Source organism: Microcaecilia unicolor, chromosome 5 (genome assembly GCF_901765095.1).
Source record: "Microcaecilia unicolor chromosome 5, aMicUni1.1, whole genome shotgun sequence".
NCBI classification, from domain to species: Eukaryota; Metazoa; Chordata; class Amphibia; order Gymnophiona; family Siphonopidae; genus Microcaecilia; species Microcaecilia unicolor.
In genome coordinates, this window is record NC_044035.1 from 110,652,951 (window position 1) to 110,795,455 (window position 142,505).

The 142,505-nt window shown below is 45.1% G+C and overlaps 2 protein-coding genes across 4 annotated transcripts; both read left to right on the plus strand.

The window, feature by feature from the left end:
* The first annotated feature begins 275 nt into the window (after positions 1-275).
* PAOX (polyamine oxidase) lies at positions 276-28,586 on the plus strand. Its single transcript, XM_030203187.1, has 7 exons — positions 276-559; positions 1,924-2,413; positions 14,060-14,259; positions 17,192-17,447; positions 20,019-20,131; positions 20,857-21,014; positions 27,841-28,586. Exons 1-7 carry the CDS (start codon positions 385-387, stop codon positions 27,979-27,981), a joined length of 1,533 nt encoding a protein of 510 aa, XP_030059047.1. The 5' UTR covers positions 276-384; the 3' UTR covers positions 27,982-28,586.
* Positions 28,587-41,185: 12,599 nt separating this feature from the next.
* On the plus strand, positions 41,186-87,690 carry MTG1 (mitochondrial ribosome associated GTPase 1). Of its 3 annotated transcripts, none has more exons than XM_030203189.1 (11): positions 41,186-41,442; positions 42,589-42,653; positions 53,570-53,674; positions 57,087-57,167; positions 58,137-58,193; positions 60,865-60,955; positions 70,241-70,302; positions 74,583-74,679; positions 80,154-80,235; positions 85,126-85,238; positions 86,432-87,690. In XM_030203189.1, the coding sequence occupies exons 1-11, from the start codon at positions 41,340-41,342 to the stop codon at positions 86,527-86,529; spliced, it is 954 nt and encodes a 317-aa protein (XP_030059049.1). In that variant the 5' UTR covers positions 41,186-41,339; the 3' UTR covers positions 86,530-87,690. The 3 variants fall into 3 exon arrangements, with proteins under 3 accessions (XP_030059049.1, XP_030059048.1, XP_030059050.1); XM_030203188.1 differs by lacking the exon at positions 41,186-41,442 and adding an exon at positions 41,465-42,193; XM_030203190.1 differs by lacking the exon at positions 41,186-41,442 and adding an exon at positions 41,465-42,049.
* The last annotated feature ends 54,815 nt before the right edge of the window (positions 87,691-142,505 follow it).

Genomic DNA, 142,505 nt, shown 5'->3' on the forward strand with positions numbered 1-142,505 from the left:
GCCTGCAAATGAGCGTGCCACATTCCTAATGAGTAAAGCGTGGCTTCCCTCCAGTGTTACCGCAGTAAAAGATAACCTGAGAGCAGCAGGAATAAAATATAAGCCTATACTTGGCAACCGCCCATGCCATGCTACTGGAGACTATATCAACTCTCCCCGGCCCCTCCCTTATTTTTTTCTTCTTCATCGCTGGGCTGGATTCAGTCGTCGTGCTTTGGATAGGGCAGGGCAGGGCAGAGCACAGACGCGAGGCTAAGGTCACGTGACACGCCATGCACAGCTGGCCACGCTCTCTCTCTCTTCCGGTTCTCAACCTTGTAGCTAGCGACCGGGCTACAGGGAGAGAGTGAGGCACTAACTGCCTTTGGCTGAGGGGTAGATCTCATGGCTGTTCCGTCCGGCAGCTCCTTTTCCGGGCCCGGCCCGAAGGTCCTTATCGTGGGCAGTGGGATAGCGGGCATCGGTGCCGCTCAGCGGCTCTATCAGCATGGCTGCCGAAATCTGCAAATCCTGGAGGCGACGGGGCGCTGCGGGGGCAGAATCCGGACTACACGCTTCGGTGAGAAACGCGGAGTTCGCGGGGGTCGGGCCCCGGATCACCTGGTGCTGACTTGAGTATCTTACAGTAGGGGAAGTGCTTGAGCGTGTACAAAGGAAAGACGAGGCGTCCCCGTCACCCCGCAGTTTGTGTTCGTGCTGCTGCTGAACTTTTTGCAGCGTTGCAAGATCTGCATAGAACCTTCTATTTAATTTACATATATTTTCTTATTATACAGTAGTAAAGGGGACGAGGCCAGAAATAAAATACTGACGAAGAAGGCCTCCTTCAAACTAGATTCTTGTGTGGGCTGGGGACAGTTGAAGTGAACATGGGGAGAGTTGTGTGAACTTTGGAAAGGGCTGAAGGCAGAGGGGTAGGATATTACTACTACTAGTACTATTTAACATTTCTATAGCGCTACAAGGCATACACAGCGCTGTACACCATACACAAAAAAAGACAGTCCCGGCTCAAAGAGCTTACAATCTAGATAGGATACCAAAAGGACTTAAAGATCAGAACTAGCAAATTTCATGGAGATGACCACAAAATTTATGTGATAGTAGGGAGCAAGGGTGCTAGGTTGAGGTCAGTGATGGTCCATTATCTTTTTCAGGGCTTATTCCTTCTTCCACTCCTGTGCATTCAAGCACCATTTAGCTAGCTGTTTGTCAGTGCACTGATTTTAGTTATATAGTGTTTACTGTCATCAAAGGCATAGTTTGGGGGATGGGGAGAGCAGTGCCCCCCACCCACCAAATACTTCCTCTGCCTATATGATTTTCTCATTCTTTGCTGCCCTCCCCCAATGCTACAGTTAAACTACTCCAATGACTATTACTATGTGAATTTAGCTTTCTTAATAGTAGCTCAAAGCAAGTTATATTCAGGCATGTTAGGTGTTTTCCCTAATGGGCTTACATCTAATGGGCCGATATTCAGTCGGTGGTGGTCAGTGTTTTTGACAGTGCTGACCGTCATGGGCAGAATTAGGGCCGATATTCAGTGCTAGCACTTATTTGCCCAGATGTTAGGTGGGAACAGTCGATGATGTTCCCACCATACCTAACTTAAAGGAAGAAGATTCTTTCCTTTTATTTTTATTTGCAGACAGATTGTAGGAAAAAGCAGGTGTAAATGTCATCGCCTTCAGTCTAGGAGCGATTTTGGCTGCTTTGCTTGTAGTGTTCCATAAAAAAGCATAGACATGTGCTTGGCCTTTACACTTAGGCAACCTGCTATATTATTACCCTCTAAATGCCCCGCCTTTTTTTTTCTTTTTTTTGCATTAGGAATTTTTTTCCCCAGAAACCCTATATATAATTTACATAATATAATAAATCAAGAATTCTGTTAAATGATGCATACTTTATTTCTTTTAGCTAAAGGACTAGTCGAGATTGGAGCCCAGTGGATACATGGACCTTCCAAAGAAAATCCTGTCTTCCAGTTGTCTTCACAGTATGATTTGCTGGATGAAAAAGCACTGTCTGAAGAAAACCAACAAGTAGAAGTTGGAGGGCACCCGACCTATCCATTTACTTCCTATTCCAGTTCAGGAAAGACTGTTGATCCTGAATTAGTCAATTCCATTACTGATCTGTATGGCACCATACTTGACCAGACTCGTGACTTTATAAACAAAGACTTTGATTATGCTGCCAGTGTTGGTGCATACATAAAGAAAGATATTGCTCACCATGCTCAGGAATGGACAGGCGATGAAGCATCTAAGAAACTTAAGATGGCAATTCTTAACACCCTACTGAAACTGGAATGCTGCATTAGCGGGACCCATAGCATGGACCTTGTGGGGCTTAGCCCATTTGGAGAATATAAAATGCTTCCAGGTCTAGATTGTATGTTCCCAGGGTAAGCAGTTACATGATAATTTATCTTCTGTATTTTTAATTTTGGGTTTCATTCAGTGTTTTGTTTTTTCTTCTAATACTTGGTCACTGTGTAGGGGAAATCCAGTACACCTTCACAGGGTTTCTCAACTCATTTTTGGAATTCTCCTGGTCAGTCAGGTATTCACGATGCTTCCTCCCCCCCCCCCCCCCCCCTAAAAGGAAAGGTGCTGCTCCTCAAGTGCAGGGCCATCCTTGGAGAGGGGAATGATTATGATAGCCCAGTACTGTGCCACCTCCACAGTGGCCAGCTGCAGAGTTCAATGACAGCAGGATCTCACCCTTTCCCATTGGTAGGAGGCATAAGAGAGCATTATCTGCTAGTGCCTCCTCTGCTGCCCTCAAGACCAGAGAAAATCACCAGGAAAGGTGTGGGGGGAGGGGGCACCTCTACTGGTGCTTTTTCCAGATTCAAGAAACTGGCATGACACTTGTTAGATTTTATTTATGTAAAAGTATTTGAATACTGCAAATCATAAATGGCTAAGTAGCTTACAGTAATACACAGGAAACACTTCACAAGTTTAAAAGACAGAAAATGTAAAATTAACATTACACATATGTAAAGTGGCTATGTCTGATTAACCAATTAAGCTTTATATGTTTGTTGACATTTAAAAAAATAAAGCTTTTACCCTCTTCCCATACCACAAGAAATTTATCTCAGCTCTCAGGGATGTTGGCCAACTATTCCACAGAAGGGGGGCTGCACAACATTTTAATTGAGGGTATTACCAATAAGTCCTGATTTTCAGATCTCAACCACCCTGTGGGAAAGATCCCCCATAAAGCTGCTTAAAAATAGACTACTTCAAGACCATTTAGATTGTTGAATGTCACGATCAAGACTTAAAATTTATATGATCTGTAGGCAACTGATAAAGTTAAGCTAAATAAGAGGTAATATTAACCTATCTGCAGCAGTTTGAATAGACTGTAGTTTTTGTTTTTCAGAAATTGATGACGTACACTTCTAAATACATAGAATTACAATAGTTTTAAAGAAGACATAATCATTGTTCCTTGTCATCAAGCAGATGAAGCCATTACGTATGGGTTGTGTCCATCAACCAGCAGGGGGAGATAGAGAGCACTCAACTTTTCTCAGTGCCTCATGGCCAGCTAGCTCCACTGCCTCTTCAGTATTCTCTATCTCCCCAAGCAGGGTGGCTGCAGCTTCTTCGAGCTCCGTCAAAATGTGCCTGGGGGTGGCTCCTGGCTTGCCAGTTGTTAGCCGGGGTGTTAGAGGCTATAGCAGCTTCACTTTGAAGGCACATAGGTCAGCCCTTTCCCTGCCTTACCCATGCCTCCGTGGATGTGGACATATTAGCTTGCTTTTCCCTGTCCTTTCCCACTCAGTGGATGCAGGCACATTGGTTCGCCTTTCCCTGCCTTTCCCACATATCTGAGCCTCCGGAGTGTTTTTATTTACCTCTTTTGCCTCTGCTTTCCTCACAGCGTTAAATAAATAAATAAAGTCGCGTCGCGCTTTAGCACAGCGATCTTGGAAAAGAGGTTTTTTTTCTTGAGATTCTTCTGCAGGACCGGAGCTGTGATACTCGGTCCAGTGAGGTAAGAGTGTTTTCTGACTCCTCCGGGGTGGGCCCGCGATCGGGACGTTTTTGGCGCGAACCGCCATTTTTGAATTTTACTGCCGTTTTCGGCGATGGCTGCGGAGACTGTAAAGCGCAGTTCTAAATGTGGCAAGCGTATATCAGCAGCGGGGCTCTGTAATTTGTGCTGTACAGACGGTAGAGCCGGCCCGAGCATGGCGAGCGGCGATCTTTCGCGCTCTGAGCTGGCAGCGGGCGCCATTTTGGATTTTCCACATGGCGAGGCCTCCGTTGCGAAGGAGAGCCCTGAATCCGGGGGGGGGGGTCCTCTGAGTGAGGCTAATAATAGAGTTGATAGCCCTGGGCAGGATCCGGGCGGTCAGGGAGCGGTTTTCTCCCCTGATTTTGTTTTAATGCTGCATAGGGCATACATGCTTAAAAGAGCTCTTCCACAGGGATCTTCGGACCCTCTGCCTGCCCCCTCGGTGGATCCTGGCCTTTTGGAGTTGGCTTTGCCTGTTTCTTATCCTCCTGATAAACGCAGAAGGGCTAAACAAGTCCTTAAGAGTGCGGCATTTTCACATGGAAACCCTGCGCTCCGTCATTTGCGGCGGTACAGCCAGGAGAGTTTCTCATGTCTCTGGACCTGAAAGAAGCTTACTTGCACATACCAATTTCGCCACCGCACCAGAAGTTTCTGCGGTTTGCGGTGTTGGGAAAACATTTCCAGTTTCGGGCCTTGCCTTTTGGCCTCGCCACAGCTCCCCGAACCTTCTCCAAGGTAATGGTGGTAGTAGCTGCCTTTCTCAGGCGAGAGGGTATCCGGGTTCACCCGTACCTAGATGACTGGCTCATCAGAGCAGACTCAGAAAAAGAGAGTCATCTAGCTACAGCCAGAGTGGTTTCAGTCCTTCAATCTCTGGGCTGGGTCGTCAATATGGCCAAAAGTTACCTGACCCCCTCGCAATATTTGGGGGTCAGGTTCGAAACATCCTCGAGGTATGTGTTTCTTCCCAAACAAAGGCAGTGCAAGCTTCAGAATCAGGTCCGTCTGCTCCTGAGGATGCCCCGCCCGCGAGCTTGGGACATTGTCCAGCTGTTGGGATTGATGACAGCCACTTTGGAAGTGGTGCCAGGGGCGAGAGCGCACCTGAGACCTCTACAGTATTCTCTACTTCAACGATGGTCTCCAGTATCTCAGGATTATCAGTGCAGACTTTCTTGGCTCCCTGCGGCCCGCCTCAGTATGGAGTGGTGGCTCTCGAACAGCATGTTGGGGGGGGGATGCCGCTGGCGCTCCCCGATTGGTGTCTAGTGGTGACAGATGCCAGCCTGAAGGGCTGGGGCGCACATTTCTAGGGGAAGCATGCCCAGGGTCGGAGTGGTCTATCAACCGCCTGGATTTGAAAGCGGTGTTTCTGGCTCTTTTGGCCTTTCAAGTGACCCTGAAAGGATTGGCTGTCCGAGTGATGTCGGACAACATGACAGCAGTGGCCTACATAAATCGACAAGGCGGCACTCAGTGCAGAGCTCTAGCCGCGCAGGCCGAACAAATTTGCCACTTTGCCGAGCTGCATCTACAGTCCCTGTCAGCAGCTCACATTGCAGGTCAGAGCAACGTGCAAGCCGACTATCTAAGCAGGCATCAGATCGATCCAGAGGAGTGGGAACTAGCAGACGATGTATTCCTGTAGATATGTGCCAAATGGGGCAAGCCCGTGATGGATCTTATGGCGGCCAGTTCCAATGCCAAAGTCCCGTGCTTCTTCAGCAGACGGGAGGGATCCTCGCTCTGCTGGGTTGGATGCCTTGGCTCAACCCTGGCCCCTAGGCTTGCTGTATGTCTTCCCTCCTTGGCCCTTGATAGGGCGAGTGCTCCTGCAGATTCGGCTGCATCCAGGAGAAGTGGTGCTCATCGCCCCAGATTGGCCCAGGAGGCCTTGGTATGCGGACCTCCGACAGATGCTGTTGGAGGCTCCCTTTCCGTTACCTCTGGTTCCGCACCTGTTGTGACAGGGTCCGGTGGCCATGGAGGACGCCTGCCGCTTTGGTCTTATGGCATGGCGATTGAGAGGGCGCAATTGAGAGATAAAGGCTACTCAAATAAGGTCATTTCCACTCTCCTGCAGGCCCGCAGGCGCTCCACTTCTGTGGCTTATGCCAGGATTTGGCGCCAGTTTGAAGTCTGGTGTGTTTTAAGAGCGCTCTCTCCGTTGCGGGCTCCTGTCTCGGCGATTCTGGACTTTTTGCAGGATGGTGTACACAAAGGCTTGGCCTATAATTCCCTGCGGGTGCAAGTGGCAGCATTGGCCTCCCTGTGTGGCAAGGTTGAAGGCGTGTCCTTAGCTGCTCATCCAGATCTGCCACGGTTTCTTAGAGGGGTGCTTCGGCTCCATCCTCCCGGGCGGGCACCTTGTCCAGCTTGGAACCTGGGGTTAGTATTGAAGGCCCTTCAGGGGGCTCCCTTTGAACCGCTTCGGCGTGCTTCAGAGAAAGATTTGACACTGAAGGCCGTCTTTTTAGTGGCCATTACTTCGGCGAGACGGGTGTCAGAGCTCCAGGCGCTGTCCTGTAGAGACCCTTTTCTGCAATTCTCAGAGTCAGGGGTCACGGTTCGGACCGTGCCTTCCTTCATGCCTAAGGTGGTTTCAGCGTTTCACCTAAACCAGCCTGTTTTTCTTCCCTCCTTTGTTGAGGAGGAGTTTCCAGGTTCATTTGGGCACCTTTTGGATGTGCGCAGGACTCTGTTGCAGTATCTGCGAATTACAAATTCTTTCAGGACCTCTGATCATCTTTTTGTGCTGTTTGCAGGTCCTCGCAGAGGGTCTTCAGCGTCTAAAGCCACTATTGCCCATTGGCTCAAAGAAACTAACTTTTCAGCATATCTGCTTTCTGGCCGGGCTCCGCCTGAAGCCTTTAAGGCACATTCCACAAGAGTGATTTCCTCTTCCTGGGCGGAAACTGGAGCACTATCTCTTCATGAAATTTGCAGTGCTGCAACATGGGCTTCTAAGCTCTCTTTCGCCAGACATTACAGGCTGGATGTGGCTGCCAGGAGGGATACGCGTTTTGGAGCACAGGTGCTAGCGCGTGGTGTGGCTTGTTCCCACCCTATTTAGGGATTGCTTTGTTACATCCCATACGTAATGGCTTCATCTGCTTGATGACAAGGAAGGGAAAATTAGGTTCTTACCATGATAATTTTCTTTCCTTTAGTCATAGCAGATGAAGCCATGAGCCCTCCCTGTATAATTATCTGTATTGCATTGATTCTGATTTTAGGTGCTGTTCTTGTTTTCTGAAGTTATATTCCTTCCTTGGGGAGTCGGAAAACAGTCTTCAGGATTCTTGTTACAGTTATAGGAGGATGAGTTCATTCCCTCCAGTTCATGTTTTGGGAGGATGAGTTTATTCCCTCCAGGAGGATGCAAGTATTCCCTCCGTTTATACAAAGTGGAGGACGAGTTTATTCCCTCCAGGAGGATGAGTTCATTCCCTCCTTTTTTGAGTTCATGCCCTTGTTAAGGGCCATCGTTCGCTGTGAGGAAAGTTCATGTTATTCCCATTGCGGTTTGCCATACTGCTTTGGAAGCTTCAAATACTGAAGAGGCAGTGGAGCTAGCTGACCATGAGGCACTGAGAAAAGTTGAGTGCTCTCTATCTCCCCCTGCTGGTTGATGGACACAACCCGTACATAATGGCTTCATCTGCTATGACTAAAGGAAAGAAAATTATCATGGTAAGAACCTAATTTTCCCTTTGAACCATAAGGTAAAAATCACATACTGCTTTAAACACTGCAACATATGCAGTCTGTAAAATACTGTCTTTGAAACCTCAGGCAAAAATGTTTTTAATCTTGAATTTAGTACGACACCTAAATAACATCAAAATAATATATAAAAGTGGTCAAAAGAATGCAAAACATTGTTAATAGCAGTAATTAAATTGTCAGGGTGAAACATGGTCAATAATACAAACAATTACAGGTTTGGGTGGTAGTTCATGTTGTCGCTGGTCCATGCTTCAGGCAAGCCTTTCCCCTCCCAGACAGTGGCCTGCAGAGATGAGGAGAGGAGAAATTAGAGAAGGAAAACCCACTTTGCTTAGTAATCCAGCCCTTTTTACAGCAAAATTGATTGAATCTCTTGTCTACCAACAACTATTGGATTTGGTAACACACACCTCAACGCTTCACCCTAATCTAACAAGCTTCCATCAACATCATAATACTAAGACTTCCCTCCTAGTCCTTACTACCTATATCAAAACCTATCTCAGCAGGGCTCACACAGTCCTTCTGTCTGTTGACCTAACTGCTTCATTCAACACTATAGACCATACTCTTCTCCAACGCTTTTCTCAAATACTCTTGGCAGACACAGTCCTTTCATGGTTTACTTCATACCTTACAGACCGTACCTATATAGTTTCTTTTGGAAACTCTCATTCTTCTCCTTTTTTCCTGGTCTCGGGGGTTCCCCAGGGTTCAAGCCTGTCCCTCCTACTTTTTGATATTTTTTTTTTTGGCTCCCCTTCTACATCTGCTACATTCCATTGATTTCATGTCTTTTGTCTATGCTGACGATAACAAAGTTCTTTCCACCATTGACCCTTCTGATTCCCTACAGATAGTGGCACTCAAATCACAAGCTAGATACTTTCTGCACCTGGTTTGCTCAACACCATTCATCTCCGAACCCAGAGAAATCATGTATTGTCTTGTTTTCTGGTAGGCCAACCCCAGCAATGGCTGCCCAAATTCTGTTGAATGCAATACCTCATGCTATAGTAGATAAGGTTAAGATTTTAGGTGTGATACTTAATAATACTCTAACGTTTGTTCCTCAAGTCTCTGCTATCGTATGACATGCCTTCTTTCAATTATGACGCATCCGATCAATTCGGCCATTTCTTCTCCCGGGTGCCCTAAATATTATTCACTCCATTATATCTCAAGTTGACTATTGTAATGCTTTATACATGGACGTCACTCAGAGAGCTCAAACAATTACAACTTTTTCAAAACACTGCAATTAAACTCATTACAGGACACAGGAAATATGACTATGTCACGCCACTCTTAAGAGGCCCACTGGTTACTAATTGCTTCACGTATCACTTTCAAACTCATTCTTTTGACATACAAACTTCAGGAGCAGCGAGCCATTCTTTCTTTCGGCGTATTTGATCCCCTATTGCTCATCCCGTCCCCTGTACTCCTCACATCAGGACCTACTAATTGTCCCACCATTTTCTACGATCTCCATTCTTCCTGTGCGTTCGTCAATTTTTTTTTTTTTCTGTTGAAGCCCCCCAGCTTTGGAACCATCTACCATTATACTTAAAAACACTCCCTACATTCAATCAGTTTAAAGCTGATCTTAAGGCATTTTTTTTTTTTAAGGCATCTGGCCACTAGTCAAGGTTGCATGATAGATTGTTAGTTTGTCATCTCTTCATGTGTTCTCTCTCTCTCTCTCTCTCTCTCTCTCTTCTGTCCTGTCTAATATTGTAGTTCTCCCTAGTTCCTCTTGTGCTTGTCTGTTTGTTTTTCTCCTGTGGCTACATGTTATTTCCTTTTCCTCCCTCTCTATTAGTTTGTGCACCACTTAGACACATTGTAGATTGGCGGGATAGAAAATCTCTTAATAAACTTGAAACTTTCCTTCTGTCATCTCCCAAGGATGGATAACAGTACAAAATACCCTCAACTTTTATCTGAAATATTAAATCTCTAACCACAATAAATATGCATGAGATTCATAGACACTTCTCTACTTAATGCAAATCTGTGTCCTGCATAGCCAGTTGGGGATTTTCTGAAAACCAGACTGGCTGGGGGTACATGAGGAATGAGTTGAGAAGCAAAATGTTAACCTCCTCTTGTCTTGCTTTCAGTTTACCTGTAGCTGTGTCCACCTTAGTTTAAAGGAAGTGTTTTATTTATTTATTTATTTATTTATTTTTCAGCTAAGAAGTTTCCTTCTGCTCCTTTGCGTTCATAGGGAACCAGAGCTTGGACGTGCTGCCATGACCCTTTGTTTGCAGCTGCTCAAGTATTTGTTTCCCTATATTCTGTCCCCTCTCCTGCTGTATTTTAATCCTGTCATTGCAGTAATTGCCTTCAGTTAGGGGTCATGTGCCAGGCTAGAGGCTGAGTGAAACTGCTTTCTTTTTTTTTTTTTTTTTTTTTTTTTTAGTTTTGAGTGAAATTGAAACTGCCACCTAAACTGAAAGCTTTCAGCCAAAACCGAAAACTCAAGTTTGCCTGTGTGAATGTGAACCAATGAGGGCTGCTGGGGATTGTCAGAGCTTGCAGTGTGCATCCCTCTGCTAAACCCACAGTATCCAAGCCAGAAAATAATCTAATATAATAAAACGCACCGTGAACGTTCTGAAGACAACGTTCTGAAGCCACTCAAACACTCCCTGTAGGATTCGTGGTGTGAAACCAGCCAGCCAGCTGTCTCTGCCCCGCCCTCGCGTCAAATGTCATGACGTCGAGGGCGGAAAAAAAAAAACAATTCCGGCAGCGTCAGGGAAGGAGGCGGCGCTCCCGACGTCTCTAGCCTTCCCATCGCTGTGTTCCGCCTTCTTCTGACGTCAAGGATGACGTCAGAAGAAGGCGGAACACAGCGAAGGGAAGGCTAGACTTCGGGAGCGCCGCCTCCTTCCCTGACGCTGCGCTGCCGGAACCGCCACGGAGGTAAATTTAAAAAGAAGAAGAAAAAAAAAAGGGATGTTGGGGGGGAGAGAAGAGGGTGGGCAGTAAAGTTTAACAATGGGAGCGGGAGGGCAGGGGAGAAACGACAGCATGGATGCGAAGGGGGGGGGGGGAAAGAGGGCGGGCCAGGCTGGGACATGGGAGAGAGAGGAGCATGGATGCGAGGGGGGGTCATGGAAGGGAGAGAGGGGACTTGCTGGAAAAGGATGAATGGAGGCGGCAGGGGACAGAGGAGCATGGATGGGCATGGATTGGGAGGGCAGGGCTCAGGGAGAGAGGGGAATTGCTGGATAGGGATGAATGGAGGGGGCAGGTGACAGAGGAGCATGGATGGGCATGGATTGGGAGGGCAGGGCTCAGGGAGAGAGGGGAATTGCTGGAAAAGGATGAATGGAGGGGGCAGGGGACAGATGGGCATGGATTGGGAGGGCAGGGCTCACACTCTCTCATATACAATGTCTTTCTCACTCTCACACACTCTGTCTCACACTGTATCACATTCACTCTCTATGTGCCACACAGTCACTCACACACTCGCTTGGTCTCATACACTCACTCTCACAGAGAATCTGTGTCTCACACACACTCTCTCTCTCGCCCACACACACACACACACTCTCTCTCACACTGTGTCTCACATACACACTTGCACACACTCTCTCACAAACACACTCACACCCAGACTCACTCTCTCTCTCACACACACACACTCACACTTTCACTCTGACTCTCAAACAGTCACTCTCACATACACTCTCCCAAACATACACACTCCGAGGAAAACCTTGCTAGCGACCGTTTCATTTGTGTCAGAAACGGGCCTTTTTTACTAGTAATTTAAATAATGAAAGACTTTATTTTACCTCCAAGCAAAGTATCTTCTACACACATGGACCACAGCTAATGAAAACAAACTAAAAGCCACGATGCTTTTACAGTGGCTGACTTTGCGTCACACTTGGAGTGACAGCTTCTCTGTGGAGCTATGATACTAATTCCTGAGAAGCTTATTTCCACATTTATCCTGCTAAAATTTTATATCAAAAGCATTTATTTGGAGCACAAAAATAATCATATAAACTATGATCATAACTGCATTACCTGCAATCTCAGTCCAAAAAATAATTACAAAGAACAGTCTGGGCCCCCCCCCCCCCCCCCCCGGCCTGCCTTACAGTGCCTGGTACTATAGCGGTGTAGTCGGCACAGGAGTAATGTCTCAGTCATGGTAGCCATTTTGAGGGCAGATTCAGAATAGGCAAGAGTAATTGGGGATTATTCCTGCTCCAGCTACTCTCTTAGACCACCAGGGATTGTAAAATAGGCCCGGGGGGGGGGGGGGGGGGGAAACCGGCACTCCAGGGGGGAATGGTCCATGAGGCGGGCAACTTATGTGTTCAGGGGGGAGGAAGGGAGACAAATGGAACAAAGCACCAGTTTTCAGCCTCCATCAAAAACACATGGTCATTTTTAGCCGAAACAAGAAACATGGCCAAAAATTAAAATAACCTTTTGGCCAAAATTAAGTAGAAAAGGGATTTGGGGCTGTTTTTGATGCTCAAACTGAAATTTGATTGGCCTCTACGTCGGGCCTCCCTAAATCTGGTTGTCAGTATTACAGACTGATCTTCCTGCCATATGCTGCACTCACATTAACTTTGGCTATCAAAGATGGTATAAGATCCAAACTAGGAATCAAATCCACATCCATCTACACAAGAATGTTCAGCACTGCCATTGAGCTACCAGGTCAACCTTTAAAAAAATCTTAGATGTTCGAAGTTGGATGACTTATCAAAATGACTAAAGTTATGTGCCTGCAGTGATTCCATAGCGAGCTAAAGAGCAGAAATGTATACAAAGTAAGGATAATGCATTTGATATACTGCCTTTCTGTGGTACAACCAAAGTGATTTAAATATTATATACAGGTTTTTTCTTTGTTCCTAGTTGGTTCCCAATCTAAGTGTAAAACTATAAAGAAAATAACCTCATGTTTGAAAATCAAATAGTACTGGAATATGGAAGTCTGTTGTCTTTGCCAGAGAGGATTAATAATGAGACCCTGCTCCCCCCCCCCCCCCCCCCCCCCAATTGTGGGTTGCTGTTTGTAAATGTGGCCAGCTGCAGGAACAGGGCCTGAACTTTGGCACATACATGTCTGTCTACTTTGAAGTAGGTGCAGATATATCCACAGAAAATACACAAAATGCGCAACATAAGCTTTTGCATGTATGACGTCCTTTTTAAACTCTCAGGTTTTGAAGAAGAGAGGATAGTTCTACAACTGGGCATCTAGGATAAGAGGGTGAGCAGGCATCTCTTTCAAACCTAGTCTATACAGAAAGGCAGGTGTCTACATTTCTTCATAGAATAGTAGTGCAAGTGACAGATAGCACACTTAAATTGAAGGTGCAGTCATTTACACCAGTCCCTCACCTGGATGTTAGCCAGAACACTTGTAAATTATAGTATTCTATCATTTATGTGTTTGTTCCGCCCATATGCGTGCACACCAGCAAAATATGCACCATTGAAATGTGATGCACACTTCCTGCTAGTTGGTCTTCTATAAGAGATCAGTTACCTATGTAAATGACCAGCATAAATGCCTAGAATACTACCATTTATGTGCATGTGCGGCTTCTTACAGATTTACCCCCAAAAATGCTGTTTTACCCACGGTTCTTTGATATTTAACCCATTTTCAACAAACTTGTACATTGCAGGTAAGGATAAAAAAGAAAATCTCTGTGAATAGACACACAACAAAGTTTTGTTTGGTCAAACTGAGGTTCCAGTAAATAGTGAAATTCTTATACTAGACGCTATGAAGTGGCCAGTGCTTGCCAGGATTCTGTTGCTTAGCCAACATGAGATAGTAAGATCTAATGCCCAGTTTGCTTTTTAATATATCCCCAGTAAGACTTGAAATTGAATATATAACCACCATAAAACTTTGTATATTGCCTCTGTTCAGAGTTATGGTAGTATCAGTCATAATAAATACCTTTTTGCACAAGAGCTCTGCACTCTGCTTCCTAAGAGAAGCTTTGATCTGTGCATAGCTCATTCACTGGAGTTGCTGAGTCAGACTGACAGATATTCCCCACCTCACCCCTTTGACCCTGTACCGGAAAAATCTGAGTAGCATGGTAGGGCCAGCCAGTCACACTTTATACTAAAGAAACCTTGGAAGAGACTAAGGAAGTACAGCATGTTCATGCTGCTGTTTACACTCTAGTGCAGACAATTGGGGCCATTGTGATGTAGTTTTAAACTATTAAATTTACTGTCAAATGTGTTTTGTTTTTTTACTGTTTTGTAGTGGATATGAAAGCCTTATAGAACATATGCTGAAATCCCTTCCAAAAGACATTGTTTTGCTGGAAAAACCTGTAAAAACCATACATTGGAAAGGCTGTTTTAGAGGGCAAACACCGCAAGAACAGACCTTTCCAGTCCAGGTCGAGTGTGAGAATGGAGAAACCTTTACAGCAGATCACGTGATTGTCACTGTGCCACTGGGTAAGAAAGTTCTCTCTGTGACATTAAAAACATGGGGATGGCATTAATGAAAGTCTGTGCAGGTGGGGCTTCTTTTCCTCTGTGCAGGTGAAAGTGCATATTTATGTGAACAATGCATGTGAAAGGCAATTCTATAGGCACATACATGCTGGTGCCCCTTACACGTGGAAGTGCCAGCAGGGCACCTGATTGCTGTTCTATAACAGCACACAAATGCAATGCAGGCATGCACATGGGGCAGGACTACCAGTTACGCGTTTAACTTAAAGAATACTATAAGTTGCATAGGGCCTGCCACCAGGGGCTTAGCCAGACTTCAGCGGGAGGGGGGTCCAGAGCCCGAGGTGAGGGGGCACATTTTAGCCCCCCCCCCCCCCCACGCCATTGCTGACTTTGCCCGCTGCCAACCTGCCGTCACCTACCATTGCTGGCGGGGGACCCCAACCCCCGCCAGCCGAGGTCCTCTTCTTCTCGCAAAAGGCTTCCTTCTGTTTCTGACATCCTGCAAGTACAACGTGCAGGACGTCAGACTGAAGCCTTGAAGTTCTGTGAGTCTGACGTCGTGCAGGACGTCAGAAACAGAAGGAAGCCTTTTGCGAAAAGAAGAGGACCTCGGCTAGTGGGGGTTGGGGTCCCCTGCCAGCAAAGGACGGCGGGTTGGCGGTGGAAAGGGGGGTCGGGCGGGTCGTCGGCAGGGGGGTCCTGGCCCCACGTAGCTACACCAATGCCTGCCACATCTAGGCACTGGGCATGTAAATGTTAGGTGTGCCGATACTAGGTTACACTAGTACTGGACACTTGTGTACCGTTACAGAAGAGCCTTCTGCCATGTGTCTTCGGGTTGCCTCAGTGGTGCGCCCGATTGTAGAATTGCCCTCATTGACTGCTGGGTTTTCATGGTGTTGCCAGGGCAGACTTAATTATGGGCGGACAGGAGTACAAAATGTGTGTAGTTTTATTTTTTGTTAAGGCAAAAGTATCCACGCAAAAAGCCTGCATAAATTGTGTATTTTATCGTTTGCTAGTAATCAGAGCAAAACTGCCTGCATGGATTTTTTTTATTGATTGTGACAAACCTCGCAGGTATAAGCTTCCCATAGGATTTTCCTGACCACAGGTAGTTTATTATCTCCAGAATGGGATTGGAGTGAATGATTTCACGTGTCTTCTTTTGTAACATAAGTGGGTCAGTTCAGACCCCTGGAGTTTTTTTAATATAGCCTGCCTGGAAGTGAAATGTAACTCAAGTATGTACAGGCTAGATTTTATAACAGAGGCCTGTGGGAGAACTTATAAAACAGGCATTTACTTGATTTAATATACCGTACTTATGGCAAGAATAACAGAGTAGTTCATAAAAATAATATTTAAAGTAGAAGGAAACGAATGCTATATCTAAAACAGAGTAGAGGAAAGAACATTTGTAGAAACTTATTGGTTTGTAATTTCTGTTCCAAGACACCAGTCAGGCACCATACACCTTCCCAAATAAGTAAGTTTTAAGGGCAGAACAAAATGTCATGAATGACTGCTCCAAATGTACATATAAAATAGCATTCCTGAACCAGCCTCTGTAGCTCTTAAATTCCAACACACTCCTTTACACCTGTTTTGAAGCAGGCATAAATGTGTGCATGCAAACAAGTATTTTATAACACAATTGTGCTCATTTTCAAAGCACATAGACTTATAAAGTTGCACAGTAGACTATGTCCTTTGAAAATGAGCCTCCACAATGAATATGCATGAGAGACATTTGTATAAAATGGGTTAGTGGTGCCTCAGAAAACATTTCCTACCTGCCTACAGCTGTTCAGCTCACTGTTGTAAGCTTGAGCCACACGGTGCAGGAAGCTCAGGTACTCTCGTGGTACTTGAAATCACAAGGGTAACACAAACTTCCTGCACCGTGCGACTCAAGCTTACAACAGTGAGCTGAACTGCTGCAGGTAATTATGAAAGTAGCAAGTTGGCCAATGGCAAGATGTGATAGAGAGACTGCATGAAGGCTGGAAAGGAGTGGGTGAGTTGTGAGAGACTGAAACTGGATGATGGTTGGGGGGGGGGGGGGGGTATGAGAGAGAGAGAGGTGAGGATCCATGCCATGATGATATATGAAACAGAGGCCATTACCTCTTTGCTTCACCTATCAGGTGGGTAATATCACACTGTTGACAACATGCTTCCAGAAGGGAAACTTCTGGTTTTTGGCTGTGATTTGCAATGGTACCCTGTTTACTAAGCCGCGCTAGAGGCATTAGTGCGTGGTAATTGTGTAGACTCCCAAAATATCCCTATGGGCATCTACTTTAGTAAATAGGGCCCTAAGTGAAAATTGCCTTTAAAAAAAGTACCTGCACCTAATTGCGCTGTAGGTTTGTTTTTTTGTTTGGAGGGGGGGGGGGGTGTGCATATAACTTTTTCACATGTAGAAAATAGAAAGGTAGGCCTGTCTTGTTCCCTGACCTCAAGAACATGTGGGTAGTTATATAATGCATGTTATCGGCATGTAGAGTGGGCAGTTTTCACATGGCTGATTTATGTGGATAAAATGAGGTGTTTTTTTTACCCATGAATATCACTTTCAAAATGGTTCTCTGAATGACTTTGAGTAGGAGAATGGCAGACTATATGCATTTTTAAACAAGAGTTAATTTTCGGCATAATGTTTTTAATGATTAAAATACTTTAGGAACCTTTTTTTTTTTTTTTGGCTGTGGCCAAGTTTTGCAGTCATCTTAGAGAACGTAAATCTTAGTTCCTAAACCTGTATGTAAGTACAGTGTCCTTCCGGTCGTATGCCCAAATCCATCAAGCGTATTTCTAATTTCTGACTTAACAGTAATAGTCATCACACTGTGCTAGTGTTCTCTGACAATGGTCTAGGAAGCAGAGGACTTCAGCTCTTCACTTGCTACTTTTTGCTTTTTAGGCTACCTGAAAGAGCACTGTAACACTTTTCTCCACCCCCCATTACCTTCCAATAAAATTCAAGCTATTAGAAAGATGGGATTTGGGACAAACAACAAAATTATCCTCGAGTTTGAGAAGCCATTCTGGAAGCCAGACTGTCACTTGATAAACCTCATTTGGGAAGATGAATCTCCACTTGTCGAGGTCAGGCCTGATTTACAGAAGGACTGGTTCAAAAAGCTCATTGGTTTTATTGTCCTTGAGCCACCAGAACAGTACGTATCTTATTTCATCTATAAAACTAAAGTATTCATAAAACACCAGCCTTATTATACTCCATTTGGGTTTTTCAAGCAACTTATTCTTTTCTTTTTTTTCTCCAGAAGGGAGTGTCAGCTCCCAAAAGCTAGTCAAGAAATGTACTGTTAGTCCAATATGAATCTGTTTGTTAACCAAGCAACTCAGAAAGTAGAGCTGTGCAGTTGTGTGTATTCAAAATCCAAGCTCCTGAGAAGAGAGAAATGCAAATCCTTTCAGGCTGTCTTTTCAGAGCTGCTTGCTCTGAGAGCTGTTTGTGATTTGACATGATAAAGAACACTAAAAAGATTTCTATCTGGTAATTGTATTGCCCTGATCATTGCTTTATAGCTTTCTGACCGAGATAAAATATAACGTCTAAGGGGCCAATTCAGAAAGGCACGGTAGAGCTGTTTCTACTGCAGAATTAGCAAAAACAAAAATTGTGCTGGTATACTGTTTGCAGTGAGCATGCAAATTACTGCCCCTTACAAACATAGCAGTAATCTGCACCTCATTGCAAAATGTCACCCTCCCTGTCAGTGCCTGAGCAGTGACGCATAGAGAGGCATAATCGAAAGGGATGCCCAAGTTTTGCTGAGGACATCCTCGCAAAACGTTCCGTTGGAGGGGCGGGGAAACTTGTATTATCGAAACAAGATGGATGTCCATCTTTCATTTCAATAATGCGGTCAGGGATGCCCAAATCTTGAAATTTAGGTCGTCCTTAGAGATGGTCGTCCGTAGACCTGGTCGTTTCTGATAATGGAAACCAAGGACGCCCATCTCAGAAATGACCAAATGCAAGCCCTTTGGTCGTGGGAGGAGCCAGCATTCGTAGTGCACTGATCCCCCTGACATGCCAGGACACCAACCAGGCACCCTAGGGGGCACTGCAGTGGACTTCATAAATTGCTCCCAGGAACATAGCTCCCTTACCTTGTGTGCTGAGCCCGCTAAAAACCCACTCCCCACAACTGTACACCACTACCATAGCCCTTACGGGTGAAGGGGGGCACCTAGATGTGGGTACAGTGGGTTTCTGGTGGGTTTGGGAGGGCTCACATTTACCACCACAAGTGTAACAGGTAGGGTGGGGGGATGGGCCTGGGTCCACCTGCCTGAAGTGCACTGCACCCACTAAAACTGCTCCAGGGACCTGCATACTGCTGTGATGGACACGAGTATGACATTTGAGGCTGGCATAGAGACTGGCACAAAATATTTTTAAAGATATTTTTTGAGGGTGGGAGGGGGTTAGTGACCACTGGGGGAGTAAGGGGAGGTTATCCCTGATTGTCTCCAATGGTCATCTGGTCAGTTCGGGCACCTTTTTGTGCCTTGGTTGTAAGAAAGACAGGACCAGGTAAAGTCGTTCAAGTGCTCGTCAGGGACACCCTTTTTTTTTTTTTTTTTGCATTATGGGTCGAGGATGTCCATGTGTTAGGCACGCCCAAGTCCTGCCTTCACTACGCCTCAAACTCACCCCCGTGAACTTTGGTCACCCCATGCGACGGAAAGCACTTGGGGACGCCCAAAATCGGCTTTCGATTATACCGATTTGGGCAACCCTGTGAGAAGGACGCCCATCTTCCGATTTGTGTCGAAAGATGGGTGTCCTTCTCTTTTGTAAATGAGCCTGATAGGCACACACACACTCCATATACAGCCCGTCACCCTAATGAGATACGTTTTGCCTTGTCTTTTTACATCCAGTCCCCAGAGAGACATGCATGAGTTTTGCAAATGAAGGATGGGGAATGCGCCATTTTGCCTCCCTATAAGTGCACACTTTTCAACTTGTTTTCTTTCTTCCTTATCTGATATTCCTATTTCTCCTTGATGCTAATTGTAAACTGGTTTGCTGCTGTTATGATAGGTGGTATAGAAAATTTCAAATTAACATCTCTCTATATAAAAGGCAAAACCAACGTTCTATGAAGCCTCCAGCCGGAAGTGTGAAGGGGGCGAGATATCCGGTTTCCCCATGAGTGTCTGCCCCGCCCTCTCTGTAACACAGTCAGTGAAGGAAAACAGCAGAGCACGAAATCAAATCCCTGGCTCTGTAACAGTGAAGGACTCAGAGGGGGGAGGGGAGAGAGGCCAGAGGGCAGGGACACACACACTCCCACATGCACACAGAAGAAAACATTGCTAGCCCCCGTTTCATTTGCATCAGAAACGGGGCTTTTTTACTAGTAAATATATATTAGTCAAAGAATGTCCTACTTGAGCACCCAAAAACATATCAGACCTGACGTGTTGACCTTATGAACTTTAACTGTCTTTAAAAAAATGTTTTAAAAAAAAAAAAAAAACAACTTTACTAAGCCTGATTTATTATATACATATCAAAACCCCCAGTGACAGCCTAAATTAGGAAAGCTGAGGAAAAGGGGTGAGAATTTGTTTAGGATCGTAGAAAGTAACTGGCAGTAATGGTTCAGTTCACCTCGAGCATTTTTCATTTACATATTTTTGTTTTATGGCTCTTAAATGGCAGAAGCTGGACATCCCTCAGAGTCTATAACCTCTACCCTTCTATATAGGTACGGCCATGTTCTATGTGGTTTTCTTGCTGGGAACGAGTCTGAATTCATGGAAACGCTGACAGATGCTGAAGTAGTGACTTCACTAACAGAGGTCCTTCGACGCTTCACAGGTATATATGGCAAAGATTATTGTAATCCTTTGGCCGTTTATCAGAGGTAAGGTTTATTTTCTGTACCAGCCTAAACAACTATAGATAAAAAGGGCTTCCAGTGGCAGCCACTGTCTGATAACAAGACACTGGCCTGTTGTATGTTAGCTGATAAACCAGATTCGATGAAACCATTCCAACTCATGTAGAAATGCTCACGCCATTAAAATGTCATTTTCATAAATGTATTTGTCAACTAGTTGTCTAAGGGGCCCTTTTACAAAGCTGCGGGAAAAAAATGGCCTTGGCACGCCTTTGCATGGGTTTTTCCCCATGCATTAAGGCTATTTTTGCCATAGCCTTAAAATGGCCCATTTTCCATTTTTTTTTGTGTTAATTTTCATATGCTAATGTCATTAGTGCACTGCCATTAATAACAGTTACCGCATGAGCAGTTACTGCCACCCTTTTTGTAGGCAGTAAGGGCTAACGTAATCCTGTGCTGATTAGCTCAGAAAAGCTCCCTCCCAAAAAAATAGAAACATTTTTTATGGTGTGGATTAGTGCGCGCTGAAATGACACTTCCCACAGGATCCCTGAGCGCATCCCCACAGTACGCAATTCTAAGTTACGTTAGGCGCACAGTAGCACCTAACACAGCTTAGTAAAAGGGCCCCTATGCTTGGACTAACTGCGTTTTTAAAGTTATAAAATGATTTCTCATTTGTATTATTTCTCTGGTTTAGGAAATCCAAATATTCCACCACCCATAAATATTCTGAGAACCAAATGGCACAGCAATGTGTACACCAAAGGCTCGTACAGTTATGTGGCAGTTGGATGCTCAGGAGAAGACATTGACACAATCGCTGAGCCACTTCCTGAAGGGACAGCTGAGTCCAAGGTAATTGTTTTTCCCATGCATAACACAGGGTTGGGTAAATATATGCCCCGGGGTGTGCATCTCTCTTTAGCAATACAAAATCTATTTTGCGATTTCACATACTCACGATGTATGGTGATCAGCTTGTAAAAAAAGTCTCTGAGCTGCTGTATAATTAAGGTGTCCAGCGTGATCGGATGTGTTTTGTTATGATGTGAAGGCAAAAAGGGGGCAATAGACTGGCCCATTACAGGGAAAAGGATGTGAGGGGTTTTTTTGTGTTTTTTTTTTTTTTTTTTTAATTTAAGTGAGCCTCTGGTTATGGAAGTCACATTGTGAAAGTCTTTCAAGTACCCATATAAGGCTGTTCTTTGAATTACAGGCCATAACTGCCCACTGTACTGGTTAGAAATCACATGGGGTCCTAGGAGGAATCGTTTAAGAGCTGCTATATTTTCTGAATATGACTACCTGCATGAATGCCTGAGCATTACATTACAGTTACTCTTTTCTTAATAGAGAGCCACCTTTAACAATAGTATATTTTAAGGGAAGGTGCATCCCCACTGAGGTTGTCATTATTTTGGAGAGTCTTATTGGCATACTAAAGATGGCTTGTTCTATGGAATATCAAAACGCATAATTAAACTCTAGAATTCGTTGCCGGAGAACGTGGTGAAGGCGGTTAGCTTAGCAGAGTTTAAAAAGCGATTAGACGGTTTCCTAAAGGACAAGTCCATAAACCACTACTAAATGGACTTGGGAAAAATCCAGAATTTCAGGAATAACATGTATGGAATGTTTGTACGTTTGGGAAGCTTGCCAGGTGCCCTTGGCCTGGATTGGCCGCTGTCGTGGACGGGATGCTGGGCTCGATGGACCCTTGGTCTTTCCCAGTGTGGCATTACTTATCTCTCTGTATAAAACGCACCTCCAACATTCTAATGAAGCCTCAAGTTTCCCAACATTCTAAATGTGTCATGGTGTAGATCACTTTTCCACCATGAGTGTCTGCCCCGCCCTCGCGTCACAACGTGACCCCTTGGGATCTCCTGCTTCTTTTCCAAAACACCTTGACGGGGGGGGGGGCCCCTGCCGCACACTCTCATTCTTTTTCACACACACACTCTCACTCTCACACACACACTCTCACACAGACAGCCTCAAACTATGTCGCACACACCCATACTCGCACATTCACTCCGTCTCTCTCTCTCTCACACAGTCACTCTCATACACACTCCGCTGAAAACCTTGCTAGAGCCCGTTTCATTGGTCTCAGAAATGGGCCTTGTTTACTAGTATATACTAAAAATCAGAGAGATGCTATATTATCAGTCTTGTGTGCCTCGGAAATCTGTAACTGTGTATTACTGTATTGGACCAATTATATGATGAGATTTATTTTATTTTTTTGTGTTAAAGAAATAACCTACCTCATTTTGTAATCACCACCGTTCTTTGAGTTCCTGTGTTGGTGAGGAGGGAACTAGGTAAGTCTCTTAACATGGGCAGCTCCCCTCCCCTTCTCTGCACAAACTTCTTCCTTCCTCTCAAACCTCATCCTGTCCCTACCTCCCATGCTTGGACTCTTGGACAACATCTTTTAAGCTACTGAAGCTGATGGCAATGTTAACTGCAGTAGCAACATGTCAGGCATGCAGGGCTTGAGCCAGCACAAGACGGTCTCCCCCATATGGAGTTCAGTTTTGGGTGGGGTCTGTGTGGGTGTACCTTCTTGAGGCCTTTCTGCTACCACTGCAGACTCGCCATCCGTCAAGGACTAACCCTTGAAGCTTCAGTGGCAAGTTCCAGGCAGAGGGTGGGAGAGAGTCTGTGGGCAGGGCTGGTGCAAGAGTATTACGCACCCTACGCCAGTGGTTCTCAACCCAGTCCTCAGAGCACACCCAGCCAGTCAGGTTTTCAAGATATCTATAATCAATGTACATGAGAGAGATTTGCTTAGATCTGCATACCAAGGAGGCAGTGTATCTCATGCATTTTCATTGTGGATATCCTGAAAACCCGATTGCCTGGGTGTGCCTGAGGACTGGGTTGAGAACCACTGCCCCAGGCAAACCTTCAGCCTAGGCCCCTCCCCCTTCCCCCCCCCCCCCCCCAAAATGTTCAGATCTTATAGATCATTTTTTTTTTTAAGATCTTGATGATTAAACTCAGTGGCGTTCCTAGGGGGCTGACACCCGGGGCAGATCGCCGATGCACACCCCCCCCCCCCCCTCCGGATGCAGTGCGACACCCCCCCCTGGGTGCACGCCGCTGGGGGGGGGGGGGTGCCGCACGCGCCTGTCCTTCATTCGTTCCATGCTCCCTCTGCCCTGGAACAGGAAGTAACCTGTTCTGGGGCAGAGGGAGCATGGAATGAACGAAGGACAGGCGCGCGTGGCACCTCCCCAGTGGCGTGCACCCGGGGCGGACCGCACCATACCCACTGCCCCCCCCTAGGAACGCCACTGATTAAACTTAACAAAAATAATTACCCCAACTGCAACAATCCAGTAAGATCACATACTTGGGCATATCTCCTCCCCCGAACTTCAAAAGCATGTAACTGCATGTACATGTACAAAAGCATGTAAGGATGAGCCTGGCCAGTAAATGCCCTATAACCAGCTATCCAGAGATGTTCAGCAGGGGATAGCTGGCTATCTCCTGCCGGATATCACCGGTTAGCTGCCAGTTATGATGATTTTCAACACCACTTTAGCGGCTATATTTGGCCACGTTAACGTGGGATATCTTTGCCCAGTTAAAGATAACTGGCTAAGTCTGAATATCAGCATAGCCAGTTATCTTCTAACCAGCCAAAAATAAACTGGATATTCGACTCCTGTCACCGGAAAGAGCCCAGCATTGAATATCCGAGTTTAGCGGTGACCATGGAAATTTGCGGGGCTAACTCCTGTGGTCTGAATATCGACCCCATTGTTTTTGTTATTAAACCTTGTTGCATATATACAGTACTAGTAAATAAGGCCCGTTTCCGACACAAATGAAACGGGCGCTAGCAAGGCTTTCCTCGGAGTGTGTATGTTTGAGAGAGTGTGTGTGAGAGTGACTGTGTGAGAGAGAGTGAATGTGCGAGTGTGTGTGTGTGACAGAGAGTGATTCTGGGTGCCGAGTGTGTGAGACCGAGAGTATGTGAGAGTGACTGTGTGACACATAGAGAGTGAATGTGATACAGTGTGAGACAGTGTGACTGTATGAGAGTGAGAGACAGAAAGACACTGACTGTGAAAGAGTGTGTGTGTGTGACAGAGATACCTCCCCCTCCCTCTGTGGTCTCAGCACCCCCTCCTCTGGTCTCAGGATCCCCTCCCCCCTCTCAGGTCTGAGGACCCCCTCCTCCCCTCTGTAGCAGAAGGTGGATTTTGAGCGTGGCTTAGTTATTGTTTTGTTGGGGAATGTGTGAGTTGCATGAGCAATCAGTGCTGCCATTTTGGTGTTGGGGGTTTGTCGGGGGGAGGGTACTGTTGTTCCACATAATTGTATGTGTTTCTGTTGTTTGTGGAGGGGTTGGGGTGTCAGAGGTTGTGTGTGGGTGATTGAGGTACATAGGTGTGTGTGTGAGTGAGAGAGATGCTGATTTTGCATATTAGATGTTTTTTTGGGGGGCGGGAGGGAGGGAGTCTGGTGGAGCTGGGTAACTTGTCTGCTTTTGCTCTGGGGTCTGGCATTGCAACTCAGCCTTTCCTCCTTTATAGCAAGATTTTTGTTTTTTCTTTTAAAAAGAAGGGGGCGGGGGGAGGAAGAAGACACTATCAGTTCCTATGCTTGCTTGACATCCATGGTGTAATATTGTAGTTGCTGTTGTACTTAGGCTCCCGAAACTAAGCTGCAACCTGCTGTGCTCTCTCGGGGATGCCGCCTAGCGCTTTACTTGTAACGCCGTCGTCGCCCTGGGAGACAGAACCGAGTTCACTTGCGAACTGTTTTTAGTGTTGATGCCCGGCGTCCGGTAACTTCTGTTTCAGCACCACCTCCAACCACTCCTGCTTGCTGCGAAGCTCCGCCTTTCCTAGGCATCTCATTGGTAGCTCTCTGCCCACCGAAGTAGCTTGTGGGCCTCTGATTGGGCTGTGGCGAAGTCACTTGCAAGATCTGAAAAAGAAGGGCAGAGTGGGGAGGCGGTCGGTGGTGGGCTCTGACTCTGGATCGGCCCTCGGTGGCGAAATCTTTGGGTTCATTTTTACCGATTCTTGGGGAGCTTTGTGCTTGGCGGTGAGGGGCTTGGGTGATGCGCCGAGGGGGGGGGGGCACTGACACTGATTCCTAGGCAGAGGGTTTCCCTACTCCTCCTGCTTGAGTCGCGGTTTTGTGTGGTGCGTCCTGGCTGGCGACGTCATCCGAGGCTTCAAACGAGGCACAGCCAATCAGAAGCGCAACAGGGTCGGTGAGTGTCTGCTCCACCCTCGACGTCATCACGTTGTGACGCGAGGGTGGGGCATACACTCATGGAGAAACAGCGATCTACACCACCTCAACTTTAGAACGTTGGGAGACTTGAGGCTTCATTAGAATGTTGGAGGTGCGTTTTATATAGAGAGATTATATACACCCACACGTAATAAGCCATATGTTACAACAGAGTTTTCAGCTTCAGTACACAGTATTCTGACATGCACAAAGAAAAAACTCTTTTGATGCAGTAAACTACACAGCATTAAATGTACACTGACAGAAAAAAAGAGTGTGTACCTCCACAGTAGCATGTTGCTGTTTCTGCATGGGAGAAATATTTTTTCTTCTTTGAACCAATCCCTAAACAGGGATTGACACAAACACTGACAAGCAAAAGAACCCTCTTCCCTCCTGAGGGTATCTAGTACAGGAAAGTTATGGGCCAGGCCCTCAACCAGAGATCCTCTGATGCTATGGAATTCCCCCTCCCCCCAAATATGGATCAAGAATGCTTACCTGGTCCTCTTCCTCCTTCCATTATTTTGAATAATTGAAGTATGTAACCCCTAGCAATCAGTCACCAGAAAATGTTCAAGATGGCAGCAGTGGAGGCTGGAGTTAAGCGGATATTGTTCTGCTTCTTGACTGAGGATGGGTTGTATTTGGGGTCTCTCGGGCCACCAGCGAAATCCTTGCAGGGTGAGAAGAGGTTGCACCAGGGAGCAATAGAAAGGCATTATAACGTCCTCATTTTTGTTTTCCATTCCTTTCCTAATAATACCAAACATTCTATTTTTGCTTTCTTAGCCACAGCAGCACACTGAGCAGAAGCTTTCAACGTATCATCAATGACGATGCCTAGATCCCTTTCTTGGTCTGTGACTCCTAACTTAGAACCTTGCATGACGTAGCTATAATTCAGGTTCCTTGAGGTGTACACTTCTCATTCTACACCATTGTTTCCCACGTCTGGTCCTGGAGTACCTCTTGCTAGTCAGGTTTTCAGGATATCCACAATCTATTCATTAAAGACATTTGCAGATAATGGAGGCAGCGTATGCAAATCAAGTTCATGCATATTCATTGTGGATATTCTGCAAACCTGACTGGCAAGGGGTACTCCAGTACTGGACTTGGGAAACACTGGTTTAGAATGAGAAGTGAATAAAGTTCCTGGAGGAAAAGTCCATAGTCTGCTATTGAGATTGGTAGCATGAAATGTGGCTACTATTTGGGTTTCTGCCAGGTATTTGTTGATCTGGATTGGCCAATGTTGGAAACAGGATACAGGGCTAGGTGGACTATTGGTTTGACACAGTATGGCTATTCTTGTGTGATCACACAAGTAAGCATGAAATGGGCAAGGAGGTTCCTCCCCTTCAAAAGACTTCAGTCCCTCCTTGTGGAGCAAAGAAACCTTTTATATTTATATTGCTTGAGGGAATTGAGTGTAATGGCCTTTCCCCTTCCCAGGCTTTCTTTGACTTGCTTCAGTTGCTCCTCTTTGACAAGGCAGAAATGACAAACACATCTATAAATATTCTTTAGTCTCTCTTCAGCAGCTTACAACATAGGACTACATACCTTCGCCCATGAGCGTAGTTTGACAGTTTCATTTTGGGGGGCAAAGGGTGGGGCGTGTCTCTCTCCCGCTGCTGCCGCCACAGCACTTGAGTCTTCCAGTTGCGCCCGGTATCACCCTCCCCCATCTTCCAATCCCCGAGGGATGCTACTTTAGACGTGCCCCAGAGGCCTTTCTCTCTCCTACACCTTCCTGCACGGGAACAGGAAGTTGAAGGAGAAAGAAAAGCTTCCGGGATCAGGTCTAAAGCAGCATGTGTGCTGCTTTCTCACAGAGGCTGCTGGCAGCTCGGGAGATTGGAGGATGCGGTGACAGCTCGTTTGAGGGGGGGGGCACTGCCCCCTCGCCCCCCCCCAAACTACACCATGCTTTCGCTACTGTCCCATGACATGTATTCTCTTCTAGAAACAGCAAGCAGAGGCACACAGCCTAGCCTCTTCGAGAAGAAAAAAGCTCCCCTGATTACATTAACAATCCCTTTTATAGTCATCTACTTCTACCACAAAATTATTACATCTCCCATACCTTATTGCTCTCCAAATCTCACTTTATCTCAGGGTGGAAATAACAATTAATGTATTCTTCTTTTAGGAAAACAATTTATTCCTTTGTTCTTCAAGTAAAGACACCTACACAAAGTGTATCCTTTTTGCAACTGCACAATGTTCTGTCACTAATACTACTGTCAAGATATATTTGACACACCCACTACACATGTATACAGACTCCTGAAAGCTGTGAAAAAAAATGTTCTTTCCTGTATAATACTAAAAAAAAAAAAAGACTATTCTTTAAAGTAAACTCTGTAGCTAAGTTCTAATATACGTCCTCATATTTTCTCTTCAGCCTTTGCAGGTTCTTTTTGCTGGAGAGGCCACACACCGAAGCTTTTATTCCACCACCCATGGAGCATTACTTTCTGGCTGGAGAGAAGCAGAACGAATCATCTGTCTGCAAGATGCACAAGGTGGCAAAGCACACCTCTGAAAGCAGCTCGGCACTTTTGCTCTGTCTCAAGATTGATTTTAGGTTTCTTTCAGTCCTTGAAACTATTATTTCTTTTGTTTTCCCTTGTTTCACAACTGCTTTCCAAATTTGAACAAGTAATAGTTTAATTATAATTCTGCTAAATGGAAAATACATTTCAACTTAAAATTTAATCCCCTGCACTCAATGAACATTAAACAGTACTAAATTTTTTTTCACTAAGCCTCTGAAATTCTTCGCAGTTTACAGTTCATGCTACTATTTTTGAGTGAAAATGAAATGAAAAAAATCTTGGAAATCTGCAGCAAAATGCAACTCATTCTAAAGAGTTCAATAAATAATTTCAAGAGTTAGCATTGCCAAGGGTATTAATTACCCCAACAATGGAGCAACATTTTAATGACAATGTTGGTAATTGTTGAATTATAGGGAAGTTTTTAGGTGATCAATGGATAGTCTTGGCCTAGTTTCCAGTGAGCTCTAAAGACATCATAATAGTGACATGACATTTCCTATTCTTGGCTAAGACACTCCCCTGCTTATAATCGAAAGAGAAAAACGCCTATATTGCTACCCAAATCGAGAGATGGGCGTCTTTCTCCTGTGGGCGCCCAAATCAGTATAATCGAAAGCCGATTTTGGGCGTTTCCAACTGCAATCCGTCGCGGAAACGGGTAAAGTTGACGGGGCGTGTCGGAGGCATGGTGAAGGCGGAACTGGGGCGTGGTTATTGGCCGAGGAGAGATGGGTGTCTTTAGCTGATAATTGAAAAAATAGGAGTTTTTACCGCGATTTTGGGTCACTTTTTTTGGACCCTTTTTTTTTCACAAACAGGTCCCAAAAAAGTGCCCCAACTGCCCAGATGACCACTGGAGGGAATCGGGGATGACCTCCTCAGACTCCCCCAGTGGTCACTAACCCCCTCCCACCAAAAATAAAAAACACTTTAAAAACTTTTTTTCCAGCCTCTATGCCAGCCTCAAATGCACCTCCATGACAGCAGAATGTGTTCTATCCTGTGACAGCCTTTCCCTGGTTCTGATGTGGCTCTTGGGTGAGTGTGATACCTTTTCTGTTATGTGGGTGTAGGGTATTGGGCTCCGTGATTCCACTAGCTTGTGGCAAATGCTCACGATGTTGGTAGTTGGTAGGCTCTACTCCCATGGTGCTTTTCCCCCTGCTTACTGGGTCAGAGTGTGCCCTGTTTTGTTTCCGGTAGTCCATGAGGTAGTGGCCATTTTTGTAAGCCAGTTTTAGATCCCTTTCACGTTTTAGCCACGTTACAGAACTTAGTTCTTCCTTTGAATGTGGCTGAAAGAGGGCATTGTATAGCATTCTGCCAGCTCTGACCTACTGCTCATCTCAGTACCAGTGAGACTCGTTGCCAGTGGGGCACAACCTCTGATCTGCAGTTAACTGTGAGTAAGCGTGCTTATTCTAATAAAGGACGTTTTCGGAGAGATTAGTCTTCAGGTGTCAACTGGTGTGCCAATGTTATATAGCAGCAACAAGTCCTAGAGGCCTGCGTGTATGCAGGTCCCTGGAGCACTTTTAGTGGGTACTGCAGTGCACTTCAGCCAGGTGGACCCAGGCCCATCCCCCCCCCCCCCCCCACCTATAACACTTGTGCTGGTAAATGGGAGGTCTCCAAAACCCACTGTACCCACATGTAGGTGCCCCCGTCACCCCTAAGAGCTATGGTAGTGTTGTACATTTGTGGTTTTTGGGGGAGGGGGGTTGGGTGCTCAGCACCCGTGGTAAGGGAGCTATGCATGTGGGAGCTTTTTCTGAAGTCCACCACACTGACCTCTAGGGTGCCCATTTGGTGTCCTGGCATATCAGGGGGGCCAGTGTACTACAAATCCTGGCCCCTCCCATGACCAAATGGCTCGGATTAGGACGTGTTTGAGCTGGGCGTTTTTAGTTTCCTTTATCGCTAAAAAAAAAAACAAACGCCCAGCTGAAAACGTCCATTTTTTCGAAAATACGGTCTGTCCCACTCTTCACGTACCCGTTTTCGGACATAGACGCCCATTGAGAGGCGTTCGCGTTCAATTATGCCCCTCTCCCTTTCCCCTATAGCGATACTTGCAATACATTTTCTAATGCTGCCATTTCACAAACTTGTCTTGGGTGCTGGAATCATTGGAAAACAAAAATTCTGAACTAAACTTACATGTTAAGATGATAAAAAACCACATTCTGAGACAGGAAGCTAGAAATGACATGGTTTGTAAACTTCAGGATGTATAGAATATAAATAAATTCTTAACTTGTATTATTTTACACAGGCTGAAAGTTTGTATAATGAAAACATTTGTCATCAGGTGACCTTTCAGGATGCCTGACTTTCATACTCCTATTTTAAAATCTCAATTTCAACCAAAAATAAAACATTGTACTTAACCTTTTTGATATTTTTATTGATACTACTACTACTATAAATCATTTCTATAGCGCTACCAGTCGTACACAGCACTTCACAATTGAACATGAAGAAAAGACAGTCCCTGCTAAAAAGAGCTTACGATCTAAATCAGGACAGACAGACAGGACCAATAAGGGTAAGACAGACAGAAGGACACATAGGGAAAGGGACTATTGAAGAGAGGAAGACAAGATAAAGGTTACGAGCAAGTGACAAGTTAGGAGTCAAAAGCAGCATCAAACAGGTAGGCCTTTAGCCCGGATTTGAAGGCGGCCAGGGATGGAGCTAGTCGATTAGGGCCCCTAAGTTAGGACAGTAAAAAAGCTGTCCTAACTTTATCTAGGTAGTTATCTGAGTACTGGCCTTGCTATTACTCTTTACGGTAGTGGTATACATAGGTGCCCTGTATAAGAGGCTTCCGTCCAAGCTCAGCCACAACCTGCTTCCCAATCTGGCGGCAGCATGTAATTCAAACTGGAGCTTTCCCTCTCCGCTGTCTTTCTGCCCAACCTGCTGTCTCCCCGATTCATTGGCAGTCAGTGTGCTGGGCCATAGATCTCTGCATGTCGCTGACAGCTCTGCCGGGTCCTCCCCAAACAGAAAGCTGCACCACAGGGGTGGGACCAGCAGAGCTGTCCGGAGAAGGAGCAGGTCGAGCAGGGGAAGCTCCAGCTTGTTTTTCTTCTTGCAGCTGGGGAGGGGAAAAAGAGAGAGAGAAGGTAATGCTGAAGGTAGTAAATGGGAGGAAAGAAAGAGGATGATAGGGGGAGGAAAGAGACAGAGGAGCAAAACTAGATGTGAAGGGAAGAAACAGGAGCAAAGCTGGATAGTGGAAAGAGAAACAGGCAATTCTGAATGATGGGAGAAGAGAAGCCGGGGGGGGGGGGGGGGGTGATGGTAAAGTGAAGAAAGGGAGGGGCAATGCTGGATGGTGTAGGGAGAGACAGGTGCATGTTGGACAGAAAGAGAGACAGAGAAGAGATCCTGGATGGGAAAGAGGAGAAGAAAGGCTGTATGACAGTGGGGGTGGGTGGGGAAGATACAGACACAGATAGGTGATGGATGCTAAACTAAACAAAGAACAGTCACTTTCTGCCACAGCTTCACAACAAGTAAACACCACCTGCTGGCCAATAGGAGAAATACACTTCAAGCAATAATACAATTTACAGGCTTAAAAAACACTTTTGTCATAGTCTGTTATTGAGATAGTCATGGGATTGGTAGCGTGGAATGTTGCTACTATTTGGGTTTCTGCCAGGTACTTGTGACCTGGATTTGTCACTGTTGGAAGCAACATACTGGGCTAGATGGATCATTGGTCTGATCCAGTTTGGCTGTTCTTATTTCTCTCGCACAAGGTTAGAAGCCGTAATTCTCAGCTTACACTTCTCTGTAATGTTGTTATACAGAGAGACTCGGTACTTAGAAGGCACAGAGATACAGTCTCTCTCCAGTGGTTTTTGGTTCATAGGCCTCAGTACACAAAAGGTGATACACCAAGGACACCTACAGTAGTAACTATTGGGGTTGTGCCCATCATTTCCCCTACAGTTACTGCACAGAAAAGTTCCTTACCACACATTATGATAACATATACCACAGTGGTGTTCATTAATTTTTGAGCAACAGCCACTTTGGCGCCAAAGTAGCTGAATGAGAGCTTACAAATATGTTCTCATGTAGGGCCTCAATACTGCTGACCTATCCACAACAGTCTCTCTCTCAACCCCCCACCACAATCACCTTTGCCTTGCTGCTAGTCTGGAATTGTGGAGGAGTAGCCTAGTGGTTAGAGCACCAGTCTTGACATCCAGAAGTGTCCGGTTCAGCCACTGCTGCTCCTTGTGATTTTATTTATTTATGGGTTACTTATATCCCACATTTTCCCACTCATGCAGGCGCAATGTGGCTTACAGAAAGTTATGTAAAAATTACAAAGGTAAAAGCACAGAAAAGCATACAAGATGCAAAAGGGGGAGGAGAATCTAACAGTATGAGCTAGGCAGGGAAGGGACAAGGGGGTGCATCAATCAACAGCGGAAATTAGGGAGTAAGTCTTGGCAAAGAAGTAGGTCTTTAACAGCTTCTTGAAGAGGGTATGGTCCTCTTGAGTTTTAAGGTGGCGAGGTAGAGCGTTCCAGTGTTTGGGACTCCAGTAGCGGAAGGACGAGGTGAAGATCTTCTTATACTTGACACCCTTACAGCTCGGGAAGTGGAGGCGGACCGCCCCCACTGCCACCATGCATGTTCGGATTTCATGAATGTGAAAGACGAGCAGGTGGGGGGGGGGCAGCAGCAGCTCTGAAATACTGCTGCTAGCTACATAGCTTGGTGAGTTCTGGTCGCTGGATCTGAGGAGGGGAAGGAGGTGATCATCAGCTAGTGAGGCTTGGGGAGCCCCTCCCCCCAGCCACAACAAGGGAGATGTTAATTTTGGGGGGGTTCTAAGTCCCCCCCCCCCCCCATTGAGGTTATGCCACTGATTGTGTTCTATACAAAATGAAATGCATTTCTGTTTTTATTTCTCCAGTGTTTGCAATACTTGCCGAGTTTAACTTCTTGGAATTCCTAGTTCCATTTTGGGCAAGTCACTTAACCTTCTGTTGCCTCAGGTACAAAATTAGACTGTGAGCCCTCGAGGGACAGGGAAATAGCCAGTGTATTTGAATGTAACTCACCTTGAGCCGCTACTGAAAAGGGTGTGAGCAAAATCCAAATAAAATAAAGAGTGATGTACTCTGGACTCCCAGTGGCTTTCAGGAAGTCCTATTAATTTATTGTGTGAAAACAAAGACTGCCATACCAAGCAGAGCAAACTAGGGAAAACCCCACTGATAAAAATCTGGCAAACGTGTTTAATAACAGTGCATTTCAACAGAACACTTTCCTATTTAATACATCAGAAACAATTACATTCTCACCTGAAAATAACACCTCCAATCTGCATCATAAACCTGAGAAATAGCATGATATCCCTTATGGATAGGGAGCAGAATTTTGTAAGGAAAAAACTGTCATGGCAAGAAACATTAATCTAATATTGATATTTCTATACCACCTTTTCCCAACAAAGTTGAGCCTAAAGCGGTTTACGAAAATGATCAAAAGAAAGAAACATATACAACAAATATCCCAGGTCACGAAATAGTTAAGTTTTGGAACAATAAAGTTTTCAAATGCTAGTGAAATATAAAGAGAATTTTTTTAATGAGATAGGAAGAGATACCTTCATTCCATACCTGAATTGCTAAAACTCTTCTCTGCACTATTGCCATGGATTGATTAAGACTTTCTTTTTGCTGCTGGGGAAAAAAGGGATGTTGTTGATGGGATCTGCACCTGCAGTAACTGCACAATGATAACGTATGTTAAGTACAATCCATTAATATGAAAGAGATGTTACATCAAGGGGGAGGGAAAAAGAACAGAAAAGAGAGAGAGTTATGTTGGAACATGGGGAGAGGAGGAGAGATGGAGGGGGGGCAGGAGGGAAGAGATATGAGAGAGAAAGATGCTAAGGGGTGGAGGGAAAGGGACAGGGAGATGAAGCCCACCACAGTCTCATTGCCTGACGAGTGGAGAGATGGAGAGGAGAATCTGGAAATGGTAGAACCATGTGGGAGAAGTCAAATGTGGGGTGGCAAGAATATGAGTGAGAGGTGAATAGTGAGTACAGAGGTAGAAATGTGTTAATGGGGAGAGATAGACGTAAATAGAAGGCTGGGATAAGAGTGAGATGGGAAATGGGAGAGGAGATGGAAAATTGATAGCTGAAAATTAAAAAGAAGAAGGGTGTGTGAGAGAGTTAAATTTGAGTGGACAGAGGCAAAAAGGGAAAAAAAAGAGAGGAAATGGCTGAAAGGGAACGATCAACATGTTAGACAGGTGTAATGAGGGAATGGCTCAAGAGAGAAGACAGGAGAAAATAAAAATGGACAGCAGACACTGGAAAGAGAATTTGCAGAAGACAGACAAGAAAGCAGAAAAAAGAGAAACTGGGACCAAGATGATGGAAACGCAAAACTTCCATACAACAAAGGTAGAAGAAAGTGTTTTATTTTTAATTTATTAACTGAAATATGTTAGCTTACATCACAGATAGTTTTTGTATTGTATTCTGTGGCATAGCCAGATGGCTGATTTGGTAGAGGGAGGGGGCTTGAGCCCAAAATGGGTGGGCACCAAATTTTCTCCCCACCCAAATGCAAAATATAAATACTTGAGCTGGCAAGGGTCCCCCAATCCCCGCCAACTGAAGACCTCCTTCTCCAGTCTGGCAACCAGAAATCTCAAAGCTCTGCATCTGGTGGCAGTATCTCCAAATTGCCACTGCCCCCCCCCCCCCCCCCCACCACCACATGCAGTGGCGTTCCGACGCTAGCTGACACCCGGGGCGGATCGCCGATGCGCCCCCCCCCCCCCAACGAAATGACACCCCCCCCCGGGTGCACGCCGCTGGGGGGGTGCCGCAGCGCGCGCCTGTCGCCCTGTTGGCTCCGAGTTCGCATGTGTTCACTGCTCCCTCTGCCCCGGAACAGGAACCCCCCCCCCCAGCGGCGTGCACCCGGGGCGGACTGCCACCATGCATGTTCGGATTTCATGAATGTGAAAGACGAGCAGGTGGGGGGGGGGGGGGGGCAGCAGCAGCTCTGAAATACTGCTGCTAGCTACATAGCTTGGTGAGTTCTGGTTGCTGGATCTGAGGAGGGGAAGGAGGTGGTCATCAGCTAGTGAGGCTTGGGGAGCCCCTCCCCCCAGCCACAACAAGGGAGATGTTAATTTTGGGGGGTTCTAAGTCCCCCCCCCCCCCATTGAGGTTATGCCACTGATTGTGTTCTGTACAAAATGAAATGCATTTCTATTTTTATTTCTCCAGTGTTTGCAGTACTTGCAGAGTTTAACTTCTTGGAATTCCTAGTTCCATTTTGGTGTTCATATTTATTATTTGTGATCCCTTGTTCTGTATTTGGTGAAAGCCTATCTGTGTTTTGTGTGTGAAGAAATCATTTAAGGTTGTTTTATGTGTGGTAGTAATGATGGGTGGGGATATCGAGGGAGGGGGCAGGGAGACAAGGGGATTGGGGGCCCCCTCCTTAATTTCTGCCCTGGGCCTCAGTATGTCTAAAACTGACGCTGTGGAGAAGAGACAGCTGAGGGGAGATATGATAGAGGTTTATACAATACTGAGTGGAGTGGAACAGGTAGATGTGAATTGCTTGTTTACTCTTTCCAAAAATACTAGAACTAAGGGGCACACAAAGAAGCTACTAAGTAGTACATTTAACACAAATTGGATAAAATATTTCTTCATTCAACAAGTAATTAAATTCTGGAATTCATTGCCAGAGAATGTGGTAAAAGCAGTTAGCTTAGCAGGGTTTAAAAAGGTTTGGATAATTTGCTAAAAGAAAAGTCCATAGGCCATTATTAAGATAGACTTGGGAAAATCCACTGCATATTCTAGGATAAGCAGCATAAAATTTATTTTGCTGTTCTGGAATATTGCCAAGTACTTATGACCTGGATTGGCCACTGTTGGAAGCAGATTACTGGGCTTGTTGACCTTCGGTCTGCCCCAGTATGACAATGCTTATGTTCTTATGAGAACTATGATGGTGGAAGTATCTACATTTCAACCCCAAGTGCTCCAGCAGTGTGATAAATTGGAAGAATTTGAAATGCACAGAGAGAATCTCAGATTTGTGGGGATTCCTGAGTCTGTCCCAGACTCTCAACTATTAGTCTAAGTGCTTATAAAATCAGCCCCATAGTAAACTACGGAACTTTGTAAGTCTAAGTGCTTTGAACATGAGCCCCAAGCTTAACAAAATTTGTTTCCATACTGCTTGAAATTGGCATCCTGCAGTATGGGAGAAATCCGAAACAGATGAATGTTCCAAACACACTTGATGAATCATAAAAACTCTCCATTGCTGTAATCTCCCATTCAGTTCATCAAAATAAATTTTGTAGCAAAGAGTGCCTGGCAGAGAAAGTTTTTAAAGCCTGGTGGCAAAGGGACTGCCAATAGAGAGCAATTAAAGAGCACATGAGGATGTAGGTCCACAGAAAAAGTCCACATCTAATACACAGAGTTCATGACTTGCCTTCAAAAGGTCATTGCCACTGGGCAAGACAGGAACATATGGCCTAATGTAGCCGCTCTCTTAGAGCATTTAGGACACTGTCCAGTAGCAGACAATCCTGCACAGCAGGCTCAATGAGGTGAAATGAAAAGATGAAGGACAAACATACAGTGTCTCCTGATGAAGCATATTTTGCTGGTCCTTTTAAATGTGTAGAATGAAAGTTTTCAATTGCTGTGCAGACACTGTAACTTGTAGGTCATGTGACCATTGTGCAACCACCTCATCTGCGTTATCCTTCAAGTATCTGTGATGGAAAATGAAAGGGACCTTCTATTGAGAGCCCAGAGTATATACTTCCTGAAGGGACTCTTGAATATCTTCCGTCAAATCCATGCAGGAGAGAAACTGGATATAATGGTGTAATTGTCTATAAGCAAAATAATCAGTGGCTGACAATGCAAATTATTACAAATAGAAAGATAGGGAGTAGTTGTTGCAGAAAAATTATGCTATTTACAATACAGATGGCCAAATTTCAATGAGGGTATCCTGGCTGATGGGTTTGTCTTAACTGTTGTAATCTGCCTTGGGAAGCCTGGTGTTATAGAGATGGAATATATGGAAAATTAAATGGAAGTAAAATTAAACTCTCCTTTCATTGGGGCACATGGAATCACATCTGTGTTGTAGAAGTTTACCTTTTAGATACACAAATGGATTATTCTGTTTTGAGCATGTTTATTTCAGTCAAAATAAAAATTCATATTTTGTTTCATGAAGATCTCTTTTGTTTAAACATAACTAAATGGGCTATAAGCCTCTAATTCAGCCAATTGGTTTTCTTAAATTTTGTTCCTGTGATGACTTATACTGTGCCAAAACTGAAAACTCTTCATCTCTATCTAGTCGATAATAAAAGGAGCTCATTGTGAATACTCTCCATACTAGAAGGTTGTTTTGTGGCTGTACATGATGAGTTGTGATATTGAATAAATAAGTATATGCCTGTGTCCCTAGTCATGCAATCAAAGTTCATATAATCCTTTCAAGAAATCCAGTTAATTGTTTAACTTATTAGTGGAACATAACCACAGAGGCATGGTGTGGTCACATTTTCAGTATGGTAATACTAGGGTCCAGCTAAGGAACAGGTTATTTTGAGTTAGTCTTCACTGGACCAAACTTGTTTTCCTTGTGCCATCCAGGGTTGCCAGATTAACCAGTTCCAAACCCGTCCAAAATCTCACACCCCTGCCCCTGCCGTCATCAACCCCGCCCGCACTGTCATCATCTCCACCCCCCCCCCCCCCCCGCCATCATCAACTCCACCCTGCCGTCATCAGCTCCACCCCTGCCGTCATCAACCCCACCTCCACCGTCATCAACCCCGCCTCCGCCATCATCAACCCTGCCCCCGACATCATTAACCACTCCCCCGCGGGGCGAAAAACCGCAGCCGGCCAAGAAAAAAAAACCCCACCCGGCCAAAATAAAAGCTGCCCAAAAAACAGCAACCTGCAGTGGTCAAAAATTTCCTGCAGCGGGTCGCGGAAAGCCGCCCAATTGGGTGGGAAAACCGCCCATCTGGCAACCTTGGTGCCATCACTACCCAGCGGGTAGGCAGTGTCTTAAAATGTGAAGAATAAAGGATTTTTTAAAAACATATATATCACACATTATCCCAAGCAAAGTCAGGTTCAATGTGGCTTACATTTGAAAATACTGTGAGACAGAATAATAGAATTCAGTTATATCATGGGAGCACCTAGATGGACATATCTGAAGCATTTAACAAAGTTGAGATTAGCATGTATACCCAACTGGGCATTTAAAAGTTTGTCCTTTGATGATGCCACATGTTCAGAAATCATAGCCATAAGTATATGCAGTTATTCAAAGATTATCACGTGCACACACCAGAACAGGCATCCATCATGTTACAAAAGTAAACAAAAACTTCTACAGCGTACATCCAAAATGTAATTTTTATTTTCTTATTTCCATCTTCTAAAATTCCAGACAGCAGATGTACAGATCAGCAGGACCCAAAGCACTCCAAAAGAAAAGTAAAGTCAGAAACATCAGAGTTTATACCTAATTGTTCAACCACTCTTAGGATTCACCCTTGGGTTTAAAAAACAAAACCATGTGTATGAAAGGCCTGGATAAACAAATTAAAATAATCAAAGTTTAAAGCAAATGTCCATAATATGTAATACACATTAGCAAAACTCAAAGTCCTGGATTTCAAAATACTGACTTTTACAAAATGGTGGAATACCTGAAGAAAGAGCTGGCTCCCTATCCGTTTTCGCATCCTGTTCAAACTTCTTCTACTAACCTATAAATGTACTCACTCTGCTGCTCCCCAGTATCTCTCCACACTCGTCCTTCCTTACACCTCTTCCCATGCACTCCGCTCCATGGATAAATCCTTCTTATCTGTTCCCTTCTCCACTACTGCCAACTCCAGACTTCGCGCCTTCTGTCTCGCTGCACCCTACACCTGGAATAAACTTCCTGAGCCCCTACGTCTTGCCCCATCCTTGGCCATCTTTAAATCTAGACTGAAAGCCCACCTCTTTAACATTGCTTTTGACTCGTAACCACTCGTCTCCACCTACCCTCCTCTCCTCCTTCCTGTACACATTAATTGATTTGATTTGCTTACTTTTTGTCTATTAGATTGTAAGCTCTTTGAGCAGGAACTGTCTTTCTTCTATGTTTGTGCAGCGCTGCGTACGCCTTGTAGCGCTATAGAAATGCTAAGTAGTAGTAGTAGCTGATGGATGGGAAGACATAGAAGTGAAAAGTCAGTAGTCCAGGCAGAAAAGAGCTATTAAAAATGGTTACTGACATTTACTTAACCAGCAGAAGCAGTGGCGTTCCGAGGGGCGCTGACACCCAGGGCGGATTGCCAATGCGCCCCGCTCCCCCAGGTGCAGCACCCCTCCCCCCAGTGAAGGGACACCCCCCACCCCAGCGAATGAACCCCCCCCCCAGGTGCATGCCGCTGGGGGGGGGGGGGGGTGCCGCGTGCCGGTCAGTGTAGTTCGTTTCCATGCTCCCTCTGCCCCGGAACAGGTTACTTCCTGTTCCAGGGCAGAGGGAGCATGGAAACGAATGACGCTGACCAGCACATGGCACCCCCCCCCCCCCAGCGGCGTGCACCCGGGGCGGACCGCCCCCACCTTGGTACGCCACTGAGCAGAAGAAAGGAGGTGTTGATGCCCTTATACAAGTCACTGGTGAGGCCCCACCTGTAGTATTATGTTCAGTTTTGGAGACCACATCCTGCTAAAGATGTAAAAAGACTAGAAACGGTCCAGAGGAAGGTGACAAAAATGATATGGGGCTTCACACCATAAGATGTATGAGAAGAGACTGGAAGACCTGAATATGTATACCCTAGAGGAGAGGGGACAGGGGAAATATGATACAGATATTTAAATACTTGAAAGGTATTAATATAGAAACAAATATTTTCCCAAGAAGGGAAAATGTTAAAACTAGAGGACGTGCATTGAGGTTGCGGGGTGGTAGACTTAGGAGTAATGTCAGAAAATGTTTTTTCACGGAAAGGGTGGTGGATGCCTGGAATGACCTCACAAGGGAAGTGGTAGAAAAAAAAACTGTGGTGGAATTCAAAACAGCTTGGGATGAACATAGAATAAAACACAAAACAGAATAACCCATTTGTACAAAAGAGATTAGGCAAAGATGTGATTCTATGTGCCCCAAATGAGAGGTTAATTTTACTTCCAAGCTTTATAACACCAGGCTTCCCAAAGCAGATTACAACAGTTAAGATGAACTCATCAGTAAACAAGATATCCTCACTGAAATTTGGCCATGTATTACTGTATTGTATAGAACAGAGTAGAAAAATTAGCACAAAGTACAGCCTTTATTTGTGTTGTTTCCACCAGCTACATAATTTTTGAAGCTGGGCAACCTTCCAAAGCTAATCAAGAAATGTATTAAGTTATGTCCAATAAAAAAGGTATCATCTTATTTTCTTTTCCATGTTTTATTTTGTTTGATTTCTATTGATAACCTTAAGAGTGGACTAACACGGCTACCACACTCCTCTACTGAAGCTGTTTTAAAATTATTTTCCTCACACCCTTCAGTAGGTTACATTCAGTATTTCCCTGTACCAGGAGAGCTCACAATCTAAGTTTGTACCCGAGGCAATGGAGGGTTAAATGACTTCTCCAAGATCACAGTAGCAGCAGTGCCAGTGGGATTTAAATCGTCCATCTCTGGATGTCAAGACTGGTGCTCTAACCACTATGCCACTCAGTTTTAATACATTTAAAAGATGTCAAATAAGTGGAACAGCTTTAGATGAAGTACGCATAGACAGTCCTATTTCTAATAATCTTTAACTATTGTTTTCAATAGCGTTTGCTATTGTTCTGGGTAAACCAGCTTGATGGCAAGCTCTAGCTACGGACTTCGGCGATAGGCTCTCGCCTACAGTTATATCTAACTTCCTTTACAGAAAAGATGATGACGCCAGAATGAGGCTTGAAACGTACTAAGAGAGACTATTGGAGTGCGAGAACGAGTCTTGAGAATTCTGCGAGAGGCTATTGGAGCACCGAATGAGGCTCGAGAGAGACAGCCAGCCAGAGAGCATGAATCTTGGACTGCTCAGTCATTGGTTGAGTCACGGAGGTTTACAGTTCTCTCCTCGTGCATGGTGTTGTAGCGTTCATGCTGCTTCCGTGTTGCACACATTTCACTCCCTCGTAACTCTGTTGTGCCCGGTCATCGTCAGTGTTACATATTGTTGTCCTGTCCTGCAGTTGTAAGTTGGATGCTTCTCAGAGATGAAGGTTCTTCGGGCGTTGTTCCAGGCCGCCACCTTTCGGGAAACGTTTAATTTCGGAAATCGAGAAATCGCCAAGTGGTTCCCGGGTCATATGGCAAAGGGTGAGTGCGGGTCCGTGCCCACCTGCCCACTAGGGCTTCCTCCTGTATGTGTGATGGGCAAACTCAGCTCCAGAGCTGTGTGAAAGTTGTCTGATGCTTTCAACGAGTGTCCTGGCTGCTGCCGATCATTGTTTCGGTTGCGAGATCAATGTCAATAGCTTATTTTCTTAAGCTCTGAAAAGTCTGATTTTTGGCATTTCCAGCAAGTTGTTGGATTATAATAAATTGCTTTACGTGCTCCCCGAGGTTCTGAAAATGCTGAAGAATCTGACAACGTGGTAAATGCACGGATCACACTACAGAATAGAATGATATTCAAGCATGTTTTATATTAAACCCCAGATGTCTCGGGTATTTAAAATATCTGGACGTGGAACCATGGATCATCTATTCTCTCCAGATTTGAAAAATTAAAAAGGAAATGATTGCCACCTTTCAAATATGATCACATAAATACACAGACATCATACTGTAATATCACACTGCAGAATGTCTACTGTAAACCTGCTGAGACTGACTAGAGTATCTTATGGGCGAGTCTGAAAAGAGACAAACGTTACAATTTGGTAGTAGAGTCATCTTCAACTCAAATTCAAATGTTTCCAGAGTAAGCAACAGGAGAGAGTATCAATGACTACTGGGGGATTTCTGTACCAAAAAATTAAAAATTCAGTCTTCCAAAACGCAAACTTAACCAAAATGCAAAACATATTTCCAATAAGGAATGTCCAAATTGACCAGATGCCAGCAGGTACATTTAAACCCTTCCTTTCACAACCCGAACTCCAGATCCTCATACAGACTGTAACTCTTCTCCCGACAAGGGCACCTGTTTCACCTTCTGCTTCAGGGCCTTGGTAATCTCAGTGGTATTGCACTTAAATTATGGAATGTTTGAGAATCACTGCATTCAAACTGCCCCTCCCCTCTCCATTCCAGATCAGAGAGACACACATGCACACACACATACGTAAAAATGCATGTGCACAGAGAAGGGTTGGAAAGAACTCCATGAGCTGTGCTTCACATTCCATCCTCACTTCAGTAAAATTATATAACATTTTAAAACATTTTCTGCTAGTGACATCATATATATCACAAAATAAACTCAATTTATTGAAAAATACCATTTTTTTTGTCTTACAGGGCTGAAAAGAATGAAAGCTGACTTAAAGAAAGTGGACTGTATAATTGAAGTTCATGATGCCAGAATATCCTTCTGTTCAATATATTTTTGTATTTAATTACAAAGGGCCTTGTATTTGTAAATTGTGCGTTTCGGGTTAGAGCTGCTTATTCATGCTGTGTGTTATACTGACAGTTTAAAGTTTTATACATGTGCGTGTTATTGAAAAGGTAGAAGGAATTCCTTGTCATGTTAGGAAAAATGTGCCAACTTTGGATAAGGGTGGCACAGCTTCCTGCCAACGCAGTACTCTCAAATACTATTTAATAATAATCCTCATTATGGAACCTTAATTTACAACATCGACCACACTTATTAGCTTTCATATGACCCTCCAAAAGAAGGAAATGTTTTTTTATTTTTTATTACTTTTACATAGTTCATGGCTTGCCAGTTGGTCTGCACTGAGACAGAAGTCTGTGATAGCGACAGAGGACAGCTAGGGGTTATGCACTCATGAGAAAAGAGCCTATAATTTGGGCCATATGATTTGTCTCTCGCTGTAGAATTATTGCAGTCTGCTCTCTAGAATTTGTCATGCTCTGCTCCTTGTGTTCTAGCCAGACCTAGTGACTGCTGCTCAGGGTTGCCAAATAAAAAAAAAAATTCCCACACAAAACAGCCCAAAAACCGCACACCCCACCCCCGCCGTCATCAGCCCCACCCCTTCTGTCATCACCCCCGCCATCAGCCCCGCCCCCACTGTCATTGCCCCGCCCCAAACATCACCAACCCCGCCCAAAACGTCACAAACCCCGCCTCTGTCGCCATTAGCCCCACCCCCCGCCGGCCGAAAAAACGCCCCAAAATCCGCACAAAAAATACAAAACGAGCCCAAAAAAACGCAACCCGCTGCGGGCAAAAGTTTCCTGCGGCGGGTTGCGGAAAACCACCCAATTGGGTGGGAAAACCGCCCATCTAGCAACCGTGCTGCTGCTTCTCCTGTGTTTCTTTTTGGGGGGAGGGGGCGACTGGCCCAGGAGCTGCCATTGGTTTGCTCCCAGGTTGGGCTATAGATGAGGCTGGGATTTGAGGGGTGGATGAGGTCAAAAGGGTACATCTGGCAAGAAGAAAGGATATGAGTCGTTAGAGGGGATAGGTAGAAGGAGAGAGGAAGATCATGTCAGAATGAAAGTTTGTAAGGATAAGGAATAATGGAAGGAGTTTGGAAGGGAGTGGCTAGGAAGAAGGGATGAGTCTTGGGAGGAAATGCTGGAAGAGAGGAAGACTAGAGAGAGGTGGGAAGTTGAGACTGGGGAGAAGAGAGAATAATGAGAAGTTTTAAAGGGATGTAGCTGGAGAGGGAAAAACTGAAGAAGGTTCAGATGGAAGAGAAGGAAAAGAGGCTGGGATGTGGAGGCAGCTAAGAGAAGAAGCATTTATGGAAGGGAGAAGACAGGGTGACTGTGGTAGGAGACAAAAAGAAGAGAGAGAAGAAAAAAAGAACAAAAGAATTCATCTTGGCACAACCAAAATTAGTTTTTTTTTCTGTTCCATTTATTGATTTATACACTGGCTACCCTGTGCATTAGCAGACCAAAATAGGGGGGGGGGGGGGGGTGGAGAATAGGTGGAAATTCTAAAAAAGGAGAAAGGCAATAAGGCATTGGCAATTATGCCAATGCCTTCAGCACAAACTAAGCAGTACTGGACTGGGGGGGTGGAGGAAGGGACTACCTGAAGAGAGCTTCAAATCCAAAAATGAACGAAGTTGTTCTATATCTATTATCAACATATTCAATTATACATTTGCAAGGATATCGTAATACTGTGGCACCCAGAGACAAGACCTCCAGCCGCATGGCCAGAAAGGCCTTATGTCTCTCCTGGGTCACTGTCACCAAATTCAGAAATATCCATACTCTCTGACCATAAAAACTGTACTTGTAAGTTGCAGAAATATAAATGCATCACCATATTTAAATCTTGTTCAAACACGAAATTTACAAGCAAAGTGGCACGATCTGAGACATATTCCTGAGAAGAGTCCAGAACAGTAGATACATCTAAGTTAGATTGTCCATTATCGGCCAGTATTTTAGTTGGTAAATAGAATACCTTATCAATTGGCAGAATTGGTTCTGCTGGTAAACTCAAAACCTCAGTCATATCTTTTTGAAAGTTATCCAATGGCTATATATCCAGAACTATTGGAAAATTAAGTAGCTGAAGATTCTAAATTGGTTCTGAAATTGCTCCAGCTTATGATGAATCGCAATTTGGTCTTTAACCAAAGTCTGTACCACCTCTGAATTATCTTTCAAAGATTTTTCCAAAGTCTCCAACTTCTTAAGATTCCCAACATCTAAAGTCAAAAATTTTTGTGCCAAAATTTCACAAGAAAACTTAGATTGGAAATATCAGATAAGCAACTTTATAATAGTTGATTTCAGTTTGGTGAGGAGGCCCCAAATTGCCCTAAGAGTCACCTCCCCTGTCTGAGACACTGCTCCAGATCCGGATGTTAAATCAGCCCACTGCTCCGTTGGATCCGTGGAGATTCCCAACACAGAAGTTAATGGCCCAACTGGTCTCTCCAATGGAAAAATCCAAATGGCTTCTTCTGTGGTATGGAGCGCTTCTATCTGGTTCGGGGAGGGAGGAGGACGAGGGTTCCGAGGTATGCCCTGGCTGGACTCACCGCTTCCAACCAAAACATCACTCTTTCCAACAGGACCTGAAAACAGTGTCAAACGAACTAGCAGAGTGCTTGCGAATGCTGAGGGAAATGTCACCCCCAAGCAGGTCGGGCTGTTTCTAGTGACCGGCATTGAATATCCAGTTTGTTTTTGACTGGTAGAACATAACCAGCTAAGTCAATGTTCAGACTTAACCGGTTATGTTCAGACTGGCCAAAGATATCCCTTGCATTCACGTGGCCAAATATAGCCTCTAAAGTGGGGCTGAAAATCAGTAGATAACCGGTTATATCTCCCAGCCGTGAACCAGCGATATTCAGTGGGAGACAGCCGGTTATCCTCCGCTGAATATCACTGGATAGCCAATTATGAGGCATTTCACCAGCCAGGTGCCAATCCTGGCTGATTAAGTGCTTTTGAATATCTGACATTTTGTTGCTCAGTTTCCATGCTGCAAGGGTTAGGCAGTCCTTGCTCTGTGTGATTAACGATGGGGAGGTTCTGTGCCTTCATGACAGGTGAACAGAAAACCATTTTTGCAGAGGAAAATAGTTTTGATAAAGCCATGGGTGCACTAAGAGAATCATCATGTCTGGCCTGTGTTGAAACTTGTGTAGAGTCTTTGATATAAGTGGGATTGGGAGATGGGCATGGGGCAGAGGCTGGTCTCAGGGTATTGCTAAAGCATCCCTCATCTGGGGATGACTGCAATGAGAAGTAAAGTTTCATAGTAACATGGTAAATGATGGCAGATAAAGACCTGAACGGTCCATCCAGTCTGTTCAAGAAGATAAACTCAGTTTACATGGTATGTAATACTTTATATGTATACCTGAGTTTGATTTGTCCCTGCCTTTCTCAGGGCACAGACCGTAAAAGTCTGCCCAGCACTGTTCCTGTACTAAAAGTTCTGAAGCTAACGTCGAAGCCCCTTAAAATTTACACTCCAGCCCATTCGTATCTAGTCAGTCACACTCAGGGCACAGTTCATAGAAGTCTGCCCTGCACCGGTTTTACTCTCCAAATACCAGCATCGCCACCCAATCTTGTCATAACTGTCCATCTTTCTTCCCAGAAGTAATACCAGTAGATTGAGATGACATAGCACTAGGTTTTTCCAGTACCCTTTAATGAACTAATTGAAATCTTTTGCAGGCAGGAGAGTGGTTGCTCTGGAAGAGGCATAGACTGCGATGGGGATGATTCATCAGCTTCTACAACCAGAGCTGGTGTGGGAAATGTGGATTGCTGCGCAGGCAGGCCCCAGCAGATGGGTGAGGTAAATGAAGCTTAGGCTGGGACTGCACTGACAGTTTGTGCAGATAGTGTGATGGGCCTAATCTGAGCTGTGACGTCTCTTGTGCTCCTGTTGTTTAAAATCAGTAGAATGTATTGGAGATAAAATGGCTCATTCTGGACTTTGGAAGGGTTTGTAGACAACAACGTACTCTCAGGCCTGTGCATATGCTCAGAAAGTGTTTGCACTTTGGGTCTGATAACCTCTGAGGAGCCACTGGCCCAGTGTAAAAGATACCTAATGGTGGTATTTAGCCTCAGGATCTTTGTGTCATGATTGTGGTCAGAACCCCTCTCAAACTTACCTTATTTCTGGTGGTCAGCTTCTTAGCTGGCTTCTGTTTCTTCTGTCTGTCCTTTCTGAGCTAGCTCTGTCTCTCTGTGCTGGCTGCTTCCAGCAGCATGGCTCTAATTGCTTTACTATACTGCAGCTATGTGTGTTACCTGAGCTAGCTGCCTCTGTGTGCTGGTTGCTTCCAGCGTGGCTCTAATTGCTCTGCCATGCTGCAGCTGTGGGGATTAAGCCTGAGTTAGCTCTAGCTCTGTTTCAGTATGCTGCCTGCCTGTGTCTGGTAGTGGTGACATCATCAGGTGTTCTTCCTTTCAGGGCCTTTGCAACGTTTGCTTAGTCGTTTGCTTTAGGTCCAGGTTAGTGGTAGTGCAGTGTGCACTTTTGATCTGTATTAGCTTCCCTGCTTTTCCCTTGTGGCTCCCCTGCTTTCCCTTTTGGTGCTTTAGAAGCTCTTCTGAGTTTGGGGCTTTGGAAGCTCTGTTGTGTTTAGTGCTTTGGAAGCACTGCTGTCTTCTGTGTTTAGCTTCCCTGTTTTTTCCCTTTTGGCTCCCTGTCTTCCCTTTTAGTGCTAGGAGCTCTGCTGGTAGTTTGGTGCTTAGGAGCACCATAGTTAGTTTAGGGTTGTAGAGCTGTTGTGCTTGGTGCTTAGGAGCACCTGTACTAGTTTATGTGTTTAGGTTCCCTGCTCTTTCCCTGTGGCTCCCCTGCTTTTCCTAGTGGTGCTATTGGTAGCACTTCTGTTAGTATAGGTTTTAGGAAGTCCTTTTGTTGGTTTATTGTTAGGAACACTTTTGTTGGTTTCTGTTTGGAGTTCTTCTGTTGGTTAGGGCTTGGGAGCACTTATGTCAGTTTAGGATTTAGGAGTACTGCTGTTTGCAGCTTGTTCTAGTCCTGGTCCCTGTGTCATCCAGTATCCGGTAAGTCCTGCCGGCCACTCGAACCCAGGGGCTCAACCCTTGGGGGGCAGTGGCTAAGTGCAGGTGAAAGCTGTACAGACCAGTCCAGGGTGCTCCAGTCCAGTGTGTTCCGGTCCGGTGTGTTCCAGTCCAGTGTTCCAGTCCTGTGTCCTCCAGACCGGGGGGATTCCAGTCCAGTGTTCCAGTCCTCCAGTCCGGGAGATTTCAGTCCAGTGTTCCAGTCCTGTGCCCTCCAGTCCGGGGGATTCCAGTCCGTGTGTTCCGGCTCGCTGGGCGGTGCCTGCAGTCCCTGCCGGTGCCGGTGTGCCCAGCGTTGGTTGGTGGGTTTTGCTGCTGCTGTCGCTCCTTGTCAGCAGCCCAAGGGCTCACGTTTGCTCCAGAGCCCGGCCCCGCGGGCTCTGAACCTGAGAACCTGACACTTTGGAGGTGTCTGTCTATTCCTCTGAAGTTTGACCTGGTATAGAGCATATAGAACCAGCAGTTTTCTGCACAGAGGAGGATCTCTTCCTATGATTTCCTACAAAAGAAGCTTTGTGTTTGCCTCATAATGAATGTGAAGATGATTGAGACAGTCTTCCCTTTGTTGTGGGGACATACAAATAAAATGCCTATATTTGGCTTAATTATGTTTGGTGCCTAGGCAGATGAGGCGCTTTGAATGAATGCCAAACTTCCGGATATTTCTGCCACACTGAGGGCTTCTATGATACAATTTTCTTTTTGAAAGAAATAAAAAACAGAAAGAAAGAAGGAAAGAAAAACAATGAAAAATAGCAGGATAATGGCAAGGTAAAAAAAAAATCTGGAGAGCTTTGTTTTTTCATTGACATTTGGCAGAACAGAAAAAAGAAGACTAAGGAGACTGCTGTGCATGCTTAGGTCTTTATGTGCCGTCATTTACAATGTTACATTAAGTTCTGAGCTCTGGGAGAGCTGTTTCTTCTTGGCAGCATGTGGCGATGTCGCCCACTTGTGAGCCTGACTCAGTCCTGCTTGGCAGCAGGAAATATATTATTAGAGATTCTTCCTTTCCAGAAAGGCTGGGACGTGCTCACGCTCTGCAGAGTGTTGTCATCATTGTCCTTTATCTCATTTTTTAGAAAACAGTCCAATTTTACAAGAGAAGTGGGATATAGGAAGATGCGTGGCCGGGGGGGGGGGGGGGGGGGGGGGGGGGTGTCAAAAAGTTGCACATGGATTTACAGAATTTGCCTGAAGTGCGGCATTCACACCTTTTTAACAGGCATAAGAACAGCACCCCAAAATCAGGTGCGGCTTTTGCGCCAAACGCTGTTCTATAAAGGTTGCACTCCCTTTTATAGAATAGTGCTTAGTGCTCAAGTTTTCTGGTGCCAAATTTTTTGCGCCATTTATTGAATTCCCTCCAATATGTGTAATTTCTGTTTTCAAATCTATGCAAGGTATTTTCAATTGAAATTTCACCCACAGTGGTAACAATGCAAAATATGCTGGCCCTTTGTGTCAACAGATAATATTTATTTATTAGTGTATTTATACCCCATTATCCCCACAATCAAGCAGGCTCAATGTGGCTTACATTAGCCAGAGAGAGAACTCTGGGCGATAACAGATACAAATGAGACTAATAGAGCAGTTTGGCAAGTGTTAAACTGTACAGTGCTGCGTAACCCTAGTAGCGCTTTATAAATGTCAGATAGTAATAGGAGTAGTAGTAGTAGCAAGAAAGAAAGAATAGGTGACATATATAACAATACAGAAGAATTGGACTAAACAGGATCCACATATGCCAGCTGGCATAGGCCGGAGTCCTACAGTGTTCTCGGTGAAAATGCTTTGGTAAACAGGTGCGTTTTCAGTGCCTTGTGAAAGGTAAGGTAGTCTCCCAGACTGGTGATGTCTCTAGGAAGTGCATTCCATAGTTGCGCACTGAGGAAGGGAAAGCTTGACGCCTGAATAGATCCATGCTTACAGCCTTTCCAACTGGGGTAGTGCAAGGTAAGATATAATCTTGAGGACGGGTCAGCATTTCTAGCCGGCAAGTCAATCAAATTCAGCATGTAACTTGGACAACCCCGTGTATGATTTTATGAACCATGGTGCAAACCTTGAATACAATGCGCTCTCTGATCGGAAGCCAGTGAAGCTTAACAAGAAGAGGCGTCGCGCTGTCGAACCAGGCCTTATTGAAAACAAGCCTCGCTGTCGTATTTTGAACAGTCTGAAGCTTTTGCAAGACAAAGCCCTTACACCCTGCTTATGTGCCATTGCAGTAGTCCGTATTACAAAGCACCAACGATTGTACCATATTTCGAAAGAGCTGTCTTGGGAAGAGGTGGCGGACACGCTTTAACTTCCACAACATGAGGAACATCTTCTTGGCTTGTGCCTTTGCTTGACTGTCAAATGTTAAGTACAAGACTTTGCACCCAGATGGGGAGCTTGAAAATTGTTCCCATAGAATGCAATCATACACTTAAGTATGCAAAAAGTTGCGAGTTTTTAATAGATGTTTCTCAGAGTTTAATTTTAAAATTTAGTATGTGCGTATATAATCAGACTCATTTGAGCTTGTCGTGTAATTCACAAGTGCTTAAATATATGTCTCCTACATCTATTTTAGGAGCTCAGAAACTGACACATCCTTTTTTGCTAGCTGCTACGTTTGCAGTGTCTGCTGAATGAAGGGAGATATTTAGAATAGCTTGCTTAAGAAAGAGAAAAGCAATGTATGTCCATAGACACATACTCATTATATTTTGATCTGAAAGCTCTGAGATTAGTAAATGTCCCAAGGGGCTCCAATGTTAAAGATTAGGAAGCATAACGACCCTTTACTACAGCTTAGCAAGCTCTAACAGAGTTAGTGCGGGCTAAATACTAAGAAGCCCATTTTATTTCTATGGGTTTCTTAGCACTTAGCATGCGCTAATCTTTATTAAAAGGACACCATGGTTTATAATATGTGCTACTATTAAAATATGTTATTTTACCACAGGTCCCATTTTACGCAGTGAGACCTAGTTACTAATAACTGAGGTTAACTGTAAAATAATGTGTGTTAACGCTAGCCGACATAAACAGCTAGGCCCCCAGAGATGTCAGATGCTAATTTAACACAGGTGCCTGAACTTCTTCCATTTAGCACCAAATGATCAAATTAATCTGGCATTGAATTCTTCATGAGTCACAAAATCAAAGAGAGGAAGAAGCCAACTGCAACACAGAATGCTGAGGAGAAAAAGAGCAGTAGGGCGGCCAGTAGGCTCTAAACAATTTTATTAAAATAAATATGTAATTGGTCACAGGAGGGGATGGGCCTACCTAATTTAAAATGTTATTATATCGCTTGCCTACTGCGCCATGTTAGGCATTGGCTATATTCTCAAAGCTGTTTTACCTCCCCCCCCCCCCCCCCCCCTTTGAGCCTTGAGTGAGCTTACTTTGCACCTTACATTTGCTTTCGCTATTACTTGGAAACTATTGGTGAAAGGTCTAGGTGGGGATCCGCAGGTCACTGGTTTGCTTTCTTTACGGGGTAACCCTTCTTTCCATCCAGGTTTGGACAATAAGGCTTTTATGCATTAGGAGTGGTTGGGCATTGGTAGACTGGAGCAAGTTTTGGACACGGCAAGCGGCCTTAAATCTTTGGCTCTTCTGAAGGAACAAGAAGGTATTCAATGGGGAGATGTCGTTGCACATTGTCAGTTAAGATGCTACATTCGGTCTTTGTGCGTGGAATCATTTAGTGTTCATATTGGAGTTAAGGTGAGCACTTTTTTTGAAGCAATATCGGATACCACTACTTCTATTTCAGGAATTCATAAGGCTTTATGGAGATTTGAGACATCCAAGGGAGCGGAGGAGATTCGGTATAAATGGGAACTGGATACGGGGCTGAGCTTGGAATCATGGGGCTTGCTCTTTTCTATTCAGGCCATACGGCAGCTTATGAGTAATGCAGCCTATAAAGAGTGTATTTTTGAGTCTTGCTTAGAGCATATCTAACTCAAGTTCAGGTGGTATGGGCGGGAGGCTTGATCTCATCCCTTTGACCTAAATGTAAATTGTCAGATAATACTTTCTATCATGCTTTTTGGGGCCTGCGAGGCGGTCCAACACTTTTGGGCTCAGATCACTGCTTACCTAGCCTCACTCCTTCACTTTTGGCTAGAAGGCATCCCGATCCAGATGGTATTGGACTGTCCCTGGGTCCTTTTGGGGAGTCAGAGCGGAGGTAACCTTGTTGTTTTGGAAGGTATGCTTGTTTGCACGAAAATGTATCTTGCAGTCCTAGATTTCGGATACGCCGCCAGCATATTGTCACTGGCGTAATCAGGTGGATTTGTAACTTGGGAGGTGAGGGGTCCTTATAAACGCAAAACCTGATTTTTGAAGCTGTGGGGCTCCTACCTGTCTTCTTTGTCCCCTAGGGGCAGAAGTTTGGCTCTTAATGTGTTATGATTGCTCTTTCTCCTTGGCTTGTTTTCTTTTCAAGCAATGACCTTGTTTAACTGAATACTTACCTCGAGGGGGTACATGGGAGGGAAGAGGGTAGGGAAGCACTTTAGTGTCATTTCTTCTCTGGTGGCTCTGGGAGGTCATAAGAACCCAGGCCTTCGGGCTCACTGGAGGGGAGCTTGATTTCCTTGGTTCGGGGAGGGTGCGATAGCACAGGCAAAGGAGAGGAATAGGTGGATTTGATCCTGTATTTGAGTCTGTGCTATGGGCGTGGTGGGGTTTGAGGGTGGGGGGAGTTGGGTTTTGGGGATGTAGAACAATTCTGATTTCTGATAATGTTTTGTATTTTTGTATACGATTCTCTTTATTACTGATAAAAAGATTTAACATAAATAAAGAAATATAAAAAGGTGGTTCAAGATGTATATATGTCCAGACTTTAATTATGATCATTAAGCCAGCCTAATATGTTTCAGGATCACAGTGCCTACATCAGAAGCAATTTCAAATTTAGGTGCAAGGTGGACCCTCACATATATATTGATTTGTGTGTTGATAAAGCTGCTTTTAAGTATCACCAATAAGGGCTCTATGTACTACTTTTTGTTTTGAGGTGGTGCAACTCATAAGATGAATAAATAAATTCAATTGTTTTCAGCCTACTCACTGCCCTACTGCTCTTTTTATTCACTGAGGGGGCCCAGTGTTAGCAGCGGTAGGGCTAACACGCGAGTAGCGAGTGCCAACACGGCACTACCACTGGGGTAGCGCAGGCGCCTGGCGATAATTCCGAAGTTGGCGCATGCTATTTCCCACGGTAGAAATAATTTTATATTTTCTACTGCTGGGGACATTCCCGGCAGTAATCAGCAGCAGGGCAACATTGGCATGTGCTGCCTGATTACCACACGAATAGCTCATGAGCCCTTACTGCTAGGTTAATGGGTGATGGTAAAGGGTTCAGGCAATAAATAGCTCCATGCTACTTTTAATTTTACCGCATGGCCATTTACTGCCCCCATTAAAAAAAAAAAATTCCCTTTTCCTAGATGCAGTAAAAAGTGGCCCAGTGTGTGCCAATTTCACAAGTCCAAACTACCGCAGGTCACTTTTTTACCGCATCTTAGTAAGAGGACCCCTGAATTCCGTATGCCAACACAGCACATGGTGATATTTGCCTAATAATTAGCACTGCCTTCTTAAGAAAATCCCAAATGATTAAGCTGTGCGAACGTTCTAGTGTCAGGTGTTCAAAGGAAAAGCAACAAAATAAATGGAAGTAAATCTATAGTCATGAAACTCTGGGCATTATTGAAAGCATGCATTTTCACTTGTTACATTTCTTTAACTGTGTTACATTCCGTTTTCTGGCCGTAATCCTCTTTTTCATGAAAACCTGGGAATCAAACCTCACTTACTTGTACTGAATAAAATGGACTTGGCTGATCTCACCGAGAAGGAGGTATGGCAGTGGCTAGTTTAGAATGCCCAGTTATGTGATTTTTTTTTTGTTTAACATAGTAGATAGCAGAAAAAGATCAACTTGACCATGCTGCCTAGGATATATCCTGTCATCCTTAGACCATGACTGTTTGTGAGATATTTCTTATTCATGAATGCTTGTTCACTATCTTAAATCTTTCTTATGATAACTTTTATTAACTAATTATTTCTGTGGCCTACTCTGAACAAGTCTCTGACGTTTGACTCTCCTGCTGAATTAGCTGTGTCTCTGTCATTTGCCGCCACCAGACCTCATCTTCTCAGCCACCCATTTGGATTGCTAAGTATACAGGTTCCCCTGTTCACACCCAGCTGTCTTTCTTTCCATGTCTAACCACAGAGCTCTGTAATAATTTAAATATCTATCAACACTAATATGGTGGTTGATTGACCATCTGATCTCCTAGTTCAGAGCTTCCTAAACTGTGAGTTGGGACCCAAAATGGGATTGCAAAACCCACATTTGGGGTCACGACTTGGGTGTGCTTTCCATAGGTGTATTAGTATTCTGCACCTCTGGAGGTCACACAGTTTTATATGACTCACTGTCATAGGGTCATGGTCGCAAAGAGATTATAGGTACTGCATAGGTCATCTGGTACTTCTCCCCACCCATATCTCATTGCTTTCCATCAGACTTCTAGAACCTTCTCTACATATGGGGGGGGGGGGGGAGTCTATAAATGGTGCCAAAAATTAGGCATTGATAAAAAAAATCAACACTTAACGTTATTTTATAAAGGGTGCTCAGGGATTTGTGATCTTTGTAGAATAGCATTGAGTGCCGAATTCCACGCTGAACTTAGGGTGCGAGGATTTAATCCAGCTGAAACCTGATGTAAATCCTGGTGTTCAAGTTAGGCGTGGATCCCCACTATTCTTTAACACTGTGCGCATCTTTTGTGAATGCTCCTGACCCACCCATGCCCCTCTCATGAGCACACCCCCTTTTGAGTTGCGCACGATCTAATTTAGGCACCCATTTGTTACAGTAGTCCGCAGCCAGATCGGTGCCCAAAATATAATTAGTGCCAGTTAAGTGCTTATGCCAATAATTAAATTACAAGAGCCCATTAACACATTTGAGCACCCTTTATAGAATCTAGAGGATAGTGGGCACAGTAATGATATGGACAAAATGTATTCTGTGCATATTCTTTTCAGAAAGGGTTATTTTTGTAGCACAAACACAAGTAAAGTAGATTGTAAATTAAAGGGTCTATACTAACTTAAGCAGTGATCTGGCTTTTCAGCGTTTGCTAAAAATTAAGGGCCCTGATTAATAAGCTGCGCTGTAGGCGCACTAGTGTTTTTAGAGTGCGCTAATGCTAGACACACCATATTCCTGTGAGTGTCTGTAGCATTAACGTGTACTAAAAACACTAGCGCATCTTAATAAACAGGGCTCTAAGTTATAACATTAGGATTTAGTTGTGCTTAAGGTGATCACTTCTCAGATCTGCAATGATTACATGAATCATTTACCTTGTCAGTGTTACAGGAATGCATTGTCTGCATTATATAGAAGAAATATACAGCTAGAGAATTCTGATGCCTTTTTTTATGCAAATGGAGAGAGTGTCCCTTTAGGCCTTTCTTTATATTACATAAGTGTTGCCATACTAGGACAGACCAAAGGTCCATCAAGCCCAGTATCCTGTTTACAACAATGGCCAATCAAGGTCACAAGTGCCTGTCAAGATCCAAAACAGTACAATACATTTTATGCTACTTATCCCATAGATAAGCAGTGGATTGTCTCAAGTCCATTTTAATAATGGCTTATGGGCTTTTCTTTTAGGAAGCTATCCAAACCCTGCTAAGCTAACTGTTTTTGCCACATTCTCTGGCAACGAAATCCAGAGTTTAATTACACGTTGAGTGAAGAAGTTTTTTCTCTGATTTGTTTTAAATTTACTACTTTGTAGCTTCATTGTGTGCCCCCTAGTCCTATTATTTTTGGAAAGAGTAAACAAGCAATTCATTTCTACCCATTCTACTCCACTCAGTATTTTATATACCTCTATCATATCTCCCCTCAGCCGTCTTTTCTCTGAGTTGAAGAGCCCAAACCGTTTCAGCCTTTCCTCATAGAGAAGTTGTCCTATCCCCTTTATCATTTTCGTCACCCTTCTCAGTACCTTTTCTAATTCTACTATATCTTTTTTGAGATCCGGTGACCAGAATTGCACACAATATTCAAGGTGCAGTCGCACTATGGAGCGATACAAAGGCATTATAACAACCTCATTTTTATTTTCCATTCCCTTCCTTATAATATAACATTCTGTTTGCTTTCTTTGCTGCCGCATCACACTGAACAGAGGGTTTCAAAGTATCATCAACGATGACTCCTAGGTCCTTTTCCTGGTTGGTTATTCCTAATGTGGAACCTTGCATCATGTAGCTATAGTTCGGGTTCCTCTTTCCCACATGCATCAAAACGGTAACAGAATTCAAACACGCTTGGGATAAACATAAAGGAATCCTGTTCAGAAGGAATGGATCCTAAGGAGCTTAGCCGAGATTGGGTGGCAGAGCTGGTGGCGGGAGGCGGGGATAGTGCTGGGCAGACTTATATGGTCTGTGCCCTGAAAAGGACAGGTACAAATCAAGGTAAGGTATACACAAAAAGCACATATGAGTTTATCTTGTAGGGCAGACTGGATGGACCATGCAGGTCTTTTTCTGCCGACATTTCATTTACTATGTTTGCACTTGCTTACATTAAACATCATCTGCTATATGGATGCCCAGTCTCCCAGTCTCATAAGGCCGTCTTGCAATTTTTCACAATCCTCTTGCGATTTAACAACTTTGAGTAACTTAGTGTCATTGGCAAATTTAATTACCTCACTAGTTATTCCCATCTTTAGATCATTTATAAATATGTTAAAAAGCAGCAGTTCCAACACAGACCCCTGCGGAACCCCACTATCAACCCTTCTCCATTGATAATACTGACCATTTAACCCTACTCTCCGTTTTCTCTTTTAACCAGTTTTTAATCCACAATAGAAGACTCCCTCCTATCCCATAATTTTCCAATCTCCTCTGGAGTCTTTCATGAGGTACTTTGTCAAATGTCTTTTGAAAATCCAGATATGCAATAATGACTGGCTCACCTTTATCAAAAATGTTTGCTCACCCCTTCAAGGAAATGTAGTATAGATTGGTGAGGCAAGATTTCCCTTCACTATGTTTTAGGTCATACTAGGATATTTGGGTAACTGAACTCAATAAGAAATAAATGAAAGCTATTATTTCTAACATTGTGTTTTTTCCTCTGTATAGTGTAATATGCTGCCAGTTGATTACTCTGTACATACAGAGCAATTCTGGCAAGTTAATTGTCTACTTTATTTTTACAGAGAATTTTGAGGCATTTGAGATATCAAGATGCAAAGAATGTAGTTTTTACTGATTGTGTGAAAGATGAAAATATTAGAGAAGTAAGTATTTTATTTTTCATTCTCTCACAGTCTGCTAGTACTGCCCTCTTTGTACAGGTTTCCACCTCATTGTGATTTATGAAGGTTCTTTGCAGCTCTTGATGTGCTGTAAAAATTATGACATCTACAGGATTATTTAATGATAAATACAAAACATATATTTCCTGTTTATTTTTCCTAATAAATGTATGTGCTTTATGCTTTTCTGCTGAAACCAGTTTTAGAAAAGTCAGAGTTATGAAAAGCAAGGTGAACTTGAGATGATATTTTCTTCTGATCTGATTCCGGAGAAATTAGTCAGTAGTACTAGGTAGTTGAGTAATGCTCTTTTTCAGAATGTTATTATAGTTGGATTCAGTTCCTCTCAGATACTTTTTATTTATTTATGTAACTGCTGCTTTCATAATAATTGCACTCAATTTATGTCTTCATTGAGAAATAAAGCCTGAGGTTATTGAAATCACTTGGACAATAGTTCTTTGCTATGATTATCTAAAGCAAAGACTGGATTTTTTTAAACTTGTGGAAAGGGGTAAATTTAGCATGAAGAAATCACTAAGGGGCCCTTTTATTAAGGTGTGGTAAAAGGGGCCTTTGCTAGCATCAGCATGTGTTTTTCACGCGCGCTGTCTTTTTTTTTTCCTTGAAAAGAAATGGCTGTGCGGTAGCTGGGCAGTGCGCATTGCTGCCCAATTACTGCTGAGTAAGCACCAGTGCTACAAAAATAGAAAATATTTTTGTAGCGCCAGAAATAGCGTGCGCTGGGGGTGAGAGCTACTGCCGGGCTCCTGAGGTAGCCCGGCAGTAGTTCCCGATTGGTGTGCAGCATTCCCGTTGTCGCTTGCAAACCCTTTAGTAAAAGGGCCCCTAGATTTTCCTAAGTAATGTGAAAGGAAAGGTGACATTAAATGGGACAATCAGGTAAAACATATACAGGTATAATATTTGTGGTATTTTTCTGTTTTCCAGATGGTTCCACTTATCACTGAATTAATTCAAGCCAGTAATCGATACCAAAGATCTGAGGTCAGACAATAGGAAGTAGACGTGTTTAATTTTGAGTATATGACTAGGTAAAGACACTGTAGTAGAAAGGGACACCTTACACAGGTTTTTCCATGCGCTAAGGCTAGTTTTATCACAGCGATAAAATAGCCAATTTTTGTTCTAATGGCCATGCACTAATGTTACCATTAGTGGGCGGCTATTTTAAAAAAATTACCATGTGAGCATTAACTCACACCCGAATGGGGCGCCCAAGTTTTCTCATGTTAACTGTGTGGTAATCACCTACAGGCATCAAGTCGGAATTACCGCCCAATTTTCACCGCACGCCAAAAAATAAAATATATTTTCTGGCACACGCAGCAGACGCACATCAAAAATGAAATTACTGCACGGGCCACACAGTAACCGGGTGGTAACTTCAAATTGACGCGTGTTGGGCGCATGTAGGCACCTACTTGACTTAGTAAAAGGACCCCTTAGTGAGTATAGTGATGGAGTTGAATGTTAAAATTCAACTTAACCCATCTTCAACCAAGAAGCAGATTTAGGTGAATCCCAGAAGACCATACGTCTGCCTTTTTTTAGATGTAGTGTTCTTAGGTAATGAGAGGAAAGCGATACAGGCTGTTTGTATAAGATTTTAGGTTCAGCATACAGTCTTTTAGTTGTTCAGACTTTGTGTTGTGGAGTGGAGGAGTGGCCTAGTGGTTAGGGTGGTGGACTTTGGCCCTGGGGAACTGAGGAACTGAGTTTGATTCCCACTTCAGGCACAGGCAGCTCCTTGTGACTCTGGGCAAGTCACTTAACCCTCCTTTGCCCCATGTAAGCCGCATTGAGCCTGCCATGAGTGGGAAAGTGCAGGGTACAAATGTAACAAAAAAAATTGCTATTAAATCGGTTTTAAGCAAAGATTTTTCTCCAACTAATTATGATGGAATGTGGCTGGAATTGTTGTAATCCCTTATTTAACACAAAAATCTTCCAGCTTCTCCACTTGTACATATCGTGAAGGCTGATATAAAGTTTTTCAAGGCTATTTCTGTTCATGGATCAGGAAAGCTGCTTTCTCAATAAATGTACTTCAGTCATAGTATAAACTGAATCTGTTCTTACAGAATTCCGTATAACATCCGATTTACAAGCCCATTTCTCACACAGTAGTTGGGAACCCTAACGTAGTAGATGACGGTAGATAAAGAACTACACAGTCCTTCCAGTCTACCCAACAAGATAAACTCATAGTATATGGTATGATACGGTATAACATATGCATATTTGATCTGTCCTTGCCATTTTCCAGGCACAGACCATAGAAGTCTGCCCAGCACTGGACTTACTCCCTAACTACTGATGTTGCCATCAAAGCCCACTCTAGCCCATCCAGATCTGTGTAGCCATATTCAGGGTATAGACCGTAGAAGTCTGCCCGACACTGGCTTTTCAATTACTGGAGTTGCCTCTAAGCACCACTAACTTTGTTTTGCTTCCATTTTATTTCCATGTAGGAATCCTTTGTGTTTATCCCACACATTTTTTAATTCCATTACTGCAGGAGGACATTCCGGGCATCTACCACCCTTGCCATGAAAAAGTACTTCCTGGTGTTATTTCCTAAGTCATCCCCCTGCAACCTGAATTCATGTTCTCTAGTTCTACCACTTTCATGTCTCTGGAAAAGGTTTGTTTGTATGTTAGTACCTTTCAAATATTTAAAGGTCTGTAACATATCATCCCTATTCGTCCTTTCCTCTAGGGTATATATATTCAGATCGTCAAGCCTCTTCTCATCTCATACATCTTGTGGTGCAAAACGCATACCATTTTTGTCACTTTTCTCTGAACCGCTTCAAGTCTTTTTACATCCTTGGTGAGATATGACCTCCAAAACTGAACACAATATTCCAAGTATGCAAATACTTTGCTGCATCTCTGCTTAGAAGCTGGCTTAGCCAACGCTTCGGGCAACATCTCTTTCACAGCCATGGAAGAAGCTTTTTTTCTAAAGTAAATAGAAAAGAGGGTTCCTCAGATTCCTTTAAACTGTGGCACTCATCACATGCAACACAGATCAAGCTAACCCAGTTTTCTATGGAATGTAGTGACTGCTTTCCCCTTAAGTTAGAATTCATTTTGCCCTAGTGCATACGTTGACTCTTCTCATATGTGGGGGAAAGATGGTGTAACATGCATGAATCCTTGTTCACATCTCAACAGGGGCTCTTTTATGCTGCTACAAGCAGGCCTCTAACAGATATATGTTGTGCCGGCAGTGTTAATATCACTGGACTGTTTCCAGTACATAAGACCATGATTCTTTATTTTTGTCCACTCCTATTCTTGTTCAAGCTAAATGATACAAAAAAATTAAGAAAAATTGTACAGGGAAGAGGGAGCTGTGTGACTAAGCAGCCATCTCAGCTGATGGATCTCTAGCACCTCCTGGCTTTGGGGTTATAATAAAAGCAATATAGAGTAGCATCAGTTAAGCAGTTTTTTGCATTTAGTTCTTCTAAGAAAGACAGACACACATGGTGTTCTGGGATCCACCTAAACTTGCTTCTTGGTTGAATTTTAGTATATTTGGCACAGCAGTAAGAGTATATTAGAGCAGAGTGACATTCTGCTTCTGTTATTGTTCAGTCAGATGGTACAGAGGGAATAAGTGTATATGTACTTTCTTTTGTTGCAGGCCTTAGATTACTGCATTATGGTGATAGGAGTTCCAAACGTAGGGAAATCTTCTCTTATTAACTCACTACGAAGATGTCATCTAAAAAAAGGTATATCTAGAGACATCTGTCATTACTTCTAATTTCTATCAGAATTTCATTTAGAAATAGTTGTATGCCAAACCTGTAACATCAGGGAAAGGGGTAGCTTTATTTTCAGATAGCTGAAAAAAGATATTTAACCCTTACAGATTCTTATTATAACCAGTTGTCTGTATATGTGCCTCATACTTTTATTAAGCTGTGACTTCTTGGGCAGCTCATAGTACTTTGTGTAGTAACACGAGCTGCCACTGCAGCTCACAGTATTACACAAAGTATCATGAGCTGCCCCAAGAGGTTACGGCAGCCATTGTCACTTGGTAGCCACAAGGGGCAGGAGCGAGGGGGGGAGCTTCTGCCTTCAACAACTCACACGGACCACCAGGGAAGAAAGGTAGGCCTGGGGGGGGGATGTGCCTGGGGGTTGGCTGGTGTTGACCCAAGAGGGCTGGGGGAGGCAATGAAAGGAGAGGGGCTGGGGATTTCAGCACCCCCTCTAAAAAAAAGAGTTATGCAAATCTCGGCCGATATTCAGCTGGGGCCCCCATGACTGTCATGCGGGCCCTGGCTGAATATCGGCCATGACCCATTTAAGCTCCATTGGCCAGGCCACATAAAGTTAGCACTGGATATTCAGTACCATCACCTGCACATGGCCTGGCACTGAATATCTTGGGATAATGAGCTGTCAAGTTGTTTAGCCCACTACCTATAATTGTGCAAGAAACAAGGTAATATCTTCATTTAGCACACAGTTTATCACGGTGTCTGGGCTCTGAGCGAGTTATAATATTGGACTAGGGACAGATATAATTAAAAACCTAACATGCTCTATTACTATCGCTCCCATTTCACAACTCTGGTGCCCAATCTGTCTGCTTTGAGTCAAGGAGGGTAGGTTTTTTTTTTGTTTGTTTAAATTATTATTAATTAACTTTCAGAATACAACCAAGATAACTCTTGATGCAGAGAAAATCATCACTTAATTGAAGTACAATAAAGAAGCAAACTCTACTAATGGAGAAATAAAGAAAATTAAGGAATGATATACCAATATACTTAAGAAATAAAATCCAGGGTGCTTGTTCCCCGGATTCAGGCTTCCAGGGATAGGTAAATTAAACCCACATAGTTGGTATACTCCAAAGTTCCCCAATGCGAGACTGCATTTCGTAGCTCTTCCTCAGGGGGAACCACCCCTTATCACCAACGGGACTAATGTCCAGGCAGGGAATCCCGGCCCCACCTCCAAGCTTCCCACTTACCTGAAGCATTCTTTGGCTGCCTTTAATTTAAAGGTTTGACTGTGTGCAGGAGGATCACAGAAGATTTGTGTGACTCTGCAATTCCCAGTGTTTCTCTGTGGGGGTTTTTTATCACAAGGATAAGAACAGTGGCTTTATATTGCAGTGGAGTTTTCTTCATTTGAGAACTTGTTGGATACAAAGATCAGCAATGTTCAATATCTGCTACAATTATTAAGAACTGGGTTTTGTGTGCCCTTGTGTTTTTTTAGGGCTTACTGACTGATCTTTATTGAGATTGTGCTCTGATGATACGCAGAGACTGAAGAAACTGCAATTTAGGGTTTATGTTCATTGTTCTTTGTGGGATTTACATATGTGATCAGGGTATAAGTCTGGTGTGGATGGCAGTGTGAGTGAGTTGCAGGGATACTATTTGGTAATTCTTTTAATGCACTGGTTTGTTTTCATTAATAAAGATTTTGTAATTTATATAGAACAGGAGTACTGTTTGTTGATAAATAAAATACCAACATCATAACATACATAACAGCCAATTATTGAGTCCGTCATCAACTTTTGTTTTCAAATTTTCACTCTTCCCCTCTACCCTCCCATCCTTGCACATCATTACCCCTTTCCCTCCCGTTACCCCCTCCCTACCCTCTCCCCTCCCTCGCGTGCCCTAGGACTTGGACTCTGATAGTCCAAGGGTACCCCCCCCTTCCCCTAGTGGGGCCATATATGCCTCATGGACGCTCGCTGGGGCTCCCGATAATGTCGTGTTACCCCTTGTTCAGAAGCAAACTACGCCCTTTTGAACTCAGTGCCTGTAAATAAGGGCCCCAGGTCTGTGTAAAACGTGCTAAGCACTTCAGGGACCCTCTAGCCTCTCTCGCCTCCCAAGTAGCTAGCAGATGTACTTGGTTCATCCAGAGCCAGTAAGCTGGCGCCTCCGGCACAGTCCAGTAAGATACTTTTCCGGGCCACCAAACTCATTTTACGGCTCAGGAGTCGAGCTGTCTTAGATTGCATGCAAAAGGCCCCTTGCGTATCTAGCACAAAGTGGTCCCAGGATCCCATCACGGGGGTCCCCAACAGTTGGGTCATGAACCTAGTATTCCATATCATCATGCTGATCAATCCATAGACTGGTGGGTCGTGTCCATCTACCAGCAGGTGGAGATAGAGAGCAATCCTTTTGCCTCCCTATATGTGGTCATGTGCTGCCGGAAACTCCTCAGTATGTTCTCTATCTCAGCAGGTGGTGGTCACACACAGCAGCAGCTCTGGCTAGGCCTCCAAGCCTAATTTTTAGGTTTTGTTGAGTGCCTGGGGTTGAGGGCTCTTCTTGAGCAAGTGCAAACCTGGTGGCGCCAGGTCCCTCCTTTTCTCCCCCCTCCCGCTGGCTCCGTTAAAAAAAAAAAAAAAATTTTGAACGTCCTTAAGGGCGTTTATTTTGACGTTTATTTAAACGTTTATTGCAGCTACTCACTGGGACACCAGGTCATTACAGCTCGGAGCGAGAAGCAGGTAATTTTTACCTTTTTATAGCGGGCAGGGGGGTTCCCCGATTGATCTCCACGTGGCCTATGGCGTCGGAGGGTGAGGGCGCGAAGAATCGCTCCCCGGACCGCGTGTGCGCTTCTAGCGGGGATGCGGGGGTTTTAAAGTCTGATTCGCCCTTGTTGGGTGTCAGTTTGGAGGCCGGTCAGTGTCCCGGGTCTTCCTCCGGCGCAGCGGTTTTTCCTGCCATAAACGCCCATCCCCCGCTGCTCGCCTCTGCCATCTTGGCCGGCCACTCTGCTCGGACAGCTTCTTCGTGGGCCGCCCTTGAGTGATGTCCCGGAAGCGAGCCTCAAAGTGGCTAGGGCTATGTCCCGCCTCTATCCTTTGCCTGAAAGTGAACGTGAGGCCTTTCTTTGGCCTACCGTGGATTCTTTAATCACTGCGGCGACTAAGAAGACGGCGTTGCCGGTGGAAGGTGGCACGGCCCTAAAGGACGCCCAAGACAGAAGATTGGAAGCGGCTTTAAGGTCGTCCTTCGAGGCGGCTGCCTTAAGTTTGCAGGCCTCAGTTTGCGGCTCCTATGTGGCCAGGGCGTGCCTGACAATGGTGCAGCGGGCTTCCCCCTCGGATCCTTCCTTGAGGGCTGACTGGCCGGCCCTGGAATCGGGCTTGGCTTATTTGGCAGACTTACTGTATGATGTCTTGAGAGCCTCGGCTAAAGGCATGGCTCAGACAGTCTCTGCGCGGCGCTGGCTTTGGCTGAAACATTGGTCTGCGGACCACGCCTCTAAGTCCCGCCTGGCTAAGTTGCCTTTTAAAGGCAAGCTGCTCTTTGGGGTCGAGCTGGACAAAATCGTGACCGATCTCGGCACGTCTAAGGGCAAGAGGTTACCAGAGGTCAGGGCTCGGGCCAGTGCTCGCCCCGGTATCTCCAGAGGACGGTTTCAAGAAGCCCGTCGGTACCGCCCGGGCAAGTCGGGCTCCTCTGCCCCCTCTTCCTTCAAAAGGAACTTCTCCCCCAAGCAGCATTCCTTTCGCAGAGACCGCCGTCCCGGAGGTACGCCCTCAGGTCCTCCCCCAGGGTCTCGTGCCCAATGACGGGGTCCTGGTCCATGGCCCAGTGCAGATTGGAGGACGCCTGTCCTTGTTTCTGGGCGAGTGGACCAAAGTAACTTCAGATGCTTGGGTGCTGGAAGTCATCAGAGACGGCTACAAGTTAGAGTTCTGCCGACCCTTAAGAGACGGGTTTGTACTCTCTCCCTGCAAGTCTCCGGTCAAAGCTGTGGCAGTGCAGCAGACCTTTGACAACCTGATCCGCCTGGGTGCGGTCGTTCCGGTGCCAGAAAATCAGACTGGCAAGGGACGTTACTCCATTTACTTTGTGGTACCAAAGAAAGGAGGTTCTGTCCGGCCTATCCTCGACCTCAAATGGGTCAATCGGGCCTTGAAAGTGCGGCACTTTCGCATGGAGACTCTCCGCTCTGTTATAGCGGCAGTGAAGGCAGGAGAGTTCTTGGCTTCCTTGGACATCAAGGAAGCGTACCTGCATATTCCCATCTGGCCTCCTCATCAACGCTTTCTGCGTTTTGCAGTCCTGGGCCGACACTTCCAGTTCAGAGCCCTCCCTTTCGGGTTGGCTACTGCTCCGTGGACCTTCTCCAAAGTAATGGTGGTCATCGCGGTCTTCCTGCGAAAGGAAGGAGTACAAGTCCATCCTTATCTGGACGACTGGTTGATCCAAGCCCCCTCTTATGCAGAGTGCGGCAAAGCTGTGGACCGGGTGGTTGCTCTTTTGAGCTCCCTGGGGTGGATCATCAACTGGGAGAAGAGCCAGCTGCGCCCGACTCAGTCCCTGGAGTATCTGGGAGTTCGATTCGACACCCAAGTGGGCAGAGTGTTCCTGCCAGACAATCGGATTGTCAAACTTCAGGCTCAGGTGGACCAGTTCCTAGTAGCTTCTCCTCTTCGGGCTTGGGACTATGTGCAGCTGTTGGGCTCTATGACGGCCACGATGGAAGTAGTGCCCTGGGCCAGGGCTCATATGAGACCACTACAACAATCTCTGCTGCAGCGCTGGACTCCGATGTCGGAGGATTATGCTGTGCGCCTTCCCTTGGACCCAGCAGTGCGCAAGGCGCTGAGCTGGTGGCTGCAGACAGACAAGTTGTCTGCAGGAATGCCTCTGGTGACCCCGGAGTGGATTGTCGTCACGACGGACGCCTCTTTGTCGGGCTGGGGAGCCCACTGCTTGGGAAGGACAGCGCAGGGGCTCTGGTCTCCTGCAGAGGCAAAGTGGTCTATCAACCTCCTGGAACTCAGAGCCATTCGGTTGGCGCTTTTGGAGTTCATCCCGGTACTAGCGTTGAAGCCAGTACGGGTCCTGTCGGACTATGCCACGGCTGTGGCCTATGTCAACCGCCAGGGAGGTACCAAGAGCGCCCCTCTAGCCAAGGAGGCCATGAATCAATGCCAGTGGGCGGAAGCGAACCTGGAACAGCTGTCAGCGGCCCACATTGCCGGAGTCATGAATGTCAAGGCGGACTTTCTCAGTCGCCATACCTTGCATCCCGGAGAGTGGCAGCTATCTGCTCAGGCGTTCTTGGACATCACGAAGCGCTGGGGCCAGCCGAGCCTAGATCTGATGGCGTCATCGGCCAATTGCCAAGTGCTGCGCTTTTTCAGCAGAGGACGGGACCCTCGATCCCTGGGAGTAGATGCTCTTCTCCAACAGTGGCCAACACAGGAGCTTCTCTATGTGTTCCCGCCCTGGCCCATGTTGGGCAGGGTGCTAGACCGGGTGGCAAAGCATCCGGGCCGGATAATCCTGGTGGGTCCGGACTGGCCCAGACATCCCTGGTATGCGGACTTGATCAGGCTCTCAGTGAACGATCCTCTGCGGCTGCCAGTGGAGCAGGGCCTATTGCATCAGGGTCCCGTGGTGATGGAGGATCCCTCCCCCTTTGGTCTTACGGCCTGGCTATTGAGCGGCAGCGTCTGAGAAAGAAGGGCTTCTCAGACAAGGTCATCGCCACTATGCTGAGAGCGAGGAAGCGCTCTACTTCTACTGCTTACGCCAGGGTTTGGCGTACCTTTGCAGCGTGGTGTGAAGCAGGCTCACTTTCTCCCTTCACTGCTCCAATTTCTTCAGTGTTGGCGTTCCTGCAAGAAGGTCTGGAGAAAGGCCTGTCGCTCAGTTCCCTTAAAGTCCAGGTAGCGGCTCTGGCTTGCTTCAGGGGCTGCCTGAAGGGTGCTTCCCTGGCTTCGCAGCCAGATGTGGTGCGCTTTCTCAAGGGAGTTAATCACCTGCGCCCTCCTCTGCACTCAGTGGTGCCTGCGTGGAATCTCAACCTGGTGCTAAGAACCTTGCAGAAGCCGCCTTTTGAACCCTTGTCAAGGGCATCTCTGAAAGACCTGACGTTGAAAGCAGTCTTTTTGGTGGCTATCACTTCAGCCAGAAGAGTTTCCGAGCTCCAGGCACTCTCATGTCGAGAGCCCTTTCTGCAGTTCACGGAGGCAGGAGTGTCTATTCGCACAGTGCCTTCCTTCCTGCCCAAGATTGTTTCTCGCTTCCATGTGAATCAGCAGCTCTGTCTCCCTTCCTTTCGTAGGGAGGACTACCCAGAGGAATACTCTGCTCTCAAATATCTGGATGTGAGACGAGTCATCATCAGATACTTGGAAGTGACCAATGATTTCCGGAAGTCGGATCATCTGTTTGTCCTGTTTGCAGGTCCTCGTAAGGGTCTGCAGGCTGCTAAGCCTACAGTGGCAAGATGGGTCAAGGAAGCCATTGCAGCAGCTTATGTGGCCGCGGGGAAGGTGCCGCCTATCCAGCTGAAGGCTCACTCCACTAGAGCTCAGGCGGCCTCGATGGCAGAGGCCGGGTCCGTCTCCTTGGAAGAGATTTGCAAGGCGGCAACTTGGGCATCGGCCCATACCTTCTCCAGGCATTACCGCTTGACTGTGGCTGCTCGGGCGGAGGCCCGGTTTGGAGCTTCAATGTTGCGGTCAGGGATTTCTATGTCCCGCCCTGGGTGAGTACTGCTTCGGTACATCCCACCAGTCTATGGATTGATCAGCATGATGATATGGAAGGTAAAATTATGTATCATACCTGATAATTTTCTATCCATTAATCATAGCTGATCAATCCATAGCCCCTCCCAGATATCTGTATTGTTTATATTCTGGTTGCATTTCAGGTTCAAGTTTAGTCTTCAGTTCCTGTTCAGGAGGACTTCGTGTTCAAGTTTTTCAATGGATTCTTCAAGAGTTGAGACGAATTTGTGTTACAGTGAGCTGCTGCATTCCTCTCCCCTCCGTTTTACGGGGCTGGATTGAGACTTAAATTCTGCCGGCGCTCCCTCCCGCTTCGTGCGGCAGTAGGGCAGCTTTGTACCCCTCCCGCTTCGGCGGTGTTAGGGTCAGTCAGCTCCTCCCGCGGTTGCGGTTGCAGGATAAGCCAGATCCCCCCGCATCGGCTGGTGTGGTGTCCCTCCCCCGCTCCGCGGGGATGAGCTGGACGGATTCCCCTCCCCCACTTGTGTGGGGATGAGCTGGGTTAATTCCCCTCCCCCGTTTCGGCGGTGGTGAGCTGGACAGAGTGTCCCTTTGTGGGTGTAATTCTCTAAGTGCTGAGTCCTGCGGATGGAGCTTGGATATCGACATACTGAGGAGTTTCCGGCAGCACATGACCACATATAGGGAGGCAAAAGGATTGCTCTCTATCTCCACCTGCTGGTAGATGGACACAACCCACCAGTCTATGGATTGATCAGCTATGATTAATGGAAAGAAAATTATCAGGTATGATATATAATTTTACCATCTCCTCCCAGAAGGCCTTCACTCTGGGGCATTCCCAAACTCTTTATTTATTTAAAAACATTTATAATCTGCTCAATCCACAGTGTTCTAGACAGTTTACAATTAATACATTCACAGTAATCAAATAACAAAATAAACAGACAACAAATATTGTAACGTCTCCAATTTCACAGCAACCCTTAAAGCTCCAACTTGTTCAGACCATTATTACAGGATCCATAAAATGGTTCACAAACTGTCCCAAAGCCTCTAAATCATCAAGGCCCTAATGCTCAAAACTCTGGTGCTGTTCCAAATAGCGCCGTAAAAATACCACTGGAACAGCACAGAAAAACAATGCCCTAAGTCTGAATGCTAATGAAATGCAAATATAGGCGCATTGATAGCGCTGAGCATTAGGGAGTTTGGTTGGGAGGATTGTACTGGGCACATGCGTTGAAGAGTTCCGTGGTAAGCTCGGCTCCTGTGCGCATGCGCCTGGTAAAACCCGAACTTGAAGCACATATTGGTGTCTGTTAGTGTTTTTATTTTTTTTAGCTTGGACACTTATATTTCAACGGTTTTTATTAATGACAGCTGAGGAACTACACATGTACAATATAAATGCATTAACAATCAAACAGAATCATCTACTTTCAACAAATACAATCCAGTATATACCGTCATCAATCTTTTAACTTTTCTCCCCCCCCCCCCCCTCCCGCCCCCCTATATTCTAAGTAACATTTATGTTTCAACCATTTATTTGGATGGACACACTCTTTACATAATACCTCGCAAACTCCAAATACAACAGTAACTTTCTGCTCACCCATCTGAATTAACCAAGGCCGCTTGGACACTTATATTTAGACACAGGAAACAGTCGCCAATGTGTTTTTCACTTGGGTCTGCTGTTTTTCATGACCAGCACTTTAAGGGCTTGCACAGATTTAATGAAAACTAGCAGATTTTGCAGAAAGAATCATGAGAAATCCTCTCTTCCGACACCCTAATTCTGACCTTGCGTTATTTTTTGCAGCGATAACGCAGCTTTGTTTCGGGCACTCTTTTTTGAGCATTGGGAAGGAATACAAAATGACGTCATTTACATGAGCTTGACTACATTAACGTGCCACTTACGCTGTTCGTCTGCTTGCTCATTTTTTTCCCACTCTCTGGGTCTCTGAACATTCTTCGCAGGTAAATGTGGGCGCTAGTACAGTGCTATTGACCTCTAGCGGCCACATTTACTTTTGAGCATTGGGGCCCAAGTGCCTCATAAAATAACAAAGTTTTTAGTTCCTGTGGAAATACTTTTAAAATAGAGGCTATAATGTTAAGCAGTAAATGGTAAAGAATTATTCATACTCCAAAATATCCTGTTTTATGATTTCTTTTTAACTGTATAGCAAATAATTCTAAGCTTTGTGTAGTGGATTTGGGCTGTAGAAGTTCTGCAGAGTTTCTTAGCTTTATGAAAGCATATTAAGGGGTGTAAAAATGAAGAGGGTCATGTACTATTGGATAACATGCGCTAATATTTTTATTGCACACTATCTGCTGCAAGGCTTATTTTATTTATATGGGCCCATATGCAAAGAACATTGGTACATGACTCCCAAAAGCCAGTTCTTGGAGTACTTTATCTGTTTTAGTAAAAGCAGAAATCATGTGATTCTGTCTTCTGAACCTGCTTGTATTGTGTGTGTTTTTTTGTTTTTTTTTTAAATAGGGAAAGCGTCCAGAGTTGGAGGAGAACCAGGCATTACTAGGGCAGTTCTTTCCAGTATTCAGGTACTGTAATTTTAAGTATAGGTTGAAAGTGCAATGGCCAAATGGTTGATAAGACATGCAAAAAGCCCAGTGTTTGCTTAGGAGAAACTCCAAATGAACCACTCATACAGAAAGGTAAATCAAACATGCCAGATTTATTACAAAAACTATCCTTTCACTGTGCTGAAACAGTGAAATATATTTGTCCATTCTCTTCTGTGCAGGCATGTCTTGCCACAGTCTGTTAATCTAAATTTCCCACCATATGTTGGTCAGGCAATAAGGCAAAAAACCACGTACAGTGGAGGCGTGATGATTCCTAAGGAAAGTAGTCAGGTCAAGGAGAAGGGAGTAGGACAGGTGGACTCTATCCAAACACGAGGGAGACGTATGAGTTTCCAAATTTATTTTGTTTATTTATTTTGATTTTATTTTCATTATTTTGTATTATAATTTTTGTTGATTTTTATTATGTTGTATTATATATGTTTTAATATTTTGTAGACTCCTGATGCAGGCGCATCTGCGCCGAAACATGGCAGCTGTGTCGAGTCATTTGATTGTTCCTCAATAAAGATTTGGAAACTCATACGTCTCCCTCGTGTTTGGATAGAGTCCACCTGTCCTACTCCCTTCTCCTTGGTCAGGCAATAGCACATGTTTTCCAGAAATTTATATTTAAAGAAATGCTATCAGACAGATTAATGGTTCTCAACCTTGTCCTCTGAGAACACGTAGCCTGTTGGAATTTCAGGGTATCCACAACAAATATTCATGGGAAAATTTTAAATACATTGCCTTATCATATGCAGGTCTCAGGGGTGGACTGACATTGGGACAATAGGGCATCACCCAAGGGGCCCACTCTCCCCTACCTTCCTCCTAGGTTAATCACTTTGGTAGGTGGTGAGGGGCCCATCACTGTCATTCCATCCCTGGCAGGTCTACTTCATGCATCTTCACTTTGCCTGTCCTGAAAAGCTGACTAGCACCCTGAGGCTTGGGTTGAAAACCACTGAAATAGATGTTCCAAAGAATGCTTTTGCATAGTATAATAAAGAATGTGATCATGTGACCCCCCGTTACTTTCTGCTCAGCATTGGCTACCAATTTATTGCAGAATCAGGTTCAAGATTTTTACTCTCACCCATAGGGCTCTACACTATAACCAGCTTATCTTTCTGCACAGCTTTTCCTGTATTCACTTTCCCTAGCACTACATTCAGATAATATTTAATTCCCTGGTTATTCCGTCTTAATTATGGCTTGATTCTTCCTGATCTTTGGCTTTCTGCTTCATCACTCCAACTCTTTTGAACTTTCTTCTTCTTCAGTATTTCATAAGCATCTAAAAACTTTTTTTTTTTCAAAAGTTTTTTAAGAAGCATTGATTTTGGTATTTGAAAGTGTTTTGTTTTCTTTTAATGATTTTTATTTTCTGTTGTAAGTCACTTTGGGTTCAATTTGGTGGATAAATGTGGTCTAAAAGTGCCAAGGTTATACTAGAAGTGAAAATCACAGGCATGTATGCTATAGAATGAAATGATATCATCTGTGCAAAAGGTTAACAGTGTAACAAAAATGGTAACAAAGTATTACAAAATACCCGTAATAAAGACTGAAATATTTCTTACCCTTAAAAAAAGTATTAGGCTTTATAACAAAGGTAGGCAATCCACACAAGGGATGCTTTACCAGGAAAGGTTTCCTTGGTTGCCATAAAACAAAGGCATTTATAAAAATTCGTTTTAGCATGGACTTGCAGAAAATCTGCACTGGGAAAACATGACAGTCCCCCTGCCTTTCACCATCTTTTTGTCTGCAATCTTCCTTCCCTGTCCCCACCACTCTCTCTTTCTCCCCCTTTTGCACCACTGAGAATTGGATCCCAACTGAGCATTTTCACAGGGGGTTTGGAACCTCCGCCTGCTCCTCCAGTTGTCCATCTCTTCCTCCTGATCTTTGATGTGCCACTTTTAGTGCTGACAGGAGCAGGCTCCTCCCAGCCCTCCTGCTCTTCTATTAGCTGTTGATATGTCATAGGTGAAGAGTGGTGTATGTTTTGTAGTGGGGAAAGGGTGGTGGATGAGGAGGAATGTAGTGGGTGTGTTGGATGAGGGAGTGGGCCACTGTCCAGCAAATGGGACGTGGAGTCTGATATGCAGAGGCATGGGGGAGAGAAGGAGAGGAGAGTGCAAAAGGCTAGGGGACCGTAAAAGAGCCAGTATGTAGGCTGAGTGAGGGTTAGTGATTGGGGTGTGTGGAATAAGTGGTGGGAATAGAAGTAGGGCAAGCTGGGTTTAGATAACATAGGCAAGAATTATTGCTAAGTGATTCACTTTCATAACTAAATGACCCACTTTATTTACTGGGATTTATTAACTGGCTTTATGAAGAGATTCACTCTAGTCTGAGTGCAATAGGTAAAATGCATAAATTTGCAGTATATCAAATAAAGTGAACTAAAAAAATAACCAGTAGTACCATTTTCAGTGCTAACATAGTACTAGACATTACAGTATGTTACTAGGACTCTAGTACAAGTTGAAATTGGTATCTAAAATCATTTGATCTAAAAGGAATAATGAGGTTAAGAGAGGCTCTGATCCAGTTAACTCACACTGACTGAGCCCCAAGAGAATATTCAGTAGCTCATAGCTAAAGCCAAAACCGGCTATCGTATGGGTGGTCCAAGGGCAGTCAGCGCTTAACCAGATAAGTGCCAATATTCAGCCCTTAACCGGTTAAATTAACCAGCCAAATACGACCACATAAAAAGCAGTCCTGACTTCATCTGGTTTCTTAACCAGTGAAGGATTTGAACATCACACTTAACTGGATAAGCACTGGCCGTCCGCCCATACCCAGATATTCAGTGCCAGGTCATGGCCCATCATTGAACATGCAGGTATAATTTTGATGGCAGAGATCAGCGTTAAAAAAAAAAAACACTGACTGCCCCAGTGACTGCCACCAGCTGAATATTACCCCCAATATTGTTAACTCTGGAGCAGTTAAGAAATAGCAGTGAACAAGTTTGCAGTTAGTCACAATGGGGCAATTCTGTAAAGGGCATCAAAGGTTTGGTGTCAGGATGCAACACACTAAGCACAAACTCCGCCTGATATTCAAAGCGATATAAACAGCCAGGAGAGGCTCCTGACTGTTTAAATAATTTGTCTGGGGCTAACTGTGAATATTCAGTGGCATTTAACTAATTTGTGAAACCAGCTAATTTGTGGGTGGTCTGGGGGTGGTGTTAATGGCATAGCTAGGTGGGACCACGGGGGCAGATTTAGCCCTAGCCCCCCTGCTTTCACTCCCTGCTGCCAACCCTCCCCCATCACATTCGAGCCCCCCCCCCCCCCACCGCTGCCGTTAGATTGTAAGCTCCTTTGAGCAGGGACCGTCCTTCTTTGTTAACTTGTACAGCGCTGCGTAACCCTAGAAGCGCTCTAGAAATGTTAAGTAGTAGTAGTACCTTTGCTGACGGGGGTCCCCAACCCCCGCCAGCCAAAGTCCTCTTCAGTGCCAGTCTCCGGCGTGTTTGCTGATCAGGATTCTGTTTCTGTGAGTCCTGACGTCCTGCACGTAGGAACGTGCAGGATGTCAGGACTCACAGAAACAGAATCCAGATCAGCAAATGCACTGGACTCAGAGACTGGTGCTGAAGGGCACTTCGGCTGGTGGGGGTTTGTGACCCCCGCCAGCAAAGGTACCTGGCGATTGCGGGGGAGGGCTGGTGGCAGCAAAAGGGGGGTTCGAAAGGGACAGTGGCAGGGGGTCGGCGGCGCCGGGGGAGGCTATAATGTTCCCCCTCACTTCGGGCTCTGGACCCCCCTCCCGCTGAAGTCTGGCTACACCCCTGGTGTTAGTACTTATGCGGTTAAGTGCCAATATTCAGCACTTACCTGCATAAATTAAGCCACATAAAAAGCTGCCCATCTTTATGCAGTTCACCTTATGTGGTTAAGTGTTAGCCGGCCATGCACGCTTGGATATTCAATGCTGGTGCCTGGACATTGTCCCTGCATTGAATATCTGGGAAAATAAAGCCACCGTAGACCAAAAAAATGCTGACCACTGCTGGCTGAAAATTGGCCTGAGTGTGTGCAAGGTGAGGGACAACATAACACATGCTTAAAAGCATTCCAAGGTAGGGAAAATGGGCAGACTAGATGGGCCCAGAGGTTGTTATATGGCATGATTTTTTGTTAGCAGAACAATTTGCCTCTGCATGCAAAGTTTAGATTTTTTATAAATGTCTGTGGCCTCTAATAACCTATGTTGTCTGCTTTTAGGTGTCAGAGAGACCTCCAATGTTTTTATTTGATACCCCTGGAGTTCTTTCTCCACAGATAGCGACCGTAGAGACTGGCATGAAGCTAGCACTGTGTGGTAAGAACTGCTTTAAGATTTGACTGCAGGGGAGGGGAAATGTATCTGCGATGTACACTAATATTAATAGTGCTTGTGTAGAACTCATACTTGTTTGAGTTGCATTGAGCCTGTTCTTCATATGGCAGTAAAGTATTATGTCTTCAACCAAAACCACTGTTGGGTTTTATCACAGCTGTTGTCCAACCTTGGCTTCACTCTTCATCCTCAAATTTCGTAAAGTTCTGCTATGGATTAGTTTATGGCAGACTTGTAGTCCTATGCCTTATTTAGTTAAGGCATACATTTGTAAAGGCAAGATATGAAATTAGAGTAAATAAATACATAAAACTAGGAATGAGACAATTTCTGATTGTTCCCCCTTGACTGTCATTGGTACGTTTTGATGTCAGAATCTTTAGTAAATGGGATTAGATCTAATGTGTACAGTAAGTTCACTTCTTGGGTGGCTGAAGGAATGAAATGTATGTATTTGATTTATTATAAGCATTTATAGCCCACTTCACCAAAAACAGTTTGAGGAACTGGCTAAACTAAAGGTGGGCATAGCGATGGGGCTGGATGGCATACATCCAAGGGTACTGAAGGAACTTAGGGAAGTTCTAGCGGCTCCACTGGCTGATCTTTTCAATGCTTCTGTAGAGTCGGGGGTGGTCATGGAGGACTGGTGAAGAGCAGATGTGGTCCCTCTCCACAAGTATCAAGTTTCTTTATTATTTGTTATACTGCCAATCGGAGTCCATCTGAGCAGTTTACACAAACATAAAATTTACAATATAGAATTATCGAAAAGAATTTTGTTAGGACAGGAGAGTCAATAAAGTAAAGAGGGTAGTATTACAATATTACAGTAGAGCTATCCAGGACTTTCCACCGCACCTGCGATCCTACCCTCGCCAAGCAAGGGAATAAATGGCTCAAGGGAATGCATCTTCGAATAGAAAAGTCTTTATATCAGTTTTTTAAATTTAATTTTTACAATATTTATATTCCGCACGATCATATCTAATTTGCCTGAGTGTAGGTATACCAAGTAGGTGTTGATGACTTGATCTAAGAGTTCATAGAGGGGAATAGTAGGCCTAATAGGAAAAGAGGAAGGTTAGCATGTAAAGTTTTGAAAAATAGAAGTAATATCGTGTAAGATACGTGATGTGTGAGTGGTAACCAGTGTGCCTCGTGAAGAAGAGGTGTCACATGATTGTATTTCCTGGCACCCCTTGATGAGTTTAATAGCAACATTTTGGATCATTTGGAGATGTTGGATGTCCGAGACTCTGAGGCCCTGATAGAGTGCATTGCAATAACAATATTGCTAATGACCAAAGCATGGATCAGTGTTTCAAGAGTAGCTTGGTGGAAGAGATGTCTCACAGACCTGGTTTGTATTAGTTTACAGAAGCAGCGCTGAATCATCGATGAGATTTGTGCCTGGAAACAGAGTTTGGCATCCAGTATGACACCTAATATTTTTAGTGTGGGGACCCAAAGGTATGATGTTGCCTTGAACAAGCAGAGGTGAAATGGGAGTAGTAGAACCTAATTTCAAAACCAGGAGTGCCGTACATTTTGTGGGACTCCAGATCATTTTATTACTGGAGAGCCAAGATGTTAATAAATCTAGCTTGATGTTAGGAGCTTGTATTTATTTCTGATAAGTTTGTTGGAGCTAGACAGGTAAGGATCTGAATGTCGTCAGTGTATACATAAGGGGTCAGATCCTGAGGTTGTACGAGAGCTAAGAGAGGTGCCAAAAATACATTGAACAGGATTGGCACTAAGATGGAGCCCTGTGAGACTCCGCATGCTAATGAATAGCATTTAGAGAGAATGTTTGACCATATAGGCTCTGTTCTCGAGATATGAACAGAACCAGTTTGAGGCACTCCCTGATATTCCAATATTACTAAGTCATTTTAGGAGAAGAGTGTGATCAATCAAATCAAATGCTGACATCGTTAGATGAAAGAACGAGGACTGTTTCACCTGTATAAGACTCTGGTGAGACCTCATTTAGAATATTGTGTACAATTCTTGAGACTGCAACTTCAAAAAGATATAAACAGGATGGGGTCAGTCCAGAGGGTGGATACTAAAATGACCAGTGTCTTTGTCGTAAAGCATATGGGGACAGACTTAAAAAATCTCAATATGTATGCTTTGGAAGAAAGGTGGAAGAGGAGAGATATGATAGAGACATTTAAATACTTATGTGGCATAAATGCACAGGAGGTGAGTCTCTTTCAATTGAAAGGAAGCTCTGCAACGAGGAGGCATAGGATGAAGGTGAAAGGGGATAGACTCGGAAGTAACCTGAGGAAATACTTCTTCACAGAAAGAGTGGTGAATTCATGGAACTGCCTCCCGATGGAAGTGGTGGAGACGAAAATAGTATCTGAATTCAAGAGAGCTTGGGACAAATACGTAGGATCTCTAAGGGATTGTTAGGGGACAGTAGGTGGCATGGATGGGCAGACTTGATAGGCCATATGGTATTTTCTGCCTATATTTTTCTCTCTTTCTGTTTACCAAAAACATTTCAAGGCAGGTTACAGCAATGGAACAAAAAAGTGAGGAAAACGAATGAGGATACCAAAAAATGCTTTATTATATAAAAAACGACCCGACACGGCCGTGTTTCGGCCCAAAGGCCTGCCTCAGGGGTCTTGAACAACCTAAACAGAACATTAAAGATAAAACATAACATTGAAAATAAATATATTGTATATTATGAAATAACACACAAATATCAAGACTTAATGATTTTTCATAAATAAATATGAAATTGAATAAAAATAAGCACCATTTATGACAACACATTATCTAAAACCATGACTTCTATGAGTTAAATATTAAAAATTATTAAAAAAACAAATATTGAAAATTAAATGTTAAAACGCATGGAATATAGAATGCATAATACATAAATATATCTTAGAGGACAATAAATATTGTCTATGCATTTAAATTAAGAACAAAGACAAAAAAATTATTATGAAGTGTGTAAACCATTCATATGAAGAAATCCATATAGAAGAATGTGAGCCATAAAAATGAATTAAGAACTATACGAGTGAAAACAAAGAACATATCATTATTTACACATTTCTAAAAAAGGCTTAATTACTTATATTACTAATTACCACATCCATTTAGTAACAAAACCATACAGAATGAAAAGTTATACATGACACGATTTATGAGTGAAAAATAAAATTAAAAAGTACCTCAGATGATATGGTGTAAAACGTACACTGTTGAAAATGTGCTACAACGAAAGCTTCTTTGGTCTATGTGTGTGGGTGTGGGGGTGAACACAAAAAAGAAGAATCAATGAAAATTGAATAAATGGAATGCCAAAAGAAATTAAACAAATGATGTTTGAAATAAATTATGCCAGTTAATAATTTTATTCAAATGTTTTTGATGAACAAATAAGTTGAAATGTTATTAAATATGTTTGTGAACCCTATGGAATATGAATAATGTCCTAATAAAAGAGAAATTAATCAATACATCTGTGATAATACAATATCGGACCAGACACTGAGTGAATGAATAATAAATTAAATAAATAATACTAACTAACCCTTTACTGTTAATTGAATTTTGTCAAATATAATGTTTATGAAATCCATTTTGAATTTGATGGGAGCCCTATGTGAAAATACCCTTTTTTTTTAAATCCATATCTAGTAGTCTACAAAGGTTAACAAATAAAAGTATCAAGCCCCTTACCACCATAGGCAAGAAACCAAAAACTTAGGAATGCAGATGTAAGCAATCCTATACATTAACAATGAATAAATGTCCCTTGTTGTGACGATATTTCATACACATATAGAACCTCTATGTCTTAGATTTGATTTTGAAACATAATGATACTGCAATGAGGGACGTTCAAAACTTTAAAAAGTGCCACAAAAAAATGGTGAATAAACTATAAAAGCGGGTGCAAGCTTACCTCCTCTCTTCCAAAAAAATATATATAAAACGTCAATACCAGGAACAAGCTTGTTCTGCTATAAACGAAGAAAGGAGAAAAAAAAGAAACCGTTTAGAAAAAAGTAGACCTGCCTTTTTTAAAATACGAATGAAATAGTGAATTGACGACATTGTGAGCAACAGAAAAGTTTTTGCCCTGCTTGTCAGATTATAACCAGCTGAAAGCAATAGCATGTGGTTATATAGCTTAAACTCCCGAGATAAAAAAAAGACATCCTGCTCCACTAAAAATGAAAAGATCTTTGAAATGACCACATTTTCAAATCTTGTGAAAAACGTGATACAGAGAATTGTATCTCAGAAAGTAAAGCATTCCAAGTTTATGGACTCCTACTTGAGATGGTTCTATTTCTGGTTACTCCTAAATGTAACAATCTAACAGTAGGCAACTTAAGTCAGATTTTATGACTTGAACGTAATAGACTTGATGGTGTATATACAGACACAAAGTGAGTGAGATATTCTGGCCTTGCCTTGTAAAATTTTTAAATATGAATGTTAGCAGTTTAAATTCATTTCTTGCTTTCAGTGGTAGCCAGCGTAACTGAATCAGGTATTGGGTTTCTTGGTGTATCGAACTTCCTCCCAAAATCAGTTCTTCTACTACATTTTGTAAAATTGAAATCTATGCGATTGTCATTCTGGGAGACCCAACAGTGAAATGTTGTGATAATACTATGGCTTGAATGATTATCCACAAATGCTGAGGTTCCAGGAAAGGTTTAATTTGGCATAGCAACCTTAGATTATAAAAGACTTTCTTTACCACTGTGAGTCCATAGTCAGTTTAGAATCTATGAGGTCGATATTCAAAGTGATATAACCAGCCAGAAATGGCTCCTGATCCTGCTTGTTTGGGGCTAACCGGTCATATTCAATGGCACTTAACTGGGTAGAGTCACTGAAAATGTCCAGCTAAACACCCAACTCAAAACAGGCTATTTTGGGAATGTTCATGGGGCAGAGTCAGCACTTTGTCAGTTAAGTGCCTATATTCAGCACTTAACTAGTCATGGTGACCACATAAAAGTCAGTCCTATCTTTATGTGGTAACCCATAGCTGGTTATGTGCTGAATATCGTATTTACATGGTTATGATTTTACCGGCTCTGTAAACCAAGCAATTCAATCTCGGAGCCTGGATATGACACGGCATTGAATTTCTGTGGATAATGCTGGCAGCGGTCAGTAAAACACTGATTTCCCCCCCCTCCCCCCCCAGCTGTATATCGGACCCTGTGTGTACCAATGATCACTAGACAGATGTGGTTAACCATAGAAACTCATAGATGTTTCCATTAGAAGTCGTGGACTTGGCACTGGTTTCCTCTTGCAGTCTAACATGTCTTGCACAGGCATCCATGTAATTTTGGGAGAAGGCCCAGTACTTTTCAAGGGCTGATGCTCCTGAAGTTAACTATGTAATTGCTTGCTTCTGAATGTAGACTTCCTTTGCTGAATATGTCTAGGGACAATCTTGGATCATCTGGTGGGGGAAGACATCATGGCAGATTATCTTCTATATACCCTAAATAAGAAGCAGAAGTTTAGGTGAGAGCTGTATTTTTTTATATTTGTTAAAGAATAATTATATAGTACAACTGTATACTTTAGCTTACATGTTAAAGTATCAGTCTTTTAACTATATGTAATCTTACAGGTACTTCCATGTTAGTGAAAAACAAAAATGTTAATGATTCACACTAAATTTAACAAAATTAAACTTGCTTTGCTGTGTCTTTTTTGTCTTTTACCATTTATTATCCCTTCCTGCAGGAGTGTAATATGTTGAAGGCAAATAAATGGTACTAGTTCTTCTCAGTAGGATTTGTTTACAGTAATTTGATATACTGCTTGAACTATCACATAGACCTAGGCGGTTAACAATTAAAAAAAAATAGCAAAAACAGAATAAGCACAAGAAAGGAACTACAAATTTCTGATAGGAAAACGGATAGCACATACACTCAAAAGGACCAAGACATATCTAGACAGGGGTGAGTCAACCACAGGAGGGAGGGGATGAAGTTTGAAACCGATAGCTGTAGATCACGAATGGCTGACCTGGATGATCAAATGCCTGATGGAACAGCCAGGCCTTTAAGGCAGGTTTAAACTTTTTAAAGGACAGTTTAGCATGAACTTTTTGAGGTAGGGAATTCTAATAGGCTGGGTTTGCGAAAAAGAAGGCACAGTGTCTAGTGGATTCTAGACGAGCTTGTTTGGGGTTTGACAGAAGTAAACTAACTGAGTGATCGCAAGAGATGGGGAGGTGAATATGGAATGGTGAGATTAGCTAAATAATCTGGGAATCCTATCCAGAAAGCCTTGAAAGTAAGAGTAAGAGGTTTGTGAGTGATTCTTTGCTTTATAGGACACCAGTGTGGTATTTCTGGAGTAGAGGTGAAACATGGCCTGTTTTTTTAACACGAAAGAGAAGTTTAATTGCGGTGTTTTGTAATGTTTGAAGACGCTTTCAGGATAACAAGGAGCTCTTAAGTATATTATGTTGCAATGATCGATTTTTGACATCAGAAGAGAAAGTATTAGTGAATGAAATGTATCATGATCAGAATAACTTCTGACCAGTCGGAGTTGTCGGAGAACAAAGAAACTTGACTTGAGTAAGTGGGAAATCTGTGTAGTGAATGTAAGCTGAGAGTCTAAAATAACACCCAGATACCTGAAGGAGTCTACTGGGGTAATAGAGGTGCCAAAGAGACTTAAAGGGACATTTGGAGTAGAGGAACCCCCAGTGAACTAGAACACAACTGTCTTTTCTTGAATTAGTCTATGGTCTAGGTACCATTTGTTGACTGCTTCTAGGTAGTCCTGAAGTAGTTGTAGTGAGGGTAAATACAGATTAGTTGAAAAGAATAAGAGTTGCTAGTGGCCTAATGAACAGGTTAAATAAAAGCGGAGAGAGTACAGAGCCTTGAGGGACTCCACAGTTCAGAGGTCGAGGAGCAGCAGAAGAGGTAGTGGTGATATGAACATCCAGTGAGAAACGAAGAAAGCCAAGAGAAAACAGAGCCTGATAGCCCAAGTACAGCAAGAAGATAAAGTAAGAGAGAATGGTTTATTAAGTCAAATACAGATGATAAATCAAGAGAAATTGCTAATACGATATTATATTTGTCAAAATGTGAGTGGATTTTACTGAGAAGTGCAGAGAGAACAGTCTCAGTACTGCGATGGGCTCTAAAACCCAATTTGTTTAGGATGCAGAACCAGGGACTTTTCAATGAAAGAAGAGAATTAGGTGTAAACAATTTTTTCCAAAATTTTAGAAACGAAGCACAGATTAGATACAGGATGATATGAACTGGGGATTGAGGATCAAGGGTAGGCTTCTTTAAAATGGGATGAACAACCGCTGCTTTCCAGGAAAGCGGTACTTGGCAACAAGAAACTATTATTTATCACAGTAAGTATCTTGGGAAACAGTTATAAATTGTGGAGTTTATGTCAAGTTGATGGGAAAGGGTCAAGAGCACAGTTGGCAGTATGCATTGTGGAAAGTGTCTTGGAGAGCGAGACCGGTGTTTGTAGGTGAAATGAGGACCATGAAGAGGAACCAGATATAGGTGATGGTGGAGAAAAGGTATCTAGAGGAGACTGAGAAATTCAATTGTTTTGCTGAGAGGTACTGGTCAAAGTAGTTGAGTCGATGGAGGGAAGAGAACTAATAAGGTTAGAGACTTTAGAAGTAAAATATTGAGACAGTTGTTCTGCAGTGAGGTAACATGTCCTATTAGCAGGATGCTTGGCTACCTGAGGGAAAGATGTCAAGTTATAAAAGAGAAAATCTGTCTGGTAGGATATAGAAAGTGGGAGAGAGAATCAAATTAGCGAATGATCAGACCAAGGGACTCCTAGAAAAGACAGTGAACTGGGTCTGAAAAGGGCTTCTGATGGGGAAATAAGATCTAAGGTATGTCCAGCTTGGTGTGTCGGGAAAGTAACCTACTGTGTTAGGCTAAGATCAGAAAGGAGGGTCTGAAAAATTTGTGACCAGGGATGTGAAGGGACATCCAGATAAATATTAGTCTCCCAGTAAGATAACATGAGGATGAAGCTCATCAGAGTAATGCATTATGGCCTTTCCCTTTTTCCTTAATAAATATTCTTCTTCCTCTTAACTTCTCTTTAGAGGGAAAAATAGATACTCAAAGGCCAATACTTAAAAAACTGATGAGTGGAAACAGTCTGGATAATGTTATGCACATTATCCAAATATTTGATGACACTTACCTACATTCTCCTGCTGAGTGTACATGAATAAAGTTGTCTGAATAACTCTAGGACAGCCTCTGTGCCTGACTAGACTTAACAGCATAATTTTAGCTGGAGAGAGATGATACATGTGCAGAAAGAATAAAGTGTAACTGTGCCCAGGGGAACTCCAGCACCACCTCTTTTTATATGGGTCAATTTTTTGCTTACGGTGATTTTTTTCCCCCACTGAGCAGAATGGGGAATTCAGTCCATAGGATTTTATCCAACTAGCTTCAGAAGTTGTCCTGACAAACCTTTTTTAAATATTGACTTTTGAGAAAATAGAGAATCTTTAGCGCTTTAGTAACAAAATCTGAAAAGTGGGCCCATACACCAGCTTAATTAGGGAAGTTAACATTACAATAAAAGCTTGTGCTCTATTGCTAGTTACCTAAATACAATGCAACCATATTTCAATTGGATTTCATATTTCTTCTTGCAGCTGCTAATAGATAGCAAACCAGAGAGCTATATTTTAGTTGTTATAGTGGGCAGTAAGTAACTTAGTCATATTTTGCCCATAAAATCATTCTCTTCCCTTTAAAGTTTTCTTACAAACTGGCCTTCTACATCCACAGTCCTATGCCAACCGACCTGTAGATCCCAGTAAAGTCTACCTATTGCTTATATTGTTTATATTCTGTGGCAGCCTCACTGAACGTAGTAGGAATACTGCACTGAAAAATTGTTCAGCTGCTACCAGATCAATAGTCCCATCAAGATGTAGCATTCTGGCTTAGGATAGGGAGCAGACCATGCAGGTGCAGGCTTAGAATGCAAATCAGCCAGGTGTTAACTGATTCTAGCAAGAGATTAATTGCAAGAAAAGGAAAGCTACCAAAACTGTGTTCCCAGCCAGCTGTCCAGGAGTCTTCCACCTACATTCCTGCCAGTGGGAGTGCTGTTTCAAAATCATATTTTCAGTAGCAAGGGACAGGCAAGTTCTTCAGGACTCCAAAGGACCTGTCTGTCCCTAGTGATTGAAAACACAATATTGAAGCACCACTCCCCACTGGCAGCAGTGCGGTTGGAGGACTTCCACACATTTTAGAGGAAACATTGCTACCAAACAATTTCACTGTTTAGTTTTTGTGCATAACAGAGGCAATTTTAAGATCTCTCAGCTTCTCCAATGCATGGTTAAATGTGACTATCCGCAGAAGGCTGTATATTGTGTATTGCATTTCAAACCCTTTGCAGTTAAAAAAGAGATAATAAATTGGCAACGAGTCTGTTTGTAGCCAGTAAAATAACAATTGTGGCAGCCAACGCAGCCGGCACTCCCCAAGGTCCTCCAGAAGCTAGGCTGTATATACCAGATGGTCCACCTAACAGCGATACATAAGGAGCAATTGCTGAATTTTCATAAAGTGTGGGATATGTATGAGGCTTGGAAATCACCTAGGTCTAATTTATAGGCTTTACATTTCTCTGCCTATCCTGAAAGGTTTGCTATTCTGTTATGAAGTTATAGGCTGTAGAAAATAAGGGTAGAGGGGGGTCATGGGAGAGTTAGGGGTGGGGGGTTGTTTGAAGATATTGGATATAGTTGTACTTGTTAATGGTTTTCTATTTGTCTGACACATGACTATGGTGTATTGTTTATTGGGACAAAACAAATAAATAGAATGTTAAAAAAACCCCAGTTAATTTTATAAAGGCTTATTTGCTATCAAGACAGTGTTACATGCAGAAAAGGCTTTTTATAAAATTGAATGTCTATATACATGCACTTAAGGATCATGTGTTATACAGGGACCACATGCAGGTGTTCCTGTGGCTAAAGTTGCAATGTACGTACATATTTTATAAAATATATGGGTACTTACGTAGCATGCATGTAGTTATTTACATCATTTTTTGAGCAGGTTTACTTTTGTACATCTGAATTTTTGTGCAGTAGGGACTGGTTCTGGAAACCTATTTTATAAAATCATATAGGTGCCTGTGTTGCCTTGATAAAATAGGTGCCTTCTTGAACTTTAACATGAGAGTTCTTTTACAACACACCTCCAAAATGATCATGATGTAATTATTTGGGATTCATTTTCCTTGCATGATATCCTTGAGTCTGATTGATCAGGAGACCGTATGCAGTTTGTGGCTAGGCTTCAGCTGTATTGGTCTTTTGTGAATTCCTCTCGATCTTTACCTTCTGTGCAGCTATGTGGAGAGATATGATTTGGAAGAACCATGTGATGATATAGAGAATGTACTGAAAAAAATTGCAATCAAATTAAACAAAACTCACAAAGTGAAAGCCTTCACAGGGGTTGGTAAGTAAGATAAGTTATACTAGTTTCAAGTTTATTAACAGTTTGATATACTGCCCTATGGCAAGGCCTTCAGGGCGGTTTACAAAGTAATGAAGAATGAGTATAAAACACCAGTAGAAAAGGAAAAGAGATTAAAAAGAAATAGAAGGGAGGGGAGAACTCCTCTTAATCAATAGGGTCTAGAGAGAGAGAGAGGGAGAAAAGGTCATATGCTGTCTGTTTCCAAAGTAGTACAGAGCATCAAGTACAAAGGATTAGCCAAGAGTTCTAGATCCAGAATCTCTCTATATAAAACGCACCTCCAACGTTCTGTGAGGCCAAGTTTCCCAGCATTCCAAGTTCTTGGTCATGGTGTAGATCAGTTTTCCACCATGAGTGCCTGCCCCGCCCTCGCGTCACAACGTGATGACGTAGAGGGCGGAGCACATACACTCTACGAAACAAAAAAGCACACCCGCTCCCTCCCATACCACACATGATGACGTCACACGCAACGCGAACGCAAACGACAACCAAGAAAGAGAGCGAGGGACAGAGCCAGCCACACTGACCTCACAGGAAGGGAGAGACACAATTAAAATGTAAGAGGGAGAACGTCGGAGGGAGGGAGCGAACGAACCAGCCAGCCAGCCACAACGTGGGAGAGAGGGAGCCAGCCAGCCACCCAGCTTCATCATGGCAGTGGGAGGGAGGGAGCCAGCTGCAACAACACAGTGGGAGGGAGGGAGCCAGCTTCAACAACACACTGGGAGGGAGGGAGCCAGCTTCAACAACACACTGGGAGGGAGGGCTACGAGTCCCAACCCTAAAAGTCAGAGGGAGGGGGACACAGGACCCTGAAGCAGGGAAGAGGAGGGAGAGGGCAGAAAAAAAGAAAAGGGGAAAGGACAGGGGAAATAATACAGGGGGGAGAAGGAAAGAGGGCGGGAGACGGAGGGGGGGGGGGGGGGGCACCTGCCACACACACTCCTTCTAACACACACACACACACTCTCTCATTCTCACACACACAGCCTCACTCTATGGCAAACAAACACACACAATCGCACATTCACTCTGTCTCTCACACACACACAAAGAAAACCTCGCTAGCGCCCGTTTCATTGGTCTTAGAAACGGGCCATTTTTACTAGTTTTAAATATAACTATTCACTGGAAACTCTAATGCTCTGACTACCTTGTTTCTGTTTTAGGAGACATCAATATGATTGTGCCAAACTATACTGCTGCAGCCTATGACTTTATCAGGACTTTCAGAAAAGGAGACCTGGGGAAGGTGATGTTGGACTGAATAATGAGAATGTTCTCATGCTGACAGTGGCTTGTGTAACCAGAAATTAAACTGATACCTAAGCAAACAATAACAGCTGTTCACCCAGAAATGAGCAAGTATCTTTCAGCTAGAAGTATTCAAGAGGCTGTCATTCCAGAATGCAGCTTCTTGACAGATTTATCCTTCTTCTCTCTAGCCATGAAAAATGAGAGATTCACACTTTTTTCCTCAGTCGTGTTGCCATGGGAACTTCAGTTCAGGGAGCTTAGCTTATCAAAGACATATTACACCCACCTATCAGCTCCCAAGTTTCTGTCTTCCTTTTACAAAAGTGCATAGGATGGATAAAGCGGTACATTCATATTTTCTTTTCTTTATTGTCTTTTAATCTAAAGAATGATAGTGGGAAAGCAGCATATTAAAACTAATAAAGTGATAAGAGTATTTTATATGCAGTATGACAGAATGCACTGCTCGTATACTTAGAGGCATTGGAAAGCTGATGTAAGGGTTATCTCTGTGGGAAGTGCAGTTCTCTTACAAAACAGTATAGTGTGGTTCTTTTGGTGCCTCTGAATATGGTAAGGCTTGACTTATTGTGGAAAGCATGAGGAATTTTTATTTCCTTACAGTGTGACTGACTTATCCCTTCACTTGTTCTTGGTGTCCTAGTCCAGTCCCTGTCTATAGTAAATAAGAACATGGTATTCATGGCCCTTCGGTGAAAATAGTCAAATAGTTTTATTGGAGATTCCCTTAGACGAGGATACCAAGGCACAAGTGAAAAGTAGCTCTTAAGAGAGATGCAACCTCTTCATTCCTATAGCAATTGATAGTGGGTTCAGTCTGGGGGAAAACTTGGAGCAGCACATGTGGATTCTGAAATATATTTGCCTTAAAAATTGCATCTGGAGTAAATCATGCAGGAGCAAGTTACATCTTAATGTGTTAGTCGTTATATTGACATGAAGGAGAAGTGGTACTATGAATTCCACCTTCTAAAAATACAGCCATGTTAACAGAGCTGGAAATCCAGGTGAAAGACTATTGTTACCAAACGGACGTTCACCACATTACAAATGTGAATCTGTGACTTTAAAAAATTTCACATTTTGAGCTATTACTGTTTTTGATGCCAGAATAATAAACTTTTATTAAAACCATACAAATATTTTATGATTTTGCTACTCAAATGGCCTTGATTTCAGTGTGATACTTTCAACCTTGGATATACAGTGTTACATATTTGAACACCAAATAGTTATCCAAGTATTATGTGCAAACTGCATGCAAACTACAGAAATACGAAGAAGACATAAAAGGAATACACAAAATGTAATTCAAATGTGAAAATATCAACTGTGCATCAAATTTCCATATACTTATATTTTCCTTTTTAATTAAAAAGTCCATCAGTGAGAAACATCTGAAATCCTTTATAAAAAAAAAAAGTCAGGTGAAATGTATATATGAGAATACATGGTAATAATACATAAAAACATCTTGTGTTTTCCCATGTTTTTATTGGACGGCATCTTTAAAAAGCAAACATAGTATTGTTACTGGTTACATCACATACATCATTAACCATAGGACTGCAGAAAATTATATTTTAAAAGAAATTCATAGGTTCCTTGACAAATGTGGGGAAAAACCAGCCCCAGGGATTCCCTTTTAACACTGCTTTTGTGCTCTCATTTTAATCTTCCTACTTTCTGGTTTATATTTCTGTCTCCATGACATTTATCCTTGGTTCAAAACTGAGTATGGACTTAATTTCAGCAAACCTCAATGTATATAACACCTGAACAAGCTGAAAATAATTGTTTAATAGATCTCTTGTATATGAATGATATTAATCTATTTAACTTGGAGGAAAAGACCTCAAAAGTCCCAACGTGACAGCAAGTATAACATCTTCAATGTCACCTTTTATTGGACTCCATTCTTATCATTGGTCATAAAAACCATCTAAGAAATTATTCTTAAATCCGTCTATTGTCTTTTTCAATTGTGTCATATATATATTTCTCCGAGGACAAGCAGGCTGCTTGTTCTCACGACTGGGTGACGTCCGCGGCAGCCCCCACCAACTGGAAAAAAGCTTCGCGGGACGGTCGGGACGCAGGGCACGCCCACCGCGCATGCGCGGCCGTCCTCCCGCCCGTGCGCGACCGCTCCCGCCAGTTCCTTTTTTTCCGCGACTGGAGAGAGTTGTGCTTTTGCCACTCTCTCTGTTTTCAGCCGCCGGATTTTCTCGATCGCGTTTACGCGGATCGTCGCTTTGCTTCTGGTTACCGTACGGTTCCCCTTTTGTTTCAAAACAAAAAAAAAAAAAAAAAAAAACCTGCGCGTGTGGAGCACGCGCTCCCCCTTTTCCCTCGCTTCTAGCGGGGACGCCACGTTGCGGCCTAGTGGTCGCTCGGTCGTTTCTTTTTCCGTGGTGTGATTCCAGCCACCATTGACGACTTTGACTTCGCCGACGCGATTTTTCCGTCGATGTCCGCGAAGGTCCCGAGTGGATTTAAAAAGTGTGGTCGCTGCGGCCGGCCGATCTCGCAGACCGACACCCACGCTTGGTGCCTCCAGTGCCTCGGGCCGGAGCACAATCTCAAGTCGTGTTCTTTGTGTCTAGGTCTCCGGAAACGGACTCAGGTTGCGAGGCAAGTTCTGCGGGACCGTCTTTTTGGAACTTGCGCCGGCCCCTCGACGTCGACCTCGACGGCATCGGTATCGACGGCCGGTCCTTCGGTACCGGTATCGATGCCCGAGACATCGGCACCGATGGCAGCGACCCCAGGAGAACAGGTCCCGTCGGCCCGCCGGTCCGCCGGTGAGAGTGGGGGTGAGAGGCCGCGTGGGCAATCGGCCCCGGTCACTCCCTCAGCTCGTGGGCCACGGGACCGAACCCTGTCTGACCCGGTACCTCGAGACCGAGGGGGATCGACCTCCTCCTCCTCCATGCCTTCCGGCACCGGTGACGGGCATCGGAAGAAAGATAAGAAGCGCCGTCACCGGTCGCCCTCGGTGCATCCGGATGTCGGAGAGGAGGCGACGCCGAAGCGTCATCGTCGAGAGGAGAGGTCTCCGTCGGTTGTGGAGGTACCGACGCGTCGGGGTTCCGGCACCTCGGTGCCGTCTCCTGGCCCCCAGCAGCTTCCGGCACCGACACCCTTACCGGCCCCACCGACTTTCCCGGCAGCGGGCCTAGACGAGTGCCTCAGAGCCATCCTTCCGGGGATCCTGGAAGGGCTGATGCGCCAGGCTGTGCCGGCGCTGGGGGTGCTTGCGCCCTCGGCGCCGATGACTGTGGCGCCGGTGAGCTCTAGCCCGGCGCCGGGGCCGTCGACACCGCCGCCGCTTGCGGCGCCGGTCTCGACCGCCACGCAGGTGGAGTCCCCGTTGACGTCGATGGAGGGAGCTCCGTCCCCGCCGGCGCGGGAGTCCACCGCTCGACGACACCGAGGCCTCGGTGCCTCGACGTCGAGCCGGGCCCGGTTCAGGACTCAGCTACATGAGCTAATGTCCGATACCGAGGATGAGGACTCGTGGGGGGAAGAGGAGGACCCTAGATATTTCTCCTCAGAGGAGTCTACGGGCCTTCCCTCGGACCCCACGCCTTCACCGGAGAGGAAGCTCTCACCTCCTGAGAGTCTCTCTTTTGCCTCCTTTGTGCGGGATATGTCTATCAGCATTCCCTTCCCCGTGGTCTCTGTGGAAGAGCCGAGGGCCGAGATGCTCGAGGTCCTCGACTATCCATCACCACCTAGAGAGTCCTCCACGGTGCCGCTGCACAATGTCCTAAAGGAGACGCTGCTTCGGAACTGGGTGCGACCATTAACTAACCCCACCATTCCCAAGAAAGCAGAGTCCCAGTACAGGATCCACTCTGACCCAGAGCTCATGCGGCCCCAATTGCCCCATGACTCAGCGGTCGTGGATTCTGCTCTCAAGAGGGCACGGAGTTCGAGGGATACCGCCTCGGCGCCCCCGGGGCGGGAGTCTCGCACTCTGGACTCGTTTGGGAGGAAGGCCTACCAATCCTCCATGCTCGTGACCCGCATCCAGTCATACCTGCTCTATATGAGCATCCACATGCGGACCAATGTGCAACAGCTGGCGGACCTGGTCGATAAGCTCCCGCCGGAGCAGTCCAGGCCTTATCAGGAGGTGGTCAGGCAGCTGAAGGCGTGCAGAAAGTTCCTGTCCAGGGGTATTTTTGACACCTGTGACGTGGCATCTCGTGCTGCGGCCCAAGGTATAGTGATGCGCAGGCTCTCATGGCTGCGTGCCTCTGACCTGGACAACCGTACCCAGCAGAGACTGGCTGACGTCCCTTGCCGGGGGGATAACATTTTTGGTGAGAAGGTCGAGCAGATGGTGGACCAACTGCATCAGCGGGAAACCGCTCTCGACAAGCTCTCCCACCGGGCGCCTTCAGCATCCACCTCCACAGGTGGACGTTTTTCCCGGGCCCGGCAGGCTGCACCCTATTCTTTTGCGAAGCGTAGGTACAACCAGCCGGCCCGAAGGCCTCGTCAGGCACAGGGACAGCCCCAGCGCGCTCGTTCTCGTCAACAGCGTGCGCCTAAGCAGCCCCCTGCACCTCCACAGCAAAAGCCGGGGACGGGCTTTTGACTGGATCCACGGGAACATAGCCGCCCTACAAGTGTCCGTACCGGACGATCTGCCGGTCGGAGGGAGGTTAAAATTTTTTCACCAAAGGTGGCCTCTCATAACCTCCGACCAGTGGGTTCTCCAAATAGTGCGGTGCGGATACGCCCTGCATTTGGCCTCCCTGCCTCCAAATTGTCCTCCGGGAGCTCAGTCTTTCAGCTCCCATCACAAGCAGGTACTTGCAGAGGAACTCTCCGCCCTTCTCAGCGCCAATGCGGTCGAGCCCGTACCACCCGGGCAGGAAGGGCAGGGATTCTATTCCAGGTACTTCCTTGTGGAAAAGAAAACAGGGGGGATGCGTCCCATCCTAGACCTGAGAGGCCTGAACAAATTCCTGGTCAAAGAAAAGTTCAGGATGCTTTCCTTGGGCACCCTTCTGCCAATGATTCAGAAAAACGATTGGCTATGTTCCCTGGATTTAAAGGACGCATATACTCACATACCGATACTGCCAGCTCACAGACAGTATCTCAGATTCCGCCTGGGCGCACGCCACTTTCAGTATTGTGTGCTGCCATTTGGGCTCGCCTCTGCCCCACGAGTGTTTACCAAGTGCCTCGTGGTGGTAGCGGCCTACCTACGCAAGCTGGGAGTGCACGTGTTCCCATATCTCGACGATTGGCTGGTCAAGAACACCTCGGAGGCAGGAGCCCTCCGGTCCATGCAGTGCACTATTCACCTTCTGGAGCTGCTGGGGTTTGTGATAAATTACCCAAAGTCCCATCTCCAGCCAACTCAGTCTCTGGAATTCATAGGAGCGCTGCTGAATTCCCAGACGACTCAGGCCTACCTTCCCGAAGCGAGGGCCACCAATCTCTTGGCCCTAGCTTCGCAGACCAGAGCGTCTCAGCAGATCACAGCTCGGCAGATGTTGAGACTTCTGGGTCATATGGCCTCCACAGTTCATGTGACTCCCATGGCTCGTCTTCACATGAGATCGGCTCAATGGACCCTAGCTTCCCAGTGGTTCCAAGCCACCGGGAATCTAGAAGATGTCATCCGCCTCTCCACCAGTTGCCGCACTTCACTGCTCTGGTGGACCATCCGGACCAATTTGACCCTGGGACGTCCATTCCAAACTCCGCAGCCCACGAAAGTGCTGACGACGGATGCATCTCGCCTGGGGTGGGGAGCCCATGTCGATGGGCTTCACACCCAGGGTCTGTGGTCCCTCCAAGAAAAGGATCTGCAGATCAACCTCCTGGAGCTCCGAGCGATCTGGAACGCACTGAAGGCTTTCAGAGATCGGCTGTCCTGCCAAATTATCCAAATTCGGACAGACAATCAGGTTGCAATGTATTACGTCAACAAGCAGGGGGGCACCGGATCTCGCCCCCTGTGCCAGGAGGCCGTCGGGATGTGGCGTTGGGCGTGTCGGTTCGGCATGCTCCTCCAAGCCACGTACCTGGCAGGCGTAAACAACAGTCTGGCCGACAGACTGAGCAGAGTCATGCAACCGCACGAGTGGTCGCTCCATGCCAGAGTGGTACGCAAGATCTTCCGAGCGTGGGGCACCCCCTCGGTGGACCTTTTCGCCTCTCAGACCAACCACAAGCTGCCTCTGTTCTGTTCCAGACTTCAGGCACACGGCAGGCTAGCGTCGGATGCCTTTCTCCTCCATTGGGGGACCGGCCTCCTGTATGCTTATCCTCCCATACCTTTGGTGGGGAAGACCTTACTGAAGCTCAAGCAAGACCGCGGCACCATGATTCTGATCGCGCCCTTTTGGCCCCGTCAGATCTGGTTCCCTCTTCTTCTGGAGTTGTCCTCCGAAGAACCGTGGAGATTGGAGTGTTTTCCGACTCTCATTTCGCAGAACGACGGAGCGTTGCTGCACCCCAACCTTCAGTCTCTGGCTCTCACGGCCTGGATGTTGAGGGCGTAGACTTCACTGCGTTGGGTCTGTCTGAGGGTGTCTCCCGGGTCTTACTTGCCTCTAGGAAGGATTCCACTAAAAAGAGTTACTTTTTCAAGTGGAGGAGGTTTGTCGTGTGGTGTGAGAGCAAGGCCCTAGAACCTCGTTCTTGCCCTGCACAGAACCTGCTTGAATACCTTCTGCACTTATCAGAGTCTGGCCTCAAGACCAACTCAGTAAGGAATCACCTTAGTGCGATTAGTGCTTACCATTATCGTGTGGAAGGTAAAGCCATCTCTGGAGAGCCTTTAGTCGTTCGATTCATGAGAGGCTTGCTTTTGTCAAAGCCCCCAATCAAGCCTCCTACTGTGTCATGGGATCTCAACGTCGTCCTCACCCAGCTGATGAAACCTCCTTTTGAGCCACTGAATACCTGCCATCTGAAGTACTTGACCTGGAAGGTCATTTTCTTGGTGGCAGTTACTTCAGCTCGTAGGGTCAGTGAGCTTCAAGCCCTAGTAGCTCATGCTCCATACACCAAATTTCATCACAACAGAGTAGTGCTCCGCACCCACCCAAAGTTCCTGCCGAAGGTGGTGTCGGAGTTCCATCTTAACCAGTCAATTGTCTTGCCAACATTCTTCCCCAGGCCGCATACCCGCCCTGCTGAACGTCAGTTGCACACGTTGGACTGCAAGAGAGCATTGGCCTTCTACTTGGAGCGGACATAGCCCAACAGACAGTCCGCCCAATTGTTTATTTCTTTCGACCCTAACAGGCTAGGGGTCGCTGTCGGGAAACGCACCATCTCTAATTGGCTAGCAGATTGCATTCCTTCACTTACGCCCAGGCTGGGCTGACTCTTGAGGGTCATGTCACGGCTCATAGTGTTAGAGCCATGGCAGCGTCAGTGGCCCACTTGAAGTCAGCCACTATTGAAGAGATTTGCAGGGCTGCGACGTGGTCATCTGTCCACACATTCACATCACATTACTGCCTCCAGCAGGATACCCGACGCGACAGTCGGTTCGGGCAGTCGGTGCTGCAGAATCTGTTTGGGGTGTAAATCCAACTCCACCCTCCAGGACCCGAATTTATTCTGTTCAGGCTGCACTCTCAGTTAGTTGTTCTTCGTAGGTCAATTTCTGTTGTTCCCTCGCCGTTGTGAGGTTCAATTGACCTGGGTTCTTGTTTTGGGTGAGCCTGAGAGCTAGGGATACCCCAGTCGTGAGAACAAGCAGCCTGCTTGTCCTCGGAGAAAGGGTATGATACATACCTGTAGCAGGTGTTCTCCGAGGACAGCAGGCTGATTGTTCTCACCTACCCTCCCTCCTCCCCTTTGGAGTTGTGTGTTTCATCTTTTGCTAGTTATTCAACTGGCGGGAGCGGTCGCGCACGGGCGGGAAGACGGCCGCGCATGCGCGGTGGGCGTGCCCTGCGTCCCGACCGTCCCGCGAAGCTTTTTTCCGGTTGGTGGGGGCTGCCGCGGACGTCACCCAGTCGTGAGAACAATCAGCCTGCTGTCCTCGGAGAACACCTGCTACAGGTATGTATCATACCCTATACTGTACAATTAGAAGTGTCCCAACTATTTTGAGATTTGATGCACGATGTTATACTTGCTGTCAAGCTGGGACTTTTGATTTCTTTTCCTCCAAGTTAAGTAGATTAATATCAATATACAAGAGATCTATATTTAAAAAAAAAAATGTTTTCAGCTTGTTCAGGTGTTCATATTATTTATCATCGGATATCTAGAAATGCATATTGTATATTATAGTGGAGGAGGACAGAGGCACTGACGCACTGCAGAGAATGTAACACTACTGAGTACCTGTGGTTATATTTACTAGTATGTGTTTGCAGATCCCTCCTTCAAAGAATCTGCAGACTGAGTACTCGTTAGTTGAATAGGCTGAGACTGGAGGAAATAAATCAACTTGTCTGGGGAGGGGGGGGGAGGGGGTCGTGAAGTCACCGATGAGAAGCCGACTAGATTTGATTGACATAGTCTGTCCTAGTTCTAACCTGGCAGGACTGGTGTCATACAACAAGATACTTTCTTGTGGAAGTCTTGTCCAGGACGCAGCTCATATGTGTGGCTCTTCTGAATAACATGATGAAAATTTGTACCTTTATGACAGATTTTAATAGGCACATCGGCCTTCAGATGCCTCTATCAGCCATACCTACGAGGTAAGGCTGCTCCTCCCTCCAACATAATCCTATATAATAAAACGCACCTCCAACATTCTGAAGCTGACTGCATGGCTGAGGCATTCCTGCTCTCTGTATCCATCTCCTGAATTGACATCACGTACTTCCGGGTTCGTCACAAGCAGAAGTGACCAACCACACGAGGTTTCTCGGCTTCAGAATGTTGGAGGTGCATTCTATTAAATAGGATTGGTCAGTTCCTTGAAGCACAGCCAGAGCTCAGCATCCTGCACAGTAACGCTCAGACACCAGAGAGAGGGGGGGCCAGACACCAGAGAGAGGGAGGGGGGCATCTCTGTCACACACACACACACTATCTCTCTTCACACACTCTCTCTCTCTCACAAACTATCACATTCACTCTCTATGTGTCACACAGAGGCATATTTTCAAAGCACTTTGGGAGGCTAAGTTCCATAGGTTTCTATGGAACTTTGGGCTAAGTGCTTTGAAAATGAGCTCGACAGTCGACACACTCTCTTGGAGGCTCATTTTCAAAGCACTTAGCCTCCCAAAGTTCCATAGAAACCTATGGAACTTAGCCTCCCAAAGTGCTTTGAAAATATGCCTCTAAGTCTCATACACTCAGTCTCACAGAGAGTCTGTGTCTCACACACACACTGTATCTGTGTGAAACACACTCTCTCTCTCTCTCTCTCACAATGTGTCTCACATACGCACTTGCACACACTCTCATTCTCACACACACACACACACACACACACACATACATTCACTCTCTCTCACACACACACTCACACATTCACTCTCTCTCTCACACACAGCCACTCTCACATACACTCTCTCAAACATACACACTCCGAGGAAAACCTTTCTAGCGCCCGTTTCATTTGTGTCAGAAACGGGCCTTTTTTACTAGTACTACAATAGTGTATAGGAGGAGAGAATGGAATTGAATAAATGTTACCTATTTTCTGTATTAAGAGGGAAACATAAAGACATTTAGGAATGAAATTAACAACATGAGCTACCATTAATATGTGTTATTTTACTGTTAACCCAAGTTATTAGTAACTAGGTCTCATTGCATAAAATGGGACCTGTGGTAAAATAACATGTCTTAATGGAGCCCACATTGATGACTATGCTCCTTAATCCTCTCCATAGAATTAATAAACATGATCAATAATCAATGTTGCTGCAATCGGTGTTCTTTTTAAACATTGTTATTTTTCTAATGGGTGGAGTGGAACAGGTAGATGTGAATCACTTGTTTACTATTTCCAAAAATACTAGGACTAGGGGGCACACAATGAAGATACAAAGTAGTAAATTTAAAAAGAATCAGAGAAAATATTTCTTCCCTCAACGTGTAATTAAACTCTGGAATTTGTTGCCAGAGAATGTAGTAAAAGTTAGATTAGCGGGGTTTAAAAAAAGGTTTGGATAGCTTCCTAAAATAAAAGTCCATAAACCATTATTAAAATGGACTTGGGGAAAATCCACTGCTTATTTCTTGGAAACAGGATGCTGGGCTTTGATGGAACTTTAGTGTGTCCCAGTATAGTAGTACTTATGTACTGACCGCAGTGTATAGTGTCGAGGTGGTCTTTAAGGGTATTCAGTAACACTACCTGTATACACTGAATAGGCTTGGATAGTAGTAGCCAAGAGAATTACCAGGTAGCAATTGCTGTTCTCGGGATAATTCCTTTTAAATATCTGGCCCAGTGTGTGTATAATATGGTAATCTCAAAAGATGTTGCATACTTGTTACTTCTGCTGTGTATTAATCTGTACAGTCCTATCCACACAGTCACAAAAGGTTTCCTCAAGTTAGGAATTATTAGGAGAAGAATAGAGAATAAAATATAATGCTTATGTATGACTCCATGGTGCGACCACACCTTGAGTATGGTGTCCAATTCTGGTCACCACATCTCAGAAAAGATATAGTAGAATTAGAAAAAGCACAGAAAAGGGTGACAAAAATTATTTTAAGGGAATGGAATGGCTCTTATGAGGAAAGGCTAGGGAGGTTGGAACTCTTCTGTTTGAAGAAGAGATGACTGATACGATAGAGGTCTATAAAATCCTGAGTGGAGTGGAACCCGTAAACGTGAATCTGTGGTCTATGCCCTGAAAATGACAAGAACAAATCATGATCAAGTATACATAGGTAGTTCATATCATACTTTATACGATGAGTTATCTTGTTGGGCAGACTGGATGGACCATACAAGTCTTTATCTGCCATCATCTACTATGATAGCCTTTGTTTTGTTTTGTTGAAAATGTAAACAAGGGCACATGCCATGTAATTTCTAAGTAGTACATAGTCAAGTTCTGAAACCCATTGCCGGAGGATGAGATGGAAGCAGTTAGCATTGCTGGTTTTAAAAAAGGTTTGGACAAATTCCTGCAAGAAAAAGTTCATAAACCATTATTCAAGTATACACTGTTAAAGCTACTGCCTATCCTTTGGGAGCAGGTAGCATAGAGTGTTGTAACTCTTGACTTGGATTGGCCACCCTTGGAAACAGAATGATGGGTTAGATGGACCTTTGGTCTGACCCAATGTGGCAACTCTTATGTTCATCTACAAATATATAATTAGTTGCTGCCTGCTATGATATAGCAGGAGGTGAGTTAAGAAGGAATGTCACCAGAAAGTAAATACATGTATTTGTTATGAACTGCCGTTACTTTCAAGACATGAAATGGAGCCATTACTTTCCAGACATGAAATGTTGAACACCTTTGCAAAATTTTCGCATTTTCAAGTTATCATTTCTGCTACGTGTAACCTGTTGTTAATGTTCTTTCCATCTGTATTAAAAGATTGTTGGCCCAGTATTCAAAGGATTTATGCTCTTAACTTTGACAGTTATGCTTATATATTGGCTCTTTGAAAATTTGCTATATCTGAATGCATCACTTTTTACTCAGAATTTCACTAACCTCCTAAATGTAGGAGCATAAAAATCCAGGTGTCTTTAGTCTCTCCCAGAGAAATACAGTTTTACACTGATATAAAGTCCTCAGTGGTGTCACTCAATAGTTCAATGCTTATGTTACTGTTGGGATTCACACACCCACGTTGTCATCGGTCTCCAAATGTTTCATAAAGTAAAGTCTCATTAAACTGGATATCTTCAATTTCATTTATTTATAAAACCTTTATCTTGAATTTTCGTAATTATGGTACATAAGTACATAAGCATCGCCATGCTGGGACAGACCAAGGGTCCATCGAACCCAGCACCCTGTCACTGACAGCGGCCAAAAGAACAAGCAATTTGTCCTGACCATCCTAGAAATACTGTATTATTCCCTCGTCCATTCATAACATTCTATGGCTTTTTCCTCCAGGAAGCCATCTGAATTTTTAAAGTAAGTTGGTCTTCGACCTCTTTTATTTATTTAACCAAACAGTCTCCTCAGATGGGTTCAGTTAAATAAAGGGGGCAGTCCTTGATACAGCCTGAAGGTGAAACATGAATCATGTCAGAAGAGGCCCTCATCCGACTTAGTTTAAAAATTCAGATGATTACCTTAATTTCGAAAATTTGAGATAAATGCTTTATAAATAAGTGAAATTTGAGATATCTAGTTTAATAAGACTTTCCTTTATGAAATGTTTAGAGACTGATGATGAAGTAGGCGTGTGGCCCATTCTATAAATTACATAAGTACATAAGTAATGCCACACTGGGAAAAGACCAAGGGTCCATCGAGCCCAGCATCCTGTCCACGACAGCGGCCAATCCAGGCCAAGGCACCTGGCAAGCTTCCCATACGTACAAACATTCTATACATGTTATTCCCGGAATTGTGGATTTTTCCCAAGTCCATTTAGTAGCGGTTTATGGACTTGTCCTTTAGGAAACCGTCTAACCCCTTTTTAAACTCTGCCAAGCTAACTGCCTTCACCATGTTCTCCGGCAACGAATGTGGTGAAGGCGGTTAGCTTGGCAGAGTTTAAAAAGGGGTTAGACAGTTTCCTAAAGGACAATTGCATGCATAAGTTGTCTAGTGCATAACTGCACTGGGGGTATTTGCGAGGGAGGAGCATGGATGGGTCTTGGGTGCTCTGATTATTCTAGCATGTACTTTATAGAATGCTATCAGTTATGTGTGCAAGATGCATGCATTTATACCTGCCATAGACATTGAGGGGCATAATCGAACGGGGGCGGCCATCTTTAAGGACGGCCCCGTAAAGCGGCGTCCCTGACTGTATTATCAAAACAAGATGGCCGGCCATCTTTCTTTTTGATAATACGGTCAGAGCTGGCCAAATCTCAACATTTGGGTCCACCTTAGAGATGGCCGCCATTGGTTTTCGCCGATAATGGAAACTAAGGACGGCCATCTCAAAACCAGCCAAATCCAAGCCATTTGGTCGTGGGAGGAGCCAGCATTTGTACTGCACTGGTCCCCTCACATGCCAGGACACCAACCGGCCACCCTAGGGGGCACTGCAGTGGACTTCACAAATTGATCCCAGGTGCATAGCTCCCTTAACTTGTGTGTTGACCACAACTGTACAACACTACCATAGCCCTTAAAGGGTAATGGGGGGCACCTAGATATGGGTACAATGGGTTTTGGAGGGCTCCCATTTACCACCACAAGTGTAACAGGTAGGGGGGGATGGGCCTGGGTCCGCCTGCCTGAAATGAACTGCAGTACCCACTAAAAACAGCTCCAGGGACCTGCATAGTGCTGTGATGGAGCTGGATATGACATTTGAGGCTGGCAAAAAATGTATTTTTTTTTTTTTGGGTGGAAGGGGGTTGGTGACCACTGGGGGAGTAAGGGGAGGTAATCCCTGATTCCCTCCGGTGGTCATCTGGTCAGTTCAGGCACCTTTTCAAGGCTTAGTCGTGAACAAAAAGGGACCAAGTAAAGTCGGCCAAATGCTTGTCAGGGCCGTCCTTTTTTTCCATTATCGGCCGAGGACGGCTATCTCTTAACCACGCCCCCGTCCTGCCTTCGGTACACTGCCAACACACCCCCTTGTGGCTGGCCCTGCGACGGAAAGCAGTTGAGGCCGGCCAAAATCAGCTTTCGATTATGCCGATTTGGCCGCCCTTAGGAGAAGGGCGCCTATCTCCCAATTTGTGTCGGAAGATGGGCGCCCTTCTCCGAAAATAAGCTGGATGGTCTCACCTAAATATTAGTGCGTAATTGATGTTATAGAATTCACGCTTAGTGCATGCAAATTAGATGCCTAACAGGTGACCTTTCTTGAATCGACTCTTAGGCTCTTAATTCTAGGCAAATTAATGGCAGATTTACACTTTTAAGAGTAACTTTTAAGCTCCTAAATTAAGCTAAATTTTCAGCTGAAAATTAGGCACAAATTTTAACAGCATAACTTAAGAGCATAAATTTATGACCTTAACTTTTTTTTTTTTTTAAATATCGGACACTATATTTCTAGTCATACACAAGGAAAATTTCTCTTAACAGTATTTTTAATAATTTTTAATAAATTAGTCTTACAGAGATCATACAAGTTCTTGCTTTTTACTGTATTATTTTTAACAGTTTTTGCATTCAGATGGTAGGATCTCCTGTATATTATCTATGGCTAGGAATTTTAATACTCTTTAAAAAAAGAAAAAAAATCCCACTTGTGATGTTTATAGCATGCATTTGTAGAATTTCTCCTTCAATTATGTTGCCACTGGAGTAGAATAATTAGATGGTGATAAGTAGGAACTGCAGTTTTATTTTTAAACAAGACTGGTACAATGCATGATGACTGCCAAGGTATTTTACATCCATACAAAAACATAGCAGAGAACCTTCTATTATAAGAGTATTTGTAGGACAGGATGTGTCAGTTTTGTGAACAGTCATTGAGGGCCAAATTAAGAAAAGCAGATGAGGCTAAATCTTTAGACCCTGAGCGGCCTTATTTAGGATAGCTCTTTAAATGAAGCCGTGTAGCTATGCGGGTGCCGGCATAACCTCAGGCTTCTCCCCAGTGCTGCCCCCAGGACTACCCCTGACCTGCCCACTTTTTGTTTAGGTGGTCTCAGGGGTTATTCAGCAGCATTTTCCACTTAAGTGCCACTGAATATCCCTGGTTAGGTGGCAGGTAGCTATTCAAGCGTGCAGGAGAGGTTCCTGCCTGCTTAAATCACTTTGAATATTGGCCTGTGAGTTCACAGGGCACCAGGCATGTTTTCAGAGTGCAGTATGGATTCAGCTTAATACTCCAATGCAACAGCAACTCTCCATCTGACCTCAAGTATGAAACCAGCATTCCTAAGCTTTAACTAAAAAGACTGTTTCTTCTCAATTTTTACTTTGTGGCCTTTCTTTTGTTTATATTTGTGGATTCTCACAGTTTATATTAAAAGTACTACAGTACCTTTTTGTAGTAAAACAATATTTGAAATCCAGTGTGTGTCTTACCTCCATTGTATGCATATCTGTATCATACATATTCATTGTGGGTATCCTGAAAACCTGACTGGATAAGGGTGTAGCTGATGCAACCATCCTGTAGGCACTTCTATATCAGGTAATCACAAAATAGCAATTAATCTGGACTCGTTTGCTAAGACATATGAAAGTACCTAATTGACTCTTAGGCTCTGCTGACAGACTCCACCAATGAAAGGAATAAAGCCAAAAATGGAAATGTATTATTTTTTATAGATATAAAAATAACAATATGGCAAAAATGCAAAGCAAGTTACAAAAATAGACTTGTACTACAAAAATCCTGATTACCAATAGATATATAAATATTACACCACTAATATACAAGTCCATAAACCACTACTAAATGGACTTGGGAAAAATCCACAATTCCAGGAATAACATGTATAGAATTTTTGTACGTTTGGGAAGCTTGCCAGGTGCCCTTGGCCTGGATTGGCTGCTGTCGTGGACAGGATGCTGGACTCATTGGACCCTTGGTCTTTTCCCAGTGTGGCATTACTTATGTACTTAAGAAGATTATGTGCAATTACACCTATAATATATCCTGAGAAGATAATTCTTAGCAACAATATATGGCTAACCACAGGTCCTATTGTAACCAATCAGTGACAGTCAAAATCCAGAGCTAACTACCCTGAGTTATAAGAAGAGTATTCCTGCGAGCTCACCACTGAGGTTCCATAGGTTCCAGCAGTCCAGGTGATGCGATTCTGTTTAAACTCCAGCAGAGTACATGCGAGTCTATCCCAGTCCAGGTGTAAAATCCAAGGTCTTTGTACACTGATTACACAGTCTTTGGGGAAAACCACCGAGCTGCGGCTGAACTCGACCATGCAGTGTCGAGTCTTGAGTATTGACATTACTTTTAATGTATATTACTGAAATTTTTGGAGGTCACGTGATGGTTTGAGGAAGGAAGTCGCGTCTTTCTTCTCTCCGGGGTTCCCCTTCCTTTGTTCCCCGAATAACGAGTGAAAACCGAATGAAATCATTCCGAAATTGAAGCATATCTACTGCCCATCGAAGGATTCTTTTGTTACAAAGGAGACTCGGGCATCAGCGCTGAAATCAGGGAAAAAGAGCGCCGAGAAACAGCGTGGATCGGGGGATGCCAAGATGGCGCCCGACCCGTTATTGGACTCCCCCCCCCCCCGAGATTCCACCCACTACAGATACAGCAAATTACAGAAGCGGTGAAAGCGGCTTTACAGCCTGAGCTAACAAAACTTTCTGAGCAAATAGCGGGTGTGGAGTCGCTGTTAGGTGAAACAACTAGACGAACGGGGGAACTGGAAGTGCGAGTGTCTGAGCTGGAGGACTCGAGCAGGGATAGAGATACTGCTGTGCAAGACCTACAAACAATGCTGCGAACTCAAGCAAAACACTTGGACGACCTAGAAAATAGATCTCGGAGGTCTAACCTCCGCCTGATTGGGATTCCAGAATCGGTGTCAGATCGAGCCTTACCTACCCAGCTGGAGAATTGGCTGAAATCTGAGTTCGCGCTCTCGGACAGCGCTGGCCCGCTGTGCCTGGAGAGAGCGCATCGCCTGGGTAGGAAGAATTTAGGAGGCAACAGGTCGAGAGTGGTCATAATTAAAGTACATAACTTCCTGCACAAGGAGGAAATCTTGAGAGGGGCCCGTTCCAAATGGGACTCATTGTCATTTGATGGAGCGGCTGTAAAAATTTTTCAAGATTATTCTGCGGCCCTACAAGAACGCAGGAAGGCGTTCGGACCAGTGTGCCGCCATTTAGCAGCAAAAAACCAAAGATTTATGTTACTATACCCAGCCCAGCTCAAAGTGCTGGAAGTAGGAGGCTGGAAGATGTACTACTCACCAGAAGAGGCTCAGGGCCTACTACGGGAGAATCCTCCCTCTCCCCCGGGACAAAATGGCTGATGGAACTTACAGGAAGAGGGCCAAGGGGGAGCCCGTTGATAGGTAAACGTTGCACATGGACAGTTGGTAAATGGTGCACCCAGTTGACATATGTTATGTTATAATATCACTTTAAACAGTTTGTGTGGGGGCTGTTGTATGTTATGCACAAATTGTAATTGAATGTAAGGAAAGAGGAATGGTTGATAAAGGAACGAGTGAGGGGGCGGGGAAGGGGACCCCTGCCATCGACAGACCAGCGCTCTTCTAGTAGATGTTGCGAAAGAAGAGGGCATGGGTAGATGGGGGGGGGGAAATTTGGGGAGGGGGGAGGGTATGGGCGGGAGGAAGAGGGGGAGGGGGGGATCAAAGAACATCAGAGGGCTGAGGGTCAGGGATACGCCGCAGGGTTAAGGGCTAAGACAGAGGGAGACTCAGGTGGAGCTGGGCGCCTGGGTTACCCGTACGTTATTATGTATTTTACTTATGGAATGTACTTTAAGTGTAACGAAGGGGTGCCCGGATTAGATTTATAACTTGGAATGTAGGGGGCATAACATCACCAATTAAGAGGACAAAGATCCTACAGGCTTTAAAAAGACACCGTGCTGATGTGGCTTGCATACAGGAGACGAGATTGTCACAGGAGGAACTGCAAAAGTTGAAGCGTGCTTGGGTAGGAGAGGTATTCGGGGCGGAGGCAGAGGGCAGGCGCAGTGGGGTAGCAATTCTAATTAGAAAGGGGGCGGTGGCTAAGGCGCAATTGGTGGGCAAGGACCCTGAGGGGAGATATGTGGTGGTGCGTCTATGGCTCCATCATGTTGAATATTTGGTAGTAGCGCTCTACGCCCCCAACCAACATGGGAGACCCTTTTATGACCACTTGCTCCAGTTGTGTCTTCCACATAGATCATTACCACTGCTTTTAATGGGAGATTTTAACCTGGTAGCCGACCCCACATTAGATTGCTCCTCCTCTGGGGGGGCGACCCGGAGGGGCCCAGAATCAAGGATTTTATCTCAATTCATGCAGGCTCTCGAAGTGGTGGATTCTTGGCGTGTCCTACACCCAGTGGAACGGGATTATACCCACCTATCGAGGGCACATGGGACTTTCTCCCGATTGGACTATATTCTGGTAGACCGAAGGGTATTCCCTTATGTGAGAGCAGTAGAGATTGGCCCGGAGGAAATCTCGGATCATTCTATGGTATGGCTGGATCTAGAAGACCGAGACCCAGGGATTGGGGGAAGAGGGTGGAGGTTTCCCACCTATTTGGCTACTGACCCAGCGTTTAAACAGAATTTGCTGGAGAGTTGGGGGGAATATGTACGATTTAATGGAAGACATAAGGATGACCCCATACTGTTCTGGCAGGCAGCGAAAGCGGTCATACGGGGCGCAGTGATTGCATTCACGGTGAAACGTGAGCATAGAATTACAGGGGCGATCTTTAATCTAGAACGTAACTTGGGGAAAGCTAGGCGCAGGTTTGCTGCGACCCCAACAAATCATAACCGGGAACAGATGAAAATAGCCCAAATAGCTTTAAACTCTCTATTACATAAAAGAGCCTCTAGAGCTTTAGTGACCAGAAAGTTCCGTTTCCAGAGATACGGGAATAAGTCAGGAGCAATGTTAGCAAGGGTGGTTAAGTCCTGGGATGGACCTAGAGCGATAGTGGCGGTGAAGGATCGGGCAGGACACATCCAGAATGGGAGGGAGGGTGTGCAACAGGTGTTTCAAAAATTTTACAGTGATTTGTACAAAAAGCACCCCCCCTCATCCTTAGCAACTACAACAGATTATTTGAGAGAAGCTGGGATGCCAGCGTTGACGGCATTGGAAGTGGAGGAACTAAATTGCCCTATCACAGGAAAGGAACTGCAGGGAATCATTCGGGCACTCCCTTCAAATTCAGCTCCAGGCCCAGACGGGTTCCCTAGCGAATTCTATAAAATTTTAAGCCCGCACTTGGTGGGCCCCCTACATTCATACCTGGAAGAGGTAGTGGCTCAGGGACAATTTCCAGCTTACGCTAATGAAGCATTAATAACATTGCTGCTTAAGCCAGGGAAATCGGAAAATCAAGCTGGCTCTTACAGACCGATCTCATTAATTAACGTAGATGTAAAAATTCTTGCAAAATTGCTGGCAAATAGATTGCAGGAATGCCTACCTAGGCTTATTGGCCAGGAACAAGTGGGATTTGTCCGTAACAGACATTCAGGAACCAATGTGCGGCGATTGTTATTAGCCCTAGCTCAGACTCAGCGCTCAGGCTGTGAAACAATGTTGGTCAGCCTGGACGCTGAAAAAGCATTCGATAAAGTGGGTTGGGACTACATGTTTGAGGTACTGCAATTTGTGGGTGTGAGAGGATGGGCTTTTGGGGCCATCAGATCACTATATTCTAACCCTAAAGCAGCTGTGCTGATTAATGGAGGTAGAACTCAGCAAATAAATATAGAGAGAGGGACCAGGCAGGGATGCCCCCTGTCCCCACTCCTTTTTGTGCTTTCTATCGAGCCATTGATTAGAAGCATCCAGCGGGGAGAAGGGGTGGCAGGGGTGTCAGTGGGGGGAGATCGGGTAAAGACATTTGCTTTTGCAGATGACTTGTTGATCATTTCCACAGCTCCAGGCGTGGCCTTACCAGCCCTCTTGGAGGAGATAGAACGTTTTAGTGTCATATCAGGGTTTCAAATCAATCGGGAAAAGTCGCAAATGATGAGATTGCATGATCCTCTGGATGGCCCCTGCCCAAGGGATTTTTCGCTACAGAAGGCGGGTTCGGAGATGAAGTATTTGGGTATATTAATTCCTAGGACATTAAGCTGTCTGTATGAGGTGAACATTCGGAAGCTCCTGAGGGACACAGCCAGAAAACTGGAGCAGTGGCGGGGTCTGCCTATTTCCCTCTTGGGACGTGTAGCGCTTTACAACATGATGGTTATCCCATGCTGGTCATATATGTTTCAAACGCTACCATTACACTTTACTAATAAGGATGAAAGACGATTGAATGAAATGTTAAGGAAATTTTTGTGGCGGGGAAGGAAACCTAGATTCCCATTAGACAAAATGTATGTCCCCAAAGAGTATGGAGGGTTGGGCTTGCAAAGTGTGCGTCACCTGGCGGTTGCAAATGCTATGAGACATATAACAGACTGGTTCCGTAACTCTGTGGACTTTTCAGCAACTGCCATGGAATTGAACTTATTTGCACCAATTCATTTCAGTAGCTGTCTCCATGGGAGTGGGGGGGCCTCTCCACTGTTGAACATTTCAAATATCCTGCCACAGGCGCAGAAGGCATGGAACTGGATCTGCAGATTACACCACTTCTCGCCAAAGGTTACTCCAATGCTACCATTGTGTGGGAACCCCGAATTCCCCCCAGGAATGATGTATAATGTCTTCAAACAATGGAGAGAGCGTGATATAATTTACCTGCAACAGATCTTAACCAGAGAGGGGAAACTGCAATCGTTCCAGGAATTACAAAAAAGAGGCCTATTCCACCCTAAAGACTATTTTCATTACTGGCAGTTATTACATTATACGAGGAGCTTACCTTGGGAGTCGCTGGCGGAAGATGTCCAAGAGGAATTGCCAGTGGCATTTGCCCTAGGGTCACAGCAAAAAGTTCCATTGAGATTTCATCTCCGACATATCAAAGATACAATTGCAGAACCGGATTTTGGCAAATATGCAGAGGCTTGGAGCAGAGACTTATTGGTAGAAATTTCATTGGGTTTGCTCAAAGAACATGTGTTATCACTGCATAGAGCGTCTCCCCTAGCAGACCACTGGGAGCTACAGTATCGATTTGCTTTTCGGATGCATATGCCGCCCAGACGAGCGTTCTACGCAGGGGCCTCTCCGGATGGGATGTGCCCCAAGTGTCATGCTGAAGGGGCGACCCTGGGACATATGTTTTGGACCTGCCCAAAAATCCAAATCTTTTGGTCATCTCTGCTTGTAAAGGTTTCTGCTTTGTGGAAAACTCAGTGGTCTGGCTCGCCGCTCCTGCTGTTTGGGAAACCCTGCTTAAGAACCCCAAGGCCGAAAGGTCTTCTAAACTTTGTCAGGCGAGTTACTCTAATTGCAAAGAAGTCCATTCTGGCAGTTTGGTTATCACCGGAAGGCCCATCTCTTCAAAGCTGGCGAATGCGGATGGTGCAACTTTTGCGAACTGAGCGTATGATGATAAAAGAAGGTGACAGGCGTGAGTTGGAAAAATTTTGTCTGAGATGGGGCCCGTTTTTGGACTCTTTGCCCCCCAGAGCGAAAAGCTCCCTTTTGAATATTTGACTGATAGAACAACCCGGACCGTTGTCCTTTTGACCCATACCTAGTGCTTTGGTAGGAAAGGGGAGGGTAGAGGGAGGGGAATAGGGGATAAAGTGTGGACCTGGGGGGGGGGGGATCCCGGGGGGCCATCAGAACACAGGCTCCTCGGGATCCGCTCTTTTGGTGGATGCTGAGTGCTATAACAGAAGAAGGGGGAGGGGGGATAAAAAGAAAGGAAAAAAGAATTGATGACAATGATGTTAGGAACAAATGTGTTACAACAATTTATGCTTCTTGCGATTGGTATTCAAATGTTTCTTATCTTACTGTATTGGATTTCTCTTTTTGTGGATGTTCATCAATAAAAATTATTGAAATATATTACTGAATTTTTGCTCTATTTTTATTGTGTTCTGTTTTGTACACATTGTTTCTTTGAGTATTGATTTTATGTCACTTTTATACATATTTTAAGTAGTAAATTTCAATTTAAATTGTGTCTAGCCTTCCCCCGTGCCATTGCTGTGGCTATAATAAATCCACTCTTCTTCTCGGATGGTTTGTCATCTATGGTTAATTTGAAATGTCAAGTGTGAGTTGCAGGAACGTACCAAGGTGCCGCCTGCCCAGTTTGTGTTTGAGTGCCTAGAGCAGTGGATCCCAAACCCGGTCATGGAGGCACCCCAGCCAGTTAGATTTTCAGGATACCCACAATGAATATTCATGAGAGAGATTTGAATACACTAAGGCCAAGATGCACTAACAAATCGTTAAAGCCCTTCCCTTACCGATTCCCTTAGCAAATCGGTAAGGAACGGGCATGCATTAAGGAAAGGGAATGCAAATGAGCTGCTCGTTGTAGCTCACTTGCATTCTCTATTCCTTCGGTAAACAGTCGGCCAGTCGACTGTTTACCGATGGAATAGACGAGCTGCCCCCCCAGGTCACCGCCACATTGAAATGACGGCTTCCCGCAGCCCCGGCCTCCCCGCCATCCTCCGCACCCCACGTTGCCCCACCCCCACCACCCCCCTGAGGTCATCGCTGCCGCCGCTCCCCCCTCCACCCACCCTTCTCCGTCTGCCACCGGGCCGGGCCCTCAGCGCCTCTCACCTCCGTGTGAAGGCGCTGCAGTAAGTAACAGCTGATCGCTTCCCTTCGGACTTCCCTCCTTTCCTCTCTGGCCTGCCCTCGTCTGACGTAAGTAACTTACGTCAGACGAGGGCGGGCCAGGGAGGAAAGGAGGGAAGTCTGAAGGGAAGCGGTCAGCTGTTGCTTGCTGCAGTGCCTTCACACGGAGGTGAGAGGCACTGTGAGGGCCCGACCCGGTAGCAGATGGAGTGGGGCGGCGACTGATGATTTCCACTGGCATTGCTTCCTGCACTGTGTGGCAGTGGAGTTATGGTGGTGATGACCCTAGTGGAAAGGGGGGGGGGGGTGGAGGGTGCCAGAAAGCCTGGCTGTGTCCCTTCAACTCCTTCCTCTATTTAAGCTGTTTCTCTGCATGTGCAATGCCTTTACATGTGACAGCAGAACATGCACACTGCTCAGACTGCTTAGAAATGTAATTACACCATGGTGTGTGCACACAGATACTGTTTGTAAATGTGCAGTAAGAAGCTGGACAAAGGTGCACATACCAGAAACACAGAGGAAGACAATATTGCCATATTAGCACACTAGGAAAGCAAACCATGAAAACACAAATACAGACACATAGGCATCAATCCTAGACATTGAGAGACATGTAAAGGGAAATATTCATGGGAAGACTAGCCTGAACTGGCCACAGCTGATCTCCCGAATTCCCCTATCCTCTAAGCTTTCCATGAACCACTGGGATGTCCACATATTGGCCCTCATAGGACGTGCCCAGTGCTGCCATCACCTCAAACCAAGGTCAATTGCAAACATGAGCACAGTTAGTTTAAAGCATTGACAGTGTCCACACAACCTACAAAAGCACAATGGAGGTTTGCTTCCACACATTGGACCCATCAACAATGTGGGTGAACACAATATTTTGCAAGTAGCTGGTATGAAGATTCTCCAGGACTGCTCCTGATGATCTTGATATTGGTGTTGGAAAATCAGCTGGAAGAAAGGGGGTAGAGTGAGTTCTTCATAGTGGCATACTCTTGTGCATGAGCACGAGATGGCTACCTTTCTAAAGTATCCAAACATCTCTACTATGGTGGCACCTCAAAATTATTTGGCGAGGCCAAATCTGTTTGTACTCACTTTTTTTTTTGTTACATTTGTACCCCACACTTTCCCACTCATTGCAGGCTCAATGTGGCTTACATGGGGCAATGGAGGGTTAAGTGACTTGCCCAGAGTCACAAGGAGCTGCCTGTGCCTGAAGTGGGAATTGAACTCAGTTCCTCAGGACCAAAGTCCACCACCCTAACTACTAGGCCACTCCTCTCCTCACAACTGACACATTTTTTCTTTCTCTTTGCTCAGCAGCACTCACCTGTGTCTACAGATCTTATTTATATCAGTTTTTCCCAACTGGTATGCCATTGGTTTTGCCGCAGAAAAAGTCGCCAATGCCTGATGCTCACATTCAGCTTTTAGGATCTTATAACAAGAAAAGACACAAATGTGTGGGGTCTTTCTGAGCGCATGCACAGCCTCTCATGTCTCTCCTTCCCAGCTACTACATGAGTCCCGAAGTGTGGGAAATAGCGGGCAGCCTGCAGGGTTCTGATTTATGCACTAAACATGTTGCACACTGCATGTCTTTCTCTTCTACCTCCTGAACCTCCTCGTCCTCCTTTCCTCTCAGTTACTCCTAGGATGCATGAGAGTGGAAGACCACGCATTAAGCACTAGATGCGACTCACAGTGAGGCCGATATAATATGCCCTGTTTTTAAACAGTGATTTGTTTACTAATGCACACTGGAGCAAAAAATGTTTACTCCAAATGCAGTAAACCAATGGCATGCAATTACTGCAGTATCCCAAAACGTGCACACAGAGAAAAAACTGTGCACACTGCTAGGGGTGTGCAGGGAAAAACTGTTTTATTTAGTTTCATGTGTCATCTTCAGTGTGTTTTGTTCAAATTTTCATTAATAGTGTGAACTGTTTGTGAACAGTGTGTGCACTATTAATGAATAGGGATTGGCTCATGCACTGACAAGATAGTTGAAGAAAAAAAGACTCCACTTTAACAACGCTATCTGGTTCAGGTACCTGGTACAGGGAGATTCTTGAAGCTGTGGCCCCTGCCCCTCCCCTCTCCATGGATCAATACTTAACCTGGGTTCAAGGATGCATTCCACAATGTGTTGTCCTTCCGCCACCGGGTCTGTACGAATAAAGAAACTGTTTGTATTTCCAGTGTCTGCTTTCTGTTTTTTCCTAGCCTTTTGTATCCTGTATCCATGTTCTGTAGAACTTGTGTGGTAATAACATAGTAAATGACATCAGATAAAGGCCAAAATGTCCCGTCCAGTCTGCCCAGCAACAGCTTCGTCACTTTGAGTAGATAGCATGCAGATCCCCATATGGAACCAGCACTCTGTGCCTCTCTCCTGACTTATTACAGTAGTACCGTTGCTTTCAAGGATAAACAGCTCCTCTTTCAGGGGCGTAGCCAAACAACAGATTTTGGGTGGGCCTAGGCAAGAAGTGGGTGGACACCAAGTGTTCTCCCCCCCCCCCCCCCCCCAACCACCACCCAAAAAATATTTCAGCTGGTGAGAAAACGCTTCTTTCCATCTTGGCAGTCTGCAGCAGGCATGCACTGAAAACTGAACATGCGCAGGTGCCGTTATCGTGGAGAGTAGCGTTTTCATTACCATCAGGTGGAAATCTTGAGCTGGGCTGAGCTTGGGATCCCCACCAGCTACCACTAAACATGTGCTACTGTTGGGTGGGCCTGAGCCCACCCAGATCCACCTGTGGCTATGCCACTGTCCTCTATGTTTTCTTTCAATTTAACATGTACAAAACACAAAATGGCATATGCTACTGTGTTAAAATGAAACAAAAGAAAAATAGATAGAGATAAAAGAGAAGAAAAAAATAATGAAAACCTCCCCAGTACATTCCTAGCGTGAGGTTTGAGAACAGACTTCTGTGCAAGCTAGTGCCATAGCAGTATCTTCATGGACATGACAGCTCTCATTCAGTGAAGGGGAGAACTGATAGTATGGATGGAAAAAGGTGTCCTGTAATTTCTTAACACATGCTGACTTTGATTGCCACAGATGTTCATGTTTTATCATTTAATAGAAAAACCCTCTCTCAAAAAATCTGGATGAAGAGAGACACTATCCCCCGGATTCTATATAGCGCGATTTAAGTTGCGCATGCAAATCCGGTCGTATTCTGGATTTGCACATGCAATTTAATTAGTTAAGCGAATCAGTGCTGATAATTGCCAATTAAAAAATTATTGGCACTAGTTGGCTTTAATTAGAATTTATGCACACAACTGTCTAAGCGTATTCTATAATGTGATGTGCGTAAATTCTAAGCCACATGAGTTGAACAGAGGGTGTGGAATGGGTGGGTCATGGGCATTTCTAAAATCTATGCACATTGTTATACAATTCACCCATCCCATGCCTAATTTAGGCATCAGCATTTACACCAAGTTTTACTTGGCGTAACTGCCCACCAGGGCCTCCGAGAGACAAGGCCAGGCCCGGGGCAAGGCCGTCCCGCCTCCACCCCCCATCGCTCCCCCTGCCGCCCCCCCATCGCTGCCGCTGCTGCCCCCATCATGCCCCCCCCCCCCCCGTCACTCCCCCCGCCACTGCAGTCCACGGTCTCACCTGCCTGCCTCCACGGCTCCGGGCCCCCTGCATTCAAAGCGGCAGTCGCAGATCACCTCTCTTCTGGCCTTCCCTCCCTGTGTCCCGCCCTCGTCTGATGTAACTTCCGGTTTCCGCGAGGGCGGGACACAGAAAGGGAAGGCCCAAAGGGAGGCGATCTATGACTGCCGCTTCGAATGCAGGGGGCCCGGAGCCGAGGAGGCAAGCAGGTGAGACTGGGGACTGCGGCACCGGCGGCTTGACCCCGGTGCCGGACCCCCCCTTGGAGGCCCGGGCCCAGGGAATTTTGACCCCCCTGCCCCCCCCCCCCTCTCGGCGGCCCTGCTGCCTACGGTTAAATTTAGTCATGCAGACAGCCACTCAGTGTATTCTATAAACTGTGTGGAAATTTAGGCATATTCTAAAAAGTATATAGAACATGCCTAGGCATATTGTTTGGCGCCAAGTTTATCGGCGCGATATATAGAATCTAGCCCCATGTGTGCAAATTATCATTTAATAGGGCATGGACTATTTAATTGCCAATGTAAAATCACTGCCTTTCTATATCTGTCTGATTGTAGTCTTCTATCCTGTTAACCTGTATCAAATATCTGTTGGAGAGAACATGGAAAAGAAACAGCCTTGTGACTGAAGTATGGGCAGGTTGCTATAATGGGACGAGCATGTCCACATGTTCTTCCTTTTTTGTATAAAGAAGTAGTTCCCAACCTTTTTTAATTTGGTAGCAGAGCATGGTGAGGATGGGGGGGGGGGGGTAGGGGGAGGACAGAAAACAGTCATACTAGAGAACTGATTACAAAGTACATTTATTTGTCAGATCAACTTCCTTCTCTTCCACCACCCTGCCCCCCCCCCCCCCCCCCCCCCCACCAGCATCACTACCTGGACAAAAAGTTTGGCTTAGTACCAAATACTTGAGACTTCAATTACCCTCCTTCAAGTTTGCTCCCCGATACATTGGACCCTTTTCAGTACGATCTCGGGTGGGAGCCGTCACATCATCTCCAGTTACCAGGTAATCTCAAGGTCCACAACGCTTTCCAGGGAGGAGTGGCCTAGTGGTTAGAGTAGTGGACTTTGGTCCTGGGGAACTGGGTTCAATTCCCACTGCAGGCACAGGCAGCTCCTTGTGACTCTGGGCAAGTCACTTAACCCTCCATTGCCCCAGGTACAAATAATTACCTGTATATAATATGTAAGCCGCATTGAGCCTGCCATGAGTGGGAAAGTGCGGGGTACAAATTTAATAAAAAAAATTTAAAATGTGTCCCTGCTAAAGCCATTCTTGACCTCGAAATGGCACCTAGAGCCAAAGAAGATCATCGTTCCTGATTCCAAGCCAGATCCTGAATTCGAGGTAGATGAGGTTCTGGACTCCAAACGTCAAAGGGGACGGCTGTTTTATTTGCTATCCTGGAAGCACTGTGGTCCCGAGGATAATTCCTGGGAGCCCACTGCCAACGTCCATGCACCTAAATTGATATGGGAGTTCCATACCTGCTACCCATCCAAACCCGGACCTAGGCAGGGGGGGTCCTTAAGGAGGGGATACTGTCATGTCCCCTACCTCAACACAAGCGGCGTCCTCAGGCTGTGCAGGGTCCCACTGACATACACACTTGACTGACACAACCCTGAGCCATGCATGTGTAGTTCTTCTCTGGCTGCAGGCTCCTTGATTGCTTTGCTTCCATGCTCCTGGCTCTGCTCTATCTCTCTGCCTGGCTTCCAGGCTCCTTGATTGCTTACTCTTTCTTACCTATCTATATGTTCCATCTTTGCTTTATCCTTCACTATCAATTATAATGTTCTATTACATATTGTGTTTACATTGTAAGTAGTATACTATGCCATACTTTATATTGTTATTTGACTGTTTTTACTGCTGTAATTGCCTATTATTCATGTTTGATCTATTCTTACTGTACACTGCCTTGAGTGAATTCCTTCAAAAAGGCAGTAAATAAATCCTAATAACTAAAAATAAATAAATACATGGTTGTAGTTTGCACACCATAATCTTTGGTTAGATGCTGCACAGATACACTATGATCAAGCTTCTGCAATAACTCTACTTTCTGTGCTATTGATGGTGACAGATGCTTCCTTTTATGCTTCTCACTGCCGCCCTGAGGGGAATCTGCAGCTCTCTTCGACATTTCCACAGTTCTCAATAAGCAGCATAGGCTTATCTCATTTGAAGAGTGCAGAGAAAAGGAGAGACGCAACTCGACTGCGTGGTTTCAGCATGTGTCATGTCAGGGGACTTCCGGCGCTGAAACTTTGAGTTTTTGGAGCGGTTTTTGGAAATTCGTATAAAGGTTTGTGTACTTTAATTCTACGACCCAAGGCTAACCTTTTCAAACTTCAAATCATGTTTTCACAACTTCAAATCATGTTTTCACATACAGCTGAACATCCTGGACAGCTAATTGCCAGGTCTTCATTTCTAGCCTCCAAATGTATGAATGATGCTCTTTCTTTAGTCAAATTAATTCTTGCATTAATTTTAAATTACTGGCAAATATTTAAAATTCCACCTGACCTGGCATTTGTTCTCTCTATATTTTTTGCTAAGATACATTTTCTCAAGTTTTTATTCTGCTGTCATACAAAGTATAAAAAGTAGGCACATATGCAAGATGAGAAAGCAATCAGAAAGGATGATAGGCATTGTGAGTTAGCATGGGGGATGGCATAGTGTAGATTTGCACCATCATGAATATTTGGGAGTGTAATGTTTATATTTATGTTTATTAAAACTTAATATAGTGCCCTGGGGAATTCACTATCATCATCATAGATATACTAGATGCTTATGTTTTTCCTGTGTCTTTCTGAGAGAAAAATATGAATAATTGTACATTTTATTAACCCCAAAATTGGTTATTAATTTGAGATTTAAGATGTGGATAATCCTCAGAATTGCCAAAGGAATACATTGGTAATTTTTGTGTCAAGGGCATTTGTTTTATCATTTTCTGAACCTACTCTACGTTTTTGCGATCTTGTGACTCATATCCATGGTACAACTCCTTCAAACTCCATATGTAATGACTTGTTATGTCTTACAAAATGTTTTGGTACTGAAGTGGCTTACCTTGGAAGAGTAAACATGCAACTTCGATTCTAAGCCCACTTGGGCAGGGAAACAACTTGTGTACCTGAATGTAACTCACCTTGAACTTGGATTGGAAAAGTCAAGCAAGTAAAACATAAATGCATTTTTTTACCACTTTGTTGGCAATTGTCAAGCAAAGATATATGATCATTTTTATTTGTTTCTCATATTGGCTTTCCCTCTAACTTCAGACAATGTGAAGGCCTGTGAGGATGGCAAAATATTTGATTCAGACTAGATACAGAAATTTGCAAGCCTCAGGATGCGGACAGTGCATTCTCTACTTGAATATCTAAATATACATCAGAAGTCAGCACTATTTTTTGGCAGGTTGCCAGTAACTATGCATCTTTTGGTGATATTAGCTTGCTGCATTTGGTTCCCACTTGACCCTTCCACTGGAATCCTGACTTCTCATGATGAGAACCTAACTTCCTCCAGGGCAGTAGTCCTCCTCATAAAGCCATTGGGTTCAGGGCGGCCAAGAAGAGAGGGCCGGGGACCACATTCTCCAAGGCCTGGCCTCCAAGGGTGGCCTGGCTGACGCTGGCATGGCTCTCCTGCTCCTCTTGGAGGCTGGGCTCCCCCTGTGTGAAGTACTTCCTGTTTGGTTGCAGCAGGAAGAAGGACTTGTGCAGCAAAGCGGAGCAGGAGAAGAGACAAGTAAGCAGGCCTGGCGGACCCAGAGTAGGGAGGGGGCAGGCCCAGGGGGGTGCTTGCCCTGGGCCCAGCTTTGTCTCTCGGCGGACAATTAGGTTAGTACTTGGTAGTCAACTGGCTGCAGTGAGCGGGTTTTTAAATATTGACCACTGCTGGCTAAGTTAGACCTGGAAATTCAGTGCTGGGCTATGTCCACTTCAAGCACTGGCACTGAATATCTGAGTCAGCTGTGATACCCAGAAGGTACACAGGTATGGCCGGGAAACTTAGGAGTGCTATTTAAGTGGTCTTACTTGCCCAGTTAACTACGTGGGGACAGTGCCACAGTGGTTATAGGGGATATTCATTGGTACATCCCATTTAAGTGCCACTGAATTTCTCCTCCTCAGGAGCGCAGCAGGATTTAAGCAGGGCAGGAGTCTCTCCTGCACAGTTAAATCCTTCTGAATCTCAGGCCCCATAATTCCTCTGCTGCTCCTCCCTGTCTCATTGCCCACCTACTATGCCAGCACTGCAAGCAGTTTTGAAAATTGAAAACTGGCAATGTTAATCTCAGGCATGGTCAGTACAGCACAACTGCCCCGTGAATTTTGGCCAGGGAGTGACACACCACAGACATCTAACCTCAGCAGAGGGAGATTTAGGGCCAGTGCTGGATTTCTGACAATTCTATCTTGATGAATTAAAGGGACCTGCAGCACAGATTTCAATGGGTAGGATCGGGGACTACAACAAAGACAGTGATGTGGGCTGTAAATTGAACTGGTCTCACAGTCTCCCTCCTGGAACTGGGTAACTTGGTAGCTCTGCCTCTGGTGTAAATAATGCACAGAATACAAAAAGGGAAAGAAACTTTAGAACATGAGGCCATGACATAAGATTAAAAGTGGAGAGACCCAACAGCAAAATAGGTCATATAGCCTCCCACTGGAAGTGCCAGAGTGAAAAAAAAAATGAAAACAGAATTTCAGGCAGCATAATCACAGAAGATTAATTGTTGTAAAGGTAAAATTGGAGGTCAAATAAGGTTTATATAAAATTTCAACAGGAAGTAAATTAAACAAACTAGTTTGGCTTTTGGTCCTTATCTGCCATGATGTTTAACGCTGTTTTGTACTCCTTGCTGCAGTCTTCCCTCATCTTCAGTAGGAGTGGTCACTTGCAGTCTAGAAGTCAGTTTTACCCAGCTCCGCTGGAGTAATTGCTCAACTCCTGACATTGACATTTTCATTGATTAATATGGAGCACTTTTTACTCTTGAGAAACTGGAACAAAAATTCTATCCCATTGCGTGTTCTTCTCATTCCAGTGTAAAGAAACAGCTCAGCCTAACTATAAAACTAGCAGAACACAGGCCTAAGACCTATGACCCAGACTTCCATACACATAAAGGAGATCAAAGTTACGGGAGCAAGATAGAAAAACATCATAAATGTACCAAAACCACTTACAATAAAGACATTGTCAGTTTCCTTTTTGAAACGGCTAATTTGGCAATGTATACAACTTGAGTTATGCTTGGATTCATCTTTTTCTTGACAATAATGTGACTATTGTCTTAGACTGTAAACTTTATCTAACAAATGATTCATAATAGAAGAATGTTTTAACTTCACAACACATGATAGCCACTTTCACCTAAACTTACTTTTGCAGAAAATCTAACACACTCACAATGACAGTCACTTTCACCTAACTTCACTCTTGCAGAAAACCTGAAGCAGTATAAATCAGAACGTATACTGGCAGTCAGAAGTAAAGTGGTTCCCTTGAGGAAATATTATACTTTAAAGCTTAATGATAATAATAAATAAATTAAAACTACTGAGAAAGTAATATGAGAAGAATTCAGGTGGTTTGCATGTGATGTCCATGCCCTGTAACTGTATATACCCTCCGATGTCCTGTTTGTCCCCTGAAAGTCTTCAGAGCTATCATCAAAACCAGCTTCACCAGGCATCATCATTCGTCTTCCTGCAACTCCAGCTGCTGCTCCAGCTGCTGCTCCAGCTGCAGCTGCAGCTGCAACTCTCAATGAAGTCCCTGAAGATCCGTATCGTGGAGCAGCTTTCACTCGAACACGGGACGCCCCTCGGGCTGCACCACGAGCAGCGCCACGGGCGCCACCCCTTCCTCCCTTTGAGACAACACTGTCACAGTAGAAAGCCACCAGGAGGATAACAGTCCAACATACTGCTCTGGTTCTGGTATTCATTCTAGAATGTTTGCGATCTACAATTTAAAAAGATAAAAAAAATCTATTAGACTTAATGGTCCACTGCATTTAAAAAGCTGAACACATGCAAATATATTTTGTTTATACATATTCTATCGTGATCCTCCTTAGAGCAAATAACAATAGAAGATTCAAAACCTTACATTAAATTTCATATTTGGCACTGAGAGTAGCAAATAATGTTTGTTTATTTAAGATAAGACAAGCCTGAGAGCCTGTCTCGAAGGGCCCGATTAAACGAGGGCTGGGCCATTCGAGCAGGCACGGGCAGGAGAGAATTCTGGGAGGGCACAGGCCCTATAGGTCTGGCAGGCTTTTGCTCAGCTGTGATTGGACAGGGTAATGGCAGGGTCTTGCCTCTGAGCCCATCGGGCAGAGGGATTGGCCAGGAGAGGTGGGTAGAGGCAGGACAAGGATGTTCCTTATTAGGTTGCCCCCTCCGAAGATCAGGGCGTTCCTGCTCCTCAGAGGCGGCTTTTGGAGCAGCTTGGCCAGGGAGTGTATATTTTCCAGCTTCAAACACTGCCTGTTCAACTTCAACAGCTGTAGAATTGTTACAACTGGACCAACAAGAGGATCAACACCATGGATGCAGCAGCTCCTAGGTTTGTTTGCTTTGTTTTGAGTACAGTAGAGATGAGGCGGTGCGGGGAAGTGGGAAAGGATTTTAACTGAATTGTCTTCCTTGCTTATAGTGGACTGGATACACTCCTGTCTATTAACCCTACTTGGGGGGATCGCTTACAGCATGGGGCCAGGAGTTGAGGAGCTCTCAGAAGATTCCCACCACACTAATTTGCCAAATGGCAATTTGTTTTTCAAACTCCTTTGGTGAGTGGTGCCCCCCCCCCCCCCCGCGGGAGGGAGCCCCTTCTTGCCAGGACCATGGCAGCCTTGTTATTGGCCTCCTGCCTCGGGTTCCTATCCTCTGCATTGCAGGGGTTGGACTCTCCTTGGGTGCAACGGGGGGAGGGGAGGGGGGGTTCGGGGCATCCCCAGGGGTGGGTGAGGGGTGGGAGTGGGGGCAAGAGTTATAGATATGGGTCCTGCCGCTGTCCCTGTTGTTGTTTTTTGCAGGTGTGATTGGTGTGGTGTCTGGTGTGGGTGTGGCCTCACAGCTTACGGAGGCAGATCCGTGACCATTGGTGGCCGGTACAAGCAACTTGGCCAGCACAGGGCTTACTTGAGTGACAGCCCCTACGGTTATGGTAGGGCAGTGCATTCTGGGAGGTCATCTGGAGATAGCCACTGGTGCCGTTCCAGGGACTTCACTGGCAGGAGCTGGAGCTTCAGGAGCAGGTAATAAATCTTCTATGCGGGAACAGGGTGCTAGCTGTCAAATGAGGGGGACGGGGGAGAGGCATGGGGCTTCTCTCTCCTATATAGCTGGATAGTTGCTGTCTTTACTGTGTTTTGCTGGTGTCAGGGGGCGCATGGATCTGGGGCAGTACGGCTTTTTGTTGGTATGCGTAGATTCGGCGCCAGAGGCCTGCAGCAGGGTGGTGGGTGGTCGTGGTTCAGTTAAGACGCTGTGTATAGAGGCACGATGGAGGAGAACATCATGTGTCCAGGAGGGGGGGCCACCCCGGCGGCAGCTAGCCATTCCTCATCCCTCCGGTTGCGACAGAAAGTGCCCTTGGGTTGGGATCTACCGTGTCCTCTGACGGGAGTGAGAGGTTCAGTGCAAGTTGCAAGCGTCTGTCCCTCCGGCAAGCCAGGAAATTCCGCAGTCAGTTGTCCTGTGAAGGGAGCGAGGGGTGCCCCCCCTTCGGCCAGAAAGCTATAATTGGTTGCTTTGGGAACCTACTTGGGTGAGGGTCGATTCTTTGCTGCTATGGCCGCGTCGTTACCTCGATAGTGAGGCAGAAGAGATACTTGAGGGATTCCAGGAAGAGTTTGCTGTTCCATCCAGGGCAAGCTGGTCATCACTCTGGTGTGCAACTCGGTTTCTACGTTGCGGTTGGGGAGTTGGGGCTCCGGAACCTGGCTATAAATATTCTGTAGGGCGGGCGGATGCCCACCCCCCCCCCCCCCCCCCCCATTTTGTTTTACATGTCATTTTTTTCCAGTTCTACTGCTTTCTTCTCTGGCAGTCATACCGGGCAAGGTGTCGTGGCAGTTCAGACTCATTCCTACCCCTCCCACCCGATCAGTCGATCGGGGAGTGCTGGCATTCAAAAGAATTTAGCTTGTTGCAGCATGCCTGCCTTGATGTCTGCGGTGCGTTTAGTCTGTCTATTCGGCGAGGGGGCAGAATTGGCAAATGGAGCTATTGAGTTTGTTCTTCGGCTGCTGCAGGTCCATCCTTCCTTTTCACTACTGGGGTTCCAGGTTGAGGGGTCCTTTATGTTGCTGGGTGTATCCTGATGGGCTGTTGTATCCCTTGCAAATATTTTGCGTGCTTCAGCTAATTTGTGCATGGGGTGTCCGCTAGTGGACGACTCTGATCAGTCTGGGGCACTCTAGAATGATTTTCTATTCAGTGGGGCATCAGACGGAATTGATTGTGGCCGTTTCTTGAGAGAGTTTATGCCCAATTTCACTCGACGGGTTATTCTGATGGGCTGGGTCTTTTCCGTACATCTAGCCTTTGCGACATCGGGGCTGCAGAATTCGCATCAATATGTGCTTAAGCAGCGGGAGTTCAGCTGGACTTCCGGATGAGGTTTTGTTCTTCATTATTGGAGGTTGGCGTTCCAGAATGCAGAGGCATCTGATGTTGTCCTGGAGTTGTTTACGGATGCGGCAAGCGGTCTGGGTTGGGGTCTGTTGTGCCAGTTCTTGGTAGGTGCCTCCGCAGCCGGAGCGCTGGGGGTGTACGGTTAACGAAGGAGCTCACCCCTTTTGGAGTTTTTCCCCTTTCGTGGTTGCTTTTGAGTTACGGTGCTTTCGAGTCGTGGCCTGAGCAACTCTAAAGTAGAGTACTTTGGTGTGGCGACCATTGTGGCATGGTGGAGGTGGCTCACAAGCTGCTAGCTCGCTGTCTTGCTGGTGAATTCTGCACAGGGAATTTTCCCTTCGTGGTACCTGACTGACTGTGCACTTGCAGGCTCAGCATGTCCCAGTAGGCTGCCATTAGTTTTCGTGCTCTCACTCCGGAAGCAGACAGGGAAGGTTTGCCGACGGCAGCTCCTCCTTAGCAGTCCGGCAACCTGAAGTGTGGGAGAGGTGGAGAGCCTCAGTTGCACCATATGCTTGGTCGGCATGTATGACTGGGTGGCAAGTTTTCTAAGGAGTAGGGGGCTGGGGCCTTCTGGATTGGCATTGGCTGAGCTGTTGGTGGCATGTCTTTCTTGTGACAAAGTGCTTGGGCAGGTCTCTGAGCGCAGTCTGATCATCAGGCTGGTTTTCCCTTTTTCAGCAAGGTATTTGGCTGGGTCAGCCATTATGGTGTTTCGATTGGTAGGTCCTGGAATGGTGGGGGTAGTCATCACCCCCCCACCCCCCCCCCCCCGGGCCCGATCCACTGTGGCCAATTACTCATGAGTAGCTGGTGCGCCTATTCAGCTTCTGTGATGCGCCTTTTAGGATTGCTTTTGATTTGGCTTTTTCTAGGGCCCTCTGGGTGAAGAGTATTTTTAGGTCAGTCTAGGACCGTGGTGGTGCTGAATGGATGTTTAGTGGAATGTGGGTATTCCTCAGGGAGCTGTTGCACCTTAGCCTGCTGCACCCAAAGACCGGTCAGGACACAGGATGCACCCTTGGGTTCAAAGGGGTCTCTGGTATTAATCTCCTGTCCACCGTCTTGGCGGGGGGCATTTTGGTGGGGACACCCCCTGGTTCTTCGCTCCTTGTTAGTTCATGAGGATGGCTTGACTTTGACACCTTACTAATTTTGGTGGTAGTGTGCAGATGTCAGGCGATGTAGGGGTGGACCCTGGGCTGTTTCAGAATCCATTCCTTCCAGATCGGGCAGAGACTAGTGCCTGCTCGGCAGGCTTAGGTGTCTGTCGTCCACAGTATTGGCAGGTGGTCGTCAAAGGCTTTCAGGGGCTATATTAGGCCACCCCTTGCTTGGGAGTATTGGAGCGGGTGGGTTCTACTCCTTTTGTACTTTGGACCTTTCTTCTTGTCCTTTTGGTTGTTGGGTCTATGGTGGGGGGAGGGGGGTTGTGATGTCCTCTCGTTCCCACTGTTGGGTTGTTTTTTGTAACGGCTGTTTGCCCAATGCAGCCAATTTGGATTATGGGCCGCTCTTTTTGTTCCCTGAGCTGGATGCAGGGTTATGCATCATCTCGGAGGAATTCAGTTGGGCCTGGCGCAGTGAAGGAGTCACATATCTTGGTGGCGGAGTGCAGCATGGGCTGGGGTCAACTCCTGCCTCTTCTTTATCAGTGGGCACCAACCTGTGGCACCCATATGTATTAATCCTCCACTTGGGAGATGTGGTGGATAGGTGGACAGGCAAGAGAAGGATCAATACCGTCAAGGTTGACTTGTGATTTGGGTTTTCCCAGTTTCCTTTGCGGAATTAGCATGCTCGGACATTATTCCCAGGCTTTGCAGATTGCCTACTTGCAGGTGGCGGCGGGGGTTGCACGCATGAATCGCCATAAGGGGGCTGGATGGTGGTGAGAGGGGGGTGCTATTACATTAAACATGCATGGGTTCACATGCGGTGCTCGAGTTTGTTCGCCTGGGACAGGGTACATCTGACAGCTGTGAGCACAGATCTTATCCTAAAACGATAATTGGATCTTGTCCTGAAGGATAGTCCGGACTTCTTTGTTCAGTGTCATTTGAGGAGCTTTGGAAGGTTGCAGCTTTCCTTTTTTTTGGGGGGGGGGGGGGGTCCTGGACTGGTGTCAAGGGCCCCCTGTGGGGAAGAACCCAAGCTACAGGAGCAAGGGCTCATGGGGGATGAGCCAGGTCATTCAAAGATGGGTCGGGTGACCCTGATTAAAGGTGTAGAGGTCCACATGGGCTGGGGCTCTTGCTGTCATGGCGGAGCCGGAACACAGGTCGGGTGACCCTGATTAAAGGTGTGGAGGTCCACACAGGCTGGGTCTCTTGCTGTCATGGCAGAGACGGAACAGGAAGATTGGCGGCAAACATCGGAAGTGGATGTGCTGCTTTGCTGACATGGCGAGCAGCAGATTGGGGGGGGGGGGTGGTTTGTATGTTGTTTTACCATTTTGCCAGCTGTAGCTCAGGGGGGGGGGGAGGGGTATGTACTCCCTGTTGGGATATATTTGAAAGTTTTAATAAATTAAGCTGCGGCCTACTATTATCCCAAGTTGAAATGTATGTGAGTTTTATTGATTGAGGTATTGTAAGGGGAAGGTACGTGGGGGAGATGGGGGGGGGGGGGGGGGGTTTGGTATGTGTCTTGCTGAACAGGTCCCAGATCGGAGTGTTGTCACAAATCAGGGATCTTGTAAAATGAAAAGCCTGGAGGAATAAATAATAATGTGTACAGTGCAACAATGGCTGGTTCATTTTGGGTTTGTTTGGTCTTCCCCCCCCCCCAAGTTTCTGGATGTTTTGTCCAAGTCACTTCACATTTGACTTAATGTTTTTTTAAAGATGCATTAAAACTTAACAAACGCTAATCAGCTTATTGCACATTGATTTGTTGGTTAATGCATTTTTAGATTGATTGAGTCAGCTGCATTGTTTAAGGTACACTAATGAAGTGCTTTAGTAGTTATTATATATTCGTAGGTGTTGGTCCTCGCTTCCTGAACAAAGCAGCAGCTGGTATTTTTTTGAATTTCAGTTTCAGTGCTGTTGCCTGGCAACAGTTATTGAATATTAAAAACACGATACTGTTGTCTTTCTCAATAGGTTACATTAGACAATGTTATATTTTGATTGAGATAAACTAACGAAATTATACATTAGTTCTCTGGGTCTCATGAATCTGTTGATAATCTGTGCATCACTATAGAAATACAGATCTAGTAGTCAAAGGAACATAATTCTCAATGAAAATATTAGCAGTGTTTGCCCAATGATTATTGCTTGTTCTGAATCCAGTCAATTGTGTGCAAGTTAAAAAATAGGGCTTTGGATTAAGCAAGTTAACTAACGTGCTTAGGGGCCCTTTTACAGAGCAGCGGTAAACCCAACGCGGGCTTACCGCTCGCTCTTCTGGGACTACTGCCGGCCCAACGTGGCCGCCGGCGGTAGCTCTGCCCCAAGTGTGCACCATTTCTGGGGGAAGAAGAAAAATCCCAGAAATGGCTTGCGCAGCGGTAATCGGGCATCGTCAGAGGCTGTGTGGTTACTGCCAGGTTAGCATGGGATCCCTTATCGCCACCTCAGTGGGTGGTGGTAAGGACTCCCTGCTGCATGGCCATTCGGTAAGAGTTTTCTTACCGCATGGCCATGTGTGTCTGTGAGCATGTTACCCACTGCGGTAAAAAGGGTCCTAGTGCATGGGGAAAATGGCCCCCGCCGCTAGCACAGGGCCCTTTTTCCCGCAGCTTGGTAAAAAGACCCCTTAATTAGTTAATTTTTTTGTGAGATTAAAAATGTTGATCACGTTTTATCTTGGACCAGTGTCTCTGTACTTGCCTGGGTTGTGGGCAGCATCTGCAATGCAAGCATTCTTCCTCCACTGGTCCCAAGAGCCTTCCTACAGCTGTGGAAAGAGGAAGTTGCATCACAGGAGGTGGGATGCGGCTGCAGGAAGGCTCTTAGTGCCAGCAGAAGAAGCCTGCTTGCATTGCAGACTCTGCCCATAACCCAGGCAAGTGATGCCAGACAAGTTAACTCAAGATTAAGAATTTTAATTGTGAGATTAATTGCAATTAAAAATGTTTATTGTGCAATTGCCCTACTAAAAAATTTAAGGTTGCAAGTTTGTAATTCTAGTGAGGGAGGCACAACAAGCCAAAAATGCAAAGCTTGTGATACTGTCAGAACATTTAGATTTAGATGACATGGGCATGTATTGACCAGCAAGCCTGAGGGGAGGGTATGGAGAGAAGTTCAGTCTGAGTTCCATCTGTTTCTTAATTTGTCATATGCTCCGTACAACTACCTGCAAACTTCTAGAGATGTTTCAGGTGTAGAAAGAGTGATGCAGAGTTTTAGTTCCCCAGTTGGTCCTAGGTAAAGACCAACCACGTTTTGGTTTCAGCACCAAAACAGGCTTGAAATTGATATTCAGCCTTGTTTCAGTTTTGGCTGAAAATACTGGTATGTTTTTGGCAGGAACCAAAACTTTGTGCTGTCCCCCAATAGCGCCCTTAACAGGAGAAAACTCCACTCACGCCCTCTCTCTTCTCCATCCCCTGAAAGTCCCGAACAGAGATACCCCCATTCCCTCCCCACACCCAAGGCCTACCTTACAATCTCTGGTGGTTTAGTGGCGTAGTTGGGGATAGGAGCAATCCTCAATTGCTCTTGCCCACGCCATCTTTGCTGAAAAAAATGGCTGCCATGACCTCCAGTCTCCATTTGGAGAAGAAATTTGAAATACATAATTGGTTTTGAATGAAATAAAATGAAACATGAAACAAAGCTGCAAGGAGGGAAACTGAAAAAGCAACATGAGGAAATATGTTTTCATGGAGAGAGCACTGGATGCCTGGAATGCTCTTCTGCAAGAGGTGGTGGTGACAAAATAGTGAAACGGTGGTGGAATTCATTAAGGAGTGGGATATACAGTACAAAGAAGGTCCCTATATGCCAAGAGGATAAATAGAAGTATAGAGTATTTCCACTCAAATCAAAACATAAGTGACTCTTAAACTTTGAAAAACAAAACAAAGCAACAAAACTGAAAGAGCATTGAAGGGGGGGGGGGGGTACATTCATGGAGAGGCAGGTACAATCACCCTGATCAGCTTTCTGGGCAGACTGGATGGAACATACTGGTCTTTATCTAGAAGCTGTCTTGGTGAAAGACAATTTAATATTAAAAAGAAAATTAGAAGTAATGGAAAATATAACCAATATGTCTGAACTAATCGACTTACCAATTAGAAACACAATTGAATGAGCCAGAACGTACTTAACTCTTCACTCCCCAAGTTGTAAAAGCCTGAAGCATAAATCAACATATGCGTCAAGGTTCTCTTACATATGCACACAGCTCTGGAATTCTCTACCAAACCGCCTGAAATCTACGAATAATCATCTAGAATTCCGAAAAAACCTAAAAACTCACCTGTTCAAGAAGGCATACCCCACAGTATCTGACATAAATACCGAATAATGAAATATGGCATTTTAATCAAGGAAACGGACAGTTTTCAACCACAACGCGTGATCACACCCTAATGTTTTGTCTGAATCACCCCAACCTATTTACCTTCTTTACTGTACTTGTAACTGGAATAGTACCCCTATACTGTATTTGTTCACTCCGGAGTCTGTAACCACCTCTCCGGAACTATGTAAGCCACTTTGAGCCTATTAATTAGTGGGAAAAGGTGGGATACAAATGTAACAAATAAATAAATAAATCATTTACTGGATTACTATGTTACACACACATGTATCCGGTACATTTTCAGCATAGGCATTTGCACATGTTTTGAGGTACACAACTATCTGTTAAGGCTCCTTTGGACCTAGGTTCGGACCCCTCTAGGGTTAAACACTGCTCCAGATCTGCAAAAGTGTACATTTCAAAGCTCTGCTTCTTACTTGGCTCCTACTGGACATGCAGGTCTTGTAAGATACCACCATTTACATGTGTGCATAGCAAAATTGTCTCTTGTACGTGGAAATAACACTGCTTACAAGTGCAAGTTCCTTAATAATACCGCTCTACCTTCAATGTGCTCTTTAGTACAATGACGACTTCTGCTGTAATTGTCCAATCTGCATAGCACTGTGGGGGCAAATATGTATTTTATGAAAAGCTCTGCCTTCATAAAGCCTTTTACAAACTACTAGGGCTGCTTTATAGCTATGGACCTAAACGTCTGGTCCCCCCACCCCAATGTACTGTACCAAATTAGATTGCCTCCATTTGGAGAAGAAATTTTAAATATATAATTGTTTTAGTATGAAAGCGCTTAACTTTTACCTTGTAAGCCTAATTTGGCAAATATAATAGCATGCTATAGATATTTTGATGTAATTTATGCGAAAGCACGCAGTCTGAAAAAAAAAAAAATAATTGGTGTCTATTGTTCTAACAACCAGGAGTAGGCAGTTGTGTTTTATCACGGAAAATTCCAATACATGGAATTATTCAGCTCGGTGGAGTGAAAAATACTCCCCCATTCTATTCCTACCATTGATGTGAGGTGATTTGTTACTTTGATACAATGTAAGTAAAATCATCCAAGTTCGACTGCAGTGTAAAAAAAGATGTTGCTTCCAGCATCGTATACTATAGTATGAACCTTCATTGAATTATTGTATATCGTGGAGCTTAGGCAAAATTTTAAGATACTTGCTCCATTACACGGTAATTAATTCCACCCACATCCACCGATATAAATCAGTACAGATTTATTATATATGTATATGTACTGTTGTTATTATGCACCATTGTGAGGATCCACTGGATTTTGCTCCCAGTTCAGGTGAAAAACAAGACCAGATATACACCAGGGAATGGAGTCCCATTTATCCAGCTAGTTGCTGCCATTGCAATTCATACTGTGTGAATCTCAGCACAGCACCAAAAAGGCGACTGATCTTAGCAGATACAGCAGCCCAGGGATATGAAAGCAAGACAGGCAGAAATTGGAGTTGCGGGGAGAAAAAGCAAAGCGTTAAGGACCCAGAAAGACTGGTTAATAATAACAATAATCAAGGGCTAAAAGCTGCTTTTGCAGAAAGGCTGGTTTGAAAGAATCTACGGAAATATAAAGAGAAAACCAGAGGGAAACCACTTACCAGCTTAAAGAATTGGATATTCTGGGCATTAATTTCCTTCCGTCCTCTCTCCTGGCTGATGGTATAGTATAGATCGTGTGCTCACTTTTTCATTCTCAGATTTCCTGATCTCTGACAGCTGTTTTAGCTTTCTTGCTGCTTTCCTGGATTCTCTTATTTCATACCTTAGCATCTGATATTTGCTGCTGACTCCTCCTCAGATGCTGACAAAGCGGGGGTGGTCTTCTTAAGCCCATTAAAGAGATCCGAGTTGAGGGAGCACTGAAAGACCCCCCTCTGCATGTGATGCTTCGGTAGCCCAGAGGACCATGGAGAGGTCATCCCATCTCCTACATATCCAAGGGATTTCCTCCCAAATTGCAAAACCAAATCTGATGTCGCTCTTCAAGAAATCAGACCTCCCAGCTAACTTGCAAAAGACTTGCAAAGACCAGGGCTAAAAGAATTAGTTTCTGGTTTTTACATTTCTGTCTTTTTAGGCATTTTTGTGATGTGTAATTGGAAAACAACTTTGAACCATTAAACATGTATCTCTACTACTTGATACATAACAATATAATGACAATTTTGGACACATCCACCCTTCCCTTCTCTCCCCTGACTTCCCTGTTCCTTTCGTTTCTTCCCCATCCTCTCCTTTATTTCTTATGTAGGTTTCATGATGTATTAGCTTAATTTACTGCATTGGCGTCCGGCTTTGCAGTGTGCTGTAAGCCACATTGGGCCTGACACAGTTGGGAAAATGAGGGGTATAAATGAGATAATAAATAAATGTGAAAAAAAAGGAAAAGAGATGGAACACTAAACATGAACTATGATCAAATTATGCTATCTAGATTTGAATGTTACCTACACAACTATGGGCTCCTGAAGGACACCTGAGAAAATTAGTCTCCTACTGTGGATTAAGAGTGGTTAAAAGATAGAAAACAGAGATTAGGGATAAATGGTCAATATTGTCAACAGAGAAGGATAAATAGTGGGGATCCCCAGGGGGTCTGTGCTAGGACCACTGCTTTTTAACACATGTATAAATGATTTGGAAACAGGCATCATTAGTGAGGTGATCAAATTTGCTGACAACACAGAATTATTAAAAATTGTTAAATCACAAGAGGATTGTGAAAAATTGGCCTTGGCATCCACGTGACAGGTGATATTTAATATGAGCAAGTGCAAAGTGATGAGTGTGGGGAAGAGGCTACATGATGCAAAGTTCCACATTAGGAGTCACCACCCAGGAAAAGGATTTAGGTGTCATCATTGATGATATGTTGAAATCCTCCACTCAGTGAGCAGCTGCAGCAGGTAAGAAAGCAAATAGAACGTTATAAATCCTTAGGAGATGAATGGAGAACAAAACTGAGAATATTATAATGCCTTTGCCCCACCCCATGTTGCAAACACAGCTCAAATATTGTGTGCAATTCTGATATAGTGGGATTAGAAAAGGTACAGAGAAGGGCAATGAAAATAAAAAAAGGATGGGACAATTTCCCCATGAGGAAAGGCTAAAGAGGCTAAGAAGCTCGTTTTTGAAACAGAAAAACATCCAAAAAATGGCACAAAAAAGCAGATGGATATGTTTCTCAGCAAGAAACATCCAAAGCATATAATCAAAAGAAAGAAAAAAAAAACCCTGTCTAAATCACTAGTACACTGAGATCAGGACATCTCCAGAGGGGGCATTTAGAAGGCATGATGTGGACGTGACATGGATGTTCTTATAGAATGAATGTCTCCAGGCGACAATTGATAGCAAAACAATTTCTAACCGGTGGGAAGAAAAACATCTGCCATTAGATCTGCTTTAAAAGTGTTTAGAGTAACAGCCAATTTTCTTTTTACCGATTAGCAATTTTAACAACAGAACATAACAATATAACTTATATTCTGCCTACGCAGCGGCGTACCGAGGGCAGGGTGGTGGGGGCGGTCCACCCCGGGTGCATGCTGCAGGAGGGGTGCAGTCAGGGAGCAGCCACATGGCTGTCAGCTCTGCCGGTTCCCTACTCCCTCTGCTGTTACTTCCTGTTCCGGGGCAGAGGGAGCAGGGAACTGGTGGACCTGATAGCTGCGCGGCTGCTCCCAGCACCCCAGCAGGTAAGAACAATGCACTCGGGGGGGGGGGGGGGGGGCTTGGAGGTGATGCGCCAGGGGGGACAACACTGCACCTGGGGGGGGGTGCACAGCGGTGATGCGCCCCGGGTGGCAGCCAACCAAGGAAGACCACTGTGCCTACACCTCATGGTTGACCCGAGATGCTGCAGCAGTAGCTGAAGTTGAATGTTTTTGCTGGGTCTGATTGTTTGAATTTGTATGGTTGTTCTTAATGGTCGCATTTGAATGGTGGTTTCTTCTGTCCTTTTACTATGGTGTTCCTTTCTTTTAGTTCTATTTTTTGTACGATTGTAAACTGCTTAGATCCACATTAGGAATATGCTGTATAGCAAGTTTTTAATAAACATAAATATAAAGCAACCTGAGGAAATACTTCTTCTTGGAAACGGAAATGAATGTAGATCTTGGTACCCTACTTGTGGAATACCTCAAGGTTCTTCACTATCTCCAATTTTGTTCAATATCCTGATGGCTACATTGGGAGGGTTATGTTTTCCAAAGGAGGTGCAGCTATTTTCATACGCAGATGACACCATGTCACTATTGCCAATTCCACAGAATTTATCTAAATTATATGATATGGTTTACCTATTACTTGGGGCCCCTTTTACAAAGTGGTTGCTACCTTTTGGGGACAAAGAAATACCCACAGTATCTGCATTAACTCACCTTGAACTACTACTGAAAAGCCATTAAAAAAAATTCCAAATACCCTTTCTCCTTCCAGGAGATTCCTGATCTCAGGGCCGTGCCAACATGGTAAGTTGGGTAAGCACCGCAGGGGGGTGCCGACCTCTGGAGGGTGCCGCCATGGTGCTTACCCTCACCGCTTACCTCAGCTCTGCACCGCCCTGGGAGCTTTAAATCTTTTACCTCCGATGGTCGCAGCAGCTGAGCAGCGTCAGTGAGAGCGCTGCCGACGTCTCCAGCCTTCCCTTCACGCTTGCTCGTTCGTTCCCTCAATGTCCCGCCCTCGCAAGGAAATGATGTCAGAAGAAGGCAGGACACTGAGGGAACGAACGAGCGAGCGCGAAGCGAAGGCTGGAGATGTCGGCAGTGCTTTCTCTGATGCTGCTCAGCTGCTGCGACTGTCGGAGGTAAAAGATTTAAAGCCCCCAGGGCGGCGCGGAGCTGAGGTAAGGGAAGGGCAGAGAGGGACATGGATGGGAGGGCAGGGCCCAGGGAGAGGAGAAATTGCTGGAAACGGAGGGGAGGCGAGAGAGGAGAATTGCTGGATATGGATGGAGGAGGTAAGGGAAGAGAGGGACAAGGATGGACATGGATGGGAGGACAGGGCCCAGGGAGAGAGGAGAAATTGCTGGAAATGGAGGGGAGGGGAGAGAGGAGAATTGCTGGATATGGATGGAGGAGGGAAGGGCAGAGAGGGACATGGATGGGAGAGCAGGGCCCAGGGAGAGGAGAAATTGCTGGAATACAGGGGAGGGGAGAGAAGAGAATTGCTGGATATGGATGGAGGGAAGGGCAGAGAGGGACAAGGATGGACATAGATGGGAGGGCAGGGCCCAGGGAGAGAGGAGAAATTGCTGGAAATGGAGGGGAGAGGATAGAGGAGAAGTGCTGGATATGGATGGAGAAGGGAAGGGCAGAGAGGGACATGGATGGGAGGGCAGGGCCCAGGGAGAGAGGAGAAATTGCTGGATAATGGAGGGGAGGAGAGGAGAATTGCTGGATATGGATGGAGGAGGGAAGGGCAGAGAGGGACAAGGATGGACATGGATGGGAGGGCAGGGCCCAGGGAGAGAGGAGAAATTGCTGGACATGGAGAGGAGAGAGGAGAATTATTGGACATGGATGGAGGGGAGGGAAGGGAAGACAGAGGAAGGAGATACACATGGATGGAGGGGAAGGGAGAGAGAAGAAATGCTGGGCATGGATGGAGGGGAGGGAAGAGAGAGGAAGGAGATGAGATGAGGGAAAAAGAAGAGAGGAGGAAAAACTGCACATGGATGGAGAAAATAGGCAGAAGCTGGATCCACTGGACAGTCAAGTCTGCGAAGGACCCAGCTTTTACTTATGGATATAGAGCAAGAAATGACGAAGAAAGGAGGAAAGTAACGAAATAAATGGAAAGGAAGTCCTGGAAACAGAGTTAAGAGGACAGATAGCAGCAGAATCAGATACTGGGCCAGCATGATCAGAAAAAGAAAGACACCATACACAAAGGTAGAAAAAATCATTTTATTTTCATTTTAGTGTTTGGAATATGTCCACTTTGAGAATTTACATCTGCTATCTTATTTTGCAATGTATAGCAATTTGTTTCTAAGAATATTGCTGACAATTTCTGTCAGTGTGGCAAGTGGTGAGCGATCATTTTCACAGTTAAAAATCATAAAAAATTATTTGCGATCAAGTATTTCACAAGAAAGGCTTGTAAGCCTTGCCATGATTACTATTGAGAATGATATATGTGCCCAGTTAGATATCAAAGATTTAATTACTAATTTTGTGAACATGAAAGCACGAAAAGCTAAGTGGTTGTAAACCCTCTATTTGTTGAGCAATCCCACAAAGATGCACTCCATCTTTCAGCTCGTATTTCCTTTGCATCTTGTGCCACACGGGGGGGGGGGGGGGGGGGGGGCGCCAACTAATAGTCTGCAGGGGGGCACCAGAGACCCTAGGCACGGCCCTGGCAGCTGCTCCTGTAATTTGTTTTTCACCATTCTCATTTTATCAATGTCTCCTTTTTGAATGTCAAATGATATATATTGGGGGGGGCGCCAACTGATAGTCTGCAGGGGGGCACCAGAGACCCTAGGCACGGCCCTGCCTGATCTAAGCTAGCTACTGCCTCTACTGCACCAACACTAGTCTCTGACACAGAGTTGCAGGACAGTGAAGAATATCTGTCAAGAAGAGAGATGCAGGACAACCAAAGTGGAAACAGCAGATAGCACAGCATAACTGCTCTTTTCTCTCTGCTGCATCTCCTATTCCCATCTCTGGCTGTATGCTGCCTTGACAGAAATAAAGAATAGCAAACAAAAATGACAAAACAAAGAGTTCTAAGGTGATACTTTTTTTTATCGGATTAATTTAGCACATTTTGTAGATAGTTCTTGTTTCCATGGAGACAGGAAAGGAAGTTGAGAGGCTGAAGCACATACACAGAGCTGCTCTTTGTGCTCCCAGACTGCAGCTGCCTGAAAAGAGGAAGAGGAGGAGAAGTCAGATAGGCTGTGAAAACTTGAGGGTAGCTAGGAAGGTGAGAAAGGAATTGGAGGTGGAAGGGGCACGAATGCTGGGAAGGAGGTGAAAGTCATGGTGAATATTAATGGAAAAATAGGGTTAGGAGGTGAAGGAGGAAAATGTGAATGCTGAAGAATGACACTCAGTTCCGAGCTGAGCAGGCTTTAACTATCTATGGGGCCTAGCCACCTAGGGCAAACTTGTGGATGGATGGCCCTCCTCCTCTCCTCCCCCACCCTCCCCGTCTAGCCACACCCTTTATCCCCACTCCCTTTCCTCCCAAGTCCAGCTTCTTCCCTTCCCCTGTCCCTGTATAGAAAAAGGATGGAATCAAAGCAATGCTTAAATAATCTTAGGGGTGTAACCTTCACAGATCAACAGAGACAACTCTGGCCTTGTTAGGAAGACTGGATGAACCATACAGGTCTTTATCTGTCATAATTTACCATTAAAGAATGACACAGGGACAAAGTTTGTCCCAGTAGGTTCTGTCTCTGTCCCCACCCCATCCCCGCAGGTTGTCTCTGTCCCTGCCCCATTCCTGCAGGCCCTGTCTCTGTCCCTTCCCCATCCCTGCAGGTTCTGTCTCCGTCCCCGCCCTGTCCCCGTGGGCTCTGTCCTCAGAAGCCTCAAACAATTATGATTTTATATTTAAATCTTTTTATTAAAGTATAAAAAGGAACAATAGGCTGTGCAACTGTAGTATATAAATTACAAATAGAAAACAATAATAACAGCGAGCAGCTGTAATAACCCTCCTCACCACCACCCCCTACCCTTCCAACCCCAATGATAGCTAATTTCTACTACCCCAAGGAATCTTAATACATCCTGTTAAAATGTCCAGGGGTACAAAATACAACCCATTCTGTATGCTCTAAAGGGGAGAAGTATGCCCTCTGAAGTACTGTTATGATTTTTTAATCTGTGGATGAATAAGAAGTCATCAACAATCCCAGGATTCAGTCTAGCTCTCCTGTCTTCCACAGTCCCTCCTGCAATAGAAGATGTCTTATTACAAGATGCGATGGTAGCAGGTTGTACAAGATCCCCCATGCAAATCTGCTAGTTGTGGCCAGCATGTTTGCTTGTTTTAAAAAAATATCAAAATTTAATCTGCATCACTCAAACATAAATAACAGTCCAGTTCATTAACAGGTTTCAAAGTAGAAATTGACACGGGGACAAAGTTTGTCCCCGTCCTCGTGGGATCTGTCCTCATCACTGCCCCATTGGATCTGTCCCCGCCCCGTCCCTGCAAGCTGTGTCCTTGTCCCCATCCCCGGGGTTACTGCAGGTTCCCATCCTCGTGTCATTCTCTATTTACTATGTTACATGTGAGATGCGAATGCTGGACTGGCTCAAGGATATATGACACCATAGATGAACCTTCAGCTATGCACACTTCCCCCCATAGTGCAGCACCTCCTCTTCCATACCTCTCAGGTGTCCTTCCTACTCCACTAGGTGCCTAGCATCTCCCCTTCTGTTTTATTCCCTTCCCTATGGACCCTCCCCTCCCCCTCAAGTATTCAGTATTTCTTCTTTCCTTCTCTAGCTCCCAATTATCCAGCATCTCTCCTTCCCTATTCTTCTGCCAGTGTTACTGCCCTATCTCTGTCTTCTGCTTCAGCCCAAAGCTGCATCAAAATGAAATGCAGCATGATGTAGGGCCTTTGAACACCTGCACGTGCTTCAGAATTGCCGTGTCCCATCACCTCTGATGCAGTCTCTCTGTTGGGGGAGGAGGGCACATGGTAGGGCTTAAGCACACTTATAGCAGCATTTACATGCTGCTGTCCTGCTGTTCTAGTGTTATGACACCGCCTCCATCCCCACCGAATCCAGGTGTCTGAGGGATGACAATGCTGAAGAAACTGCTCCAGGAACATCAGGTTTTGGCAGTCCTCCATGGTTTTATTTTAACCTCAGCTCCACTGAGCCACCACTGGTGCTGGTATCGTAACTGGATCACAAACTCATTGTGAGTATCATCTGCTCCCTTTTGCAAAGTCCAGAACTTTAGTCTGTAGATCTCAGTGGTAATGGCATAACGGTTCAACAAATCTTTGTGCACTTCCTCAAACTGGGAGCACATCTTCATAGACAGTCCTTGGAATGCCTCAAGTGCTCTACCAGTGAGCTTTCCTTCCAGGTAATGTACCCAGACTTTCTAAGGAATCTCATTGAGGCGGCAAATGTTTTTCAAAGGCAGTTAGATATCCATCAATGTCACCTCGGGTATCATCAAACTGCGCAAACAAGTTAGGCCCAATCCAGGCTGTGGATCTACCTCTGGCCTTGGCACAGAGGATGGGTTGGAGCTTTGGATACGAGCCATTTCCAGATGGAATTCACGCTCTTCATGCCATGTAGATCTGCTGGATATCAGGTGGTGTGGTATCTGGCCCTGCCAACTCACGGGCCTCTGCTCACAAGGAGTCTGGTCTTCTTTCAGGAGGTCCTGCATCTCCTACTCGCTGAGGTCATCCGGTCACTCTGGTGTTAGGACAGCCATATCCGGTGTCTGACAGCTGCTGTCGCCATCAGCACACTGCTAATCTCCAAACACTACAAAAAAAACTGAATGGGGAAGGGACCCTGTTATTGCTGTACTCGTTCACTGTGCTCTGTGCCTGGAGGTTACAGATTTTTAAAAAACTCTGAACCACTCAGTGGATGGTGACTGTCATGCCACACTGAACCTGACAATCCCACCACGCTGCCACCAAAAAAGAAGGACAAAAGGTCTGTGATGAAACACCTAGCCACTCGCCTGTGGCTAACTCTTTGACCACTTAGAGGGTCTATGCCCAGCACAGCTCAGGTCTGCCTGCACCTGGGCATGTGCTCTACACTAGCACCCTCCTCCCACTGACTAGTTCTCAACCACCTCTGGGCGAGTCTCCCGCTCTCAAGGTATTCCTTGGTGATTTCTAGGAAACTGAGGCCACACTCCCAGTGGACCCACAGTTCCTAGAAAGCACCCACAGACCCCAAAACACAAACCACCAGGATTCTTAGTCCATGCAGACAAACACAGGAAATACATAAAAGGTTTATTGTCATAAAAATATTGAACAGTGAACCATATAAACAGGTAGAAAAAGAAAAGGCAATAACAGATAACTGAATGTGGATCAAATATAAAACTATCTAAACATTTATCTATTACCTAAATAGTACCTGGGGAGTTCAGAAACAAGATATAGCTGCTCACAGGTTATGAAGTCTAACTGTTCACAGGGTCTCAGAAAAGAGAACCTTAAGCTAACAGCTTTTGGCAGGATGAAGAAATTGACAGTTCTGTAACAACTTTACAAACAAATAACAGTCACCATCTGCTGGCCAAACAAAGTAAATGCACATCATAAACAATAGCTATACAATTTACAAGCAGGAAAATTATCTGGGTTGCCACAGGGCCCCTTCTCCATTGTCTGCCCTGGGTCCCTGCACATCTAGCAGAGGCCCTGCTGTATCAGCACTATGTGGTTAGTGCTGGGGCATTAGCAGACAATGGGAAGGGCCGGTCTTAAGGCGAGGCGACCGAGGCGGCCGCATAGGGCCTCGCGCTCAGGGGGGCCCCGCGCAGCGCGCCTCAGGTCGCCTCGCCCCGACCGCCCGAGCACCACTCTCCCTCCCTCCCAAGTTCAACAACGTGCGACAGCGACGTGGTGGGGACGGTCCGCCCCAGATGTCAGCGGGTGGTGGTGGTGGGGGTGCTCCGAGTCCGCTCCCGGCGCTGCTCGTCCTGTCCTGCCTTTAAAAACCCAATTTGAAGCGCTGGAGTAACAGGCAGCAGCGCCTCGTGTCTGCCCTTCTACTAAAATCTCTTCGACAACGTCATTGGGCCTTCCCACATTGAGTCCCGCCCTCCTCTGAGGTTAACTTCCAATTACCGCAAGGGTGGGCGGGACTCAATGTGGGAAGGCCCAAAGACGTCGTCGAAGAGATTTTTAGTAGCAGGGCAGACGCGAGGCGCTGCTGCCTGTTACTCCAGCGCTTCAAATTGTTTTTTTTTTTTTAAAGGCAGTGAGGGTGGTGGGCCTGGGCGGCAGGAAAATGGAGCTGGTAGGTGGGGAGGGACTCAGATGGGAGAAGGGTGTGGGGCTCTCAGGTGGGGGAAGGGTGGGGTGGGGAGGGGGTTCTCAAATGGGAAGGAGACTGAGGTGGGGAGGGGGTTCATGGATGGGAGAAGCAGAAGGGGTGGGGAGGGGGTTCTTGGATAGTTGAAGGGGATGGGTGGGGAGGGGACTGGGGTTCTTGGATGGGAGACTGGGGAGGGGGTTCTCGGATGGGAGAAGGGGACGGGTGGGGAGAGGACTGGGGTTCTTGAATGGGAGGGGACTGAGGTGAGGAGGGGTTTCAAGGATGGGAGAAGGGGATGGGGAGGGGGTTCTTGGATGCTTGAAGGGGACGAGCGGGGAGGGGACTGGGGTTCTTGAATGGGAGGGGACTGAGGTGAGGAGGGGTTTCAAGGATGGGAGAAGGGGATGGGGAGGGGGTTCTTGGATGCTTGAAGGGGACGAGTGGGGAGGGGACTGGGGTTCTTGGATGGGAGAGACTGGGGAGGGGGTTCTCGGATGGGAGAAGGGGACGGGTGAGGAGGAGACTGGGGTTCTTGGATGGTTGAAGGGGACTGGGTCTGAGAAGGGGCAACATGGGAAAATGGGGGCCATGCCTGGGGCTGGTGGGAAAATGGGGTATGCGTGGGTCAGGTGGGAGAATGGTTCTGAAAAGGGGGGCCCTAATACAAGGCATGTGGATGAAGGGGGCTGGAACTGGGGGTTGAAAAGGAGGTTAGGTGGGATAAGAGGCTGGAGACTGAAAAGGGGCAGGGGCTGAAACTGGGGACTGAAAAGGGGACAGGGAGAAGTGGCTGGGGGGCTGAAGCTCGGGACTGGTGGGAGAAAAGGGCTGGGGCTGAAATGGGGGACTGGTGGGATAGTGGGGCTGGAACTGGGGGCTGAAAAAAGGGGCGGAGAGAGGGGCAGATCCTGGATGGGGGAGCAAGAGGGAGGGCAAACCCTGGATGGATGGGAGAGGGAGGGCAAATGGTGGATTGAAGGAGCAGAGAAAAAGGGCAGATAGTGGATGGAAGGGATAGAAAGGGCAGACATTGAATGGATGGGGGAGAGAGGGCAGACAGGGGCAGATGGTGGATGGAAGGGGCAGAGATAGAGGGCAGATGTGGATGGAAGGGGCAGGAAGAGAGGGCAGACATTGGATGGAGGGGACAGCAGAGAGGGCAGACACTGGATGGCAGAGAGAGACCGAAGACAGATGCTGGATGGAAGGAAGACAGTGAAAAGAAGATGAGGAAAGCAGAAACCAGAGACAACAAACTGTAAATAAAATATATATTTAAATTTTTTTGCTTTAGGATAAAGTAGTATTGTAGATATGTTAATAAATGTTTATAATAGAACATGCAAACAAGGTAATCTTTTTATTGGACTAATTTTAATACATTTTGGCTAACTTTCGGAGAACAAAACCCCCTTCCTCAGGTCAGGATAGGATACTGTAACAGTACTATACTGTATTGACCTGAGGAAGGATGTTGTGGCCTCTGAAAGTTAAATATATTAGTTCAATAAAATGGTATTTTATTTTCTATATTTGTTTTATTTCTATTTGTTAATTTGTAAAGTGGTGATTGGTATTTGTTAGTTTTTTTTCAAATTTACATCTGCTGTCTTTATATTTTGCACAGTACTAGGGGACATTTTCTGTTTCTGTGGTGTTGCATTGTATGCAGAGTCTGGCATATTGGGGTTTCATTTTATTTTTTGTCTAAATAGAAAGTTTATGATTACTTATTCTATAGTGGATTAGGGTGTATCTGTGTTTGTGAAAAAGACATGGCTTTCAGTTGGCACTGACTGCAGGATCGACAAGCCCTGGAGCTGGGGGCCTTGGAGCTCGGAGGGAGGGGTGGCGGGCCCTGGAGCTAGGGTGGGGGCGGAGTTAGGGAGGGGGCAGGGCTAAGGTGGGGCCCCATCAAATTGGTCTGCATAGGGCCCCGCACTTGCTAAGACCGGCCCTGACAATGGGGAGGGGACATCAAAGTCTACTATCAGGATAACTTATCTGGACAGAGGTTAACTGGATAGCTGTGAAAGAGCTTTAAATTATAACAGGAATTTAGTACTTCTGCAGCAGAAGTTATCCTTTATTAGGAAGCTGGCTAATGGAAGTCAGAAACAGAAAGCACATGGTATTGTATGACGCTGTAATTCCTTCTTCAAGTTCATAAGACAATTTTTATAAAGATTTCAGACAAAGAAACAACTATAATTTCTACCAATTAACATCATAGAGTAATCTTATCGATTTGTAATCCCTTGTTAGGTTGGGGATTACTAGAGGAGTAAGTTCCCTTCAGAGAGTGTGAAGAAACAGTGTGTTTTAAGCCTGTAAAGCATATTGGATTTTCCTGCACATTATGTTCTGAAGTGTATTTCTCCTATTTGGCCAGCAGGTGGTGTTTCTTTGATGTAAAGCTGTTACAGAGAACTGAGGGGCCCTTTTACTAAGCCGTGGTAGACTCTACATGCGTGGAGCGTGCACCCAAATGAGACTACTGCCAGGCCAGTGCACCTCACTGGCAGTAATTTCATTGGAATGCATCCATAATGCCTGGATGATTCATTTATTTCCTCCTACGCGCACTGCTTCCGGTGGTAGTTAGCAGTTGGCACATGCTGACCGGTCACCGTGCATGTAGCATATAAGCCCTTACCGATAGATCAATTGGTGGCGTTAAGGGCTCAGGTCGGTTTTAAATGCGCACTGGTTTAAGTTTTACCGCATGCCCTTTTCCCGTCACACTTTTTTGCAGATGCAGTAAAAATGAGGCAGGTGCATGCCTAATACACGCACTGCCGCAGTCTACTTTTTACTGCGTCTTAGTAAAAGGGCCCCTGAGTGTTTTTTTTCTTTAGTTTGACACAAACAGGAAGCAAGAAGCAGTATATATTTGAAATCTTGCTGACTGGACTCTGATTGGCCCAGGAGCTCATCTCATTTGGACTTTACTGGTTTTGAGTTCAGTCTTAGTCTGGAAGAAGAGGGAGCCAGATCTCTTAGCTAAGGCTCTGTGAACAATTATATGTCCTGATCTTCCCAGATACTGTTGATCCATTTTTCAGTTACTTGCTATTTGCACATTTTTGTCAACTGTTCAATATTTTATGAGAATAAACACAATTGTGTTTTCATTCTGCCTGTCAAATAAAAAGTAGCACATATGAATTCTGCCTGTCAAATAAAAAGTAGCACATATGAATTTATCTTGTTGGGCAGACTGGATGGACCTTTTTCTGCTGTCATCTACTATGTTACTATGTCTGGACTGATAAAGAATCCTGGTGGTTTGTGTGATGGGTCTGCGAGTGCTTTCCGGGAACTGAGGGACCACTGGGCATGTGGCCTCCAGTAACCTTGAAATCACTGGAGATAATTTTGGGAGTGGGAGACTTGCCCAGAGGCAGTTATGACCCAGTCGGTGGGAGGAGGGTACTAGTGTAGAGCACAAGCGGCAGGTGGAGGCAGACCTGAGCTGTGCTGGGGATAGACCCTCTGAGTGGCTGCAGAGTAACCCCAGGTGGGTGGCTAGGCGTTTCGTGACAGAGTTACTGGGGGGAGTGACTGGGAGGTCCCTGGGTGGGAGGAAGCCCAGCCCCAGGGGAGTAGTTTTGAAATAAAATGCAGATAGTGTGTGTGTGTGTGTGTGGGGGGGGGGGGGGGTGGTCTTTGGTTGCCTGATGGTCCCCTGCCACTGACCTGGAGGAGTAAAGGGGAATCCCAACTGGGAGAAGTGTGATCATTGGCTGTAAAGAGGAGTTGTGGCTCAGCAAAATGGCAACTGAAGAGGAGTGGAGCTACAGGTGGGCAGAGGAGAGACATAGCCTGGGAGCCGGGGATTGTAGCCAGGGAGTGCCCATCCTAAGACCAGGGTGGATCCAAAGTGGGGGTCATTGTTCGAGGGAGGTCAGGCCACAGGGATTCTTGACCTGTGAAACTGAGAGGAGTATAGCTTTTGGGACATTATTCTCTGGGATAGGCATGGACAGGAGTCTGTGTACATACTCCTGCTGAAAAGCATCTGTAAATATATCCAAGGGAGCAGTCCCCCTGGGAAATACCAGAAGGATTGTGGTTTTAAAGGACTTGCATTCAATATTGGAGAGTTGATATGGTTTGATGTTCCTGCTTTTGTGGAGCTGAATAAACAGTTTTGATTTTTTTTCATAAACTGCAAACTTCAGCATGACCTTTAGACCTGAGAGAGTATAATTGATTCCTGAACCCACAAAGCACCATCTTGGAGCTGGAACACCCACCCCAGTCTGCCCTGTGGGGTTCGATAGCCAGCCTTCTTCATAGCAATTTCTCTTGGGTTTTCTAGGGCAGAAGAGAGTAATCCCACCCGCTAAAGCTTCCTTTCCCCAAGTGCCAAGTGAGTAAGGGACCGACTGAGACTGCCTTCAGGAGGCTCCAACTGGGTAGGCTCCTGAATCCAGGTGCACTCAGTACATATTTTTCCCTGGACTCGGAGCAGAAGTGAAAACACACTCCTTCACGCCCATCATTTTTTTAGCGTCAGAATATCCAGATATCTTTTGACTGCCACAGCCAGCTTTTCAAAAAAAGAAAATGCTGACTGTAGTGACTGAAT

Coding starts and splice junctions, on each gene's coding strand:
- PAOX (XM_030203187.1), top strand. CDS start 385: ATGGCTGTTCCGTCCGGCAGCTCCTTTTCCGGGCCCGGCCCGAAGGTC. Junction 2,414..14,059: donor CTAGATTGTATGTTCCCAGG/GTAAGCAGTTAC, acceptor ACTGTTTTGTAG/TGGATATGAAAGCCTTATAG. Junction 20,132..20,856: donor GGTCCTTCGACGCTTCACAG/GTATATATGGCA, acceptor TCTCTGGTTTAG/GAAATCCAAATATTCCACCA.
- MTG1 (XM_030203188.1), top strand. CDS start 42,073: ATGACTACTGGGGGATTTCTGTACCAAAAAATTAAAAATTCAGTCTTC. Junction 57,168..58,136: donor AAGATGAAAATATTAGAGAA/GTAAGTATTTTA, acceptor TCTGTTTTCCAG/ATGGTTCCACTTATCACTGA. Junction 74,680..80,153: donor CATGAAGCTAGCACTGTGTG/GTAAGAACTGCT, acceptor GAATATGTCTAG/GGACAATCTTGGATCATCTG.